At 42.1% G+C, this 114,164-nt stretch overlaps 2 long non-coding RNA genes across 2 annotated transcripts; both read left to right on the forward strand.

The window, feature by feature from the left end:
• Nucleotides 1-14,918: 14,918 nt before the first annotated feature.
• Nucleotides 14,919-29,054, forward strand: LOC137636540 (uncharacterized). Its single transcript, XR_011043145.1, has 3 exons — nucleotides 14,919-15,168; nucleotides 17,621-17,770; nucleotides 28,384-29,054. It is a non-coding gene; the product is annotated as an uncharacterized lncRNA (long non-coding RNA).
• A 14,013-nt stretch (nucleotides 29,055-43,067) lies between these two features.
• Nucleotides 43,068-98,358, forward strand: LOC137636539 (uncharacterized). The gene is made up of 5 exons (XR_011043144.1): nucleotides 43,068-43,283; nucleotides 60,219-60,324; nucleotides 64,786-64,891; nucleotides 86,611-86,961; nucleotides 97,091-98,358. It is a non-coding gene; the product is annotated as an uncharacterized lncRNA (long non-coding RNA).
• Nucleotides 98,359-114,164: the final 15,806 nt, after the last annotated feature.

The raw sequence follows: 114,164 nt of genomic DNA on the forward strand, positions 1-114,164 counted from the left end.
AGTTTGTATCTATAAGACGAACACAGGTTCATGTCAGCTACCATAGCATCTAAGGTATATCAGCCCAGCTGTATACCGCAACAGACAAGTTTGTATCTGTATCGAAACAAGATAAGCATGGCTAGAAAAGTTTTTTTACGTTTGTTCCTAAGTTACTACCTTTGTTTAATGTAATTATGCAGAATAGTAAGGAATAAAATTAATGCTCACACATAACTTTATTATTGTATGTTTAGGGCGAAATAAGACGCACAAAACAATTAGACATTTATTGTCAAACAATAAATAAAAATTCAGCCTACATTTCACAATAATATAAAAATGCAAGTGAATAGAATTTACAAACATAGAACATACAGAATAAATCAGAAATACTTGTTTTATCTGAAAACAAAATTTTATGCCACTCAATTGAAAATTTAATAATTTTCTAATGTCTTTCTGAGAAGTCTGTCTATTTACACTTGTGTAAAAAACACACAGCACTAGTGTTAAGTCTATGTTTCTAAACCTTTATACACTGGAACAGTCCATAATGTCACCTTGATGACATTTCACTTGCCATGTTGCACTATAATGTGCCAACATGTACACCCTATAGAATTATAGTCTCAAATAATTCACTGTTCCTCACAGCACTAAGCGACAGGTTTTGGTACACTACCTGCCGCCATCACGAATCGCTTTAATTCTTGCACTTGCTTCGCGTAGTGCTTGAAAAACACTGGATGACTTCCATCCAGTAAACGAGTGAAGGCTCTCGAAATCCATGAGCTGGAAAAAGTTTAACGATGAAGCAATTTTCCTCGGATCATGACCTGCGGGTGTACTGTCAGGATCCGCTCTGCGAATGAAGTAGGTGATCTTCGCCCTTAGTTGTTTCAGGGATAAGTTTGAGCTCGATGTTTCTCCTTTAAAGAGCTGTCCTCCCCTAAAGTCTGAAGTTCTACGAAGATAGACCTTTAGACACTCCACTGGACACAGCGAGACATCTTCCTACAGAGGGCAGATTCTCCAAGGACCCCACCTCTTGGTGGGTAGCTAGTTCTTGGTGAGAAACGTTGGGTCGGGAAAGAGATTCAACTCTCCCATTTCAACAAACTGGATATGGCCCTCTTCCCGAGGAAGGGCCACTATCTCACTAACCCTAGCCCCTGAGGCTAGAGCAAACAATAATATAACTTTTTGAGTCAATCTTTCAGAGAGCAATTATCGTTGTTCAATGTTGAAGCAAAATGTAGTACCTTATCCAAAGACCATGAAATGGGCTTTGGAGGTGCTGCAGGCCTAAGCCTAGCACAGGCCTTAGGGATTTTGTTAAATATTTCATTAGAAAAGTCTACTTGGAAAGCATAAAGCAAGGGTCTAGTCAAGGCAGATTTACACGTAGTTATTGTGGTGGCTGCTAAACCTTGTTCATGAAGGTGACTAAAGAAAGATAAGCAGAAATCTGTCGAGATTTCCTTCGGATTTCTTGCCTTGACAAAGGCCACCCACTTCTTCCAAGACGACTCATATTGCCTTCTGGTAGATTTAGACTTATATTCCTTTAAGAAGTCTATACTCTCTTTCGAGATCCCAAACCTTTTCCTTACTGCTAGGGAGAGAAAATCATGAGATGAAGGTCTTGGGTTCTCTGTAATGAAGCAAAGACAGTTAACTAATGTACTTGTTGAGATAGAACTGGGTCCGGCAGGGGAATCAGCCTCGGCTGTAATTCCAATATTAGAGGGAACCAGTTGCTCCGGGGCCACTTGGGAGCCACTAGGGCTGCTGCTCTTTGAAAAGATCTCAGCTTGTTGAGGACCTTCATCAGCAGGTTGGATGGAGGGAACAGATAAATCCTGGTCTAACTGTTCCAGTCGAGGGACATGGCGTCCACTGCTTCCGCTAGAGGGTCCTCGTATGGGGCCACGTATTGAGGAAGTTTCTTGTTGTCGCTCGTCGTGAAGAGGTCGATCTGCAGTTCCGGGACTTGATGTAAGATGAAGGAGAATGATGTGTCCAGGGACCATTCTGACTCTATCAGAGTTAGCTTGGATATAGCGTCTGCCGTCACATTGCGGAACCCTTGAAGGTGAACTGCTGATAAGTGCCATCTCTACTTTTCCACTAAGCAGAAGATGGCCAACATTACGTGGTTGAGTTGAGGGGATCTCGAGCCTTGACGATTCAGGCATCTCATTACCACCTCGCTGTCCAGAATCAGTCTTATGTGGACCGAAGGGCGAGGGGATAATTTCTTCAGTGTGAGGATTGATTGATTGATTGAAAGTTTTCTGGTATCCTGACATCTAAGGTCATTGACGCTGATAGCATTTATTATATATGAAAAATAAAAGAGAATTCAATTAAAACCATAAAAGTTAAGTAGTCATTACAGTAGTTAAATAGTTTTCAGAAGACCTGCTTCTGAAATAAATCTAAAAATTCCACTCGCATAGTATGACACATCATGTACAAGAATCTTGGCAAGGGTGAACCTGCCATCCTCACCTTGAGCCTCAAACAGATATCTATTTCTTAAGTTAGTAAAATTAGGGCCTTCGGTCAACAAATGCCTCACTGTTGAAGGTACTAAAAAGTCCTCACAATACGGTTGGTGTTGGCCCTTCAGCAGAAACTCGTGTGTCAACCGTGTGTGACCAATACGGAGACGACAAAGAGTCGTCTCCCATTTTCGGGGTATCATGTTATACCTCCAAGGTGATATGATATTTGTTACTTCCCTCATTTTATTGCCATCTTGACTATCCCAGTTGCTGTTGCCATTTATTACAAAGCAATTTCTTGATGTTAGGTAGGAAATCATTACAGGGAATGGGATACCTCCTTGGTAGCAACTCAGATGCCGCATTCTTTGCCAGTAAATCTGCCTTCTCATTCCCAGACACACCTACATGTGCTGGAACAAAACAAAATCGAACTGTTATACCTCTCCGTCCAATAATAAAAAGCCATTCTAAAATCTTTAAAATTAGAGGGTTACTAGAATTAAAAACTTCTAAAGCTTGAAGAACACTCCTTGCATCAATAAAAATTGTAAAATTACCCTCCTTTTCCAAAGATATTTTCTCAATAGCGGTTAGTATGCCATACAATTCGGCAGTAAATATGGAAGCTGTTAGAGGAAGTGCACCTCTACAATTAAAATCATTACTATGTACTCCAAATCCAACGCCAGCATCAGATTTGGAGCCATCAGTATATATAAAATTCGATCCCCTATGTTCTTCAACATGTTCCATAAAAAGAGACCTGGATTCTAAGTCAGTCGTATTCTTCCTAACTCCAATAAAGTATTTACAAAAAGATATGTCAGGTAATTTCCATGGAGGCATTGATGATACCTTGAATGGAAGCACCTTAATTCTAATTATATCCAGATTATTTAATAATTGTTTCACCCGAAACCCAAAAGGTTGAGATTTTGGGTGCAACTCAAAGTAGGTTGAGTGCTTTACAAGGTTTGCAGTCTGAAAGGCTGAAGAATTAGGGAGTCTTTGCAATCTAAACCAATACCGAATGATAGAGGACATTCGGTAAAGGTCTAGAGGCAACTCCCCAGCATCCACAAGGAGACTTGTGATAGGTGAGGTTCTAAAGGCTCCTGTGGACAATCTTATACTAGCATGATGTATAGAATCTAATATTTTTAACCGGCTTGGGGTGGCTGAGGAGTATATTTCGCATCCATAACTAATTTTGAAAAAAATCAAGGCCTTGTATAATTTTAAAATTGTATTGCAGTCTGCCCCCCATGATGTATGGGACAATACTTTTAAAAGATTCATAGCTTCAAGACATTTAGCTTTTAATGCTTTTAAGTGAGAAACCCATGTAAGCCTACAGTCAAATATCAACCCTAAAAATTTGCACATGGGATCCGTTGACCTTTGATATATATATCCAGGTCTGGATGTACTCCCCGGATACGACAGAAATGGACAATTTTAGTTTTACTTGTCGAGAACTTAAATCCATTCATATCGGCCCAATGGATAATTTTATCAATAGAGAGTTGTATTTTTCTCTCAACCATTGCCATTCTAGTCCCAGCAAATGATATGGAGAGATCATCCACAAATAATGTTGCGAGAACATCCCGGGAAATGACTGAGGATATCCCATTAATTGCTAGTGCAAAAAAGGTTACACTCAGCACACTCCCCTGAGGAACCCCTTCTTTCTGGCATTTACTCTGTGATAGAGCTTCCCCAACTCTCACTTGGAAAACTCTATGTGAAAGAAATGACTGAATGAATAGTGGTAGCTCTCTTCTTAATCCTAACTCATGGATTCTTCTAAGTATACCGTATCTCTATGTGGTATCATATGCCTTTTCAAGATCAAAAAAAGACTGTCACATGGTGCTGTTTGGAAGCAAACGCTTCACAAATGGAGGACTCAAGTCGTATCAGCACATCAGTTGTTGAGTGCATTTTTCTGAATCCACATTAAATGGGTGATAAAATACCCTTCTTTTCAAGGTACCACGCCAGTCTTGCATTGACCATCTTCCCCATAATTTTACATAAACAAGATGTCAATGCAATAGGTCGATAGCTTGCTGCTAAAAACTTCTCCTGACTGGGTTTAAAAAGGCTAAAATAATGGCTAGTTCCCAAACACTTGGATAACTATGATTATGCCATATTCTATTAATAATGCTTAAAATAAACAACTTTTTATTAAAATGTACATGTTTAATCATTGCATATGGAATTCCATTGGGTCCAGGGGCTATATCATACAAGTGGAAAGTGTCGAATCATATTCTCTTTCAGTGAAAGGAGAATTATATGACTCTTCCCTTCCTGTTGCAAAATTTAAGATATTCTTTTCTTCAATGCTCCTGTACTGGTGACCAGGAGCTGCTACACTCTTGCACGATACATTTGAAAAATAGTCAGGCGGGGCATTGCTAATTTCAATTCCTTCAGTCACATACTGACTATTCACTTTCAACACTGGTGGTGGGTTTGGGGTGAATTTGCCTGCAATCCTTTTTACTTTCCTCCATACAGAAGATGGTGGTGTTCTACTATTAATGGAGGAAACAAAAGCCACCCAAGATTGGCCTCTAGCTTCTTTCATGGCACGGCGGAACTGTGCTCTACACGTTTTGTGCGTCATCAAATTTTCATCCGTATGGCATCTACGCAATCTAGTCAGAGATTTTCTGGTGGCTCTGTGCAAGGCTGTTAATTCAGAAGACCACCACGGGACTGTTCGTCTTTTGAATAGTCCTTGGGTTTTGGGAATCGAATCGATTCCTGCTGTATGGAGAGTTCCATTCAGTAGGTCTATGGCATCATCAATACTTTCCAACTGTTCTGCACTCCCTTCGATTTCACTTGGCGCACAAAATTTAACCCAGTCTGCCTTGTCAAGATTCCATCGTGGCGATCTTTGTAAAGGCGGACCCTTGTTGGTGTTTATAATGATTGGTGCATGATCACTAGTATGCCAATCATCTAATGTCCTCCAATCAAAATCAAGAAGGCAGTTAGAGCTTGCGATTGAAAGGTCAGTGCATGACAAGGTACCTGTCTGAACATGGAAGTGTGTGGGCTCTCCTGTATTAAGGAGTCCCACATCCTCATTCTCCACAATTGATGAGATAATATTACCCTTTGTGTTTGCCAAAATATCACCCCATAAAGGATGTCTACCATTCATATCCCAGTAAGAGAAATGGTTGAGGGAGTTGTTGAATGACCTCTGCCAAATCATCATATAAAATATTATCATTTGGAGTTAAGTAGAGAGAGCATATTGTATATTTTCTTCCTATATCAATTTGTACAATCACTGCCTGCAGGGTTGTACATATAGACATAGGTATTTGGGGAACATATCAACGAATGTACATGAGACTTCCGCCATGGCTCCCTGCTTGATGATTATATGGTGTTCTATAGCTAACATACTCTCGAGGACTAGGAATGTTAGCATCAAGCATACTTTCCTGTAGACATAGAATTATGGGGGAATGTTCATGAATTAGGAGCTTAAGTTCTTCAAATTTCGCCCTTAAACCCTGACTGTTCCATTGCAAAATTGAGGAGAAAACTATGGATTATTTCTGGAAGAAATCTTGGATGAGGTCTTCCCATTAGCAGTTTTTAATCTAACATTATTACCTGTAGGTTTCTTCAGAGATGGTCTTGTTATGTTGGGTTTTACGTTGGTGTTTTTCTTTGTATCCTTTTGATCTATTTGTTGAGGGGGATGGTGGACCTCAACTTGAATTTCTGATTTATTTAAATTGTCTTCTGGTTGATCGGCAACATCAACAGACAAAACATCATATTTATTTGATGTCATAAGTCTAATATTTTCTATGGAAGGGGGTAGGAGAGATGGAGGTCTCTCTCTTTTACAATTAATAGGTTGTGAGTTACCAGGTTTTTGTACCTTCCCCACAACAGGTACACCGGATAACTTGGTGTCAGGTGGAACCTCCATTAAATCAGGCAAGGATATGGCCTGGGAGAGGTTATTACTATCCATTGTAATGGGGGACAAAGGTTTGATAGTGGTGGGCAATGTCTTTTTGTTGATACTCAATGATAAATCTTTAGAGGATGTTCTTGTCTTATGCAGCACTTTATCAATAGATGGTGAATTCCTTTTTCGAGAACTACCTACAGTAGTAGGTGGGTAAGATGATTCCCGAGGAACTTTTTCTCCTGTTTTTAATGTCTTTGCATAAGTATTAGATTTATTTAATAATCTCTTGGCATGGCCCACGCTTACATGTTCTATAATTGATTTATTGAGGGCAGCCTCTTCTAACTTTTAAAACTGGCAGCTCCTATCATTAGATTTATGATTAGAGTTGCAGTTTAAGCACCTTGCCTCAAGTGTACATTCCCCATGGTAAATATTGGAGCAAGTATTACAAATTTTTCATTATTGCAAACTTTGGAAGGATGTCCAAATTTAAAGCAATTATAACATTGCAGTGGCTTCTGCTTAAGAGGTTGAACTCTAATCCTTCCATTTTCTATGTCTATGTGGAAAGGTACATCAGCATCCTGGAAAGTAAGAACAATCATTGATGTTCCAGGTACTTTATGTACTTTTCACACTGATAGTGGACACATAACCAATATCCCCTCTTCGGTAAATTCATATAGATCCCTATTGAAAACCACTCCCCTTCCATAGCTAAAGTTTAGATGGGGTTTGATGTCCAATTTTATATCATCTACTGTCTTCAAATTGGACAGTATAACAGACTGTGTGTATGACTTGGCCTTTATCAAGTAACTTTTCTTCCCGAATTGAGATATATCTCCAGGTGCGATTGTACCTACTTTCCTCTGAAGAAATTTGCAGATCTTGAAATAATTTTCCGTACCTCCTATAGATTGAGCAAGAAGCCACATTGGTGGTTTTGGCTTTCTTTGGGATGGCATATCTGCCTCTATATCTTTATCCACCCAGTCTGCTGGTCTGTAGACATCCAGATCTTGAGGTGCCCCATCACACAGAGCACCCTTAACACTCATATTACCTACTTTAATATCAACAATGTTACGGCTTGAATTAAATGCTTCCTCATGACAATTAAATGATAACCAAGATTCCCAATTATCATCTTGAAGTTTCATTCTAATTTCTTTTATTAATCCGTAACACTCAAATATTTTATGTAGCACATCATAATTAGCTTTTAATGGGATTTGAGTAACGTGCAGGACATTCAGTTTTCCTGTGTTGCCCAAATTACCCTTTTTCCGAATGTTTAAAGAATAGTCCTTTTTAGTTCCTATGTCGTCAATGGAGTTTTCTTTAATTGAATTGCCAGAGGTCGTCAACAGTGCTGGGGCGAGTCAGCATATCTAGGGGAGATGGGGTCGTTGTCACAAGAATCCATTAGAATAAAGAAAAGAGAAGAGTGATATTTTGAATAGTTTGATTTACTTGCTTGAGAACATTAAGGCATCACTTGTTGGGAAGGAAATTTGCACTCTCCACTACCGGCACAGTGAGAGTATAGGCTACTTCCTAGATGGTCCACTCCATACCCTACCCGAAGGATAGCATCAAAACAGATATAGAGGCACAGGTGTAATCTGAACCCGCCTGTTAGGACGGAGACCAAGAAACTATGGAATCATCCTCCCCATATCTGTAATGACGGGCTTCCGGCCAGAAGCCGAGAGTCCTACCCCAAGCATTGGATTCCCCTGGATTCCGAAGACCCAACATTTGAGAATAGTTCCGCCAAAAAGGTCCAAACCATCTTCGGGATGGCTGAGATCATCCAATACTCTCACATATAGCTTTGAGCACAAACACCTCCCAACTGTGACACCTTTCCCATTCATCAAAGCAGGCAGCAATACCGGATGTAGAAACATCCGCCCAAGTGGCAATAACAGGTGTAGAAACATCCATGCCATAAAGAAAAAATAATAATAATAATTATACATATATATGTAAATATATACATATACATATGGGAAATTTTACTCATAGGGTTGGGACAGCAACATGAAGGAAAGTTTATAATATTAGGAGAAGGTTGAAGCAATATAAAGAGGAAGAAAAAGATAAGAAAGAGAGAAATTTAGATTCGAACTGGTGGAGCAATTTCCCCAAGTTCGAGGGCCCTCTTGCCCGTCACCAAGTTTCAGCACGGGAATAGAATGTCATGCTGAGGCTCAATGACTTCATCAAGGCATTCTCTTATTAAGAGGGTCAGTGTGAGGAAGACTCCCATGGCCTCAAAAATGTTGATATGGAAGGTCTTGAATAGAGGACCAAGTTCCTTGAACTTTCCGTTGATGAGAGTGACCTCCCCATCCTTCCAATGATGCGTCCGTGTGGATGATGACTGAGGGTGAAGGCAGTTGCAGAGGCGTTGACCTCTTCAAGTTCTTGGCCTCCGACCATGGCTTGAGAAGTGATCATAGTCGGATCGGTATTGGTCTTCTTAGATCTCTTCGAGCGTTTGATGCGTATCTTCTCCAGACTCCTGATGCATCTTTTAGCTGTGCTCTTAGCACTGGGTCTGTCACTGATGCAAACTGAAGGGAGCCCAGCACTCTCTCCTGTTGGCATCTTGAAATCCTGTTGGATTTTAGAAGTCTTTAGACAGATCCTGCTATCTCTCTCTTCTTCTTTAATGGAATGGAGAGGCGATGTGACTGTAAGTTCCAATGTATGCTTAGCCATTGAAACTTCCGAGCTGGAGACAGTCGAGACTTTCTGGTGTTGATCTTGAATCCTAGATGTTCCAGGAACTGGATCACTTTCTTGGATGCTTGCATGCATTTCGTCTCGGATGATGCCCACACCAGCCAATTGTCCAGGTAGGATATCACCTGGACACCTTGTAGGCATAGTTGTTGAATGACTGCTTCTGCAAGCTTCGTGAAGATCCTTGGGGCTATGTTTAGTCTGAAGGGCATGGCTCTGAAAGCGTACTTTCTTTTTTGTAGCCTGAATCCTAGGCAGGCAGTTAATTCTAATAGCCAGGCCTTCTCCATCACGAGGCTCAATACTACGCAGTACTCTAGAAGTTTTATTCCAGCTGTTACCAAGTTGTGGAATGATCTTCCTAATCGGGTGGTTGAATCAGTAGAACTTCAAAAGTTCAAAGTTGGAGCAAATGCTTTTTTGTTGACCAGGCGGACATGAGTCTTTTATAGTTTATTTATGACATATTTGTTTTTGATGTTGTTAATAGTTTATATATGACATGTCTGTTTTGACATTGTTACTGTTTTTAGAATGATTTATTGTTACTTTGTTCTCTTCATTTATTTATTTCCTTATTTCCTTTCCTCACTGGGCTATTTTTCCCTGTTGGAGCCCCTGGGCTTATAGCATCTTGCTTTTCCAACTAGGGTTGTAGCTTGGATAGTAGTAATAATAATAATAATAATAGGAGGAGAGTTGGTGATTGATCGGAATGTGCCAATAAGCATCTGCCATGTCTATGGAGACTGTGTATGCCCTCTTGGGTAGCAGGGCCCTTATGTGTTGAAGGGTCAGCATCTTGAACTTGTTGTTTTCTCTAAACTTGTTGAGTGGCGACAAATCCAGAATGACTCTGAGTTTGTTTGAGTCCTTCTTGGGAACGCAAAACAGCCTTCCATGGAATTTGATGGACCTTGCCCTCCTTATCACCCATTTGCTCAAGAGTTCTCGGGTGCATTCTTCTAGAAGGGGGTTGGAGTGTTGGAAGAATTGAGGAAATGATGGTGGAGCTGTCTTCCAGCTCCAACCTAGTCCATTCTTGATTAGGCTGTGGGCCCAGGGATCGAAGGTCCAATGATCCCAGAATAGTCGGAGTCTTCCTCCTACTAGAAGCATCTCATTGCTTCTAGTTTCCGGAGGGACGTCTAGAGGAACCTCTATTTGACCCCCTACCTTTAGAGCGAAAGGTAGTGGTCTGCCTCTCATAGGCGGGAGTGAAAGCTGGTGACTGAGTCACCACCTGCTTGGGTACCATCTGGTAGGTGGGTTGGGGCTGTGCCACCATCTGGGGCACCGCAGTCATGGGAAGTAGTTGTTGTTGTTGTTGTCTAGCAGGGCGAGAGGGCACTTGGCCTCTTTGTCTTCCGTTTCGGTTGGGGACCCTCATCCGGGGAAGACTTCCTTTTAGCCGACATGCTCCACTTCTGGAGAAGATTCCTGTTCTCCGTGGCGGCTTTGTCGACTATTTCTTTGATCACTTCATTCGGGAAGAGGTCTTTCCCCCAGATATTGGAAGATATCAACTTCCTGGGTTCGTGTCTGACCGCAGCCAAGGCAAACACAAACTCCCTGCAAGCCCTTCTAGCCCTAACAAAGCTATATAAAAGTCCTTAATTAGGGTTGCCAAGTGTGTTTTGGCTATGACCATGAACATATCTGGGGATTTATGTTCACTGGTCATTGCCTCCAGGGTCACCTGGAGGGACAGAGAGGCAGGAAGCCTTTCCTTTGTGTCCTTCTCCCTACACAGGAGAAATTCAGACAACTTGAGGAGGTTTTTGCTAAACTGACATCCAGCGATATCGGCCTCCAACTTCCCAACTGAGAAGGTAAGCTGAATATCCTTCCAGTCTTTGTCATCTGTTGGCAGGGCTAGGGAAAGAGACCTACACTCCTCCAGTGTAGGGCAAGTTTTCCCAACTTCCACTGCCTTGAACCCTTTTTCCGCAAAGGGGAAGGCCATTGTCGCTGAAGCAAGAAAGGAAGGGTGTTTCTTACTCAGGGCTGGCACCTTAGAGTTGGTGAAGCCCCTGTCCTTCAGACTGCTGGCTAGCAAAGCTTGAGTCTTTGTATGGTCAAGCACCGTGACCCCCTTGGGCTCTGTCTCCTCCTTGGATACAGGTTTTGTCCTTAGACGAACAAAGCAGTCAGGATAGGACTCAAAGCTGGGCCAGAACTCAATGTCCTCAATAAGGACAGCTCCCAGCTTTTTTGAGATGAAGATCTTGCCGTTTGTGATTGGCATGTACTTGGCATGCCTCCATGGATTTACCTCGGAGCACGAGGGAAGATCCTTAACATTATGTCTCCTATGAGACCCACGGACTGCTGCAAGCTGGTGAATCTCCTTCCTTAGCGCAGCTTCCCTTTCTTCACTCTTCTTCTGAAAGGTCTCCATCATGGCCATGATGGCAGACAGGGTCTTATCCGACTTATCAGGTGGAGGAGCGGTGGACATAAAGGGCACTGGTTCTAGGGCAGGAACCGACGAAACAGACACTGTTTCGCCTTCATCCTCTTCCGTCTCAGGAGCCAACATTGACTCCTCTTCTTGACCTTCAGCCAGAAGGTCCTTTTCGGTGTCCTCTGACACCTCTGACATCCTCTCGTCATCTAGATGGATGTCCTTCATCGCATCCCAGACATCCATGTCCACGGAGATCTGGACTTAAGGGATCTCAGGGTGAGGCTGTGGAATGACAGCATCCGCAGATGCTTTGGGGAATAGATAGGCCCTCATACGCTCATTGGGGAGGTAAGGCCCTGTGGCATTTTTCTGGAAGCCACAAACCCATCTGCGCAGCTTATTCTGAGCTGTATCCCTTGACTCCGTAGTCTTGGGGTCTTCAAAAGCCTCGTTAACCAAGTCTTTGCACACTGTACATACCTGGGGGTCCCAATGTTTGAGAGGTCCCTTGGTGATGGAACAGAGGGAGTGCGTTCTACACTCCAGGTGGCCGCAGAAGTCCCTGCTACGCACGTTGCAGAAGATGCTGCGACACTTCACATGGTCCTCTTGTAAAGAGAGGAAAATAAAATGAGTATAAAGTAGTTCATCTCACTAGATAAACTAATAAATATTATTAATAATATTTTCCATTTTATTTTATTGCATATAGCTTAGGATAGATAAGCTAGAAATGAATTAGGAAAGACACATACGTGTGTTTCCTGCCCAGCCAATTGCTTTGACCTCCCTCAATATTAACCCTAGGGTTATCCTCCTCAGGAGGCCCGGTGGAAGAGTCTAGCCTATGAGGATAGAAGAGTGTAACTAACACTAACTTCCAAAAGGATTAATAATGAGGGTCATTATTAACTGATCATCTATCAGTATATAGAAAGGGAATTCCTTTCCCTATCTTATAAGGTCTCAACAATAGACTGCACCTGGACACACAGAGTATGTTGGAAAATTTAACTAGTATACTTTTATACCATAGTTTTCTGTCTGCAGTATGCTCTATACTGCAGATGTACTGGCTACTGTATATACATATACTGTAGTTGCCGCCAGCATGTTGCTGGCAAGGCTAGTACCTAAGGCACAGTTACACTGACACAATATTGACTAGAATAGTGGCTGGCGGCCCACCGGATTGCCTGCGGCTTACCGAACGCCAGCGGGTCACCGGCTGTTGGCACACTATCCCAGACAACATTCTATGTAACAGGGTAGTGGCCAGTAGACAGAACTCAGCCGGCTCTTGCCGGCTAAGTCAGTTGTGTCAATGAATCATTGGCTGTAGCCAGCATCTTGCCGGCTAGGGTAGTGGCCGGCAGCCAGCAGCCACCAGTTAGGTTAGTACCTGGCGGCACTAGCCAAGAGAGAGAGAGAAAGCAAGGAGTGAAGGGTGATGTAAGAGCACTGTCTCACTTCATTCCTTTGGAATGAGGGTTCTAATGGAAGGGGAGAATATAAGATAATCAAGCTTCCATCCATCCACCTCCGTTGCCGGTCCCTGCCAGTCATAGGATGTGAATGGCAGCCTAAGGGAGGACTGAAGAACACTCCAAAGTAAATGGATCTTCTGCCGGCAACTGGTCCTGCCGACACTGCTATCCCGGAGCTCTGTGTACGATTGGGAAGCTGAATGACTAGGCCATACAAGCAGAAGCCCAAGCCAGCCTTACAACCTGCCGGCAAGCGGCGAGATTGCTGGACGAAGGCCAAAGGGATGCCAAGCCATCACTAAAGGACAGAGGGGGGAGGGAAAAGGGTCCTGTATAAGGTGTGAGAGGAGCCGGCTGTATGCCGGTCCTACCACACCTTGAGGAAGCTCTGTTTCAGTATCGGCGCCATCCTAGGCGGACGGAGAATTTATTCCCCAGCCTAGGGTCAGCCAATACCATAAGGGGGCTGGCAATCATCTAGCCGCCATCCTTAATCATAGAGAAACAGAGTTCCAGTGCTGGTGCCATCCTAGGCAGCAGAATAATCTCTATTCTTCAGCCTAGGGTCTGCAAGCACAGGACTAGTCGACTAAACCACAGGGAGAAGGGGGAATCACATGACCCCTTCAAGTGCAGTCTAGGGAGGCTAAGCCTCCTATGCCAACAACCAAAACCCGACAGGGGAATGTATTCACCTTGTCGACCAGCTGCCGGCACACGACATATACTCTGAGGTTCTGACCTAAACCCAAAGCTTACCATCTGTAGCTAGGTGAAGGGGCAGAAAAAACACTAGCCTAGTCTTGCCTGAATGACAACTCGAGGCAAGACCAACTAGGATTGTAGCCTTAGGCTACACTCAGAGGGAAGGAGGGATTACCCTATACATGAGGGTAACCGGGGAGATTGTATGAAAGTATACTAAAGCCCCTAGGCTACTAGCCTAGTGACAGTGAGATCGACTACCTAACTCATCAAAGCTCTCTCGTATACTATCTTGGAAGAGGAAAATTTACATGCAATCAATATATCTTACATGTATAAATTGCCTAATATCTTCATTTAATGTTATTAGCACCAGGAACACTTATTATATCAGGCAAGAAAGTAAACTAGAACGCCTAAGCTAGGAAGCCTAGCGTAAACAAGATCGGCGAAACTAATGTGAATACTATCGGTATAATATAATTAATTCCTAGCAATGAAGACTAAATAGCTAATTATTTTATTTAAGCTATTATACCGGGAAAGTCGTTCTGGCTAACTAAATAACTCTTGCGTTATGAACAACAGCGCCGAAGACGCCTCCAGTCCAGGCAATAGCTCTGCCAAAAATTTAGTTTAATTCGATTAAATTTTTTTACTTTATGGCCAGAGCTAAATTTATACAACATAAGAATCAAATACTTTCTAGAGGCAGAAGAGGCTGGAGATTGCATAATAAATCCAAATTACGAGAGAGCACTGGGAAAACCACCGAGCGAGATCGCTACAGAAAAAGGAATAAAGATGGCGGCGATTATGGTGCCATCTGAGTACTCAAACAGTAACGGAGGAAGGGAACCTTATAACGGCTCCTCGTTTATTTTGCCACTTTTCCCCCTCGAAGCGTAAACACTATGCGGGGTGCAGATTGCAATGTGGCGTGTCAAGAATATGTCCCCTGGTATTATGTGATATCCTAAAAGGAAACTTTAAGGTTATTCGTGCCAGGAATTTGAATTTTGGAGACCTTAAGTTAAATTCTCTGGGAATATCACTGTAGTCAAATATACCCTAGGAAGCTACTTAAAGGAACCTTCCATCAGGATGACATGGCCTGAGCCCAAAAAATTTTAATTTTATTTTAGATGGCACTCCTTGTGGTCCTGGATCAGTTTACTGCAGTGATCCATTTTTAAATCCACCTTGCATTGAAGCTGCAGATGTATGTAATGGGAATGCAAGTTGTAACTTATATGAAGCAGATGAATCTGTGTGTGGTTACTGCCCACAAAACTTCTGTCTCAACAAAGGAAAATGTGTTGTTGAAGAAAATCAAGCACCTTCATGTCAGTGAGTAATATCTTTTCTGTTTTTGCTGAATTTTTATGAAAGAAAATCACTATATAAAGCAGAAAGTTTGAAAATAAAAAGTCTGGAATTAACAGATAAATGAATCCTAACACCTGGAAGTATTTTTCAAAGATTAAAGTTTGGGAAGCTTTGGGAATTAAAAGGCAGTTAACACCCATGAAATATGATATAGTCATTGGAGCCTGAAGAGATCACATGCACATCTGCTAACCAACTTGCAGCACCCAACTTTTATCTTCTATTACAGGAAATTGGTGTCTGGGATTAATCTTGACACAAAAAATAAGTTAAGAGTTATGGGTCTGCTTTAAACAGACAGCTAATGAGGTATCAAGGGTGAAAAAAGATTGCAAGTATCTTAGAAGAGGTAGGAGATGTGTGAATCAGATTTTTACAGTTAGGCAGATATGCGAGAAATATTTAGCAAAAGGTAAGGAGGTGTATGTTGCGTTTATGGATCTGGAGAAAGCGTATGATATAGTTGATAGGAAGCTATGTGGAATGTAATGAGGTTATATGGAATTGGTGGAAGGTTGTTACAGGCAGTGAAAAGTTTACAAAGGTAGTAAAGCATGTGTTAGGATAGGAAATGAAGTGAGCGATTGGTTTCCGGTGAGAGTGGGGCTGAGACAGGGATGTGTGATGTCGCCATGGTTGTTCAACTTGTATGTTGGAGTGGGGAGAGAGGTGAATGCTCGATTGCTTGGACGAGGATTGAAACTGGTAGACGAGAATGATCATGTATGGGAGGTAAATCAGTTGTTGTTTGCAGATGATACTGTACTGGTTGTAGAATCGGAAGAGAAGCTTGGCCGATTAGTGACAGAATTTGGAAGGGTATGTGAGAGAAGGAAGCTGTGAGTTAATGTGGGTAATAGTAAGGTTATGAGATGTACGAGAAGGGAAGGTGGCGCAAGGTTGAATGTCATGTTAAATGGAGAGTTACTTGAGGAGGTGGATCAGTTTAAATACTTGGGGTCTATTGTTGCAGCAAATGGTGGAGTGGAAGCAGATGTACGACAGAGAGTGAATGAAGGATGCAAGATGTTGGGGGCAGTTAAGGGAGTAGTAAAAAATAGAGGGTTGGGCATGAATGTAAAAAGAGTTCTATATGAGAAAGTGATTGTACCAACTGTGATGTATGGATCGGAGTTGTGGGGAATGAAAGTGACGGAGAGACAGAAATTGAATGTGTTTGAGATGAAGTGTCTGAGAAGTTTGGCTGGTGTATCTCGAGTAGATAGGGTTAGGAACGAAGTAGTGACTGTGAGAATGGGTGTAAGAAATGAGTTAGCAGCTAGAGTGGATATGAATGTGTTGAGGTGGTTTGGCCATGTTGAGAGAATGGAAAATGGCTGTCTGCTAAAGAAGGTGATGAATGCAAGAGTTGATGGGAGAAGTACGAGAGGAAGGCCAAGCTTTGGGTGGATGGATGGAGTGAAGAAAGCTCTGGGTGATAGGAAGATAGATGTGAGAGAGGTAAGAGAGCGTGCTAGAAATAGGAATGAATGGCGAGCAATTGGGACGCAGTTCCGGTAGGCCCTGCTGCTTCCTCCGGTTGCCTTGGATGACCACAGAGGTAGCAGCAGTAGGGGATTCAGCATTATGAAGCTTCATCTGTAGTGGATAACGGGGGAGGGTGGGCTGTGGCACCTTAGCAGTACCAGCTGAACTCGGTTAAGTCCCTTGTCAGGCTGGGAGGAACATAGAAGAAAAGGTTCCCTTTTTTTCATTTGTTTGATGTCAGCTACCCCCAAAATTGGGGGAAGTGCCTTGGTACAGTATATGTATGTATTAAAAGCCAATCAATAATTTTTTATAAATAGGGTATTTATTCATGTAACTGTGGTTTTGTCACAGTGGTCTGGTTTTACTTTTAATAAAATAACGTTCATGGCACACCTCAATATGAGGAAGTGCCCCCTCTCACACTCCTACTGTGCGGAAATTTCTTGTATTTAATCGCAACCACCTCTGCAATTTTCCCCTGCACTATCAGTTTGGGAATTCATTGTTCAGTAAGGGTGTGACTGGGTGCATTTCCTCAGAGGTAGGTGTATCAGGAATACCCGTGTCCGACTGTACATAATTGCATCACAAAATCTCTATTTTTATCATTTTGACTGTCTTATTGTTATAGCAATAAGAAAATAATCATTAAGCAGAGTGATTATGTTTCATCCAAAAATATGTCTGGTAATGATCACTACTGTATCATAATGAACTAGACATTTATCACTTCCAATAGCAAAAAATGCAGTTGTTATGGTTTACTCATTTACTTCTTTTATATAGTACAGTATATAGACATCTGATCAATGCATGTACCAGAATTGGACAGATTTTTATTCAGGTACAAATAATACCCTAGAAAAACTAGGGTTCATCTATTGCAAACTCAATTTAATAACTTTTTAACATTTCCAACCAGATGTGTAGACGACTATTCAGGAAACCGTTGCGAGATACAGCCGCCTGATGGTGGTCTGAATGCTAGTGAAATTACTGGGATTGTTGTTGGATGTCTTGCTTTTGTCATCCTTGTGGCTGTGATAAGTTATTACATAGTACAGAAAAAGAGGTGAGCATTTTACCGGTTGTTTTTTAATTTTATGAATTGAAAGTTGGGGCCTCAATTATTATCTGTATTTGCATTTTGCATTTGTAATTTTTATTTGATCAGATGCACAAGTGGGATCCTTATCTAAACATGCTCATTTATTTCCAGCTCAATAACAATTTGACGAGTTCATTTGTTGTAGGCTTTAAGATATTTTAATAATCAGTCTTTTGTGAAAATTAACTTATAGCTGTGATTAATTTTTAGGGAAATTTAATTTTTTAAGTTAATTGATAGCTCAGGTATAAAATATACCTAGCTAATGGTTGAATGCATACATTTAATTAGAACCATGGTATTCCTCTCAAATCAACAATAATTTTATTCAGGTTGCAAATTGTGTGCCCAACTGTTGACAGACTACTGAAAGTGAGGCAACAACTGATGAGATAATCAGGTGCGATTGTTAGTTGCACTAGTTTTGTGTTCAAAGATAAAATTAATCTAAAAGGTTATGAGGCAAGCATTCTAAATTACTGTACTGGCTTTTATGTTAGGAATGTGTGAAAGTTTGAAGGCACCTCTTAGGTTTATTTTGAAAGTTGTATAAATTGGTCATTCAGTTTCCACTTGGAAATTATTTGGATCTAGAAGAAATCTCTACAAAAATAATAATACCCTAGATTCAAAGCGATGACAATAAACCTTCGTGTTTCTCGGAGGTAACTTGACATAATTTGGAAATATCATTTAACCAACACTGCAGATGATAATGCCTAATAACAAGCATGTACTGCTTGATGCATTCTTTGTCTCCCATCTTGAGAGCTTACCCTGCAGCTAACCAAAATATTCATTATTGTTATATAATTTCTTAGTAATATTTTATATAAGTTTTCTCATTATGGAAATATCTTCGGGCCTGATACATTGGAATAACTATATTTGTAAGAGGTTTAATTTTTATGATCTTTGTCTGCATTAACTAACTCTGCATTAAGATCCCTCAAAAGCCTTTCTGCACTGGGAGATAAGCACCAGTTGGCTGTATGCACATTATCCGTGAGGTGGGTTTTTTTTTTTTTTTTTTTTCCTCTCTCCTCCTTACTAACTATCTCCTTGGGAGGCTGGTATACCACCTGCCTCATGATCCAATGTATGTGCTGCAATGCCAGTGTCCTGTCTGTGTGGTAAGGGTTAAGCAGAGTCTACTGTTGAACCAGCACCTTATAATTACCAACTTAGAGCATTTTCCCTCCAGACAGTGTAACAAATAAGCTAACTGCAGTCAAGTCTCATGGACCAATGCTATTACTGTAGCCTAGTGGTTATGTCCTGACTCTCAATCTGTGAGCTGGTAGTTCAAAGCCTGCTTGCATCCTGAAAACATCTACCTTTTGAGGTAGATGTATGGGGGACCCTATAGGGCTACCTAGTGAGTTATCAGACCCATTGTCTAGTCCTAGATTGGGTGAAGAGGACTTGTGCACTCGTATGTACTGTATACAGGGGGTCCTTGACTAACGACGTTGATCCATTCTTAAGACGCTGTGTAACCCGAATTTCAGTGTAAGTCGGAACATCATAAATAAATTTCTCTATATGTACTATACTGTACTGTAAAGTATTGTACTATAATAAAATGTAACGAATGACATAAAAAAAGTATTAGAAAAAGAGAAAACAATTCCTTACCTCATGAATTGAAAGTAAATATTAATTAAAAAAAAAGATCAATTCCTTACCTTATTCCTATGGTTGGCTTGCACACTGGAAGGAATGTTGCAAGGGACGGAGAGAGGCTTATTGTGGAGAAGAAGTTGCAGAAGAAGTTGCAGAAGATGCTGAGAAACTGAGGAAGGTGAGACAAGATTCTCTGGAAGTGAGACAGAAGATGCTGGAGAAGCTGGGGCAGGTGAGTCTGGAGGTGAGTCAGAACCTACAGAAGGTGGTGGAGAAGCTGGAGTAGTAGAGGCAATAAAGGGAGCTGAAGTAGACAATAGAAGCTCTTTAGCAATAGAGGCAGCTGAGGTAGAGGGTAGAGGCTCTGTGGCTGGCAAATCTGGAGTAGTAGAGGCAGCTGATGTACAGGGTGCAAGTCTCCCTACTTTCTTAAAATACTGCTCCAGGTTAGACTGGACAGACAGGATCCTCTTCTCATCCAAGATCTCCTTGTACCACTGCAGTAAATCCATGATGCCTCTGGAAACCCTATGGATCCTGTTAGGATCCTGAGCCTCAAAAGTTGCTAATGCTTGCTGTATCTCAGCAAAACCTTTTGACAAGCCCTGCCTTGATCTGCTTCTCTAGTTGTATCAAGTCCCCAGCAGATAATTCCTCTCCATGAGATTCCAGCAGTTCTGTAACATCATCAACCTTCATATCCAGATCGATTACCTTACTCAGGACAACAATGTTCTTAATAACATGGTCAACTGTGTCCTCAAACCCCTGGAAATCATTCACAAATTGAGGACATAGTTTCCTCCAAACACCATTCATGTATATAATCTTCACCTCCTCCCAGGAATCAGCAATGTTCTTCACAGCATTAAGGATGTTGTAGGACTTCCAAAAGTCCTTCGGAGTCAAGTCGTCCTTTGTTTCAGTTGCCTGTAATGCCATAGCAATTGTCCTTCGGAGGTAGTAGGCCTTGAACGAAGCAATCACTCCTTGGTCCATAGGCTGTACAAGGGCCATGGTATTATGTGGAAGGTAAACCACCTTGACATTAGGGTGAAAGTCTTCAAGCTGGGCAGTGTCCAGGGGCACTGTCCAGCACTAGCAATACCTTAAAGGGGATACCCTTTTTGGTGCAATACTGCTCCACACTAGGCACAAAATGGTTGATAAACCAGTTCTCAAACACAGCAAGTGTCACCCATGCCTTCTTATTTGCCTTCCAAATGACTAGGAGTTGACTCTTCCAAATGTCCTTGAGTGCCCTTGGATTTTCAGCCTGATACACCAGCAATGGCTTCAGTTTGAAGTTGCCAGCAGCATTTCCCTCAAGAAGTAAAATTAGCCTCTCCTTGCTGGCTTTATGACCGGGTGCTGACTTCTCCTCCTTTGCGATGTATGTGCGGTTAGGCATACACTTCCAAAATAAACCTGTCTCATCCACGTTGAACACTTGATAAGCAGTATAACCCCCCTCCCTAATTATCTCAGCCAACGCTTTAGGAAATTCACTTGCTGCTTTCTCATCCCCACTAGCAGCTTCACCTGCAGCACTTTAAGGTTACGGTAATTGGCCCGAGCCTTAAATCGCATATACCAACCCCTACTAGCCGAAAACTCTTCACTTTCACTTTCTTCCCCCCCCTTTCTTTTTTCAACGCTTCAAACAATATTTTCGCTTTCTCCTGAATTACCACAAAGCTCACCGGAATACGCCGTTCATTTTGATCTTCCAACCAAAGCACCAATAATCTTTCGATTTCAATAATTAAACCACTATGCTGCTTGGTTATCATTGTTGCTTTCATAGCAACAGATCCTTTCACATGTTCAATGATGCCCTCTTTAACCTTAAGAATGGTAGCCACGGTCGAACGACTAAGGCCAAGCGACCGGCCAATGTTCGTTGGCGTTTCACTGTTTTTAGATCGCTTAATAATGTCTAATTTCACTTCCATGGTGATGGCATTTCTTTTCTTTGATGCAATACCATCAGAAGAATTTGCCTTACGCTTTGGAGCCATAACCAAGGGCAAAAAGTAAAAAAAAAAGAATAAATACGTGAAAGAGAATTGGCGTACACAACCAAAATGGCGTATCACTGAAACTGAGTGACGCGACTGACACAGTCTTCCTCGCCCACAGCCAAACGAAGCGTATTCATCCGCTGCCCACTAGAAACTAGTTAGCAATTGTTTACGTCGTTTACGATGCTAACAACGTAAAACAGAACGACGCTTAATATCATTTTTTATATTTTTATGGGGTGCGTTCGTAACCTCGAAACAGCATAAGTCGAGACCGTCATAACCCGAGGACTCCCTGTACTGTATATGGTTGGTCCTCTGGCCATTGTGTGTCTAGTGTAATGGCTTGTCCCTTTTCATTCTTACTTATTAGCAACCTTTGAAACCTTCAAAGATCTAGTCATTAAATGAGTGGTGAAAATTGGAATTAGTTGAGGTTAGATAGTAAGGAGGAATAGACCAAGAATTAATGAAAACTAAGCAGCAGAATGTAGCCTTGGACTGAAGTGACACCTCATAAACCTTGGTGCCATCTGAATCCATGCACATTTTTGGCAGACCTTTAGCAGGCTATAGAGCATTTCATAAGGGATGCTGGACTGATCTTTGTAGAAAGGCAAGTCGTCCATAATACCAGTGCATAGGCTATTTAAAAGTACTGTATATTGGATTGCATAAGGTACAAGATTAAAGCTCTTCCATCTTAAAAAAAAACTAGCAAACTAAGTCCTGGAAATAATAAGGTGATTATCTTGCATGAACAGATATTCAAGTAGGCTGCATAAGTTTACAAAAGTATTAGGATTTTTGGTGAAAAGTCCATATTTTCTTTGGCAAGAACTTGATAGCTCACTTTATGTACAAGTTTACCTAATAAAGTGGTTTTGACTAAAGATAAACCTATTTTTGGGGAGGTGCTGTGTAGTCTCCAAGGACTTTTCTGTAAAAGACTGAAACAAGGGGGAATGCATAGACATCTAGATTGTCCCATGGATTTTGAAAAGCATCCTGGAAGGCCATCTGTGGGTCTGGTACTGGTAAACAGTACAACCAGAAGCTTCCAGATGAGAGATGTTGCAGATAGGCCTAGTATCGGCGAACCCCACAAGTCAGGACTTTGTTGGCTATCCTGGGATACACTTGGAACCAACTATCTGAGTCTTCTTGCTCAGAATGTCTGCCAGAATGAACCGGGGCCGACAAGGAGGTAGAGTTCTCTTCCGTCCATCGCAGAATTTTCATGTCTAGATAGCAAAAATGCTGTAAAAAAGTACCTCCTTGTTTGTTTAAATATGCCACTACCGTCATGTTGTTGCTCATCAACATTACAGAGTGACCTGAAAGGAGCTGTTGGAAGTGCTGAAGGGCTGCTCTGGTTTCCAGGATGTTTATGTGGCACTGCCAATTGGAATCGTACTACAGCCAGGAGGCCACGTGATGCAACATGCATCTGTGAAGAGCATCAAATCTAGGTGACGAGAGAGATCTACCCCTTTTAGAAGGTTGGTATCTAGAACCCACCTACTCAAGTCTCTCTTGGTCCAGCCCTACCGGAGCCAGAAGGTTCGGAGGGTTCCTGTGCTGAGACTACAGTATAAGGTCTTCAGCTCCCACTGGAGAGATTGGATGCTTAGGCAGCCAATGGAAACCAGAAATTAAAGAAAAGTTAGGCACCCTTATAGGCATTGCTACAGGTGAGCTTGTAGCGAGCCTTGCTAGAGGAAGGGACAAGCCTTATCCTTGAATCTCTTGATTCTGCTTTAGGACAGAAACACTTTTCCTATTTGGGTATTTATCTGCATTCCCAGATGTACAAAGTTTTGAGATGGGTGGAGAGAGGACTTCTAAAAAAATTCACACCTACCCCAGGTCTAGGCAAAATGCGAGTGTGTGTCTTGATGTGGGAGAAGGGTCTCCACTGAGTCTGCCAGAATTAACCATGGCATTGGCATGGGCTCAGGTTGAGAGTAGATTGAACACCCTTGAGAACACTTGAGTGTCTGTAGATAGACTTTAGTAAAGCATCTCAAACTGGTATATCTTTCTGTGCAGAACAAATCTTAGATACTTCCTTGGATTGGGATCTCAAAGTGTCTCTTTTAGATCTAATGTGGTCACGAAGTCTCCGGTGTTGCTAACAGCCTGTCTGTTTCTGCAGTCTCCATTTTGAACGGAGTCTAAAGAACTAACTCTTTCAAGATCGCGAAGTCTATGACTGGAGAAGCCTGGGGATGATTCTTAGCTGATCCCTTCCTGAAGGAATATGACATAACTCATTCAAGATAAAGAAGTCTCTGACTGGAGAAGACTTGGGATGATCCGTAGCTGATCCCTTCTTGAAGGAATATGTCATCACTGGAGGATGTGTTTTATAGGAACTTGACCATCCATGGATCGGCTTCGTGGATCTCCCATCTCTGCCAACTGTGTCTCAGGCATGATTCCACCTGTGCCAGTGGTAGGGTAGGAGGAATAACTCCCTAGCAGGAACAACCATGTTTTCCAGCCTTACCTTCTCTTCCCCGAGCCCCCTAACCATGAAAGGGCTGCTTGGGATTCAAAGACTTCCTGGCATTGGACTGCCTAGAAGCCTCGTTCTTCTTCTTGTGAGCCTGTCTACACACAGGAGATGAATTTTCGGTGCAGGAGATGGAGAGGGGCGAGATTTTACAGTCCTATGGAGAAGGGAGTTTTGACTCTCCTTCCTTCATCGCTCTGCAACTGCGTCAATGTCTTCCGTGTTGAATGAGGTAGGACCCGCCACTAACGATTAACGAAGACAAGAGAGCTAATCTCTTTGGCAGCTGTCTCTGGAATCTCAAAATGAGTGAGTCATGCCTTTTCAATATCCAGTTAGCCCACTCGTTGGCCGTGTTATGTGCTAGGAACTTGACAAGTCTAGCCCGGGGAAGGAAGATGAATGTTCATAAACGCTTTCCGTTCACTTGGGCCCGGCAAATCCTCATTGTCGGTCAGATAGCCAACAGAACCAGACCAGTAGTCTATCCAAGAAAAGGCTTGCAAAGATGCCTTAACAATCTTTTCCATGGTTGCGGTGTCTGCAGCTGTGAAAGTCACCTGTTGTGCCGCCAGCTTGTTGGCCATCATGCCCTTGTGCCATGGCTGACACTGCTGGATCTTATGGCAAGGGCCAGGGTTTGTCATAGAGGATATTGTAGTTCTTCCTCTGCCTAACAGAAGGTGGAGGAAGTAAACGAGATAAGATACTTGCCCTTAGAGAGTCCTTCTTCCCTGATATCTGGAAGATGACCCTCCTAATGGACCTGACATTATCTTAGACCAGGGCAGCTCTAGCCTGGTCTTTCCAGGTTGTGAAGCATAGTAGAAAAAAATGCAAGATCGTGTCTCTTCCCTCTGGAAGGGAGTACGTTTGGGGCCCCTGCCCCCGAGTACATTAATCTTCCTTGTGAAAGCCAAGGCTAGCATAAAGGAATAGAGTAGTCTGACTCTCCTTGCTTGGTGGCAGGATCTTTAGGGCTAGTTGGTGGAGACAACACACCATCTGAATTCAGAGTTTCCTCCAACCCCAGGCTCACACCCATAGAAGCCTGGGTTGGGTCAGGGTCGTCAACATGTACCCCACCATTGGATTGAGACCTAGGAGGAGCTTCTTTAGTCACCGACAGCGACAGAGCCGACACTGCATCCTGAATTCTCTTCTGAAGCGCTGGATCACACAATCTTCAATGCCTAGTTCTAAAGAAGAAATTCCGAATCGTTCAACTCGAGAGTTCGAGGAGCAGGAGGAGGCTAGAATACTAAGAGCCTCCTCCTGTGGAGCAGCTTCCAGCTGGGAAGGCTCAACGAGCTCCTTGGGCAACAGTGGGTGCAGAATGGACTATCTCAACTTGATAGCCAATAATCATCCATTAACAGAACCCAACCCCTGCTAGGCCTCGGGTGAAAGATATCTCCCGTAGGAGGCATAACCTGTCTGTTTCCCCCTCATTCCAGTCACCTTAATTGGAATAAGACCCAACTTTTCCCATAAGGAATCAGCCTTGGATATCGCTGATAACCTGACAAGTGACCAGGCGGCAAAGGATTAGCAGGGACTGGAGGACGAGGGGAAGCATGAATGATGGTTGTCATGCTCCTACACCTTGGAGCCAATGAGGGACTAGAACTTCCAAGAAATCCTGACACCGTAAGGATAGCTATGCTTTCCAAAGATTTCTCAGGTGATTGGGTCATTACAACCTCAACAAGTTCTATGAACAGCTGACCTTGCATGCCAAAGGAAAAGAGAACAGACCAGAGTCAGTGGATAAAACAATAGGCAATGTTTGGCATATGCATCTGCCATTAGGCCAAAGTGTTTTCGCTCGCAAGCCGGAGCTTCACAAGCTGGCTTGCAAACACTCGCAAGAGCACTTGCAAATAGTTAGTGAGTCACCTATACCTTGCGTATGCCCAGAAAAAGAAGTACGCTCGGATGGTGATGAGTAAAGCAAGGATGGTTTGGCTGAGAGTTTACTGCAACTGCCAATGTTCGTCAGACCAAACTGGTGCTCTTTCCGAAGAAGCAGATGTCCAAGGCAAAATCCTTGCAGAGACGCATTGTGCCCAGGGGGGTATTGTGGAAAATGCCTTTGACTCACAGGAATTGTCTGCCACAATCACCAGATTGCTCTGAAGAGATAGTGTGGGTGGCAAAGAATCATGCACCCACTTACGAGGCATTTGAGGGCAAAACCACTGAAGGGGCTCTTGAACTGGCAAGAGCATCGTCCATCCTTATATAGTTGAGGCTTATGCAGAACCTCAGACTAAGGTAACTTGGTGTGCTCACACCCAGGAGGTGTTGAGCACGCAAAGCAGGAATTTTTAAGATAACCGGCCAGCATTACCTCAGGTGGGCGAAGCATTACGGAGGAAGAATCGGCCAGGGGCACGAGACCGACTGGAAGAGACTCCCCTCCAGTGGCTCAATTGGGATGGTCAAGACCAACCCCTGCGAAGGCAGCTGAGCATTCCTGCTAGGTTGCAAGTTTCAATACCTCCAACAGCCATTCCTTTGTTGGAGAACCTGAAAGCGCCTCAAAGGAAGGCCACAATTGACACCTTGTCAAGAAAGGTAGACTCCCCAAGTGTGGAAGGTACCGCTCTTTTGCTAGGGCAGCAGGGTCTTCTAGGCCCGAAGATTGTCCGAGGGTCAAACACTTGTTACTCTTATCCAATCAGCCTCCGAAGGAAGGTGAGCTGGAAGAGGAAGGTGGGAGGTGAGGGGACGAGGTGCAGGAGAGAGTAGGGACTTCTTTAACCTCAAGGATGAACTCGAAGCCAAAGATTCCTGTTAGACTTCTTTCTCTGTCTACTGTACCACTTGCACTGGGAGGATGAGCACTCCCCTACAAAGCTCAGTGAAGAAGCCTCCGTGCAGGAGTATTGGCTGCAGAAAGTGCAAAATCGGTGAGGATTCATCTCCATCCCCGACATGAATATAACAGAAGAGCGACCGTATATTACAGGAAAACTTTGAATGTTTGCAGTCCTTAATTACCAAGCACTCCTGAAATTTTTTTTTTAAAGTTTGACAGCCAATTGAAAAGGAATGAATAGAGAGACGATAGGTCTGCACTTGACCATAGCCAAAACAAAGGCTGGGAAAGCTCATTGGGTGAGTGTGTAAGAGGGGAGGTTGGTCTGCCCCCTGCTACCCTCACTAACTAGCAGAGGGTTGTTGACACTTTGCATTAAAGTTTTTATTGCTAAATCCAGCTTGCACTGAAACATATTCATAGTAAAGAACGAAGGTTTGTATTGTGTTTGAATAAATCACTTTTTTATGGGTGAAAAATTTGTGGGAAGCATAAAATGCAAGGTTGCAAGTTACAAATGTATGCTGTATACGTTATTACCACTGCATAATTTTTTACGTTATTAACCTTAGGCATAAAATTTACTATTTTTTTCTTAATAGTTGAGATGCTTTACTAGTGACACCATCTTGCGTCGTTTAGGGTTAGCAGGATTATTTACAGCCGCTTTGTCAATATTTAGTCTTGATTTCATTCGTAATATAACATTTACAATTGTGAAATAGAAATATTTTAAAAATATTTATTGATACTTCCAAGGAAAGGAGTCTTACCTATCCACAAAGGACTTTAGTAGTACAATATTAAGGTTTTAGGATTGGCTAAGGCAATCACCTTCCCCTACCTGTCAGGTACGCAGTTACTCCTTCAACAAATTCCAGGGCATAACTAGGATAATGCTCTTTTTCCCTAACTACAAAGTAGTTGAAACCCATGACTTACAAAACCAATATGTAGGAAAAGGTAAAAGCATATTTAATACTGTACAATCTTCAGTTGTATTCAAATAGGAGGTAAAGAGAAAATTGGATAAGGCTAACTATTGAAAAACAAAAAGGCCTAGGCTTCTAACCCCTTACTCTAACCACCAAGTAGATAGTCAGCCCTTCTACGAATTAAAGAGTAAGGAAATGGGGCCATAACTAGGTCGTTTTTTTTTTCTTTATCTATACGGTAGTTGAACTAATGGCTTAAAAAGTCAATAGTAGGAAAAGAATACATATCCCATGCAAGGTTCAGGTAGGCCTATAGGTTCCCCAAATTCTTGGCTCGCACTACAAGAAACTATCGAGTTCTACCGGGACTCAATCTCCTATTAAGCAAAAAGCAAGTTTCATAAAAATAAAAAATGCCAATTCTCAAGGCATTCGGGTAATATGCATAGATATCTACATCTCCAGGTAGTCTTGATGGAAGTTTGCCCTCCATTGAATGTAAAGCTGTTAACTATTATGATGAAAGTAATGGTTTGTTTTTAGGAAAAATTGTTCTAAAAATTTTACATGATTGACATCTCTAGAAATTAGACTGGAAATTTAAATAATGAGGGGAGTTTCTCAAATAATAACTTACTTTCACTTTACAGGGTATCGGATTCACCTGGATATATCCTAAGTCAACTAAAGTAGGTGTCTCCACAAAAATAAACTATATATTACATTAGTATCTTTATGACAAAACTATATTTCAGTGCTAAAACTTCTTATCATTGTATTTTAAGATAAGATTTCAAAATTTTATAATCATTAATGTAAAATATTTAAGTTAAGATTTTATGCCGCTACACTCTTGAATGTACAGAAGGGAGCTGAGTATTCATTTATTAAGTCGATTCTTAATATTCGCAGTAATTGTGTTCTAAATATATTAACGTACTGTAGTTCAAATTCTGTGCACATCAAGTTGAATGATTTTCTTCTGGCAGAATCTCTAATAAATGCTTTAAGTGTATTCTATATCATATAAATGTATTATGCCTCTAATATACTGTATAGTACAGTTTAGCATGGGAATGTTTAAAGATTATATTTAATACATAATTTTGAAATATAAAAAACAGAATTCTCATAATAGGTTACAGTCTGCTGCCATGTGATCTTCCTTAAAGTGTTTTCACTATTAAAGTATTTGTTACATTATGCTACTATATACTGTATATCATTGTGAATAGACAACATATCTTCATACTAAAATGTCACCTAATAATAAAATCTTAATATTAAATTGGTTCTGTTCCCCTGATTATTATAGCAGAGAGCTTTTAAAGCAATAATACTGTAAATTATTTCATCAAAAAAGGGGTTTTGATGAAGGAAAATTATATTATTATTATAGAATAAATTTTTTAACATACTTACCCGCTTGCTTTCTTCTGACCGGCAGAAAATTCAAAACTCGCGGCAATCGCGTAGATATGCCAGGTATACACTAGCGCCACCACGGAGCTAGGTCGAACTATCCCTCCTAGTATCAAATTTTCCATGCCCATAGGTCTCTAGAGGGGAGGAAGGGGGGGGGGTGATTTTAAGTTATATAACCAGTGGGTAAGTATGTTCAAAAAAGGGATTTTGACGAAGGAAAAATCTATTTCTGGACGAGAGACCCGTGTCGCCCAGTGAAATGCTCCTTAAGCACCATTTCTAAGGTATATAACTGCTATATATTACCAGAGAAAAAATTGCATGGGAATGCCAGGTTGAACCCAGCTCGCTCACCTGTTTAAGGTGTCGATATAATACTGGGGTGCGATAAATCACAACCAGAGGCCTCGCACCAATTAGATGTCTACTGTCAAAATCCCCGAACAGCGAAGTGCCGTTCAACCTCGTATTACTACTAGCCACCCGACGCCAGTGACATCACTCCTTATAGCACCCCAGAATGAGGCCCAATTAGGGACTGACGGGCGGGTTCACTGGGCGACACGGGTCTCTCGCCCAGAAATAGATTTTTCCTTCATCAAAATCCCTTTTCTGGGCTCCGACCCATGTCGCCCAGTGAAATCGTACCAGAGAATGGGGACCCAATAAGGCTAACTACCTGAAGGGAATAACACAAAATTAATATAACTGATGAATTTTAATATAAAAAAAGAGGGATATGGAAACCCGTAAAATAGATCAACACGTAAATGACAGAGACAATTAGACATGATACATAATCAAAATTAAACCCGAAGGGAAAGTCAACAGGTATGAATAATGTTAATACAGCTTGGTAAGCAAAATGCAGTAAAGCATACAATCATAGATATAAATAATTAACATAACAAAGGAACATCAGCTCGGGGATTCCAGAAACAAGTGAGATCAAAATAATTTGTGAAATCGATCAATTGAATAATAAATAATACATCATGGTAAATAAAACAGGTAGGAACAACAGGTAAACCAGGCAGGAGGGAAAGAGGACAGAGCAAGACGTTGTGATTAGGACTCAGTACCCTCGGGAGGAACTACATTCCCCGCAGCTATTGTGGCAAATCTAAGAGCTTCTAAAGGTTTTAAGTAGTGGCGTTTGAAAACTTTAGGGGACTTCCAACCCGTATATTTTGAGAGATCATCAAATTTCATATGGTGGAAAAAATTAATTGAGGTAGCCACAGCTCGAATATCATGGACATGTGGGAATGATTCAGGATTAGCTTGTTTAATAAAATAAAGAATTTGTTGCCTGATTCCCTTAAGGGTAATAGTTCCTCCGTGCTTTCTAATAAATAATGGCCCTGTGGTTGTAGTGGAAGTTCTACTTAAGTAGGATTTCAGGGTGGTAACTGGGCACAGGGATGGATCCCTAGGAAGTGGAACAATCTTCCAGGGGGACCACCTGTTCTGGGGATCCTCATTTTTAGCCAGGAACACTTCGTTAGGGGAGAGAAGGACCTCACCGGAAGAGAGAAACTCTATATGACCTGGGTTTCTAGACAAAGCTGACAATTCCGAGATTCTGGAGCCAGAGGCGAGGCTCAAAAGGAAAAGTGACTTTCTTAATAATGCCATATAGTTACAGGATTAATTTGGAGTGTCAGAGGCCAGCTTAAGAACATCGTTTAAAAACCAGGAAACTGCGCTAGGGCGAGTGGAAGGTTTTAGCCTGGCACAAGCTCTCGGAATGGATGAGAAATATGAATCCGTTAAATCAATGCCAAAACCAATATGGATGATATTTTTCAAGGCTGACTTAATTGTAGTAATGGTACTGGCTGCCAGGCCTGATTCGAAGAGAGTCCGGAAGAATGTCACAGTTAGGTTCATTGTCATTTTTTCAACTTGGGAATCTTTCAAGAACTTAGCTAATTTCTTGACAGCTGAGTCATATTGTCGGAGAGTAGATTCCCTTTTGTCAGATTTCACGAAAATAGTATTCGAAGGATCGATGTTCGCACCTCGTTGGGCTGCGAACTTCATGAAGTCCATAAAGTTAGGGCATTCAGAATCCTTGAGGAAGCGAACACATTGCGAGTTTGCACTGTCTGTGTGAGCACCGGATTGGGAATCCGCCGGGGGCTGAGACCTAGCTCTAGCAACAAGGGGAACCAATTGCTCTTGGGCCAGTTGGGGGCTACGAAAGCCACTCGACCTTTGAAGGATCTGAGTTTGTGCAGAACTTTCAGCAGGAGATTCACTGGAAGAAACAGATAAATCGTCTTCCAGGTATTCCAATCTAGGATCATAGAGTCCGTGGCATAAGCCTGAGGGTCCAGGTTGGGGGCTACGTAACAATCCAGTTTGCGATTGGATTCCGTCGCAAACAGATCCACCTGGAGACCCGGGACTTGAGATAGTATCCACTAGAAAGATCGATTGTCCAGTGACCATTCCGACTCTAGCCGATTGTCCAGTGACCATTCCGACTCTAGCGGAGTCGTCCGGGAAAGGGCTGATCTGGAGCCTCCTCTGTTGAGGCAGTGAACTATGACTGCACTGTCGAGAACCAGTCTGATATGGAGATTCCTGGCTGGATTGAGACGTTTTAAAGTGAGGAAGACTGCCATGGCCTCGAGGACGTTGATGGGCATGTGTCGGAAGACTGATGACCATAACCCTTGGACTTTCTTGTGTTCGGAGTAACCTCCCCACCCTGTTAAGGAGGCGTCTGTGTGAACGACGAGTCCCGGGACCGGATGTTGTAAGGGAACCGACTTGGAGAGATTCTTGACCTTCGTCCAAGGCTGTAGACTTTTCTTCAGGAGTGGGGGAAGGCGGGCACGTTTGTCGCGGCGTTTTGCGTTTGCTCTGGATCTCCACACTCGGTTTATGTCCTTGAGTTTGGACCGTAGGACGATGTCTGTCACGGAGGCGAACTGCAAGGAACCTAGGATCCTCTCTTGGTTCCTTCTGGAGGTCAACTTCTCCCTGAGAAATTGCCTCGTCTTTCTCGCAATCTCCTTCCTTTTGGAGTTGGGGAGGCACAGCGTATGGGAGTATAGGTCCCATTGTAGACCCAGCCATTGAAACTTGGTCTCCGGGACCAGGCGGGATTTTCCGAAGTTGACTTAGAATCCCAGTTGTCGAAGGAAGGTGAGGACTTTGTTCGTTGCTACGCGGCAATTCTGGGCATTGTCTGACCAGATTAGCCAATCGTCTAGATAGGCCACTACCTGTATCCCCTGAGTGCGAAGCTCTTGAATGACTGTCTCTGCTAGTTTGGTGAAGATTCTGGGTGCCACGTTGAGCCCGAACGGCATCAATTTGAATGCGTAGGCTTGTTTGCCTAGCTTGAAGCCTAGAAAAGGACGAAAATGCCTTGCTATTGGAACGTGATGGTAGGCATCGGTAAGATCGATGGAGGTGGTGACGGCCCCACGGGGAAGTAAGGTCCGCACCTGCGAGACGGTAAGCATACGGAATTTGTCGCAACGAATGAAGGAATTTAAACGAGACAGGTCCAGGATTACCCTTCGTTTGTCGGAGCCTTTCTTTGGCACGCTGAACAAGCGTCCTTGAAATCTTAAGCGACGTATGCTTTGGATCGTATTCTTTTGTAGCAGATCTGTCGTGAAGGAACATAGTTCTTCTGTTGGCAATTGGTAAAAGCTGTTCGGTGGAGGAGGTCCCTGTATCCAGCTCCACCCTAGGCCTTTGGAGATAATGCTGGAAGCCCAACCGCTGAACTTCTAACAGTCTCGAAAAAGGTACAGTCTCCCTCCTACCTGCGTTGTCTCATTGGGTGGAGGATGATTTGCCTCCTCTGCTTCCACGGGAAGACTTGCCCTGGTGGTAACCCCTTCCGCTACCTCAGGCACGAAAGGCACCCCTGGCACCTCTGTGACGCTGGTAGCCACGGAAGGAGGTCTGAGCCTCATAAATGGGGTTAAAGGCGGGGGAGAAGGAAGTCGAGGTGATTTGAGACTGAGGGACCAGGACGTATTGCTCTTGCTGCTGGCCCTCTGATGTAGAAGGCTGGGGGCCTTGGGGATCCGGTTGAACTGAGACCGGTTGAACCCTGAATTGGGAAGAGAGGAAAGGCCTCAATCTCTTCCTACCTCGGATTGGGGTATCAGTAGGCTCATATCTCCTCTTTGGGACGAGGCCCCATCTAACTTTGAGGCTTTGGTTGGCCCTAGCTGCCTCGCTAAGGACTGAGTTAACCAATTCTTCCGGGAAAAGATCCGGGCCCCAGACCGGAGCTTTGATGAGCTTATTAGGCTCGTGCCTAATGGTGGCTTCAGAGAGGACGTGTCGTCGACAACGGGTCCTGGCGCTTTTGAAAATCATAGGCGTCAGCATGAAGTTTTGCAGTAACGACTTAGTGAGGGCCTTAAGGAGGTCCTCCTCGTTGTAAGTGGCAACGGCCAATTCGGAAAGGGTGACCGAATTGAGAGATCTGCCGAATCTGCACCTAGAATCATATTCTAATTTAAGAAGAGATTCTGGGAGTTTGGGAAGCCGTTCGCTGAACTGCGTCGAGGCACAGTCCGGGCTCAACTTACCTACTGAAAAGGTAGCTGGGGCATTCCGCCAACATTCACTGTCCCCCGGAAAGAGGAGGGAGGTTAAGTCGGTCTCCCTGAGTTGTGGTAAAGGTTTCTCATCATTGATAGCCTGGAAGACCGACTCCAGAATCTTGGTCGCACATGGTGTAGGGGTTTGGTCGTCGGCCACAAACATAGTGTACGAACTTTTGTGGGCCGTAAGCATGGTGTTCAAACATTGCCACTCATGGAACAGGCGAACCAAGCCAGACTGTGCCTGTTCCTTAGGAAAAATGACAGTTTCCTTTGGAACCTTATCTAAACGGATCAGAGCTTCTTCTGTGAGGCAAGCGTAGCCGGGGAAGGGGAATTCAAGACACGGCGGGTAGAATTCGTAGTCCGTAAGAGGCCGTGTACCGAAACCCTCGATTGACAGCATACCCTCCGAAAAGGGGGCATGCAATGCTAACCCCCAAGGGTTATTCTTATCGAAAGGAGGAAGCTTGGAGGCGTCGGGAATGGGGTACTGCTGTTGTGGAGGTGGTAGCCCCGAACTCATGAGGTCTTAGACTAGGCTCTCCACAGAAGCTATCCTCTCATGTGATTGCTTCGTATGAGACGATAGCATCGACTCAAAACGAGCAAACAGTTTGTCAGAAAATTCTTCCATGTTAAATGATCCCGCCTGGGGGGGAACAGGTGCCGGAACAGAAACTACTTCTTGAGAGGTTGAGGGCACAGCAATTGGGTCTTGAGAGACTCTGGTGGAGGAGGATTTAGCCTCCGAGGCTTGGGAAGATTTGTGAGTTTTATATAAAGGCTTGTGAGGAGCCTTCACTTTGGGGGGAACAGGTCGGGAGCTGAGATCAGTCCCGGTTGCCTCAGGAAAACCGCGAAAAGAAGATTGGTCGGAAGTAGAAGAGAAAGCCGGGCTAGGGAGAGGAATCCCAGCCCAGGAACCACCTGACTCACCTACGTCCCTACCTGCGTCGGGATCATCCAGAGCCATGGGTTCCACATCAAGGTCGAGGGTAGCAACGTCCTCAGTTAGGGTGGCGCCCGCCCTTGGTCCGGGGCCAGAAGAAAAGATGCAATGCTCTCGATGATCGGGTCCGCGAGCGCTTTGGGGACCGCAGCTGATGTTTTAGCATTGGGGTAGAGAAGGAAACACCATTCCTCAGAGAGGATATACGGCTGTCTGGCCTTCACGTTTCGGGCGAACCCGCCAATCCATATCTTGAGGGTAGCTCGGGCTGTTTCCATTTCAAGCTGGGTGCTCTGAAAGAGAACAGACTATTAGTGAGTGATAAAAGTGCCAAAGAAAAAACTAAGAAGCCCAAGGACTTCGTAGGCACATATAAGGCATGCAGGAAGTCCAGAGGACTGTGGCCTTAAAGTAATAAAACAATAAAAGAGGACATTAAAATGTAACTCCCCACAATTCTGTAATAAAGTAACTGCACTCACCGATTCAGATGTTAGAGTGGAAGCCAATTTGTAGCAGACAGGACAGTGTCCGGATGCCAAACAGCTAGGTCATCCACTTGAAGAGAGCAGTGAGTGTGCGAACGACACACATTATGGCCGCAGGGTTGGTGGAGAACAGCGGCACATGCCGTCATCGCACAGCGGACAGTCTGTAAGATAAAAGATACATGAGTATCTTAAAGGAAAGCAATTAGGGGCCGGAGGTCCCAGTGTTTAAATATTTTAAAAGTTACTATCATGGTGATAAAGTTGAATATATATAGCTATAGTTATCCTGAATGGAAGCAAATGAAGGGCACGGGGCCCAAATGCTGTAACTCTATATATATGTATATCCAACCCATGATAAAACTATTCATATAAATGCCTAAACATATGAATGAAGGCAAATAGGGGACCCCTGGGGGTCCAGGGGGTTATAAGTCATATATCAAATAAATGATAAAAATTATTCATATGTAAATGCCTTAATAATTGAATAAAGGCAAATTAGGGGACCCCCCAGGGGACCCCAGTGTTTAAAAAATCAAATAACAGCTTTACTTGATTGTAAAATTATTAAATTAAATTAAATTAATAAATTAAATTAAGTCAGACCGTAGTCGTGATCATATCATGGAAGGAAAGGTCGAAAACTAGGATCATATATAATAGATAAACGTGACTAAAATATAAAGGGAATCCAAGTAATAATGAATAACGTTGGCTCCGGGGCTCAACTAAAAAACTCGACCGAATGGTAATGAATAAAAGCTACTCCCGGGGATCCCGTAATAGAAGTCTTTAAACATATATATATATATATATATATATATATATATATATATATATATATATATATATATATATATATATATATATACTGTATTTTGATATAATATCCGTCTTACTAAAAGTTTACCCATTACATTCGAATCCTTTCTATGATTTTCAAATTCCCCATCGACAATAGATGATTATACCAAACATTGTTAGCATTTCTTCACATTTTCATCCATTAATATTGAATAACTTTCAGAATTATTTTGGCTGGTCAGAATTTTCAGTAGGCCTGCAAAACAGATAATTCTGCATAATTTGAGTCCATTTTCATTTCAACCTCATAACTTTCTTTGTGTTGTTTCCTTCCCTCCCTTCATTTTAGCCGATTTTAAAATTAGTTTTTCTTTTATTTCTTTGAGAGAGAGAGAGAGAGAGAGAGAGAGAGAGAGAGAGAGAGAGAGAGAGAGAGAGAGAGAGAGAGAGAGAGAGAGAGAGAGAGATTATATTATTCAATAAATTTATTACGCCCGAGACATCAAATAAAGTTACAATTTAGCAGTTACATACAGTACATAAATCAACAGAAAAAAATTACAGCATTGAATCATCAGTATAACAGTTACAATATATATATATATATATATATATATATATATATATATATATATATATATATATATATATATATATATATATATATAAGAAAAGGTGGGAGGGGACCCAAATGGAAGAGGACTGGAGGGCCTATAAGGAAGCAAATAAATTAGCAAAGAAAATTGTAGCAATTGCTAAGGATAGAGCATATGATCAGCTTTACAAAGAGCTAGATACCAAGGAAGGGCAAGGAAAGATCTTTAAACTAGCACACATGATAAATAAGAATACCAAGGATATAACACACACAAGACAGATTAAGGATAAGGATGGAAATATACTGAGAAATGAGAGAGACATAATAAAGAGATGGGAAGAATATTTTGAGGCCTTACTGAATGAAGAAAATGAAAGATTTCTAAGAGGAGACGGACACACAAATTGTGGACCAGTCACAGTAATAACAAAAGCTGAGGTTAGAGGGGCACTGGGAAAGATGAAAAATGGTAAAGCTGTGGGACCAGATGGCATACCTGCAGAAGCCTGGAAGGCTCTTGATGAGGAAGGAATTGACATATTGTGGCAGTTAATGAAAAAGATTATGGAAAGTGAGACAATACCCGAAAAATGGAGGGAAAGTATATTAATCCCAATATTCAAAGAGAAAGGGGACATACAGTGTTGTGAAAATTATCGAGGAATAAAACTCATGTCACATACACTGAAGGTATTTGAAAGAATTATGGATGAAAGATTACGGCAGCAAGTTTCCATCGGTAGACAGCAACTAGGATTCATGAAGGGGCTTAGTACTGTGGATGGTATTTTCGCTTTGAGACAAATTATGGAAAAGTACAGAGAGAAGCAAAAGGTCTTGCATATGGCCTTTATAGACCTAGAGAAGGCATATGACAGAGTACCACGACAGGAAATATGGAGATGTCTCAGGGAGAGAGGAGTGATGGAGAAGTATGTCAGAATGATCAGGGAGATGTATAGAAATGTGAAGACCAGCGTCAGATCTACAGTTGGAAGAACAGAAAATTTCCAAGTTGGAGTCGGGCTACATCAGGGATCTGCTCTAAGCCCACTCCTGTTTAACATCGTCTTGGATGTGTTAACAGAGGATGTCAGAGAGGAGCCACCATGGTGTCTGCTCTATGCAGATGATATAGTCTTGGTAGCCGAGAACAGGGAAGAACTGGAGGGGAAACTAGAAAGATGGAGATATGCCTTGGAGAGTAGAGGTTTAAGAATAAGCAGGAAGAAGACAGAGTATATGACAACCGAGATGGACGGCGACCAGCAAACAACAATCAAATTAGGCGGAGGAAACATCAAAAGGGTTCATAAATTCAAGTACCTTGGTTCAGTGATCGACAGTGGGGGAAACATGGAAGAGGAAATTAACAACCGGATTCAGTGTGGTTGGAACAACTGGAGGAGGGTGTCTGGTATCATATGTGATAGGAAAGTCCCTATAAGATTGAAGGGCAGAGTGCACAAGGCAGTGATCAGACCAGCAATGACATATGGATTGGAAGCAGCACCCCTAAAGAAAACAGAGGGTAGAAAGTTGAACGTAACCGAGATGAGGATGCTTAGGTGGATGAGTGGAGTAACCAAAAAGGACAGGGTTAGAAATGAACATATTAGGGGTACAGTAAAAGTCACTGAGGCATCAAAGAAAGTGCAAGAGGCAAGGTTAAGATGGTATGGCCACTTGATGAGAAGAGAAGGGCAACACATGGCAAGAGAAGTGATGGACGTGGAGGTGGATGGAACACGAAGGAGAGGAAGACCTAAGACCAGGTGGAGAGATTGCATTAGAGATGATATGAGGGAGAAGGGAGTATGGGAGGAAATGACACAGGACAGAGGGAGATGGAAGAGACTCATTAGAAACGGCGACCCCGAATAGGGATAAAGCTGGGAAGAAGAAGAAGAAGATATATATATATATATATATATATATATATATATATATATATATATATATATATATATATATATATAGAGAGAGAGAGAGAGAGAGAGAGAGAGAGAGAGAGAGAGAGAGAGAGAGAGAGAGAGAGAGAGAGAGAGAGAGAGAGAGAGAGTTACAAGGGGTTTGGCTGTCTGTGCCAAAGACTATATATATATATATATATATATATATATATATATATATATATATATATATATATATATATATATATACTGCATATATAAGATTAATTTCATCAAACATGAAGGAAGGAAATAGTTGCTGACTGGCTACCAAAAATTCTTCTCAAAATGCAAAGAAGTAAACTTTTCCCCGATGATATAAAAGTAAAAGAAACGAATTTATAGGAGACTCTTGGAAAAAATGCTGTAAATTTAATTTTGATTTTAGAAAGGGAAACCAACGCCTACCATTTCATCCACCTATAAAACTTAATTAGAAATTCCTATGGTTTGTGGGTCCTTCTGTGACGTCATCATGCCACCCATGATACGTGACAAACCACCAATCCAAAAAGAAATAAAAATATCAAACGTTTAATCTAAGAATATAAAGTATAGAGGACGAATTAAGTGTTTTCACAAAGTCCCAGTGATAGATTTAATTTAAATACGTCTTTAAATCGTAATATCAGCGTATCAGAGAGTCAGTTTATGTTTTTTTTTTCTTTTTAAATACATTACAACGTATTTTGTTCGTAGTTTAGGGTATTTGTTTCGTCTATAGTGGGTGAGTCCATTGATGGTTTAGGTGAAAATTAATGTCAGCGTTCCTCCTAGTAATAGATTTAATTTAAATGTCTTTTAATCGTAATATCATCGGACAAATTAGTTAGTTTATATGTGTATTTTAATATATTACAACGTATTTTGTTCGTAGTTTAGGGTATTCGTTTCGTTCATAGTGGGCGAGTCCATTGATAGTGTAGGGGAAAATTGAAGTCAGCGTTCCTCTGGGTAAGTCCATTATTGGTTTAGGGTAAAATTAAAGTCTATATGATTTTAAAAGTCTTTACTTTAATTCTATCTGTTATAATACATCAATATCGTAAAATAATAAATCAAATACAAAATGAATACAAGTAAGGAAATTTACATAGAAGGATATCTCACGAAAAAAATTACAAAAATCACGGGTATGAAAGACCCTTCTTCCCCTTCAGTTTAAAAGTGCATTTGCCTAAAAATGATTCTCTTGTTTGCCGACAGATAGTGCTGGGAACTCGTGTATAGATGAATTAATCGTGATTTTTTTTTTTAAGTAATACCAAAAAATGAATTACGTGATCACTTCCTTATGAATATATTTGTTGATGATATATTATTTACAAGAAAAATATCATGTATAATCTGAATAGCCAAATACTTATCAAATCATAATTTCTGTACATTGCATTTCAAGTTTTTATGTGGCGAAGTCAAAGGAATATCTCTCGGGAGTTTTGTGATCAAACGCATAGAATTTTGAACGAAAATTTAAGGGAAACATCTGATTTAAATGCTGCGTTTCTTTGTAATTCGATTTTCTCATTTTATTTAGTTTTTTAAACAGACCACTGGAGTGTACCTTATAGATAAATGTTCAAGGTGGTTGATTTAGGAACCTTAGAATTGATATGATAACATAGATGCAATAGGAGATTCTCAATCAATTATCTATTCCTTGATTCAGATAGAGGCCGGTGGGGCTGGCTACCTTATGTCCGTATGTTGATCAATTACTTACTGATCTATTTCAAGAAAGTAATGTTACTACTCACGGTTGTAGTAGTTGATTGGTTACGTCACTGCCTTTATATCTGCCGGACTGGGGTTCGAGTCCCACTCCAACTCGATACTTTCATGTAATGGCAGCAACCTCTCCATCCTTGTGAGCTAAGCGTAGGGTAGTTTGGGGAAGCCTATAGATGACTTAAAACCATTATTTTATTCAAATGTGTTAGGAATTCCTCTCTCTCTCTCTCTCTCTCTCTCTCTCTCTCTCTCTCTCTCTCTCTCTCTCTCTCTCTCTCTCTCTCTCTCTCTCTCGACCTGTTAAACTATATATATATATATATATATATATATATATATATATATATATATATATATATATATATATATAGAGAGAGAGAGAGAGAGAGAGAGAGAGAGAGAGAGAGAGAGAGAGAGAGAGAGAGAGAGAGAGAGAGAGAGAGAGAGATATGAGTGTTTAAGAATTGCTGATAGAGACATCAGACAGCGCTGGTTGAAGGAAGTGATTTAGAGGAAAAGTGATGGACTAATATTAGGCCTAAGTATGTTGAAACACCATCATCATCCTCATCGTCGTCATCATCATCATCTCCAACGCCTATTGACGCCAAGGCCCATAGCGCTAAGGGCCTTGGTTAGATTTCGCCAGTCGTCTCTATCTTGAGCTTTTAATTCAATACTTCCCCATTCATCATCTCCTACTTCGTGCTTTATAGTCCTCAGCCTTGTAGGCCTGGGTCTTCCAACTCTTTTAGTGCCTTGTGGAACCCAGCTGAACGTTTGGTGAATTAATCTCTCTTTGGGAGTGCGAAGAGTGTGCCCAAACCATATCCATCTACCCCTCATTATGATCTCATCCACACATGGCACACGAGTAATCTCTCTTACAGTTTCATTTCTAATCCTCTCCTGCCATTTAACTCCCAATATTCTTCTGATGGCTTTGTTCTCAAATATAAATCTATTGGAGATTGTTTCATTGTCATATCATAACTTATGTCTGTACAGTAACACCGATCTCACAAAACTGACGAATAGTCTGATTTTTATATGAAATTTCAGGCGATTTGATTTCCAAATTTTACTCAGCCTAGCCATTGTCTGATTTTTCAATCTTGCACTAAACTCTAATTCTAAAGACCCTGTATTAAAGATCGTAGTTCCTAAATGCTTACAGTAAATGATTCTACCACATTAATCCTTTTTCCTTCCAATGATATTTAATCTTCCATTACAAACTCCGTTCTCATTATCTCTCTCTTTCTTCTACTTAGCTTGAGCCCAAACTCATGTGATATTTTCTGCATTCTTGTAAGCAACCATTGCAAAACCTGTGCTGTTCTGCTAATAAGGACAGTGCCATCAGCTTACCTTAGGTCTGCTAATTTTCTATCACCAATCCTGTCCAATCCTTCACCATCCCCGACTTATATATATATATATATATATATATATATATATATATATATATATATATATATATATATATATATATATATATATATATATATATATATATATATATATATATATATATATATATATATATATATATATATTATTATTATTATTACTGTCCAAGCTACAACCCTAGATGGAAAAGCAAAGTGCTATAAGCCCAGGGGCTCCAACAGGGAAAAATAGCCCAGTGAGGAAAGGAAATAAGGAAATAAATAAATGAAGAGAATAAATTAACAATAAATCATTCTAAAAAAAGTAACAACGTCAATACAGATGTGTCATATATAAACTATTAACAACGTCAAAAACAAATATGTCATATATAAACTATAAAAAGACTCATGTTCACCTGGTCAAGAAAAGATTGGAAACATTGATTCATAAATGCAATATATATATATATATATATATATATATATATATATATATATATATATATATATATATATATATATATATATATATGTGTGTGTGTGTGTGTGTGTGTGTGTGTGTGTGTGTGTGTGTGTGTGTGTTTGTGTGTGTTTGTATGTAAATATATATACACATATTTACACAAGTGTAAAATATGTTATTGTTGTAAGAGTTCATGTGTAAAATCTAGAATTTCTTCTTCATTCCAGGTATAAAAAAAATCACGCAAAATGAAATTGAATATCTATCTCTAAAAGTAAACAGGTTTTTATTTCACTTCATTGGTTTCTGTATGTGGATCAAGTAAATAATGCAATGCCACTCTGAAACTTTAGGTTTCATCATCATATTGTACGGAAAAGATTTGCGGATAAATGTGGAACATTGAAAAAGTTTTGTGGATATTTTGTGGATAAAATGGCACCTCGTAAATTGTTCAATCTTTAATTCTTTCCACTTATCATGTTTTAGGCTTATTCCCATTCGAAACAGTTTATTCTCTTCCAAAATAAAGTTGCAATGGTTTTCAAACCAATTTGAATACATTTTTTTGTCTACAGTTGATCTGTTGGTAATTTAGCTCCATGTAACTACAGATATCCACTTATTGGATTCAATAAGCTTTTTTCGTCTTATCAATTGTCCCCTTTTAGTTTATTTATTTCTATATTTTCTTTTTTCACTGGGCTGTTTTTCCCTGATGGAGGCATTGGGCCCATAGCATTCTGCTTCTCTAACTAGCGTTGTAGTTTAGCTAATAATAACAATAATAATAATAATAATAATAATAATAATAATAATAATAATAATAATAATAATAATAATAATAATAATAATAATAATAATAATAATAATTAGGATTGCTAGATTACTAGAGGCGCCGTTGCAAAGACCAAAAGCACGAAGTACTACTGAAGTAAAGGTAAACATGTGTCATTTGTGCGTTTTAAATCTGCGTAAAGTCTGAATCTTCCAAATAATGCGTATTATAAACATTATACTGACTTTCAAAAGTTTACATACGTAGATTATATTGGAAAGAATTTTCCTCTGGGGATAAACCAGGCTTAAACTGACAGAACTGCACTGAAGGTCAAAACTGTATTGAACTTTCATACCCTTAGCTACTGCAGGTGGGTTTCTTGTGAGCTATATGTTAAACTGCATAACCGGCATGTTAGTCTATACAGGTTAAAAATTATGAGATTAGCATAGATATATAGGTCATACGGTAATGCAAATGTGTCTCAATTATTGGTAGCCTACCAGGTAAGGCAGACTTAGAATGCATGAGATAGGCTAGATTGTGCCGTAACAGATTTACTCATAAGTAAGTTCACCGTGGTAATTTTGTATTGTATTACAGGGGAAAGTTTTTATATTCTTATATGCCATTTTACTGTAATTGATTGTTAATTTCAAAGAAGGTTATTAAGATGTTATGTAATTCAAAGGATTTGGATAGTTTGTATGTTTTCCTGTAGCAAATAACGTGATTTAACTGGTTTTTACCTTCATTTCAACCGCAAACCGATAGAACAACCAATTCGACAAGCTTCAAGTAGCCAAACTGGTTGTTGTTGCGGTTGAAATGGAGGTTAAAACCGGTTAAATCACGTTATTTTCTAGAGGAAAACATATTTTCCGTTAAAATGTTTAAATATAATGGCTCTTGTTCGCTCGCCAGAAAACAAAAACATCAAGCTCGTATGTACTGGCAAGCGGTAATGTTGAGCTGCGCACGCTAACATTAGCAACGCTAAATATAATGGTTCTTGTTCCGCCACTGGCTCGCTTAGCTCGCTTGAAAATAAAACATCAAGTTCGTATGTACTGGCAAGCGTTAATGTTGAGCTGCGCAAGCTAACATTAGCAACGCTAAATATAATGGTTCTTGTTCTGCCACTGGCTCGCTTAGCTCGCATGAAAATAAAACATCGAGCTTGTATGTACTGGCAAGCGGTAATGTTGAGCTGCGCATGCTAAAAAATTAATAAAACTAAGACATTAAAATTAAAGAAATTAACGGCCTACTGCTATGATCGGGACGACGAAGCTTGTGGGTCACCGGGGTGTTGTGACAGTTACGTCTTAACTTCTGTGTATCCACATCGCCGTTTCTTTTTTGTCTTAGCTATCTTAGTTTCGATATTGTAGTAACGGGCGTGAATATCTTTCCTGTATGATAGACACGAACAGCACCTGGGACACTGTAAACGTTTCTATAACTTCCATCGTAAAATGCGCAAAAAGACCTCACTTGAACTAACAAAGACCTGACTTGGACAAAGTTTCCCACGCAAAAGGGTCTGTTAGAAGGTGTATGGATAGACCACTTGAAGAGGTAAGGGAAGGGGGTTGGGAAATATTAACCCCCCTGTGCAAACTTTCCATACGTAAGGGTTCGTGATTGGTTAACGGAAAAACAACGAAGTCTAGAGAGTAAACATGAATGAACTAGAATGGGAAACTTTTCCAGAGCAAAGTATTTATGTGAAATTTTGGCATGTGAAGGTAATAACAAAATCTATACAGTAAAAGTAATATAGCAAGATAAAATGGAGTGTATGATAAATAATATTGGATGGGAATATAAAATGAGGGGATTTTATAAGATATTGGATAATAAAACGTGTAATTCTTGGGTCAAACATAATATGTATATGTGGATATTACATAAAAGGAATGGTATAGTTGTACTGGATCAAGTAGAATACTTGAATGTGGCGGGTAAAAAGACATAGGGGAAAATGGGGAGGAGTTATAAGAGAAGGAGTAATCCTATTGGTGGAGGCGGAGTTTATGCGCAGGTGGGAGGAGTTTATGGGTAGAAGGTCGAAAACTGCTATGTACAAACAAACGAGACCAACTACAACTGACCCGTAGAATGTCAACAAATAAATGAAAAATATACAGTTAGTGTAGGATATGGATAATTAGCGTATTTTTTCATCGGTTTATTATACATCCAAGAAGGTAATATAAAGAGAAGAAAAGGCTTGTTTTTAAACATCTGACTTAGCCAGTGGATATATATATATAGCTTAAGTCCCTGACGTCACGGCAGAAATTCAAAATTCGCGGAAATTGCAGATTGGGTAGCTAGGTGTACTACTAGCGCCACCACTCGCCTGGTAACTGTAACCATTCCATGAATCCTCAGATCTTCCCTGCCGCCATTGCTGCCAACATCATTGGGAATATTTGCTCATTGTAACCTGGATTTTTGCTGTGTCTTTGGTGATGTACAGAGTTTGGTTATTGGCTTTCGCTTGATTAGATTTTGCTTACAGATTCTCTTGAACCTTTTTTGATTTGGGTTAACTTTGACCTTTGCTTGTTTTTTATCTCTCTTAATTTTTCCAAAATGGCTGACCCTTCCCCAGTTTATAGAAAGTGTATGAAAGGCTGTAAAACCCGCCTTCCTAAAGTCTTTATCGATCCCCACTCCATTTGTACTAAATGTAGAGGTAAAGTTTGTCAATTAATGGATCAATGTGATGAATGCCTTTTATTGTCTGAGAGTGAGTGGCTGGATTTCGACTGCTACTCTTGTAAGTTAGAGAGAGATAGAGTTTGACGTAGTTCTTCTCGATCTAGAGAATTATCCTCTTCCCATGTCACTGAACCTATTCCTTCCCCTGTAGTGGTAGTTCATGATCCCCCTTCTGTTACCACTGAGCCTACACTTAAGGACATGATGATCGCGATTCAAGCCCTTGGTGTTAGGGTTGAGTCGCTTACTACAGACAAGAATCAACTTATGTCTGAGGTTAATCAACTTAAAAGTGCCAGTATTAGTGCTAAAAGTGAGGTTAATGTGTTCAGTGCTGTGGAGGATGAGACTGCTCCAACCTGTCGTTCACCCAGCCTTAGACCTCTTTCAAGCTCCCCGACCCATAGGAGAAGGACTGTCGATCGGCGAAAGGGAACGAGAGGCATAGCTGCTCGAGCAGGAGTCCCCTCAAGCGTTCCTGATGATGTTTCACAGGACGTTTGCCCTCACCATGGGAAAGGTGAGGTTGAGTTTACCTCATCGTCGGATGATGCAGTAGTCAGCAAGCAGTTGAATCGTGACTGGCGTCAAGTTTCTAGACCTCTCAAGAGGAAAATGGTTGCAGTGGATCAGCGTCGCGTTTTATTGCCTCAAGCGCCTGGCGGTAGTCATTGGGACAGTCCAGAGCCTTTTCCTTCATCTGAAGAAAGATCTCCTGCCAAATGTCCTGTTAGAACGTCTAGCTCTGTTAAGCGTCCAGCCCAGCATGTTGCTGAACAAGTTCCGGAATCTGTTATTCCGTCTGTTCATGCTCCGCCGCTACCGTCTGACTGGGTGGCGTCTTCTGGGCGATCGTCGCGTGACACGAGCGATGAAGAAGGCGATTTTGTTGCTGACGCTCCCGCTCCAACTTTACTGCAAGTTGATCCTAAGTTGTCGTTGTTACAGGACATGCAGCTTAAGCTCTCTTCGTTTATGCAGTCGTTTCACTCTACTGATAAAGGAGTAACTCAACAATTTCCCGAACGTCAGGAAGCTTCGCAGCTTGGACGTCGTAACTCCGATAAGCTTAACCGCAAACGTCAAGCTTCCAGGCATGAAGCTGAGCTTCTAGCGAACGTAAAAGCGTGTGAAGGCGTTCGCCATGCAGTTAAAAGTGACGCCGAACGTCAAGTTAAGCGTGACGCTAAACGTCAAGTTAAACGTGACGTTGAGCGCCAATCACGTGACGCCTCACGTCAAGTTAGACGTGACGTCGAATGTCAAGTTGATCATGACGGCAAGCGTCAAGTTGATGCCGAATGTCAGGCTGTCAAACATGACGCCAAGCGTCAAGGTCGCGCAGTTAAAAGTCAGGCCCACAAAGACATCGCTACTTCGGTTGGACTCTTGTCTGAGGAAGAGGTTGATGAACACCTTTCCTTGACTGGCTTTTTGGACAGCATTCTTTGGATCTTAGGAAAATCATGAAGGTGTTTACGGAAGTTTTTCCTAATCATTTCGTTCCTGTTGCTCCACGCTCCCTCCCTTCAGAGTTTACCATGGGGTCGGCAGCTCAGGTGCCTATTTATACCAAGATAGTTTTTTCAAGATCTTCGAAAAGAGCCTTAAGACTGTTGGGAGAATGGCTGCAGTCCAAGAAAGATCTTGGCAAGTCTGCTTTCTCTTTCCCTCTTGCTAGACTAGCTTCCAAGTCAAGCGTGTGGTATGAGACAGAAGTTCTCGGCTTGGGAGTTCCTGCCTCTGCCCAGGGCGACTTCTCAAGCCTTGTAGACTCTTCTCGTCGGTTGGCCATGCGACGGACTTAAGTTTTACTGGACAACTTCTGAACTTGACCATCTTCTCAAAGGAATCTTCAGAGCCTTCGAGGTTTTCAGCTTCCTCGATTAGACTCTGGGAGCCTTGGGGAAGAAAGTTGCGACTTTTAAGAATTCTGACATGGACAGTATTATTCAGATAATGTCTTGTATGGACAAAGCTGTTAGAGATGGCTCTAATGAATTAGCAGCTCTTTATACGGCTGGAGTGCTTAAGAAAAGAGCACAGATGTGTTCTTTCCTTTCCTTGGGTGTCACCGCTTGTCAGAAGTCTGAACTGCTGTTTGCGCCTCTGTCTCCATCTCTGTTTCCGCAGGAACTTGTGAAAGAGGTTGCTTCTTCTTTAACTCGGAAGGCTACCCATGATTTGGTTGGCAAGACAGCACGGAAAGTTCTTCCGACTTCTTTTACTAGCCATAAACCTAAAGTAGAAACACCTTTGCCTCATTTTGCACAGCCCTTTCGAGGTAGACCCGTCAGTAGAGGTTACCCAAGATCCAACGGAAGAAGAGGATGAAAAGGAGCTAAAAGGAGGGGATCTAGAGCTGGGCGAAGCAGAGTCTGACTGCTTTCGCCTTCAGACAGCAGTAGGGGCCAGACTGAAGAACTTCTGGCAGGCCTGGGAGAGAAGGTGAGCAGACCCTTGGTCCGTTCTTTTGCTGAAGGAGGGTTACAAGATCCCTTTTATAAAGAAACCCCCTCTTGTTCAAGATCCGATAGATCTCTCTGCCAGATACCAAGAGGACTCAAAGAGGCAGGCATTGCTGCTACAAGTATCCGTCTTGTTGCAGAAAGGGGCAGTAGAGAGGGTACAGGACTTACAGTCACCAGGATTTTACAACCGCCTATTCCTGGTCCCCAAAAAACTCAGGGTGATGGAGACCAGTCCTGGATGTAAGTGCCCTCAACGCTTTCATTCAGAAAGCAAAGTTTTCGATGGAGACTTCGAAAACTGTGCTAGCAGCAGTAAGAAAGGGTGACTGGATGGTCTCGTTGGACCTCCAGGACGCCTATTTTCATATCCCCATACATGCGAGTTTCAAACGTTACCTGAGGTTCGTTTACGGGAAGGAAGTCTTCCAGTTTCGAGCCCTGTATTTCGGCCTCAGCACCGCTCCTTTCATTTTCACGAAGCTGATGCTAAATGTGGCGAGCTTCCTGCATTCAACAGGTATCAGAGCCTCCCTGTACTTGGACGACTAGTTACTCAGAGCGTCTTCCTTCAACCGCTGTCTGGAGGATCTACGAATGACACTGAGGTTGTCAAGGAAACTGGGTCTTCTTGTCAACATAGAGAGGTCCCAACTGATTCCATCCCAGAAGATTCTTTATTTAGGGATGGAGATTCACAGTCTAGCTTTCGGGCTTTTCCATCTCCTACAAGGATAGAACAAGTCCTCCTAAAGCTTCGTCTCTTCCTAGAGAAAAGAAAATTTTCGGTAAGACAGTGGATGAATCTGCTGGGAACACTCTCCTCACTGGAGCAGTTTGTCTCCCTAGGAAGACTAAATCTCCGCCCTCTTCAGTTTCACCTCAATTACCATTGGGACAAGAAGGGTTTAGAGACGGAAAGTATTCCACTTCCAGAGTCTGTAAAAAGTTGCCTCCATTGGTGAAACGACCCAATCAAACTTCAGGAGGGTCTCTCACTGGAGCAAAGGAGCCCAGACCTTGTGTTGTGTTCCGACGCCTCGGACTTGGGGTGGGGAGCAACACTGGCCAAGCTGGAGAGCTCGGGTCTGTGGACGAAAGATCAAGAGAGCCTCCACATCAACCAGAAGGAGCTGTTAGCAGTCCTGTTGGCCCTTCAAGGTTTCGAAAGTTCGGTTCTAAATTAGGTGGTGCAGGTAAATGGCGACAATACCACAGCTTTGGCATACATATCCAAGCAGGGTGGAACACACTTGAAGTCCCTTTACGAGACTGCAAGGGAGCTTCTAGTTTGGGCAAAGAAAAGAAATGTAACCTTACTCACACGGTTCATCCAAGGAGAGAAGAACGTGATGGCAGACAGCCTCAGCAGGAGAAACCAAGTTATTCTCATGGACTGGACTCTGCATCAGGATGTTTGCAAGAAACTATGGTGGATTTGGGGTCGTCCGTCCATAGACCTTTTTGCAAACTCCAAAACAAAGAGGCTAGAGACCTACTGCTCCCCAGTGCCAGATCTAGAAGCAGTCCACATCGACGCTTCCCTGCTGGACTGGTCTCACCTGGACGTATACACGTTCCCTCCATTCAAAGTCCTGTACAAAGTATTACAAAAGTTTGCCTCTCACGAGGGAACCAGATTGACTCTAGTAGCTCCCCTCTGGCCCTCGAGAGAATGGTTCACCGAGGTACTTTAATGGATGGTGGACATACCAAGAAGTCTGCCAACACGAGTAGATCTACTCAGACAACCGCACTTGGAAAGGTTCCATCAAAACCTACCAGCTCTACGTCTAACTGCCTTCATGCTATCGAAAAACTCGCAAGAGCTAGAGGCTTTTCGAAGGAGGCAGCTAAGGCTATCGCTAGAGCAAGGAGGACTTCTACTATCAAGGTCTACCAGTCCAAATGGGAGGTTTTTCGAGATTGGTGCAGAACTAACTCAGTATCCTCTTTCACTACCTCTCTGACCCAAATTGCTGACTTCTTGTTAGACCTTAGGAGAAAACGCAAGTTTTATTCCTCTGCTATTAAAGGATACAGGAGCATGCTAGCGACCGTCTTCAGGCACAGGAACTTGGACCTCTCTAGAAACAGACCTTCGAGACCTTCTCAAATCCTTTGAGACTTCTAAAGAGCGTCAACTTGAATCACCAGCCTGGAATCTGGATGTTGTCCTGAAGTTTCTCATGAGTGACAGGTTTGAGCCGTACATGCAACGAATGTTTGAAGCTGAAAAAATAAATGCATGTAACTACACTTGTTATGGATATAAAATAATATGGGCTACCATACCTGTGATAGGCCATCTTTCTATTTACATATAGATACACATAAATATGACCTTCCTGTGGCATGCATGGATTTGGGATATGAGCTGTCATATATACTAATCTATGTATGTACATTGTGATGCGTGCTTATATTTACTGCCAGACCTGCGTAAAATTACTCATTGGGAGAACTGTAAAATGTGCCCCTGATTAGCCTATCCAAATGTGTGACTCTCATCTGGTTGCTATGTAGCCTGCAATATACATATAACATAATGCCCCCTCTGGGCTCATAATAATGATGCACCTTCTTATGCTATTACTTACAAATAGATCATGGTAATGGTCCTAAGATCATTGTAGTATAACAGTTCCGGTAGTTGTGGCTTCCCTCATGAATCTGTTTATTTCCCTGTTTACCTTTTGCACCCCTAGGTAGCGCGCATGCTGCTTGCCTGCCAGATTTGACCTGTCATAACTCATTATTCCACAACTTCTAAGGAGATGATATCATTGAAGAAGCCAGGAAAAGAGATTGACAAAGGGCTCGCAGAAGACTCCGACTGCTTACACATGAGAGGGATTGTACGGTACCAAAAACCAAACCAGACTGGGAAAGTATCTCGGCACACGATACAGGATTTTACGCCCTTGCTTTACCAGTGCTGGGTCTCCTTTCGGACTGAGCGTGCACACTGTAGGCAGAGATGGAGGGATCAGTCTTTCTACCCCTCTTTATCTGTGACAACTGATCTCTCTTTCCTTGTGCAAGAGAGAGAAAGAAGTGGTGGGATCATCATCTCCAACGCCTATTGATGCAAAGGGCCTCGGTTAGATTTCGCCAGTGGTCTTTATCTTGAGCTTTTAATTCAGTACTTCTCCATTTATCATCTTCTACTAAGCACTTTATAGTCCTCAGCCATGTAGGCAGGACCATAAGCCTTTACTTGCGTACCGGGACACCTTATCAGTTTGGATTACTTCTTGATACCAAGAAGTAATCCAAACTGATAAGGTGTCATGGTGAGCAAGTCAGGGGCTTGCGGTTCTGCTATTAATGCTTGGTCTTGTACTAGCCTGAACATCCTTGCACTGTTTATCAGGATGAGGGAACTGCACTTCTAGACATTTTCCTGGACACTTGAGGAACACTGCTGTCTCACTCCCTAAAGAAACTTCAGTTTTGAAGGGCAGGAAGATGACTTGTAGTAAGGTTTCATTGCTTCTGTTTGATAGAGGATTCTAGGTGAGAGGAACCAACGATCATTCTCGTTGGTCATACTTTCTCTTATGTAATCACTTTCAGGAATACCATCCTTTGTCTCCTTGCAGGTCCGGGAAACAGTTTCCATCCATCCACACTACCAGGAACACAAGCATGGGTCTCCTTGTGGCTCATGGGGCCTTGGAAGATGTTCCCATGTGTACACTCGATCAGGAACTATGAGTTGCATCCTCGCTCGTAAGAGTGGCGATACTTTACTTTTCTTGAGTACAAGGGGTCCGAACTAGATGTTGAATCAGTTTTACGCTTGATTAAATGACAAAATTTTCTCTCGTGTGGTCATGTTCAGGAATACGATCATTGGTTGGGATCGGTCTCCTATTGATTCTAAGATCAGGGGAAATGTTCCCACATACTTGCATGATAAGGAACATGATCACAAATCAGCTGTTCTTTCTCCTCATCCATGCACGATTGGGAACATGAACACATGACGTCCACTTACTGCTCTTAGCACTCGTACAATCCTCAAAATGTTCCATTGCATATTCATAATTGCGGATACGGTTCATCATCACCTGGTGACTGATTTCTCGCAACCCGCCTGCACGCTGCCCGATATTGATCTCACTAGTACTATGCTCCTCTAGTTTTGAAGGGCATGAGTGACTGAAAAGGGATGTTTAATGCTTCTTAAGGACATTTTTCACCTATTCAGCTGTCAGATTTCTTTTTTTCCTCCCATTCTGCCTGAATCTTCCCAGCAAGGTTAACTTTCGCCATTCAAAATAAGTTTCTCAGTATTGGTCCTTGCACATTCTAATCTTTCACCTGTCCCTTTGCTAATATGAATAATTCTTCTTTTCCTCTGCTGTGCTGAAGGCTTTCCTGTACATGTTGATTCAACACTATGTCCTTCTTCCTATATGTTCCTGCCCAGATGCCTTTTATTGGCAACTTTCAGCAAACTTTTGATGGCATGACTTCATATTGCTATTCAGGCATATATTTTTCTGTCTGAAAACAATAAAATCTTCTTTTTGTTGAAACCTGAAATTAGAGAGACAAAAGTTAAGTCTGCTGCAGCTCCAGAAGTAATTTCCCTGTTGAGCCAGAACTCATGATTGAAACAAACTTGGCTGCTTACTGACAATTCCCTTAGAGTTTAGTCAGTTGAATTTGTAGGCCATGTAATGAAGAGCATTGCTCCTTCCTTCATCATTATTATCGAGAAATAGGAAGCTGCTTTCCCGGAGGAATCATCAGTTTTTATCCTTTGGCTGGTTCTTCCCGAATCGGTCAAATGATTGTGAGCCTGACATTTCAGTTTTCTCCCTTGGCTGGGATGCAAAGCTTGTCTCCATAAGCCAGTTTAAGGTGAGTAGGAGGGAATAAGAGGACTGTCCTTTCCCATAGAGAGCTGTCTGGTCTCCTTTGTTAGGAGGGAGTAACAGAAGTCACTCGCTGAGTGATTCCTTCGTATTTAATCAGGCAGAACGTGAGCCTGGTGTGACAGCTACCGCTGTGGCATTAGTTACAGGTACTGTACTCCAGCCAACAGTCACTATCACTATAGGCCAGTAAAAGGTCTGTCTGCCTCCTCTCCCATTGACGAGTCTCATAGGCCTTAACTCTTCCGGGTTATTGCCACTTCATGCCTTTGGGCACAAGGCTCTGAGCTTTGTGAGGCCAAGCTTTTTGGGACCTGTGCCTAACGAGGAAGAAACAGCTGGTCTTCAAGTCTAGCACAGCGTTTTTCGTTCCCTTCCGAGGGGATGACATTAGACTATTCACCAACGCCCTTTATGGGGGTATTATTATTATTATTAAATGCTAAGCTACAACCCTAGTTGGAAAAGCAGGATGCTATAAGCCCAGGGGCTCAAAACGGGAAATAGCTCAGTGAGGAAAGGAAACAAGGAAAAATAAAATATTTTAAGAATAGTAACAACATTAAGATAAATATTTCCTATATAAACAATAAAAACTTCAACAAAAGTACTAAGAAGAGAGGCGAGGGTTTTTGAGACCCTCAACTCGTGCAAAACTCTCGCCTCGCCTTAATACCCTTGGCAGGTTTGTAAGACCCTCGCCTTAGCACAAATGGCGGGTTTGTGAAACCCTTCTCGCTAGCGCTATACTGTAGTAGCATACGCTACTGGGTTTAATCGTAAAGGAGATTCAATGCTGGTGGTTTCTAATTCTCTTTCACTGATTCTCTTGGGCGCTTGCAGATCTTTGCGGATGCTCGCCAGTGTTTGCTAATATCAGATGGTGTTCACAAGCGCTTGTAAGCCTATATGAACCTGCCTAGTGTTTGTGTTCTTGGCATTCTGAGATGACAAACCCCTCGTGCAAAACTTTGCTTCTCATCCCTGAGAAGTTTTGCACAACTACAGGCGTTCGTTAAAACTCTGTAAAAGGCTGAATTGAACTTCTGTGGTGCATGCACTCTTGCCATGGCAAAACCTCAGGATTATTGCTCCAAATACGGTTTACTACTGATGGCTTGAGTTAGCCGTATGCGTCAGTGTGCTCCTGGACACAACGAGTTCTCATTAGATGTCGAGTTTCGGGAAGTATGATCCTTCTGGTTTATTTTCTTGGGCTTTGTTGCCGTACAAAATAGAGAGGTCTTCGGAACACTAGTGCAACGAGCTTGTGATATACGGTATACCCTTATAAGGTTATTATTTCAAGCCTTGTTCCAAGGGGATAGGTATTAGCTTCTGCTTATGTTTACGAACGATAGCAAGCCCTGCCCACAAGGTTTTCAGCTTCTCAAGGTGGCCAGACGTAGGTTTCAACTTTTCATTACATTTACGAACGTTAGTAAGCCCTACTCATAACTCTGGCAGGCAAACCAACGGAGCTATGATTGCTACACTAGCTGTATGTTTTGTTTTCCTAGGTGCATGTGCTCACATCTTAAAAATACTAAAAATTCCCTGGGCAATAATGTTGCGATTCATCACTCATAATTATTCCTGCAAGCGGGCTCAGACTTGTCAAATGTTTACATGCAGGCAAAGAGGTTACACGTGGGGCTGCAGATGGACATGTGCATATGCGGGCAAGCAAATTTTTTGCCGACAAGTACTATAGACCATCTTACAATTAGAACTCGGTTCTAATAAATCATTAGTGTTAATGGCTATACTGTAAACCATACTGGAACCCAGCTTATGTACTGTATTACTTTTCTTCCTTCGCATAACCAGACATACTGAATATGCTGTCTCCCTTCATCCAGGTAGTTCCTTCCTAACTTTTATTGGAGGTCTTGGTTTCAAAAAATTCTGAAAGTTCACATAAGTAAATTTGTTTCCTGAAAGGGAACATTTGAAACTTATACCAGTTTTACCGATCAGGGATGAAGAAATACAAATGTTTTTGTCGATTTTTGGAAGGAGGAGGTCTCAGTTACAAACATTTATCAATGTTTTCCAACTGAGTTCCGGATACAATTCATAACTTGGGTTACGCCTGTATGATCGTCCGTATCCCTGGTCTGTGTTAAGTGTCCGTAGATGGACTTATACATGCATTACCTGTCCAACAAAAATTGAAGACATGTCTCAATCTTACCTTTCGGAAGTAGTTTTGTGCTATTGATTGTTACCGACCGGTCTCTTGCCTGAAAACGATCGCTAAGGAGATTCGCTGTACTGTAATAACATCTTCCTCAGGGAGTACTGTCTACCCTGGTTTACCGATTATAACATATTTATTCGGCCAACTCTCATTGGATTGGTGGCAGATGGAGCAAGATCCTCCTCCCTTCATAGCAGATGTGTGTAACTGGTTGCACGTCTTGACATCAACTTGAGATGTTACTTGCTACACAATCTCTAGACCCCTTGAGAGGAACCAAGGAGAATTGACTTTTCGCTTGAGGATCAAGGTCGCTTGTTCCACTCAATGGAACTTGCTAACCCTTAGGGGGGGGCAATAGGCACAATCCTTTGTTATGGTTTAACATCCTACTGGGTATTGGTTGACCAGGTAGTCCAGAACCCTTCCCAGTTTCCGATGATCGGGTTGGTGGGGGGGGGATTTTTTCTCACAGGTAAACTACAGGAACAACCTGTCCCCCGCAATCTTAATAGCCTTTTATGAAGGAATGCCTCCACCTGTAGGAGTGCATAATGCTACTCACCAGGCTGCTACGGGAGACAGGTCATACGAAAATACCCTGGTCTATCCTACTTGGGTGTGAACACAGACTCTAGTTTCTCAAGAAAATCCCGCAGTGATGCATATCCATTCACCGAGTAAGGTGGGCAGACGAGCTCGTCTACTTGACTAAGAGAGGCATCTCACTTCTGCTACACGTAGTGTTCTCTTTAGGGCGAGTCTTTCCATCAAGACCCTCACACACAAGAAGCAAGGTCCAGAATAAAGACAAGTTCTATGTCGTGATACCTGGGCGAGCTAAGAAAGGCACGTACGGTTAGATCTGTTGCCTTTGAGAACTGGGAAAGGTGCACAAATCAGTGCACAGTTCCAACTCTCACCTTGCAGTTGGGCGAACTGGAACGAACATGCTCTACCAGTTTTTGCCCCATGATCATGGACACACTCCTCGCAAGTGCACACAGATAACAATTACCTGTAAGAGCTGAGAAAGGCTCGCTTTTCCAGCCATCACCACGGAAGTACACACTCCCAGCAGGACAAATGAGAAGAGGTGTGCAAGCCAGGGCACCTTACCAGCCTTTGCCTTGCCAAAGCTCGCCCTTGCAAAGAGGAATGGCATGTAGCATCCCCTTCACAGACCAACCATCTTCAGACTGTTCCACCTTTGTTCGAGACCACACTAAGCAAGGTCTTTCTGTTAGGGGATCAAGTACTGGCGGAGCTTTCTCTCAAGAGGCAAATTGCTAGCACCAGTGGCAAAACGGCTGGGACATCTAACATCTCTCGAGAAGTTAGTTCCCCACGGCCGTCTCCACATACGGTCTCTATAGTGACAGCTGATAACCTTCTGGTCTTTGCACAGAGACCCACCGAGTACCCTAGTACCAGTGGGACCCAAGACAGAAGAGAGACCTGAGTTGGTGGATGTCAGACACCAAACTCCTTGGATGAGCAGATCCTCTCTCTCCTCCCCTAGATTTGTTGCTCTTCACAGACACATTAAAAGAAGGGGGGGACTCATCTGTTACACCAGACTTTGTCCAAATCCGAAAGGCGGTGTCACAAAACCTCCTGGAAATGAGGGCAGCCTACCTAAGCCTCAGGTACTTTCATCAGCTCCTTTCAGGGCATTATGTAGTGTTGATGAGTGTCAACAGTACAGTAGTGTCCCACTCAAACAAACAAGGAGAGACCTTTAAACAGTATCTATATCTGCTAGCTGTGAAAATCTTAAGGTGGATGGAAGAAAATTTGGTAGCCTTAACAGCCCACTTTATCCGGGGCAAGAAGAATGTGCTTGCGGACAATCTAAACAAGAGGACTCAGATAGTTGGCTCCGAATGGACAATCAAACTGTACGTGATGTCGGGAACTTCTGGTGTACCACTCACCAGTACCGGAACCATAAGCGTTCAAGCAGGATGCTTTTCAACACCCTTGGGACAGGATAGATGTCTATGCGTTCCCGTCCTTCTGCCTAGTAAGGTGGGTATTGAACAGGGTAAGGGCATCGCAAAATCTAGCAAAGACTGTGGGATCTGCTGTTACAACATAGAGAATGGTTTCCGGACCCTCTATATCTGCTCACAGAGGTACCAAGAGAGTTTCCTCTACTTTCCGAGCTACTCAGACTACCTCACATGGAGATTTTCCACCAAGCGATACTATCGCTAGGTCTTCACACCTGGAGGCGATCCAGCAACTACTCGCAAGAGGGCTTTTTGAAGCTGGTTGCTATGCGCATGGCAAGATACCTCCGGGAGTCGTCGTCTATGGTGTACAGTATCTGGCGAAGGGGTCCGTCTTTTGTGGTGGAGGTTATTGACGGGGTATCTCTCCACTCAGTGCCAGTATTCCAGCAGTAGCGGAGTTTTTACTGTTCCTCGGGGGAGGGGGGGGACTCACTCAGTGTTGTTGGTGAAAGGCTTTTGTTCAGCCTTGAACATTGTCTTCGAACTGAATCAAGTTAAAAATTTTTCCTCGACGGAATTGTCACTCCTCATACGGAACTTCGAGTGTTCTGGTCCTTAGTCGAAAGTTAGACCACCTCCTTGGAACATTGCCAGGGTCTTACGTTCACAGAAAGGAGTCCCTTATGAGCCTCCACGTCAAGCCTTGGATAAGGACGTGACCTCAAAGACGGTTTTCTTTTCGCCCTGACCTCTGCAGGTAGAGTCAGCGAGCTACATTGTCTTTCATACGTCATCATCCATTCGACGGGATGGGTGGCAAGTCACACTCGGTTTCGTCCCTGAGATTGTTGCCAAGACTAAAAATCCGTCTTTAGCGAATCCTAGATTTGGGCCCTTTCGGATTGGGAGTCACTAAACAGTAACAGATGATACTGATCAACTCTTACTATGCCCTTTAAAGAAGATGAGGTTATATCTCATAAGGATGAGAATAGCTCGACCCCAGATCAACCAGCTATTTGTCAGCACGAGGAAGACCAAGAGGAGAATCATGGAGAACTCAATCTCCTCTTGGATCAGGCGAGTAATAGGAAAGGGCAAGGGCCTCAGACACCTCGACGTCAAGTAGATGTCCCCATGCCCATGATGTCAGGGGAGTAGGTACTTCTCTGGCATTCCAAAATAATTTTTCTGTTCAGCAGGTACTTCAAGCAGGCAGGTGGAAACGTCAAACAACATTCACCTCCCGCTACCTGCAAGAAATAACTGACAGGAGCCTAGACACATTCTCAGTAGGTCCTGTGGTAGCTGCTCATAACATGATCTAAACACTTCAGCTCCCTTGCGGGACAAGGACCAGTGGTTCAAGGACAGAGGATTACCCGGGAAGTAAGTCTAGGATGAATGGTGCAGTGACTGGCCACTCCCCACTTCATCTTTCCCTCTCTCGGGGCGCAGCATTTGGGGAACTGCACAGCTGACCTCCTTCTTCTGTTGGTGAGTTTCACGCTCTTTGGACAATCATATATACATGTATATATGTGATATGCCTCCGTCCTTCTGTCAGGGGGAGGTGGAAAGAAATACTGTATATGTTAGTAGAGGGCACGGCTCGAATAGCTACAATGTATGTTCCAAGAGATCGATTCCTTATTCGCCAGCCATGATTGCCCAGGCCGTTTTCCTATGAGGATAACGTGGTGCAGGATCCCTCAACTATACAGAGGCCATCTCGGGACACTTGCCAGCCATTTGGTTTTGGACTTCCACCTAAAGGTGAGTCTCCAGAGTAAAGAGCAGAAGTTTTGTATTTTGCACAGGAACAAATGACAAATTTTGAAGTAATTTGTATTGCTTCCGAGCAATACAAACTTAGAGCTCTTTACACATACTGACACTCCAGCAACAACACCCTGAAAGCCCTGCTGCCATTACAAAAGTGACGGTTAGTCGCTAGTGCTGGTGTGAGCGGGAGGGTTAACCCACCCCGCTCCCGGTCCCCGCTAACTAGTGGTGGGTAGTTACACACCCCGACAAAAAGCTTTTCGGCTGGTTTCTTCTTCACCGAAATAATACTCCTTAGTAAAGAGCTCCAGGTTTTTTTTCATTGCTAGGAAAAATATAAATTACTTCCAAACTTGTCATATTTAGTTAAATGATTTTTATTATCATTATCATTATTATTATTACTTGCTAAGCTACAACCCTAGTTGGAAAAGCATGATGCTATAAGCCCAGGGGCTCCAACAGGGAAAATAGCTCAGTGAGGAAAGGGAACAAGGAAAAATAGAATATTTTAAGAAGAGCAACAATATTAGAATAAATATCTTTATAAACTATAAAAACTTAACAAAACAAGAGGAAGAGAAATAAGATATAAGATAGAAGAGTGTGCCCGAGTGTACCCTCAAGTAAGAGAACTCTAACCCATGACAGTGGAAGACCATGGTACAGAGGCTATGGCACTACCCAAAATTAGAGAACAATGGTTTGATTTTGGAGTGTCCTTCTCCTAGAAGAGCTGCTTACCATAGCTAAGGATTCTCTTCTACCCTTACAAAGAGGAAAGTGGCTACTGAACAATTACAGTGCAGTAGTTAACCCCTTGGGCGAAGAAGAATTGTTTGGTAATCTCAGTGTTGTCAGGTGTAAGAGGACAGAGGAGACTCTGTAAAGAATAGGCCAGACTATTTGGTGTAGGCAAGGGGAAAGAACCGTAACCAGAGAGAAAGATCCAATGTAATACTGTCTGGCCAGTCAAAGACCCCATAACTTTCTAGCGGTAGTATCTCAACGGACGGCTGGTGCCCTGGCCAACTAACTACCTTCTATTGAATTGACATTGGCCTGCAAATGTGTTAATCAGGCAATGATTGTATTCTGAAAGTAATAACTTGATGTATTTTGGAAAATTTTTCTTAAGGTCTTTTGACGCTTATTGAAAAGTAAAATTATTTTTTATTACCCTATTGAGAAGTATTATTCTGATACAGTATTCCGTTTTGAGAAGTCAAACAATTGAATTTTTCTCCTGATACTTTTGTTTCATTTCAGGCGGATCAACTTTGCACACAAATTGATGGAGATCGAGATGAAGCACATCTTGTCGTCCATTGGCAATGACTTAAGTTAGTTCGTCATGCACTTGGAGCATATAAAGGTAAGTCATTGGACTAACTAGAATTATTTTACTTTGATAAAAAGGTTTTAATCAATGATATATTGTACAGTGTGATGCCGTAAAACCTTTTTGTTCTGTAACTAAAATACAAACCACGCTATTTAATATGGGTAATTACTTTCGGCGTAGCGGAAATGACAAGCCATTAGAATTTTAACGAGGGTTTACTACCCCACCGCTAGTTAGCGGGGGGTTTAGGAAGGGGTAGTATTCTCCCCCCCCCTCACACACACACCTGTGCTGAGCTTCACTTTGCTATCGGCTCGGGTGCTATACAGACGTGTCTCCTATCACCCTCGCCTACACTGACAGCCATTAATCTTTGTTTGCTTTTTCTTTTTGACAGAGTGTTTGGAAGTTGGCCTCTGCGATGCGGAAGTGTCCCGGCTTACCTGACCGCCCTTGTGGGACTTTTATGTCGGCGGTCGAAACAGATCCACACACCTTATGTCCTTTTCGTAGTTGCCAACGGTGTGATAGAGATAAAGTATGTGGTGAGTGCAGGGAGTGGTCTACCTCCCAGTGGGAGAGGTTTTCCCAGCGCCGGAAGAAGAAGTCGAAACGGGATATTTCTCCTTCAAGGGCTTTCTTGAAGAGAGAAAACCCCAAGGACTCTTCTTCCGTAGCCTAAACCTCCTCCAAAGCTCCCATTCGATTGGCTTCTTCCGAGAGGCAGGCGAGTGGTAGCGTAGGCCGCATTTCTGTTAACCAACCTCGGGGTTTGGGAGAGGGAGTTGCCTCCCATAGCGAGGCAGCTCCTCCCCCTCCCCGGGGGAGGATTGAATTTCTAATGTTGCTAATGATGATTTGTTACAGCTTTGGGCTTCCTTGGGGCTTCAGGGCTCGCCCTCCAAGGAAGCCCTGTTTGACATAATCAGGTTAGGCGCAGCTGTCAAAACAGTCGCCAACGTTAGCAGAGGTTGATCCTCTGTCTATTGTCGACGTTATTGTGGCAGAGGCTTCTGATGAGTTATCTCAAACCTCTGCTCCTGTTGCTGATGTAGCTGAAGGCTTAGCTCCCCCCTCCGAACATCCTTCGAGGGAGGAACTAAGTCCAACGGTCTCTCCTGCAGGTGATTCTCTCCCTCGGGGGAGTTCACTGACCGAGACTCCTCTTCGGAGTACTGCCGACGGTCTACCTGCTGCCCCCAGAGGGCGTATAAGGCGTAAGGCCCGCCTTCCCCTCCGCGGTAGACGCCTTCCTTCACCTCACAAGGGTGTTAGGAGGCGCCTCTTTGGCTCATCTTCGCCGCAGTCCGCCGCAGAGGAACCTCGTCGCTGTTCACTTGCCCTTCCAGCTACATCTGTGGACCTGTCCGCTGATCGTTCGCGATCTCCTACTCCTGCCAGACCTGCTGACCTGCCGTCGCCCTTCCAAGCTGCCGACACGCTGTGGTCGCCCACGCATCCTGCGATCAAGCAGGCCACGGTCCCTTCGGGGCAAAAGGGACTTGCTCACATTGTAGCAAAGTCCCTTAAGCGCCAGGTATCACCTGTGCGCCAACGTTCTCCTGCACGCAAGCGCTCTACAGTTGCTGACCCAGAGACAACGAACCAGCGAGCTCCTCTTCCTGAGACTTCGCGCCGAGCTACTCAGACTACCTCACATGAAGATTTTTCACCAAGCGATACCATCGCTAGGTCTTCGCACCTGGAGGTGATCCAGCAACTACTACAAGAGAGGCTTTTTGAAGCTGGTTGCTATGTGCATGGCAAGATACTTCCGGGAGTCGTCATCTATGGCGTATCAGGCGAAGTGGTCTGTCTTTGGTGGTGGAGGTTATTGACGTGGTATCTCTCCACTCAGTGCCGGTATTCCAGCAGTAGTGGAGTTTTTACTGTTCCTTCGGGGGGAGGGTGGGGGACTCTCTCAGTGTCGGTGGTGAAAGGCTTTTGTTCAGCCTTGAACATTGTCTTCGAACTGAATCAAGTTAACATTTTTTCCTTGATGGAATTGTCACTCCTCATACGGAACTTCGAGCGTTCTGACCTTCAGTCAGAAGTTAGACCACCTCCTTGGAACATTGTCAGGGTCTTACATTCACAGAAAGGAGCCCCTTATGAGCCTCCACGTCAAGCATTGGATAAGGACGTGACCTCAAAGATGGTTTTCTTTTCGCCCTGACCTCTGCAGGTAGAGTCAGCGAGCTACATTGTCTTTCGTACGTCATCACCCATTCGAGGGGATGGGTGGCAGGTCACACTCGGTTTCGTCCCTGAGTTTGTTGCAAAGACTAAAAATCCGTTCTTAGAGAATCCTAGATTTGGGCCCTTTTGGATTGGAAGTCACTAAACAGTAACAGATGATACTGATCAACTCTTACTATGCCAATTAAAGAAGATGAGGTTATATCTCATAAGGATGAGAAGAGCTCGACCCCAGATCAATCAGCTGTTCGTCAGCACGAGGAAGACCAAGAGGAGAATCACGAAGAATTCAATCTCCTCTTGGATCAGGCGAGTAATAGAAAAGGACAAGGGCCTCAGACACCTGAACGTCAGGTAGAGGTCCACATGCCCATGATGTCAGGGGAGTAAGTACTTCTCTGGCATTCCAAAATAATTTTTCTGTTCAGCAGGTACTTCAAGCAGGCAGGTGGAAACGTCAAACAACATTCACCTCCTTCTACCTGCAAGAAATAACCGACAGGAGCCTAGACACATTCTCAATAGGTCCTGTGGTGGCTGCTCATAACGTGATCTAAACACTTCAGCTCCCTTGCGGGACAAGTACCAGTGGTTCGAGGGCAGAGGATTACCTGCGAAGTAAGTCTAGGATGAATGTGGCAGTGACTGGCCACTTCCTACTTCATCCTCCCCTCTCTTGGGGTGCAGTATTTGGGGAACTCTGCACAGCTGACCTCGTTCTTCTGTTGGTGAGTTTCATGCTCTTTGGACAATCGTATTCACATGTATATATGTGGTATGCCTACGTCCTTCTGTCAGGGCGAGGTGGAAAGAAATACTGTACATATTAGTAGAGGGCACAGCTCGAATAGCTACAATGTATGTTCCAAGAGATCGATTCCTTATTCGCCAGCCATGATTGCCCAGGCCGTTTTCCTATGAGGATAACGTGGTGCAGGATCCCTCAACTATACAGAGGCCATCTCGGGACACTTGCCAGCCATTTGGTTTTGGACTTCCACCTAAAGGTGAGTCTCCAGAGTAAAGAGCAGAAGTTTTGTATTTTGCACAGGAACAAATGACAAATTTTGAAGTAATTTGTATTGTTTCCGAGCAATACAAACTTAGAGCTCTTTACACATACTGACACTCCAGCAACAACACCCTGAAAGCCCTGCTGCCATTACAAAAGTGACGGTTAGTCGCTAGTGCTGGTGTGAGCGGGAGGGTTAACCCACCCCGCTCCCGGTTCCCGCTAACTAGTGGTGGGTAGTTACACACCCCGACAAAAAGCTTTTCGGCTGGTTTCTTCTTCACCGAAATAATACTCCTTAGTAAAGAGCTCCAGGTTTTTTTTCATTGCTAGGAAAAATATAAATTACTTCCAAACTTGTCATATTTAGTTAAATGATTTTTATTATCATTATCATTATTATTATTACTTGCTAAGCTACAACCCTAGTTGGAAAAGCATGATGCTATAAGCCCAGGGGCTCCAACAGGGAAAATAGCTCAGTGAGGAAAGGGAACAAGGAAAAATAAAATATTTTAAGAAGAGCAACAATATTAAAATAAATATCACTTTATGAACTATAAAAACTTTAACAAAACAAGAGGAAGAGAAATAAGATATAAGATAGAACAGTGTGCCCGAGTGTACCCTCAAGTAAGAGAACTCTAACCCAAGACAGTGGAAGACCATGGTACAGAGGCTATGGCACTACCCAAAATTAGAGAACAATGGTTTGATTTTGGAGTGTCTTTCTCCTAGAAGAGCTGCTTACCATAGCTAAAGAGTCTCTTCTACCCTTACAAAGAGGAAAGTGGCCATTGAACAATTACAGTGCAGTAGTTAACCCCCTGGGAGAAGAAGAATTGTTTGGTAATATCAGTGTTGTCAGGTGTAAGATGACAGAGAAGTCTGTAAAGAATAGGCCAGACTATTCGGTGTCTGTGTAGGCAAGGGGGAAGAACTGTAACCAGAGAGAAAGATCCAATGTAATACTGTCTGGCCAGTCAGAGGACCCCATAACTTTCTAGCGATAGTATCTCAACGGACGGCTGGTGCCCTGGCCAACCTACTACCTTCTATTGAATTGACATTGGCCTGCTAATGTGTTAATAAGGCAATGATTGTATTCTGAAAGTAATAACTTGATGTATTTTGGAAAATTTTGCTCAAGGTCTTTTGATGTTTATTGAAAAGTAAAAGGATTTTTACTACTCTAATGAGAAGTATTATTTTGAAACAGTATTCCGTTTTGAGAAGTCAAACAATCGAATTTTTCTCCTGATACTTTTGTTTCATTTCAGGTGGATCAACTTGGCACACAAATTGATCGAGATCGAGATGAAGCACATCATGTCGTCCATCGGCAATGACTTAAGTCAGTTCGTCATGCACTTGGAGCATGTAAAGGTAAGTTATTGGATTAACAAGAATTATTTTACTTTGATAAAAAGGTTTTAATCAATGATATATTGTACAGTGTGATACCGTAAAACCTTTGTTTTATTGTACACTGATTATGCATGGTAAGGTGTGTGATACCGTAGAGCGGTCTAGTGATCTTTGGAAGTGCGGTACGGAAGGTTCTCAGCTTGCAAACATTCGGAGATATTAACCCTTTTACCCCCAAAGGACGTACTGGTACGTTTCACAAAACTCATCCCTTTACCCCCATGGACGTAACGGTACGTCCTTGCAAAAAACTTTTTTTTACATCTTTTTGCATATTTTTGATAACTTTATGAGAAACTTCAGGCATTTTCCAAAATAATTAGACCAACCTGACCTCTCTATGGTGAAAATTAAGGTTGTTAGAGCAATTTTAAATATTTAACTTAGCCGGTGAATATATAATAGCTGCAACTCTGTTGCTCGACAGACGAAAAACAGTAAAAACTCGCCAGCGATCGCTATACAGGTTGCGGGTGTGCCCACCAGCGCCAACTGTCGGCCAGATACCACTCTCTCGATGTAAACAAAGACTCAATTTCTTCTCTGTCGACGTGTCGACAAGACGTACTTTACTCACTGTTGAACCTGGAGTTTTTTCACATCATTTTTGGTGAAGTACTTTAATTTGGTTTGAGCTTTCGCAGTACAGGTGTTTTTCTTCAAATAAATCCTTGAACTCTTTTTTGGATCGGATTAATTGTTGATGACTTAGATCGTTTTTTTGAATTTTCCCTTGACTAATTCAAAATGGCTGACCTTTCACAAGTTCCCAAGTTCAGAAAATGTAATGCTAGGGACTGTTATAGGCGTCTTCCAAAGGCTTCTCTCGACCCTCACACTGTTTGTTCCAATTGTCGGGGTAAAACCTGTCAATTGGAAGATCGGTGTGAGGAATGCGTGGGCCTTTCGGAATTCGATTTTATCGAATTTGAGAAATATACACGCAGACTAGAGAGAGATAGGGTAAGGAGAAGTTCTTCTAGGTCGGTAGATTTTTCCTCTCCACATGCCCCTGAACCTAATCCTTCCCCTGTAGTGGTTGTTCCTAACCCCCCTCCTAGCACTCAGGAACCGTCGATGCAAGACATGATGCGTGCTATCCATGCCTTGGGGGAGAGAGTTGAGGCCCTAGCAAGTGACCGGAATCAACTCATGGCGGACGTAAAAGAACTAAAGTGCCAAAGTGCCGCGGCGGAAAGTGTTAAAGTGCCTAGTGTTTCTCAAAGTGTTGTGAACAGTGTTGCGCTTGAGGGTTCGTCTGTTCGTGCCTGTCGTCCTCCTAGTCCGGGACCTCTTGCAAGCTCCCAAGCCCAGGGGAGAAGCAATGTCGTACGACTCATGGGTTCGAGAGGCCTTGATCAGCGAACAGACGTTCCCTCTATGGTATCAGGCGTATCTCCCCAAGATCGCCCCTACCAACGTAAGACGAGAGAGCCCATTTTTACCTCGTCGTACGAAGGTGTTTCTCGTAAGAAACCTTGGACCAAGGTCTCCAGACCTTTGAAACATAAGTCGGTCCCTTCAGGACAAGTCCAACGTCCCGGTTGTAGCCACTGGGACAGTTCGGACCCGTTGCCGTCATCGGATGACTGCTCGCCGCCTAAGAGAGGCAAAGTTGTGCCGCCTCAGTCGCTCACCCCGTCTGTTGCCGCACCTGCTTCCGTAGACCCTAAATGGGTGTTACTGCAGGACATGCAGTCCAAGCTTGCGTCCTTGATGGTGGACTTCAATGCGGAGAAGGTTGCCGCTGAACCTTCTGGCCAACAACCATCCAAGCGGTCTGTTGTGCGTCCTGTTGACGTTGAGGTAGTTTTCTCGCGTCAACCAGTTGGGGTAGTACCTCCACCGATGCGACCCAGTGTGGGTTTCCAGCCGCACGTTGACATTAGGCAACGCACAGAGGTGGTTGTTGACGTTCAGGACGTTCATCAACCATCAGAGGTGACTTGTTTTGACGCGGTGCGTCAACCTCCGCAACCCAGTATGGTGTTGACTGCACAACCCAGACGGTCTAAACAGTCTCGGGTGGACGCTGTGCGTCCTCGCGCACCTATGGTTGTTGACAGTTCCCAGACTGTTCAGCAGTTCCATGACGCTGCGTCCGGCTCCGTCACGCATGCACCAGTGCGACCGGACTCGGCGAGTCAAACGTTGCCCACTCCTTTGCCATTTTCTCATCAGTTATCGGATGAGGAACTGTCAGATGAGGACGTTGCTGAACCACAAGAGGATCAACCTTCAGAGCTTGATGAGCCTAAGGCAGCTCAACCATCCTTGGACTTTAGAAAAGTCATGGCTGTGTTTAAGGAGTTGTTCCCTGACCACTTTGTTTCTGTGGCTCCTCGTTCGCCGCCGTCAGAGTTTGTATTAGGCGTTCCTGCTACCGTGCCTGCCTTTACTAAACTCGTTCTCTCTCGCTCATCCAAGAGAGCTTTGCGGCTGTTGGGCGATTGGTTAGAGACCAAGAAGAGTTTAGGGAAGACAGCATTTGCCTTCCCCCATCTAAACTCTCGTCTAGATCGAGCGTCTGGTATGCCACGGGAGAAGTTCTCGGCTTGGGAGTTCCTGCCTCTGCCCTGGGCGACTTCTCAAGTCTTGTAGACTCTCCCCGCCGCCTTGCCATGAGACGCTCGAAGATTTGTTGGTCACCATCGGACCTGGACCACCTTCTTAAAGGTATATTTAGGGCTTTTTGAAGTCTTTAACTTCCTAGACTGGTGTTTAGGAGCCCTGAGTAGGAAAATCTCTTCTGCGGATAAGGATGTTTCCTTACTCATTATGTCCTGCATGGACAAGGCCGTCCGTGATGGGTCCAATGAACTTGCCACTTCATTCACGTCCGGAGTCCTGAAGAAACGAGAGTCTCTATGTTCTTTCCTGTCTGCTGGAGTGACGCCATGCCAAAGATCTGAGCTACTCTTTGCGCCCTTGTCCAAGTGCCTATTTCCTGAAGTCTTGGTTAAGGAAATTGCCTTGTCTTTAGTACAGAAGGACACCCACGATCTAGTTGCGTCCTCGGCTCGCAAAGCTCCCCCTTTGCCTACATTGTCTGCTAGACCGAGGATAGACACTCCAGCGTCTCGATTTATCCCGCCCTTTCGTGGCAGAGCCTCCAGCAGGGGAGGTGCTCGTGCCGAAGGGAAGCGAGGGAAGAGGAAAGGATCCAAGTCCTCTAAGGGCAGAGTCTGACTGCCCGCAACTTCAGACAGCAGTAGGAGCCAGACTCAAGAACTTCTGGCAAGCCTGGGAGAAGAGAGGCGCAGATCAACAATCTGTGAGGTTGCTCAGAGAGGGGTACAAAATCCCTTTTGTACGCAAACCCCCTCTAGCGACGTCCCCCATCGATCTCTCTCCCAGGTACAGAGAGGAAGAAAAGAGACAAGCCCTGAAACTGGAAGTGTCTCTTTTGCTAGAGAAGGGAGCTGTGGTCAAAGTCTCGGACCTTCAATCACCGGGGTTTTACAACCGTCTCTTCCTAGTATCAAAGAAGACAGGAGGTTGGAGACCGGTGCTAGACGTCAGTGCTCTGAATGTCTTTGTCACAAAGACGAAGTTTTCCATGGAGACCACAAAGTCAGTCTTAGCAGCAGTCAGAAAGGAAGACTGGATGGTCTCTCTAGACCTAAGGGACGCCTACTTCCACATCCCCATTCACTCAGACTCCCAACCCTTTCTGAGATTTGTCTTCGAAGATGTGGTTTACCAGTTTCGGGCCCTGTGCTTTGGCCTAAGCACAGCTCCTCTCGTGTTTACGAGGCAATGTGGCGAAATTCCTCCACTTATCAGACATCCGAGCCTCCCTTTATTTGGACGACTGGCTTCTCAGAGCCTCTTCCAGTCGTCGCTGTCTGAAGGATCTCAATTGTACTCTAGATCTGACCAAGGAATTGGGACTCTTAGTCAATTTGGAAAAGTCGCAGCTGGTCCCATCCCAAACTATTCTGTATTTAGGGATGGAGATTCACAGTCAAGCTTTTCGGGCTTTTCCGTCGGCCCCCAGAATAGATCAAGCCCTGCTCTCCATCCAGAAGATGCTGAAGAAAGAACGCTGCTCAGTCAGGCTGTGGATGGGTCTGGTAGGGACGCTGTCATCCCTGGAGCAATTTGTATCACTAGGAAGACTACACCTCCGTCCTCTTCAATTCCATCTGGCTTTTCACTGGAAAAAGGACAAGGCGCTAGAGGCGGTCTCGATCCCGATTTCCGAAAAGATAAAGTCTTGTCTGACTTGGTGGAAGGACAATATCAGCCTAAGAGAGGGTCATCCCATGGCTGTTCAGATACCCAACCACGTTCTCTTCTCGGACGCATCGGACTTGGGCTGGGGCGCGACGCTGGACGGTCGGGAATGCTCAGGTCTGTGGAACTCGAGTCAGAGGAGCATGCATTTCAACTGCAAGGAGCTTTTGGCGGTTCATCTGGCCTTGAGAAGCTTCGAGTATCTCCTTCGAGGCAAAGTGGTGGAAGTAAACTCGGACAACACCACGGCCTTGGCGTAGATCTCCAAACAGGGAGGTACCCACTCACTGACGTTGTACGAGATCGCAAGGGACCTGCTCATCTGGTCAAAAAATCGAGGCATCTCCCTAGTAACGAGGTTCATCCAGGGCGACTTGAACGTCCTAGCAGATTGTCTCAGTCGGAAAGGTCAGGTAATTCCAACCGAATGGACCCTCCACAAGGATGTGTGCAAGAGACTTTGGGCGACTTGGGGTCAACCCACCATAGATCTCTTTGCAACCTCGCTGACCAAGAGGCTTCCAATCTATTTGCTCTCCAGTCCCGGACCCAGCAGCAATACATATAGATGCCCTCCTCCTAGATTGGTCACATCGGGATCTTTACGCATTCCCACCATTCAAGATTGTCAACAAGGTACTGCAGAAGTTCGCCTCTCACGAAGGGACAAGGTTGACGTTAGTTGCTCCCCTCTGGCCCGCGAGAGAATGGTTCACCGAGGTACTTCGATGGTTAGTAGACGTTCTCAGAAGTCTTCCTCTAAGAGTAGACCTTCTACGTCAGCCACACGTAAAGAAGGTACACCAAAGCCTCCACGCTCTTCGTCTGACTGCCTTCAGACTATCGAAAGACTCTCGAGAGCTAGAGGCTTTTCGAAGGAGGCAGCCAGTGCGATTGCTAGAGCATGGAGAGCGTCTACCATTAGAGTCTACCAATCGAAGTGGGAAGTCTTCCGAGACTGGTGCAAGTCAGTTTCTGTATCCTCGACCAGTACCTCTGTAGCCCAAATAGCTGATTTTCTCTTATACCTGAGAAAAGGACGATCCCTTTCAGCTCCCACTATCAAGGGCTACAGAAGCATGTTGGCATCGGTCTTCCAGCATAGAGGCTTAGATCTTTCCAACAATAAAGATCTGCAAGACCTCCTTAAGTCTTTCGAGACCACTAAGGAGCGTCGTTTGGCTACTCCTGGGTGGAATTTAGACGTGGTCCTAAGATTCCTCATGTCAGACAGGTTTGAGCCTTTACAGTCAGCCTCCCTGAAAGATCTCACTCTTAAGACTCTTTTCCTGGTATGCTTAGCCTCGGCTAAAAGAGTCAGTGAAATTCATGCCTTCAGCAAGAACATCGGATTTTCGTCAGAAAAAGCTACTTGTTCTCTGCAACTTGGTTTTCTAGCCAAAAATGAGCTACCTTCTCGTCCTTGGCCTAAATCTTTCGATATTCCCAGCTTATCGGAGATCGTAGGCAATGAACTAGAAAGAGTCTTATGCCCTGTTAGAGCTCTTAAGTTCTACTTAGCTCGTACTAAACCTTTACGAGGCCAATCTGAAGCTTTATGGTGTTCGGTTAAGAAACCATCCTTGCCTATGTCAAAGAATGCTTTGTCATACTTTATCAGATTGTTAATACGAGAAGCTCATTCACACCTGAGTGAGGAAGACCGATCTTTGCTTAAGGTTAAGACGCACGAGGTTAGAGCTGTAGCAACTTCCGTGGCCTTTAAGCAAAATAGATCTCTGCAAAGTATAATGGACGCAACCTATTGGAGAAGCAAGTCAGTGTTCGCGTCATTTTACTTGAAAGATGTCCAGTCTCTTTACGAGAACTGCTACACACTGGGACCATTCGTAGCAGCGAGTGCAGTAGTGGGTGAGGGCTCAACCACTACAATTCCCTAATTCCATATCCTTTTAATCTGTCTCTTGAAATGTTTTAATGTTGTTTTTATGGGTTGTCCGGAAGGCTAAGAAGCCTTTCGCATCCTGGTTGATTTGGCGGGTGGTCAAAGTCATTTCTTGAGAGCGCCCAGATTAGGGGTTTGATGAGGTCCTGTTGTATGGGTTGCAGCCCTTGATACTTCAGCTCCTGGGGGTCTGTCAGCATCCTAAGAGGATCGCTGGGCTCCGTAAGGAAGACGTACTTACAAGGCAGAGTAATCGTCTAAGTCGACTTCCTTACCAGGTACCTATTTATTTTGGTTTTGTTATATTGATAACTGTCAAAATGAAATAAAAACTCTTAGCTTATACGATGTAAACATATTTAACTGGTCTCTACCCACCTCCTTGGGTGTGAATCAGCTATTATATATTCACCGGCTAAGTTAAATATTTAAAAAAGGGATTTTGACGAAGGAAAAATCTATTTCTGGGGAGAGACCTGTGGCGCCCGGTGAAAAGTCCTTCCTGTATATCTTTTCTGATAAAACCTTCCAATTATACCAGAGAAAGATAAAAGCATGGAATGCTGAGGTTACAACCCTCGCGCGAGCACCTTTTGGGTGTCGTGTATAAAGCAAAGGCGCGTGAAATCCACTATTCACAGGTTGTCTTCCATTTAGTTAATTCCTTCGTCAAAGGGATGGGCCGATACAGAGGCCCTAGACACACCCCCATCGCCGCACCACCCACGCCACGACGCGAGCGCCATCTGAACAACATCCTTCTGTATTGGCCATGATGGCTTGGAAAGGAAAGGGTGGGATCGTGTAAAATAAGGGGAAGGGTTTCACCGGGCGCCACAGGTCTCTCCCCAGAAATAGATTTTTCCTTCGTCAAAATCCCTTTTCTGGGTCGAACCTGTGGCGCCCGGTGAAAATGTAACAGAGAATGCCTTCCAAGCCCAACAATAACTACTAATTTAATAAGGGGAGAGAAACAACACCATGTAAAGAAAATCATATATAATTAAGGTAAGTAGGCATAAAATATAAACTAGCCACAGGGCATAGTGAGAGTAAGGATAAACAAACATGATAACAAGGAAACCTCTGAGTATCAGAGGAAAACATGCAACAAAACTGACATGGCTAAGAATATCCCAACCTTATAACAACGGAAAACAATAATAGTTACAATCATATTAACCTAATATGTAATACACTTAGGGCTAACGAACCACCAAGGAAGCGGCGTCGTGGTGCGAGTGGCGGGTAGGAGGGAGAAGAGAAGAGATGGATGAAAGGAAGAACAAAAGATCAATGGGGAGAGATAAGGCTCCCAGCTGCAACCGTTGGGTATTTAAGAGCCTGTAAGTTCTTTAGATAGTGGCGTTTGAAGACCATAGGAGATTTCCAACCCGTGTACTTCTTAAGGTTATCAAAGTCCATATTCTGGAAATAGTTGATGGAGGTAGCTATCGATCGGATATCATGAGCATGGGGAAATGATCCCGGATTGGCTTGTTTAATGAAGTATAGGATCTGTTGCCTAATGCCACGTATGGAAATGGTACCTCCTTGTTCTCTGATAAACAAGGGGCCAGACGATCGGGTAGCAGTCCTGGCTAAAAAGGCCCTGAGAGTGGTGACCGGACATAGAGAAGTATCTTGGAGAAGAGGAATAATCTTCCAAGGGGACCACCTATTTTGGGGGTCCTCGTTCTTAGCTAGGAACGCCCTGTCTGGTGAAAGAAGTACCTCACCTGAAGGGAGGAAATCCATGTTCTCTGAGTTTCGTGAGAGAGCTGCTAGTTCTGAGATTCTGGAACCCGAGGCCAAAGCTGTTAGAAATAAAGTCTTCCTAAGAAGAGTGATATAAGAGCAGGATTCGTTGTCCGTGTCGGAGGCCAGTTTGAGGACATCATTTAGAGACCAAGAGACCTTTTGAGGACGAACCGAAGGTCGAAGCCTAGCACATGCTTTTGGAATAGATGAGAAATAAGACTCCGCCAGGTTAATGTTAAACCCAACCAGGAAGACTTTCCTCAGAGCTGACTTAATGGTGGTTATAGTGCTAGCTGCTAGGCCTTTGTCAAAAATGGACCTAAAGAAGGAGATGGCTAAATTAGGAGTCATAACCGAATGGTCTGAAGTCCTTAAGAAATCCGCTAGTTTCTTAACCGCCGAATCATATTGGCGAATCGTTGAGTCCCTTTTGTCTGATTCTATAAAGAGGACATTATCTGGGTCGATGTTTGCGTCCCTACGTGCCGCAAACTTCATGAAATCCACAAAGTTAGGGTTTTGGCTATCCTTGAGGAATCTGACACAGTCCGAGTTTGGACCACCTGGGTCAGTTTGGGGAATGGGATCCGGAAGGGACGGAGTTTCAACTCGAGGAGGAGAGGAAACCAACTGCTCTTTGGCCAGTGAGGTGCCACTAAAGCTACTGCCCCGTTGAAGGAGCGGAGTTTGTGCAAGACTTTCAGTAGAAGATTCACTGGAGGGAATAAGAAGATCTTCTGCCAATGGTTCCAATCCAGGGTTAATGTGTCCATGGCATAAGCCTGAGGGTCCAGGTTCGGTGTCACATAACATGGGAGTTTGTGATTGAGTCGGGTCGCGAATAGATCTACCTGGAGACCTGGAACCAGCCTGAGTATCCACCGGAAGGAGTGCATGTCCAGGGACCACTCCGATTCCAGTGGACTCGTCCTGGATAATGCGTCTGCTATCACATTCTGGACTCCTGCTAGGTGAGTTGCTGACAGGAACCAGTCTTTGTCGGCTGCCAAGGTGAAGATAGTGACCAGGATCTGATTCAGGTTGGGTGATTTGGACCCCCCCCCCTGTTGAGGCAGTGGACTACGGCCGTGCTGTCTGAGACTACTCTGATGTGGGTTGACCTCGGAGGGGAGATTCTCTTCAGGGTCAAGAACACCGCCATGGCTTCGAGAACATTGATATGGAACTGTCTCATGGCGGGTGACCAAGAGCCCTGAAACATCTGATGTTGGGAGTAACCCCCCCAACCACTCAGAGACGCGTCGGTATGAATTGTCACTTGTGGAGAGGGGAACTGTAGAGGAACCGACTTGGAGAGGTTCCTCCGATCGGACCATGGTTGTAGTCTCATTTTCAAGACAGAGGGGATCTTCGAGGTCTGGTCTCTTAAAGGTATTGTCGCCCTCTTTCTCCAAACTCGATTGATGTCTTTGAGTTTGGCTTTTAATAGGAGATCGGTCAGTGAGGCAAACTGGAGTAGGCCGAGGACTCGTTCTAAAGCTCTTCTGGACACCTGTTTGTGTTTGAGAAAGTTCCTGACCTTGGAAGCTATCTCCCTCACCTTCTTGGGAGGAAGGGAGAGCTTGTGCTTTGAGAGGTCCCAACGGATGCCTAACCATTCGAAGAGGCTTGATGGTTGTAGGCGGGACTTCCGGAGGTTGACTTGGAAGCCCAGTATGGCGAGAAAATGGAGTACCTTCGACGTAGCTCTGTTGCATTCCTGGTGCGACTGGGCCCAAATGAGCCAATCGTCCAGATAGGCGACGATTTGTATCCCTTGGTGTCTGAGTTGCTCAAGCACCGTCTCCCCCAGTTTCGTGAATACCCTGGGGGCAATGCTGAGACCGAAGGGCATGACTTTGAATGCGAAGGCTCTCTTGCCGAGACGGAAGCCTAGGTAAGGAGAGAAGTTTCGAGCTACTGGGACATGATAATAGGCGTCGGTAAGATCGATAGAGGTGGTGACGGCCCCACGGGGAAGTAAGGTCCGTACCTGAGGGTTTGCCCTCCCAAATATACTGTGTATATCATATTCATGTCTATTAGTGTCTGCCAACGAGAAATAAGGAACAAAGGGAAAACCCACTTACATCATCATTCAGCAGAACTGACGACAACTCGTAACAGAACGAGCACAAATCCGGGAACCACACTGGGTATTGGGCCTGTCCCGGTTCCTGGATAAAGGGAATGGAGCAGTGAGCATGAGACCGGCAGAGGTCATGCCCAACGGGGTCGCTGAACGAGGCAGAGCATCCTTCAGCAGTACAACGGGCCTTCTGTAAAAGAAAGGAGACATGAGTCTGGTGTTGCTTGAAACTCTGATAAGGGATAAAAAACCTATTATTTTAGAGTTCCGGCACTCACTGAATTCCCTAAGCAGCCATATTGCATTGACCAAACAACTGAATATTAACTTTAAGTTGATACCGCCCCATACCATTGTTGGCACTTTAATATTCAATTGTCTGTATATTTGTAATGCACCCAATGTCTGTTAATGACATAAGGATAATTAGCTTAAAGCAATCCGCCGACCTCCAAGGGTCGGGGAAGCAGTGACATGCCCTTAAAATAAATATAAACACCAGCCTTAGCTAAAGGCAAGGCAAATATAAGTGTGAAGTGTATGGGCGACCTCCGGTGAAGCCGGAGCTCCGGTGAGGCCGGAGCGTAATGAAATGTCCTGAATAAAGGAGCCTTAGCTAATTAGCTAAGGCAACTATAAGTGTGAAGTGTTTGGGCGACCTCCGGTGACGCCGGAGGATAATGAGATGCCCTGAATAATTCAATTGTGGCTAATAATTCAATTGTGAAAGATAAAAAGCTAAGCCGCAGCTAAAGACTAAAGCTTAGATTATAGTAAAGCGTATTTACGATCTCCGGTGAGGCTGGAGGGAGAAGAAAGGTCCTGAATAATTATTGTGAATAACAAACACAGTTGTAATAACAAAGGCTATTGTGGATATGGCCGTGGCCTGAGACCGAAGTAAGGGCCCCTGGAGGGTCGTATCTAAACAATATGAAGCCCGTCCCATGTAGTAAACAATATAAATATAACAATAGAACGAAAGTTATTGAGAATTCCCTCATGGCGGAGTATAACTCAAGGCGGAGTGGAAAACGTTCATAACTACTCCCGAGCCGTAACGGGGAGAGGACGAAACACGGACCAAAATAACGCTAACAATTGAAAAGTCACGAAAAATAAATAACTCGTAAGTTATCATCCACCCGGAGGGGGAGAGGTGAGGGAGGGAGACTCCGCTGAACGCACAAAACGGAAAACGGGAAATCCGCTCCCCCACCGGAGCTAAGAAAGAAAACGAGAGAAAGGGGTAACTCGTGACTGCGAACAGAAAACGGGGATCCAAAGCTCTCGCTCTCTTAAACACAAAAACAGGACTAAAAAACACACAACACTATTATAAACGTATAAAATAAACCTGTACATCCATAAAACACTACGATCGAAGAATAGCAACTGTTAAAACTTAAAATAAATAGCACAGTCGAGTGACGAACGCCTCGGAGGGGCGGGTACTAAACAAATACAAAGCTAAATCGCTATCTCGTTCGTAGGCTGGACTTACTAGCAAAAAGTACCATGAGTATAAATACACAAAAAAAAAATAAAAATAAAAATAATAACGGCTCTAAAGGCATAAGGCCAGGGACTTAACCAAGAACCTAAGTGACAGAGTACTAAACGGGCAGACAAAGATGAATTCCCAAACAGTGAACAAACAATGGCCGCCATGAAAGGCCAGACGGGAATAATAAAACAGACTATACTGGATATAAAACAAAAGCCCGGTACAATAAAATACTGTCAAAACAAACTATGGTACTTAACATTGGAATGTGTGAAGATGAAGCTTCGGACATGACAAAATAAATCCACGATTGATAAAAAAGACCGAGAGCACAACAAAACAATTCAACACTTTGTATTCTAAAAAGAAGGATGATGTTCAGATGGCGCTCGTGTCGTGGCGTGGGTGGTGCGGCGATGGGGGTGTGTCTAGGGCCTCTGTATCGGCCCATCCCTTTGACGAAGGAATTAACTAAATGGAAGACAACCTGTGAATAGTGGATTTCACGCGCCTTTGCTTTATACACGACACCCAAAAGGTGCTCGCGCGAGGGTTGTAACCTCAGCATTCCATGCTTTTATCTTTCTCTGGTATAATTGGAAGGTTTTATCAGAAAAGATATACAAGAAGGACTTTTCACCGGGCGCCACAGGTTCGACCCAGAAATGATATTTTAATTATAAAATAAATTTTTGAATATACTTACCCGGTGAATATATAAATTAAACGACCCTCCCTTCCTCCCCAATAGAGACGCAGTGGGATGAGAAGAAATTGAGTCTTGGTTTACATCGAGAGAGTGGTATCTGGCCGACAGTTGGCGCTGGTGGGCACACCCGCAACCTGTATAGCGATTGCTGGCGAGTTTTTACTGTTTTTTGTCTGTCGAGCAACAGAGTTGCAGCTATTATATATTCACCGGGTAAGTATATTCAAAAATTTATTTTATAATTAAAATATCATTTTTTAAAAAATATATTGCAAAATGTGCTTAAAAAGAAAAAATGCCTGGGGGTTAAGGGTTGGAAAGTTCCAAATAGCGTTGGGGGTAAAAGGGTTAATACAGTAAGCAATCTGGCATTTTCAATATTAAACTTACCCGATAATCATGTAGCTGTCAACTCCGTTGCCCGACAGAATTCTATGGAGGGATACGCCAGCTATCACAATACTAGAAGGGGGTGTATTTACCAGCGCCACCTGTGGCCAGGTACTCAAGTACTTCTTGTTGACACCTCCTCAATTATTCCTCTGTCGTGCTTCCGGCAAGACGTTCTGGGATACGCTTATGTTCTTGGAGTATTTTCACGACTTTGGTGAAGTATTTCTCTTTGATTTCGGCTGTCGCTTTACTGGAAACTTCTATATTAGCTTAGTTAGCTTTTGGAATTAATTTGATTAATTATGGTGACGAGAGAGTATGAACTCTCGTTCACCTTTCAATGGCCGACCCTTCCCTTAGACGGAAGTGTTGGTGTCTAAGAGAGTATAGACTCTCTTTCTTAATTTTGCTTAACAAAAGTTATAGATTTATTTTATATCTCTCCGCCTCTTATAGGCCTCTTCGATTAACTTCCTTTTATTATAAACTCATTAAAATTAATTTTTATATTTGTTTATATTCGACCTTCCTAATAGTAGGCGGTCTTTTACCGAAGTTAATAAACTTTGAGCCCGTCATTTCGGTTTTACCTGTTAACATATTATGCTATTTCCGCCACAGAGTTTGAAAGATTTTCTTTGACAGTCTCGTACTGTTTTCAAAGTTGAACTAACGTTTTGTTTTGTCTCTGCATTTGTTGACGTTCAGAACGTTCAACTTGCACTCTATCGTTACGATAGAGAAAGAATGTTCACGGTTTCACGTTGCAGTAAGAGTAGCCGTGTCTAGCGTTTTGTTCATTCTTTCTTAACTTAATGGTTTTGATCCTAATAAAGGAACTTTTCAGTTTTTTCCTTTAACAATAATATGTTTTAACGATATATATGATTGGGCTCTTCTCTCAGGTTCTAAGTCAAGAGAGAGAGAGAGAGAGAGAGATAGAGACGGAGGGAGAAAGAGGATAAACGTTTCATTCAAGCCTGCCAGGCGTACGAGTAACGTCGTTATCGTTTTTGCTCTTCTCCCTAGTCTCTTTAGGGGAAGAAACTAAACGTTTCTAGAGTGATCTAGTGTTTAGTCTCTTTCCAACCACTGAATTATCTTTCATTAGATTTTTCTGTTACATTGTAATTCTGTTTTCGCAATTACTAACTTTGAGAAAGGATAGAATTGCGTATTTCAGGTACAAACCACTTAAAGTTTCGAGTTCAGTGAAATAAGTGCAAACAGAAATCAAAGTGATAAGTGATTAGTGCGTGAGGGTACTTTTGTGCGCGCCAGTCGTCCTCCCAGTCCGGGACCTCTTGCAAGCTCCCAAGCCCAGGGGAGAAGCAATGTCGAAGGGCATAAGGGTTCAGCAGGCCTTGATCGGCGCACAGAAGTATTCTCGGTGGTTGTGGGCGTGTCTTACCGAGACCGTCACTCCCACCCGCAGACGATTGAGCCCTTATTTTGCTCGTCTGCAGAAGAGATTAGGGGAGAAAATAAAGGCAGAGTAACGCTGGTCTCAGGTCTCAAGACCTCTTAAAACGTTAAGTCCAGACCTATGCCAGACGTACGAAGTTAAACACAACCCGTATGCAGTCATTGGGTTAGCTCTGACTCTCCTCAGTCATCAGTTGATTACACTCCGCCTAAGAGGAGTAAGGTTCTGCCACAACAGATCTCTGCTGTTAAGGCTTTACCTCAGCAGAACTTAGTGTCTGCCGACCCCAAGTTAACTCTACTGCAGTCCATACAGTCACAACTTTCGGTCTATCGCTCCGCCTGATCACAGTACCATCTGCCAGGCGTACGATGTTGTGGACTCTACTACAGTCCATGCAAGCACAGCTTTCGGACTTGATGCGTGAGTGTCGGGCTGAGAGTGTTGCTCCTCCGCCTCCGCCTACACTCCCTCCACCTACACTCGCTCCGCCTGATCACAGTACCATCTGCCAGGCGTACGATGTTGTGGACTCTACTACAGTCCATGCAAGCACAGCTTTCGGACTTGATGCGTGAGTGTCGGGCTGAGAGTGTTGCTCCTCCGCCTCCGCCTACACTCCCTCCACCTACACTCGCTCCGCCTGATCGCAGTACCACCTGCCAGCAGTTCCACCTGCCAGGCGTACGATGTTGAGCCACGTGCTGAGTTTGCTGTTCCCTGTGGTGTTCAGCCTCCGCCTTCCTTAAGGCAACCTTTACATTGGGATCAGGAGGATTATACCTCTCTTCCTCCGCCTCCCCTTGCTGCTCCACCAGTGATGCAACACTCGGTTGAGGTACAACAACCTCTCCCGTCCATGAGTCAGTCTCCTCAGCTCTTGCTGCAGCGAGCTCAACCCTCCACAAGGCAAGCACCACAACACCTTAGCCTTGCGCCTCAGGAGCCTCAGCTTGCGAGACATTTACCTTGTTCTGCGCAGCCTCTTCCTCATCGCGCTCCGCTCACACCACAGGAACTGGAACTTGCTACTCCGCTTCCGCCAACCGCTCAGCAAGCGCAACCCTTGGGTTCAACCACTCATGCTAGGAGTCAGCCTCCTCCACCCATGCGCCTTCCTTCTGCTTGTCTTTTATTCAGCCTTTGCAGACTGAGCCTCAGGTGTTCCCTCATTGGAGTCTTGAAGAGGAAACCACAACTATTGTTGTTCCAGCTCGTTCTGACTCTGCTGTTCAGCATACCTTACCTCCATTTTCATACCATGGTTTAAACCCCATGCAAGCATGCATAAAGCACTCTAGCACTGGTCATGGAATTTCTGAGAAATGTTAAACGCCATGCACACGCTCTGCTTTCCTTACAGCAGGCTCTGCTTACAGCAGGCTCTGCTTACTACATGCTCAGCATTCAGCATGCTCTGCATACAACATGCTCTGCATACAGCATGCTCTGCATTCAGCATGCTCTGCATACAACATGCTCTACATACAGCATGCTCTGCATACAGCATACTCTGCATACATCATGCTCTGCATACCTTACCGCATGCTTCTCAACATCTTGGGTTGTTGCCAACTCACTAGACTGTCAAGCAGTTTCATAACGTTGCCTTCTAGTCTGCTGCTTTTGCACCAGTGAACCCTCACTCAGAGAACTTAGCTTTTCTAGGATAAGGTCCCTGTAGATGAGAAAGTTCTTTTCTCCCTCCTTCTGATATTCCCTTGAGGACTCTGTCATTTGGAGGGAGCCTTTAGCTGCATAACCTCTTATGGACTTTTATTTAAGCATAACATGCTTACAGGGAAGGTAATGGTTCCACTTCAGCCGCTAATCCCGTCTGTTACCACACCTGCTCCCATAGACCTTGAGCTGTGTTGCATGACATGCAGTCCAAGCTTAGTCCTTGTTAGAGGATTTTTTGTTTACGGAGTCAATGTGTCACGGGGAAGACGTTCAACAACCAACAGAAGGGACTTGTTGTGACGCAGTGCGGCAACCTCAGCAACCCGTTAAGGAGTTGTCTGTACGACCCAGACAGTCTAGACAGATTCGGGTTGTCACTGTACTTCCTCGCTTGCCCATGATTGACAGTTTACAGACTGTGCAGCAGTATCATGATCTTGTGTCCGGCTCCGTCAGACGACTGGCTTTTAAGAGCTCCCACAAGTCGTCGCTGTCTGGAGATTTTCAAATGGACTATGGATCTGACCAAGGAACTGGGCCTCCTGGTCAATTTTGAGGAGTCTCAGCTCGTTCCATCCCAGACCATTGTCTCCTTGGGTATGGATCTTCAGAGTCGAGCTTTTCGGACTTGTCCGTCGGCCCCAAGGATCTTCCAAGCCCTAGAATGCATCCAGAGCATGCTGAGAAGGAACCGATGCTTAGTCAGGCAGTGGATGAGTCTAACAGGGACACTTTCATCGCTGGCCCTGTTCATCGAGTTAGGGAGACTCCACCTCCGCCTCCTTCAGTATCATCTAGCTGCTCACTGGATAAAGGACATGACGCTAGAGACGGGCTCAGTTCCTGTTTCCGAAGAGATGAGGTCTACTCTAACGTGGTGGAAGAACAGCATTCTTCTCAAGGAAGGTCTACCATTGGCTGTTCAGACCCCCGACCACCGTCTCTTCTCGGACGCATCGGACACGGGCTGGGGTGCGACACTGGACGGACAGGAATGCTCGGGAACATGGAATCAGGAGCAAAGGACACTTCACATCTATTGCAAGGAGTTGTTGGCAGTTCATCTGGCCTTGATAAACTTCAAGTCCCTCCAGCTTAACAAGGTGGTGGAGGTGAACTCCGACTACACCACAGCCTTGGCTTACATCTCCAAGCAGGGAGGGACTCATTCGAGGAAGTTGTTCGAGATCGCAAGGGACCTCCTCATTTGGTCAAAAGATCGAAAGCTCACGCTGGTAACGAGGCTCATTCAGGGCGATATGAATGTCATGGCAGATCGCCTCAGCCGGAAGGGTCAGGTCTTCCCCACAGAGTGGACCCTTCACAAGAATGTTTGCAGCAGACTTTGGGCCCTGTGGGGTCAGCCAACCATAGATCTATTCGCTACCTCGATGACCAAGAGGCTCCTCTTGTATTGTTCTCCGATTCCAGACCCAGCAGCAGTTCGCGTGGATGCCTTTCTGCTGGATTGGTCCCATCTCAACCTGTATGCATTCCCGCCGTTCAAGATTGTCAACAGGGTACTTCAGAAGTTCGCCTCTCACAAAGGGACACGGCTGACGTTGGTTGCTCCCCTCTGGCCCGCGAGAGAATGGTTCACCGAGGTACTGCAATGGCTGGTCGACGTTCCCAGGACTCTTCCTCCTAGAGTGGACCTTCTGCGTCAACCTCACGTAAAGAAGGTACACCCAAACCTCCACGCTCTTCGTCTGACTGCCTTCAGACTATCGAAAGACTCTCAAGAGCTAGAGGCTTTTCGAAGGAAGCAGCCAGAGCGATTGCCAGAGCAAGGACGACATCCACTCTCAGAGTCTATCAGTCTTAATGGGAAGTCTTCCGAAGCTGGTGCAAGGCCAATGCAGTTTCCTCAACCAGTACCACTGTAACCCAGATTGCTGACTTCCTGTTACATCTAAGGAACGTAAGATCCCTATCAGCTCCTACGATCAAGGGTTACAGAAGTATGTTGGCAGCGGTTTTCCGCCACAGAGGCTTGGATCTTTCCTCCAACAAAGATCTACAGGACCTCCTTAGGTCTTTTGAGACCTCAAAGGAACGTCGGTTGTCCACTCCAGGCTGGAATCTAGACGTGGTCCTAAGGTTCCTAATGTCATCAGGATTTGAACCGCTCCAATCAGCCTCTTTTAAGGACCTCACATTAAAAACTCTTTTCCTCGTGTGCTTAGCAACAGGTAAAAGAGTAAGTGAGATCCACGCCTTCAGCAGGAACATAGGTTTCACATCTGAAACGGCTACATGTTCCTTGCAGCTCGGTTTTTTGGCTAAAAACGAGCTTCCTTCCCGTCCTTGGCCTAAGTCGTTCGAGATCCCAAGCCTGTCCAACATGGTGGGGAACGAACTGGAGAGAGTACTTTGCCCAGTTAGAGCTCTTAAGTACTATCTAAGAAGGTCAAAACCATTACGAGGACAATCAGAAGCCTTATGGTGTGCTATCAAGAAGCCTTCTCTACCAATGTCTAAGAACTCAGTTTCTTACTACATCAGGCTTCTGATTAGAGAAGCAAATTCTCATCTGAAGGAAGAAGACCTTGCTTTGCTGAAGGTAAGGACACATGAAGTGAGAACTGTGGCTACTTCAGTGGCCTTCAAACAGAACCGTTCTCTGCAGAGTGTTATGGATGCAACCTATTGGAGAAGCAAGTCAGTGTTCGCATCATTCTATCTCAAAGATGTCCAGTCTCTTTACGAGTACTGCTACACCCTGGGTCCATTCGTAGCAACGAATGCAGTAGTAGGCGAGGGCTCAGCCACTACATTCCCATAATCCCATAACTTTTTAACCTTTCTCTTGAATACTTTTTATGGGTTGTACGGTCGGCCAAGAAGCCTTCCACATCCTTGTTGATTTGGCGGGTGGTCAATTCTTTCTTGAGAAGCGCCAAGGTTAAAGGTTGTGATGAGGTCCTTTAGTATGGGTTGCAGCCCTGTATACTTTAGCACCTTTGAGTTGATTCAGCCTCCCAAGAGGAACGCTGCGCTCAGTAAGGAAGACGATCTTATTAAAGGCAGAGTAACGGTTCAAGTCGACTTCCTTACCAGGTACTTATTATTTCATTGTTATTGTGGATAACTGATTATATGAAATACGGGATACTTAGCTATCCTTTAGTCTTGTACACTGGTTTTTCACCCACCCCCCTGGGTGTGAATCAGCTACATGATTATCGGGTAAGTTTAATATTGAAAAATGTTATTTTTATTAATAAAATAAATTTTTGAATATACTTACCCGATAATCATGATTTAATCGACCCTCCCTTCCTCCCCATAGAGAACCAGTGGACCGAGGAATAATTGAGGAGGTGTCAACAAGAAGTACTTGAGTACCTGGCCACAGGTGGCGCTGGTAAATACACCCCCTTCTAGTATTGTGATAGCTGGCGTATCCCTCCATAGAATTCTGTCGGGCAACGGAGTTGACAGCTACATGATTATCGGGTAAGTATATTCAAAAATTTATTTTATTAATAAAAATAACATTTTGTAATAACCTGATATCTATTTCATATAAAACTGGACTTTTTATTGACTTTTGTAGCTGGAAATTATAGGCATGGGAGTCAGGTTAGGCCTACCCTAGGCCAAAATGTAACAAAATTCGCCTTACAAACCGTTTCTTGGAACCTATTAAGTTTGTAAGTTGAGGATCTTCTATAAATTAAGCCTAATATTTTGTTCCCCATCTGGTTAGTCTTGTTAGGTGTAATGGTTAAACTTTGCTGTAAATATTTAGATGACAACATTCTAAATGCATTTGAAACAAGTAGAAAGAGCATTCAGACATTTCAGATCTCCGTCAATGAAGATTGTTAACGTTTGACTTGAGTCTACAGACTGAGCTTTCCCTTCTTCATATGTTGACCGTGAATGATTCTACTGTATATTAATAACAGTAATAACTAGAATTGCGATCTTCATCTGTATCACCTCCAAAATCTGATGGGGTCTTCCAGAGCAAAATACCTATCCGTTCCAGGACATGGAGCCTATCCGTTGTTAAAGTCACAATCTTGATCGGGATTACTTCCAAAATCAAATGGGCTCTTCCTATCCGTTGTTAAAATTGGGGATAATCCCGCAGGAGGTTTTGCCGTATTCCTGCTAACAGACAAACAAACAGATAGATAAATAGATAAATAAATGCAGGGAGAAGTTTGTACTTAAGGGCTGTTAAGTTTCATCTTTGGAGTCTGGAAATATTGAGAATATTTCTACTGTCTTTATCATGTTAATTAATTCGTCTTCAGAGGTTGTTTGAAATGTGATTATTATTGTTATTCTCATTAGTTAAGCTACAACCCTAGTTGGAAAAGCAGGATGCTATAAGCCCAAGGGCTCCTACAGAAATAAATAGCCAAATGAGGAAAGGAAACAAATTAACTACATGAGAAGTGATTAATAATCAATATAAAATAACTTCAAGGTCAGTATCAATGCTAAAATAGATCTGTCATACATAAACTATGAGGAGAGACATATAAATCTGTTCAACATAAAAACATTCGCTGCTAGTTAGAATTTCTGAAGCTCTTTTCCCGTAAAATTGTGTAATAGTTTTACTGTATAAGGTGAATGAGTAAAATATTTTCTCAAAAATCTTATTGTAGACTTTGATCAGTTTAGCTTGAACTTGATGACTCAATGTAATTAGGAAAGATTTATATTTTTTTTTTTGGAAAAGTTTGTTCAAGTGATTTCACCAATTCAAGATTGAGAAAATTCTGACAATGTTGAAAACGGTTTGGCGAGATATTACCGCCAGAGAGTTGTTGGGTCCTTACCTTGGATTATGTGTTGTATTTCCTTTGCCTACACATACACCAAATAGTCTGGCTTATTCTTTACAAATTTTCCTCTTTCCTCATACACCTTACAACACTGTGATAGCTGAAAAATTTATCACTCAAGGGGTTAACTTCTGCACTGTAGTTGTTCATTGGCTAATTTTCTCTTAGTAAGGGTAAAGACTCTTTAGCTATGGTAAGCACCTCTTCTAGGAGAAGGACACCCCAATATCAAAATGTTCCCTTCTCTTGGTTAGTGCCATAGCCTTTATACCATGGTGTTTACACTCAGGGACACTATTCTATTTGTGTCTTTGTTTCCTTTCTAGGCTATTTTCCCCATGGACCCCTTGGCCTTATAGTATCCTGAGTTTTCAACTAGTATTGTAGTTTAGCAAGTAATGATAATAACAATAATATTAGTCAATATTCAAGAACGTAATCAGGGCCATATTCGCAAAGTCAAACTTTTAATCGAAGGCTCTCACGCTTGTGTTAGATTATGATGGGTATGACAATCTCAGAATAATAGCAGTTACTTCTCTTCTCTTCTGCCTTCTCCTTTGATAAACCATTATAATTCTAATTTTGTTCTTAATAGGATTATAAAGGTAGCATTTTAGATTGAATCCACTGCTAGGGTTGCAGTAGCTTATGGGTAACTAACTATCTGTTGGACTGGGGTTCAAGACTCGCTCAAGCTTGATAGTTTCTTGTAGTGACTGCCACTTTACCATCCTTGTGAGCTAAGGATAGGGGATTTGGGGAGCATATAGGTCTACTTACTGAGTCATCAGGAACCATTGCCTGGCCCTAGTTGAGTCCAATTGTTGGGTTATAGTATTTTTATATAAAAAAAAAAGACCCACATGTTGAATTTAATCATATATTTAAGTGATTTAGATAATACAGATGTTCTAGTCTCAAGTAGAACTTATTGAGGGTTGTCATCATATAATTTGTTTCAATATAATTTTAATTTTAGAGAAAGATGACTTTACCTACATTTATTGTGAAGTGTAGCATAGCAGATATTTAGTAGACCATTAAAAAGAATAATTAATAGATTTTATAGATTTTGATTAATTAGTAAGACTATCGTATTAACCTTTGAGATAGCAAGAGATTGAAATGCCCCTAATCTGATATTTCATTCCAGGCTGACCAGCTGAAACCGAAAGTTGGAAGAATAGGATTCCTTCCGGCTCCAACTTGTGACCTGGAGTTTGGTCCTCAGAGACCTGGGCTTGGGCTACCCCTGAACCCCTCCCTTGCACGGTGTTCCATGAGAAAAATTGACAAGATGGAAATACTCTTCTAAGGCCAGAGATACTTTGCAACGGTGACCATTTTGGTCTCAATCGTGTAAGGGGCTATGACTTATAGTCTACGAGCCCCACCCAGAGACCAGCTCCGGGCAGTATGGAACGAACGAAATGAAGAATAAGGTGTAGGCGCACATCAGCGTGTACCCAAGTCTTTTCGCCATCTGGATTCTGAGCATGTGAAGGTAAGGCATTGATATAAATGGAATTATGATTTTGTTATCAATTTGTTCCTACACAAATACAAACCCTCGTCATTTGTATGAGTAAGCTCTTGACTCATTTATTACCTCCGCCAAGGATGTAATGAAATTGAGTCGATTTATTTATTTATCTATTTGTCTGTGATGTTGAGTCATTCTGAACCGACTGAGACCCCAGGCAGAAGAGATAATTGCCGAAGAGCAAGCTGGGTTTAGAAGAGGAAGGAGCACAACAGAACAGATTTTCAATCTTCGAGTTCTGTGTGAGAAGTACAGCCAACACCAGCAAGACATCTTCCACGTGTTCATTGACTACAAAAAGGCATTTGACCGCATATGGCATGATGCCCTCTGGGCCACAATGAACAGGTACAACATGGGACAAAAACTGATACAGACGATCCAACAGCTGTACAATAAAGCAACCAGCGCGGTCCTTGCCCAAGGCAAAATAGGGGAATGGTTCCACACTTCAGTAGGTGTCCGCCAAGGCTGCCTTCTGTCACCAACCCTGTTCAACATCTTCCTTAAACAAATTATGACAGATGCACTCGAAGATCATGTGAGCACAGTTAGCATCGGAGGACAAACAATCAGCATCCTTCGGTTTGCTGATGATATTGATGGCCTGGCAGGGAACGAAGATGAGCTGGTCAACCTCGTGAAACGTCTGGATGAAACATCAACCAGACACGGAATGGAAATCAGTGCTGAAAAAACAAAGCTAATGAGAAACAGCTCCAAACCAATCAAAGCAAAAATCGTGGTCGGTGGTCAACAACTTGAAATAGTCCAACAATTCAAGAAGGATCTAAACCAGAAGTCCATGCAAGAATCGCGCTAACAACAGCGGCGCTAACAAAACTGAATCAAATCTGGAAAGACAAAAACATCGCTGTCAAATCCAAATTGAGACTATTGCATGCCCTAGTCATTTCCATCCTTCTGTATGCTTGTGAATCCTGGACAATGACGGCAGAGCTACAGAGAAAGATCCAAGCTGTAGAAATGAGATGCCTCAGACGAGTGCTTGGCATCTCGTACATTGAGCATGTCACAAATGAAAAGTCAACAGAAGAGTGAGACAACACTTAGGACGCTATGAGGATCTGCTGTCCACAGTGAAGAGGAGAAAACCAAAATGTTATGGCCACATGACAAGATCAAGCGACCTGTCCAAGACAATTCTCCAGGGAACAGTTCAGGGGAAGAGGAGAAGAGGGCGGCAGAGAAAGAGGTGGACCGACAACATTGCTGAATGGACAGGAAAAACCTCCGCCCAGACCCAGGCACTCGCACACAACCGTGACAAGTGGAGGTTCTTATTGCGGTGTTCCACCATGCAGCGCCCCTACGATCCTGGTGAATTATAGGATCGGTAACGGTAACGGTAACTGTGGACAGGATTACGTCAAATCTACTTGATGAATTTTAACAAAATTTTCTCCCCAGATAGAACTTAGGCCATTGATAACTTCATTAACTATTGGAGATGATCCGGTACGGGATCCAGATTTTAGATCTGGATTTGCATTTTTCACAATTTTAAAGATTATGTGTAAAGAAATTGACACATTGGATTTTCACCAAATTCTGACAATGGACAGATTTTATGCATCGTACGAAACCATGAAAATTTGGAGGTGATCCGTTCCGTTGCTGGACGGAGGATTTGCCTTTTCTTCGGCACCTCCTTAATTGTCTTCTCTATTCTAATTCTTTTATTTTAAACATAAAACTTACCCGCTGGTTATATAAGAATGGCTAGCGTTCCCGACGCCTCGGCAGAACTATTTAAAAACTCGCGGCTAACGGAGGTATGTCAGGTGTACACTAGCACCCTGGTGGACTACAGGTAGAACTACTCCCACTTCCTCAGATTTTTCCTGCCGGTCGTACTGGTCAGAACGTTGAAAATTCACTCGCTGTTTACATTCAATTGGACGGTTTATTTGGTGATGTACTCTGTCTTTTTGTTTTTGTTGGCTTTCGCTTTAGTGTTTTCCTTTTCAAATATTCTTGAAATCTTATTATTGTGAGGTTATTTAGTTATTTTGACCTCTGCTGTTGTTTAATTTTCTCTTGTCACTTTTCAATATGGCCGACCCCTCCCCTTTATATAGGAAGTGTAGTAAAGGTTGTCAGACTCGACTTCTTAAAGGTTCTGTTGATCCGCACACAATTTGTGTTAAATGTAGAGGGAAATCGTGTGCTGATGGGGATCGGTGTGAAGAATGTCCTTCATTAATGGAAAGTCAGTGGGTAGCTTACGAGTGTTATACTCAGAAATTAGAGAAAGATAGAATTAGGAAAGAAAGGATTAGACGTAGGTCGTCCCGTTCTGTGGATTTATCTAGGTCTGATGTAATTAATCCTACGTCTTCCCCCGTAGTGGTAGATCAAGAGCCAAAAGAACCTATGATGAGGGATATGTTATCCGCAATTCAAGCTCTCGGTGTGAGGGTTGAATCTTTAGCAGCGGACAAAAAACAAATGATGTCAGAAATTAATGTACTTAAAAGGGGTCGGACTAGTGATCGATCTAGTGTTAAAAGTCCGACGAATGTGTTTAGTGTAGTGGAGGGCGCGCCTGCGCAATCGTGTCGTTCGCCTAGCCTAAGACCTCTGTCAAGCTCCCGGAAGGGGAGAAGTTATGTCGAAGGGCAAAAGGGAACGAGAGGCTTCATCAGTCGCGTAGACGTTCCCTCGAGTGATCCTGATGGCGTAGCTCAGGGCGCTCACCCTCACCATAGAAAAAGTGAGGTTAGTGCTTTGTCTCCCTCTTCAGATGAGGAGTCACGTGATGATAGGTGGCGTAAAGAATCTAGACCGATTGAGAGGAAAGTTCAGTCAGTGGAACAGCCGCACGTTTCCTCCCCGCAACAGTCGGGTTGTAGTCATTGGGAAACACCTGAACGTGTTCGGTCCCATGACGAGTGTTCTCCTGCGAAGCGCTCGAATGTGGGTTCCGATGGGGATAGAGTAATGGATTCGGATGCGGAGTTAATTTCTGGTTCTGGTGTGACTATCCATGCTCCACCTCTTCCTTCAGACTGGGATTCTTCTCCCAAAAGGGGTAAAAGATTGGAGAGCGATGAAGAGGACGAATTCGCTATAGAGAAGGCTGTACAATTATCTCCTCAAAACGATCCAAAGTGGAATATGTTGTTGAACATGAAACAACAGCTCTCGTCGATGATGCAGTCTTATCAATCGGTTGTTGGCAGTGAGGCTGGGCGTCGGTCTTCGGTGGTAGACCCGTTGTCACACAGGCGGCCTGTTGTCTCTGGGACTGACGTGATATCGCACAGGCGGTCTCCCAGTTTCACTGTTCAGCGGAAGGTTGGAGTAGATTTGTCTCAGCAGAGCTCTGTTTCACAACAAATATCAAAGGAGCATTCAGCCGATATTCAGTCCAAGCGGGATAATGTTCGCCAAATGGCGGAGCGAGCCGCGAAGCGGCAGGATAGAAGCAGGCACAGGGCGCAGGCGGAGCCTGATTGGCAACATGACGAGCCTCAGGAGTTAATTGTTGAAGGCGCTGAACGTCGCCAGCGGTGCCAGACAGGCGCTAAGCGCCAGCGTGACGACCTACACCAGTCGAGCCATGAATGGGTAGAGCGCCAGCGCATGAGCGCGACGCGCCAGGGCTCCTCGGAGCGGCAGCGCGAACATCGCGTGAATGCGGCGCGCCAGGAGGCAGCAGAGCGGCGCCAGCCGGACTCATCCCATTATAAAATCAATAGTGACAGTGAATGCAAGTCGAATGACTGTCAATTGGAAACGGATATGGAACAACGCAAGCGCGCCCATGTTGACTCTGTTGCACCTGCACAGGAGGTTCAACGTTTGGGTCAAAACGCAGCCCCAATCTCTGAATTAGAAGATCAGGATGAGGTTCTCTCTCATGAGGAACACGTGGAGGATATCTCGGAGGAAGAAGAGGAGAAACCACCTCAACATGCGGTGGATTTCAAAAAGTTAATGCTGGTCTTCTCGGAATTATTTCCAGACAATTTTGCACCAGTTACTTCGCGATCTCCCCCTTCTGAGTTTATCTTGGGCAAGACAGTGAAGACTTCTTTTAATACAAGAATGGTGCTTTTCCGCTTTTCTAAGAGAGCATTGAAATTAATGGGAGCATGGATGGATACAAGAAAAACTATGGGCAAGACTTGCTTCGCTTTTCCACCAGCTAAGTTAGCCTCTAAATCGAACGTTTGGTATGAGACGGGAGAGGTATTAGGTTTGGGAGCTCCGGCATCTTCCCGTCGCATGGCCATGAGAAAGACAAAAGTGTTGTGGTTAATGTCGGAGTTTGACCACCTCTTAAAAGGATTGTTTAGAGCATTTGAGGTATTTAATTTACTGGACTGGTCACTGGTAGCTTTGAGCAGAAAAGTGGCCGAGATGACGGACACGGACACAAGTAGTCTTATCCAACTTATGTCTTGTATGGACAGAGCAGTCAGGGATGGTTCTAATGAGCTGGCCACTTTGTTTACTGCAGGAGTTACAAAGAAAAGAGCTACTTTATGTTCTGTCCTCTCTGCAGGTGTCACTCCATGTCAGAGATCTGAGTTGCTTTTTGCGCCCATGTCTTCGGCTCTATTTCCGCAGGATTTAGTTAAGGAAGTGGCTGCAAATCTGACTCAGAAGGCTACTCAGGATTTGGTTACTAAAACAGCCAGTAAGGTTTTACCTACGTCCTTCTCTTCTTGTAGAACTAAGGAAGGGGCATCATATTCTCATTCTGCTCAGCCCTTTCGGGGTAAATCTACAGGGAGAAGTACTTTCAAGCCAGAGGCAAGGAAGCAAAGGAAAAGAGTAGCCAAGCCAAGTCGGGGCAGGGTCTGACGGCTCTCCCCTTCAAGCAGTGGGAGCCAGGCTGAACAACTACTGGCAGGCCTGGGAGAAGAAGGGAGCGGATCCTTGGTCGGTACGTCTTTTAAAGGAAGGATACAAAATTCCATTTGTATTAAAGCCTCCTTTAGTCGCAGATCCGGTGGATCTTTCACCCAAGTACAAGAGAGGACCGAAGAGGCAGGCCAAGCACTTGCAAGTGTCACTTCTACTAAAAAAGAGAGCAGTAGAAAGGGTACAGGATTTGGAGTCTCCAGGGTTTTACAACCGCTTGTTCCTAGTTCTCAAGAGTTCAGGGGAATGGAGACCGGTTCTGGATGTGAGCACCCTCAACCGCTACGTCCAGAACTCGAAATTCACTATGGAGACTCAGAAGACTGTGCTGGCAGCAGTGAGGAAAGGCGACTGGATGGTATCATTGGACCTCCAGGACGCTTATTTTCATGTTCCGATACATCCAAGCTGCAAACGTTATCTGAGGTTCGTATACAAGGAAAAGGTCTTCCAGTTTCGAGCTTCATGTTTTGGCCTCTGCACAGCTCCTCTGATTTTTACAAAATTAATGATGAATGCACTCGAGGGGCATCAGAGCCTCCCTGTACTTGGACGATTGGTTGATAAGAGCTCCCTCGGTCGAGCGCTGTTTGAAGGACCTTCAGTTGACCATGGATTTGAGAAAAGAATTGGGACTTCTAGTGAGTTCAAAGAAGTCACAGTTGTCTCCATCCCAGAAGATCCTTTATTTGGGGATGGAGATTCGGATTCAGGATTTTCGGGCTTTTCCGTCGCCTGCAAGAGTTCAGTCAGCCCTTCTAAGGCTGGGAGCCTTTATGGAGAAAAAAGTCTTCTGGGAACCCTCTCGTCTCTAGAGAAGTTTGTATCTCTGGTAAGGTTGCACCTGCGCCCCCTTCAATTTTACCTCAATGCTCATTGGAAAAGGGGGGACTGTCTCGACAAGGAGAGTATTCCCGTTACGAATACGTTCAAATCACATCTTCAATGGTGGAGCAATGCTCACAAACTCAACAAGGGTCTATCGTTGGAGCAGAGGAACCCAGACCTCATGTTGTTCTCAGACGCCTCAAATTCGGAATGGGGAGCAACATTGGGAAGAAGAGAGATCTCAGGATGTTGGACAAAAGAACAGAAGGCTCTTCATATCAATCAGAAGGAGCTCTTAGCGGTGCACTTAGCCCTCAAAGGATTCGAGGGCCTGGTCCTGGACAAGGTGGTACAGGTCAATTCGGACAATACCACGACCCTAGCGTACATAGCGAAGCAGGGAGGGACCCACTCGGAGTCTCTGTACGAATTTGCGAAATCTCTACTCCTCTGGGCAAAAGAAAGGAGGATTCTTTTATTGACTCGATTCATTCAAGGAGCCAAGAATGTGAGTGTGGACAGGCTCAGCAGGAGGGACCAAGTTCTGTCCACGGAATGGATGCTGCAATTGGAGGTTCGCAAGAAGTTGTGGTGATTATGGGGTCACCCTCTCATAGATCTCTTTGCAACCTCCAAAACAAAGAGACTGGGAACGTATTGCTCTCCAGTACCGGATCCCGAGGCAGCTCACATAGACGCGTTCCTGCTGGATTGGGCGCACATGAATGTTTACGCGTTCCCACCCTTCAAGATCCTATACAAAGTAGTGCAAAAGTTCGTATCTCACAAGGAGACCAGAATGACTCTAATTGCTCCTTTTTGGCCGTCGAGAGTCTGGTTTCTGGAGATACTGGAGTGGGTAGTGGACGTGCCGAGAAGCCTCCGGTTAAGAGCAGATCTTTTCAGACAACCCCATTTGGCAAGAAATCACCAAAACCTCCGAGCTCTACGTCTGACTGCCTTCAGACTATCGAAAGACTCGCAAGATCTAGAGGCTTTTCGAAGGAGGCAGCCAAGGCTATTGCAAGAGCAAGGAGGACCTCTACCATTAGAGTATATCAATCCAAATGGGAGGTATTCAGAGAATGGTGTAGAGCTAACTCAGTTTCTTCGTCCAATACCTCTATAGCACAGGTTGCCGACTTCCTTTTAGATCTGAGGAATAAGCATAACTTCTCGGTCCCGACGATTAAAGGATACAGAAGTATGCTGGCAACTGTTTTCAGACATAGAAATCTGGATCTCTCCAACAATAAAGATTTACAAGACCTACTTAGGTCTTTCGAACCGTCTAAGAGATGTCATCAGGTATCACCAGCTTGGAACTTGGATGTGGTACTTAGATTCCTTATGAGTGGCAGGTTCGAGCCTCTGCACTCGGCTACTTTTAAAGATATGACTTTGAAGACCCTTTTCTTGGTGAGCTTGGCAACAGCCAAAAGAGTCAGTGAGCTCCATGCTTTCAGCAAGAAGATTGGATTCAGAAATGGAAAAGCAATATGTTCTTTGCAGCAGGGTTTTCTGGCCAAGAATGAACTTCCTTCTCGGCCGTGGCCAAAATCTTTTGAAATTACTAATCTTTATGACTTAGTGGGCAATGAGTTAGAGAAAGTGCTATGTCCCGTTAGAGCTTTAAGGATATATCTAGAAAGAACAAGGAGCTTGAGAGGCAATTCGGAGGCGCTCTCAGCCTATGTCAAAAAATGCTCTTTCCTTTTTTATAAGGCTTTTAATTAGAGAAGCTCATTCACAGTGTAATGAGGCAGATCTTAGGCTGCTCAAGGTGAAGGCTCACGAAGTAAGAGCAGTGGCTACTTCGGTGGCTTTTAAACAGAATCGTTCTCTGCAAAGCATAATGGATGCGACTTTTTGGAGAAGTAAGTCTGTATTTGCATCCCATTACTTAAAACATGTTCAGACTCTTTACGAGGACTGCTACACTTTAGGTCCATTCGTGGCTGCGAATGCGGTAGTAGGTGAAGGATCTACCACAACGTTCCCTTAATCCCTAATACTCTTCGTTCTCTTGGAACTTTGTTGTTTTTAAGGTTGTATGTGTAGACTGGTCAACAGTCTTCCGCAATCTAATGATTTGGTCAGGTGGTCATGTTATTCCTTGAGAGCGCCCGGAACAAGGGTATTAGTTGAGGTCCTGTCATGTTATAGGTTATGGCACTGTTTGACAGCTCCTAGAGATCTTCAGCCCCCTGGGTGGACCGCTGGATCTTTTAAGGATAACAGACAGAATGAGACAGAGAACCATTGCAGTCTGTTGCCTTATCAGGTATGAACCACTTATATTAGTTATGTGTAACTATTAAGTGAATTTTCAATCAAGTTGCTGTCTCGGACCCGCCACCAAGGATGTCAATCAGCCATTCTTATATAACCAGCGGGTAAGTTTTATGTTTAAGTAAAAATGATATTTTCATAATAAAATAAGTTTTTGAACATACTTACCCGCTGGTTATATAAGTTATAATCCCACCCTCCTCCCCTCTAGAGACCAAGGGGCAAGAAAAATCTGAGGAAGTGGGAGTAGTTCTACCTGTAGTCCACCAGGGTGCTAGTGTACACCTGACATACCTGCGTTAGCCGCGAGTTTTTAAATAGTTCTGCCGAGGCGATGGGAACGCTAGCCATTCTTATATAACCAGCGGGTAAGTATGTTCAAAAATTTATTTTATTATGAAAATATCATTTTTCATCTCTCTTTTTTTCCACATCTGATATGTATATTCTTTTCTTTTCCCTATTCCTTCTTCCTTAAACAGAATGTTTCATAATACCTTCTTTTCCTCTTCGTATGGCTGCTGTAGTTCTATTATTTTTCTTCTCTTGTCGCTGAGCTCAGGACAGCTAAGAATGAAATGGGTAGGGTCTTCAGTCTCTGCCCCTCACAGTTTACATTCTACCCTTCCTTCTACTTCATGCCTTTTCCTATCATTTAATCTTAGACAGTTGACCCTAGCTCTATACATAATAACAGAATCAGGTTTATATGGATCAAGGTCACGAGCTGCTGTAGCTCGTGGCATTGCATCAGCTCAGTGCCGTTTGTGCAGCCTGGCTTTAGTAGCATACTGCTTTACAGTACAATCTGCTCCATTTGCAGACTTGAGTTCTCTTCCATATTGGCATTCAAGAAACTTGAGAAGCTCAAAGGGACTTGAAGGTATCAGAGAAACAGTGGATCAAGCCTGGGGACATTTGTTGTAACTAACTGTGTCCGACAAAGTTCTGCTACAAAATTATTATCATTACTAGTTAAGCTACAACCCTAGATGGAAAAGCAGGATGCTATAAGGCCAAGGTCTCCAAAAAGGAAACTAACCCTTGAGGAAAAGAAATAGATAGAACAGTGTACCTGAGTGTTCCTTAAGCAATAGAACTCTAACCCAAAACAGTGGAAGACCATGGTACAGAGGGTAGAGAAAAATGGTTTGATTTTGGAGTGCTCTCTTAATAGAGCAGCTTGCCATAGCTAAAGAGTCTCTTCTATGCTTACCGAGTGGAAAGTAGACACTGAACAATTACATTGTAGTAGTTAACCCTTTGAGTGAAGAAGAATTTTTCAGTTATGCCTCACGTCAGGCATAAGAGGAAAGAGGAGAATGTGTAAAGAATATGCCAAACTATTCAGTGTATATATATAGGCAAAGGAAAACTGAGCTGTAACCAGAGAGGGATCCAATGTCGTACCATCTGGTCAGTCAAAGGACCCAATAACTTTAGCTTTATTATCTCAATGGGTGGCTAGTGCCTTGGCCAACCTGTTAAAGGTTTGTAAAGGGTGTTGATGAATGACAGAAACAAGAGAGAGTGACAATGCCCTAGAAATTGACCATATATACATCTGATCAGCACCCAAGCCCCTGCTTCACCCAAGCTGGGACTTATTAGAAAAGTATTTATGAGGCAAATAATGTTAAAAATGGGTGAATTTATTTATTAGAAGAAGAATGTTGAAGGAAAATTTGTAGATAATATTAGGGAAATGAGATTACTGTATAGGCATTTGTGAGACAACAAGTCAACTCTGCAGAGTGATTGGAGGTTTTTGCTTCCTCAAAATAGGCTAACCGGAAGCAATTTGTTTGTGATGAAACAACTTACAGTATTATAGAATTATAAATTTATATATTTAACCTATAAGTGCATAATAATGCAAGCCCCAAGTAACAGTTAAACGGGTTTTATGAAACATTTTAATTAGTCAGGGTTTTCAGTTGTTTTTTCTTTTTTTCAAATCATTATATTTTATTTTATTAAACTATAGTTTTTATTATGATGTGTGTTGTTGTTGACTGTACTGAACTTATTAACAGCTTATAACATTTCTAAAGAACCTTATTTTCCTTTACAGGAGTCCTTCGTTCAGGATGTCTGAGTCCCATTTACGGACTGTCTCTCTCTTGTGACTGAAGACTTCGACGAACTTTCTCTTTCAAGACAATGCTCCAAAGATGCAATGAAGTTAGATGTACTCGGTCAATACATCCAAGTTGGAATGATTTGAGATAATTTTCACAATTCAAGATTGATATACCGTACAGTATTTACCAATCGTATACAGTATATTGATCTTAAGAAAACTAAAAAAGTTTGGTATAGTTTAAAAACTATTAGGTGTTTATTTAACAAAGAGCATCTAAAATTCTATGTGAATTACCTTACTTTTTGCTCTCCGTATTAGAAAATGATTGGCATCACGTTCCTCATATTATACTATATTTTAAGGTTAATACAGAAAGTCCTCAACTTGTAAACTTAATAGTTAATAGGTTTCAAGAAGCTGTTTGTAAGTTTTGTTAAATTTTGGTCTGGGGTAGGCATCACCTAACTCGCGGGCCTTTGATTTTCAGCTGCAAAAGTCAACAAATAGTCACGTTTCATGTTGCAAATGTCGTTTTGCTTACTGCATCAAATGATATAATATTGTTCATTTTACAGTATCTCATTATGAATATTTGATACAATATCAGATTTGATTTCACTTGGATTTGTGTTCGTATTTCCAAAAGTTTGCAAGCTGAGGACCTTCTGTGTTTTGATGATGTTAATAGGCAGGACACGTTTACAATTTTGTGGAATTTATTGTTTAAAAACAAATTTAAATTGATATATTGTAGAAAGTTTCTGTTTTCATTATTGCATTTTAGTCATGGCAAAAGATTTTTAACTGAGAAACAATAATTTGATAAAGTCGGAGAAATTTTATCTCATGATAAATTTAATCAAAAGACAAATGATCTGGTTTGTATTTCGCTTAAGAATAATTGTAGGTGTACAGGTCACCATTTTTGATTTATGATAATTCTCTAATTATTTTGTGTGTTGCTTATTTTATCTTTCATACGTGATAGGAAAAGGACTTTTGTTACTATGCTAAGGTCCCGTAAATGTGTTCTGCCCGTTAATAATTACTGTTGGGTTTGATATTGTATTGCTGCAGCAGTGGCCAAGATCTCATTCATTCATGAGAGTCCCATTGTAGGTTTTAGTTGTGGATAGGGTCTCCTCTGAGGAGTACAGTATATTCATGTTCATAGGAAAAACAAATCTTTATCTGTGGGTTGTTATGATTATTTCTGGGCTCAACCTGTGTCGCTCTGTGAAATGCTCCTTATAGCACCATTTCTAAGGTGTAAATACTGCTAAATATACCAGAGAAAAAAAGGATGCATGGAATGCCAGGAATATACCCAGCTAGCTCACCCTTAGGAGAGCTGCTTACCATAGCTAAAGAGTCTCTTCTACCCTTACCAAGAGGAATGTAGCCACTGAACAATTACAGTGCTGCAGTTAACCCTTTGAGTGAGAAGAATTTTTTGGTAATCTCAGTGTTGCTAGGACAGAGGAGAATGTGTATAGAATAGGCCAGACTATTCATTGTGTGTGTAGGCAAAGAAAAAATTAGCCGTAAACAGAGAGAGGGATCCAATGTAGTACTGTACCATTTGGTCAGTCAATGGACCCAATAACTCTAGCGGTAGTGTCTCTACAGGTGGATGGTGGTCCTGGCCAAACTACTTGCTATAAAATCAAAAGGAGTTTTTCCTTTACTTAATCTATTGTACTTTAGCCGTTGTATATCACTTAGTTTTTAGTTAAGTGTTGTGTTCTCAGTTGGAATTTTGTTTACGAATGTTGGTAAGTAGAGGATCTGGACCTGTTTCAGCACAGGTGGTGTTAGAGTAGTGCCATAGCCTCTGTACCATGGCCTTTCACTGTCTTGGGTTAGAGTTCTCTTGCTTGAGGGTACACTCGAGCACACTCTTCTATCTTATTTCTCTTCCTCTTGTTTTGTTAAAGTTTTTATAGTTTATATAGGAGATATTTATTGTTGTTACTCTTCTTAGAATATTTTATTTTCCTTTTTTCCTTTCCGCACTGAGCTATTTTCCCTGTTGGAGCCCCTGGGCTTATAGCATACTGCTTTTCCAACTAGGGTTGTAGCTTAGTAAGTAATAATAATAATAATAATAACCCTTTGCCACTTGGAATTTTAAGTTTTGTGTTCTGTTCACATTTGAACTAACTACAGTAAGCAGAAGGATAGTAAGAATAATCGGTTCTCAGGCACCAGACTTTCTTCAAGTTTGGACCTTGTCAAGGAATTTTATATATATTTGATTATACATAACAGAGATTTTATTCGGTAATAACTTTAAAATCATTTTAAGAATTGTATATTGCAATTAATGACTACAGTTTTCCCCATGTCTTTATCATTGTTTTGGCAGTGGTTTTTGGTTTTTTTCTAAGGTGGCTTTGTAAATCATTAATAATAGAATAATTCAGAGTCTAGTTTTCCAGTGCTGTTCTTAAATGTGATCCCAACTGGTACAGAAAAGGCTCACTTTTCTCTTGATTAAGGGCTGCATCAATGGATGGTTGTAGGACTCGGTTATAGAACTTTGATGGGAGGAGCTATTACAGATCACCAACGAAGGGGCTAAGCGCACCGTTTTCTGTACTGTGCATATGTGTACACGTACAGTACAGTGCGTACATACCTTTTACAGCTTGCATTAGCTTGTAGTCAAGATTTCTTTGAAGATCTTCCAAAATTAGTTCTTTGGGAAAAAGTTAACAATGTGCCATTATTGGACAGTCTAATGATGATGAAAAAAATGAAATCCTCCACAGTTCTTAAGGTTTTTTCAGTTCCATATGTCATCTTGGAATGAAATACCGTACTTTGGGATATTCTGGCATCGTAAAAAATTCCCCCTTTCTGTCCAAATATCTAGCATTGTAATTTGGCTTGTTAATATTTTGCCAATTTCAGCTTCAGTGGCAAAAATATAACCAACTTATCGCAGAATTAGGTTTGCGTAGTGTGTATTGGTGTGTATCTAATTCACATAAATTGCTATTATCGAAATATTACGTACTGTGGAATAAAATACTGTGAAACAGAATACCAGGTATCGTCGTCGGCGCCCGCTCTTGTCTGAGTATTGGGTTCTGTCGTTAGCCATCAGCCTCCTATCTTTGGGGTGGGAGGTTATGTCTGATGTGGCTGTTAAGTCCTAGTCTGTGGTGGAAGAGTCGCGGACAGTGTTCACATGGGAGGGTAGGTGGTGGGCGGGGCTGTTCTAATCGCTCTCTCCTTCTTCTCCTCCTAGCCTCCTCATTTTGTCTCCTCTTCTCCTCGAAGTCCACAGTGCCATGGTGTACTGTACTCCTCCAGGTTTTCCAGTCCCTGGCTGTTTCTTCCCATGAGGAAGGATTGATGTCAGTTAGAGCCAGGTATAAATCACATGAAAAATAAACATGAAAAACTTCTAAAAATAACAAATAACTAATTACAGTTTCACTTCAATGAAAACTTATCTACAGTGGATTAAATACAGTTTTTTTTTTTTAAACTCTGAGTACCTTAGCTGTTCCAGCTGTCTTGAATCCATTAGAAATTATGTCTGGATTTGATTCCAAATTCTCTATAGATGCAACAAAACATTCTGCACTCAACAGTTTGAGTGTAGCTGGTGACAAATCTATATTGACTGGCTACAAGTTATGCAATATATGTTTTATACTGGTTTCTCATGTTTAAAGGGTATAAAGGCCACTCATGAATTGAAGAGGCAAGGGACAGAAACATTGCCCTGGTTAGCAAGACTCTGCCCTAGAGTCTGACTATTTATACATATGATCTGTGCCCTAGATCCCTCTCCATCCAAGTTAGGACCAGGCAATGACTGCCGATGACTCAACAGGTAGGCCTATAGAGTCCTCAAACCTCCCATCCTTAGCTTACAAGGAGGGTGAGGTTGCAGACACCACTAGAAACCATCGTGCTTAAGAGGGGCTTGAACCTCAGTCTCATAAATGGACTGCTTCAAACAGTAGGAGTGTTTTGAGTTATTAACAAACCACAAAATGTTGTTCAATTTTTTGTGTTTGATTTTCACATTTTCAAAGGGAAAACAAAATAGATAGATTATAAATAAAGGCCAAAATATCCCAAAGTACGGTACAGTACATTCTTACTGACTTCTGTTGGTATGAAGAAGTGGCTTCTTCCTTAAGAACTGGTTCCTATATCTGTATAAATGCAGGGGCATATAGAATTTAAGACCTTCAGCATCAGATTTTTAACTCAAAATATAATGCTTCCTACATTGGAGGTAGTAGATTGAACAACCTACATCTTTGTGGCCTATAAAGTATTCTTGTACCTTGGTATAGAATTTATATCATCATTTCAGCCTTCAAAAGTCCTTTGTTGGATTTAGGCCTTCCCCAGGTTCCTCTACAGACTTCTATCCCAAGCTATTCTGTGCCACTGTTGCTTATGTTGGTCTAAGTCATCTCGCCAGCGGGTTTTTTTGTCTTCCTCGGTTTCTTGTGTATCCCCGGGGTGTCCAGAAGGTTGTTCATGATGTCCATCTGTTGTCTGTCATCCTGGCAATGTGCCCCGCCCAGTTCTATTTGAGCTTGCTAATGGTTTCAAGGATATCCATTACTTTATTTTTTTGACATATCCATCTAGCTGTTTTCCTATCCTTCCATGTTAGATTTAGCATAATTCTTTCGTGCCGTCTGCATTGTTGGTAATTTAAGGGAAAGCTTTTTTGTTAGATTCCAAGTTTCGGCCTTGTAGGTGACAGTGGGGGTGCCGAAACTTGGAATCTAACAGAAAAGCTTTTATATACTGTATCTTAAAACCATAGAGTGCTCCCCTAGCATGTAATGTTTGACTTTTATGAGACGCTATTCTTATTTTCAGAAGTTTGTTTAGAGCTGCTACTAAACTTTTGAAAAATACATAATTGAACATGGGCTCCAACAGGGAAAATAGTCCAGTGAGGAAAGGAAATAAGAAATCAGATAGAATAGTGTGCCTTAGTGTACCCTCAAGCAAAAGAACTCTAACCCATGACATTGGAAGACCATGGTACAAAGACTAAGGCATTACCCAAGACTAGAGAACAAGGGGTTAATTTTGGAGTGTCCTCCTTCTAGAAGAGCCTCTTACCATAGCTGTTCTACCCTTTTCAAGAGGAAAGTAGCCACTGAATAATTACAGTGCAGTATGTAATCCATTGAGTGAAGAATGTTTTGGTTATCTTAGTGTTGGCAGGCATATGAGGAAAGGAAAATGTGTAAAGAATAGGCTAGACTATTCGGTGTACATGTAGGCAAAGGAAAAATGAGGTGTAACCAGAGAATAAGTTATCTTCAAAGAAGACAAATTCTATAGAATTTTGAATAGATTACTATAGCATTTATATATGTTACCCATAAAGGTATATACAATCTGTACCTTTAAATGCATCTTAGAAATTGTGTGACATTGGCAATTTGTGAGTACAGTTTTCCAGAGTTTTTTTTTCACATTGATGTTACAATGTTTTTTTCTCTGGTTTTTAATCTGACCTCACAAATTGCCAATGTCATACAAGTTCAGGATATGGTCAGATAAGGAATGTCTTTCACATAAACTATCTGGACCTGTTAGCAGTATTCAAGGAAGTTTTGGGCTAGGAGTCACTGGTAAAGGGGAAGTGCAGAAAACCCTGCCGCAGTCTCCTACATTCAGCGCTAAGTCCCTTTCTGGAGGCGACAAGATCCTCACTGTTGTATAGACTTTGACACTTTTTACTTTTTACAGTTGATATTATTATGATTATTATTGCTAACTAAGCTACAAACGTAGTTGGAAAAGCAGGATGCAGTAAGCCCAAGGGTTCTATCAGGGACAAATAGCCCAGTAAGGAAAGGAAATAATCTACAAGTGAAGTAATGAACAATTAAGATAACATATTTTAACACAGTAACAGCATTAAAATAGATCCTTCTTAAATAAACTATAAAAAGAGACATGTCAGCCTGTTTAGCATAAAAACATTGGCTACAAGTTCTACCGATTCAAATACCCAGTTAGGAAGATCATTCCGCAACTTGGTCACTGCTGGAATAAAACTTCTAGAATACTGTGAAGTATTGAGCCTCGTGAGAGAAGGGCTGACTTTTAGAATTAGCTGCATACCTAGTGTTATGAGCCGGATGGTACTGTCCGGGAAGATCTGAATGCAAAGGATATTCAGAATTCGGTGGTCTCTTTCGGTCTTTGACAATTAGTTCATAGTGGAAAGGCTGCAATAATGTTAGCTAGATCATGAACAGTGGCTCAATGGAAACATGGATGGAGAGGTTATGTAGGACAGTATCAAAATCCTTTAAAATTCAAAAGAGATTTGTGTAGGGGGTTCCGAGTGTCTTCCCAGAATGACCATGTATCATTGCTTACTGCCCTAAGTAGGATATAAAGGGTTATCTAAGGGAAGATATTTCTATATCTGTAGGTGCTTTACAAAATTCTTCATTATTGGATTTGTAATTTCAAAATATGATGATCCCCTTATATGCAGTGGTGTGTTGAACAATGGGATTGTTTCTGTAGTGCTGTTTTAAACAAAGTTCTTAAATACTCTAATCAGTTTGCCAGTTGGCCTGATAAAGTATTTTGATTTGTTTTCAACGTAAGAGTGCTCCCTTTAAGATTCAACTTTGAAAGTTGGACATTGTTTCCTTTGGATAATTTGCCTAGAAGGGCTACTTAACTTTTAAAAATGTCATCACTGAAAGGACTTGTGCTTAAAAAGGCCATTCTTTTTAATGTTTTACTCCTAAAAATTAATTATCTTCGAAAGTACACCTTCCTTTCTGCAGAGAGAAATGGTGTCGGCTAATTGCTGTACCACACAATAGCAACTTAGTTTCTGTCTAACCCAGTGATAAAGTATCAATTTAAAGTTGGTTTGTAGTTATGAAACTCTAGATGTTTTATGAAATAGATCACTTTTGTTTTTTCAATCTTGATTATATATAGTAATTCACTTTTGTATTATCTTTGGACAGAAAGGAGTTTAATCTCTTATTTTATTTGATAGATTTGTATCGTAAAAGATTAAGGAAATTTTTCAGTCTTGTTCCAAATGTTAAGTTTAGATTTTAATGACCTTAACATTCTTTTGCATATACATTAGATTAAATATTGAAGATGTTCTTATAATAATCTTAGGACTTCACAAGAATGCTTAATAGATAACACTTACTTTGTAAAGCGTGAATATATTTTCTGTATAATTGTAATTCATATTTTTTAATTAGATAGCCTTGGCCACTACTGCAGTATGATACAACTTAGTTCTTGTTAGAGGTTAAATCGTATACTAACTGTGATTTTAAGAACTGTTAAAGAGAACTTCTATGTTTTTGAAAAGTTTTGTAAAACTTCTTTTGACATAAGTCTGGATATGATATTCCAGCTTTTAAGGACGCCTTCTGAATACAGTCGAGGAAGTACCATTGCTGTGTTAGTTGAGATCAAGGGCAGGGTTGAGTTGTTAGTTCTTGCAGAATAAGTATTTTTATTCTTATTTTTAAAAGTTTAATTGCATTTGTGATGCATTAGGTTAATAATTTTGGGATTTATTCAGGAAGCTTGGTTGCATGTAAGTTTGAAATTCCCTAGCAAATATTTACAGCCATTGATATTATGGTGGTTAGAAATAAATAAAATAATTTGTAAGTTAGAAGTGGTTATAGGTAAATCTATTTTTGAGAGTTTATAAGGGATGTTTAAGCCCATTTCTTTTAGCGAGATGCAGGTAATGAGATCAAAAGAAATCGAACTTTGTTTTCTAAGTAGATACTGTATTGTGAGTCAAACCTTAGATAGATTGACAGTATCTAGTTGAGGAGATAATAAAGCAGCTTATGTAATTAAGAAGGCATTAAAGAGTAACAATATTTAATAGTTTTAAAATGTTTTTAACTTGATAACTGTCCTGAAATTTAGGCAAGGGAACAATGTATTAATAGTTAAATTATTGTATTTTTTCCTTATTTTTGTGCTGAGTTAATTATCATAAGTAGGATTCCTCATATATCCAGACCTATGTCAAAATGAAGTCCATCTTGTAACGTTGAAACATTTAAGTATATTCTGTAACCTTGTGACAATACTGTATTCTTTAATCTCTTCCAGGTGTACTGTAGATTGTATAATATTCCGAAAGATTCTGTAATAAAGGCCTTTAGGCCCATCAACAGGGGCTGAGCTCATAGAAGAGAGCTGGCCCTGCTTCCTTGCCACCAGAAGCCGTATATAGAAGCTACAACAGTCCCTGTCTCCTGTGATGAGTTTGGTGACGTATTCTCATTGGTGAGGCTTGAAATTGTATGACAACTTCTTGTTTACTGGAAGCAGTGTGTCACTGGGTTATTGTCTTCCAGGTGGTTAATGTTTACTAAATAGGTATCTTGAACATTTGATATTTTAGTTTAGGAATAGGAAACTGCTGTCATAATTTTTTCATCTTATTGAGGGAGTTACTGTATGCCACAGAACCAAAAATAGCCTGTCACTAGAGTTCTTAAAGAAAAATCCTGATTCTTTGTAGCTTAATGAATAAGCCGATTTTTAAAGTTCCAATCAGTTTTCGTTTAGAATCATGACTAAAGAACAAATGAATTTAAAGTTTTTGAGTTCTTAAAGTGATCTAAGATGACTTTGGACACTACAGTTTGATGTTCCAATTGAACATAGATTTGCCATTCAAAATGATTCCTAATTCCATTATAGCTGATGGAAAAGATTACCGTACTTGTTGTATTGTTCCAAACATGAGTGCAGTGGTTAGGTGATTTTACCCTGGGTGTGAAAAGTTTTGTCTTCATCAGATATTTTTTGCAGGCCATTCAGTTTTGTGTAACGTAATTCTTATAGTAACTGTATTACTTGATAAGTCAATTTTATAAAAATAGAATCCTCAGAAAGCTTAAGAAAGTCGTAGATCTTCCACAGGCTTTGAAAGTTCAAAATTTGTTAAACTGAATACTTTCTGCTGTGTTGGATGCATAATTTGCCAAAATTTCATTAATTTTAAATATGATATTTTCTGGTAATTGTCTGCCCCTGTATTTATGATTACATCTTAGATTATATGGGAATATATCTCTATATCTTATATATCAATTAATTTGATTTGAAGAAGAACAATATAGCGTAAACTTAATTAGGCTTTAGAAGCTGGGAGTGTTAGATTTTCTTTTGTGTGAGGTTAGTGGTAAAGTAAATTGTAATTAAATCTTTTAATCTTAATACTCATTAAATGTCACAGAATGTGAATGCAGTCATTCATTGTTGGGCTTTTTTAGTTTATATTTGTAACTTGTCCCATGATGGACTTGGAAGAGTTTCAGTATTCTTCTTTATATTTGCGATGCCAATAGCTTTTTAAAAAGGGGACCGGCATCACCCTTTACATGTCCCAAGATTAGATGCGTGTTATGTTTCTCAAATGCTTCATTAAGTGAGGAGAAGTGCAACATGCACATTGCTGCGTCATTTTTGGCCCAAATTTGGTGCGGTAACCAATCATTATTTAAATAATGTTTACATATTTTGTTATTTCCTGTACCAAAGGGTAGAGCTAATGGCCTTGTCAGATTCTTGTGCCAAAGTGATGGTATTGAGTAGAACAAGTTTAGAGAGTTGAACATTGCCCTAATATATTGCCAACTATGTCATGCATACTTAATATGGTGTGGTCATTTATACATACTGTATTGGGTTATTTTGTTAACAGGAGTTGATTTGGATGTGTCTCTCGTTCATAATTTTAGGCTTGAATCACACGCAGAAGGCATAGCTTCTTTTTTATTTTGGTCTTCAATATTCTTTGGCTTTAGGTGGTCTTGTCTGGCTCTACTTCAGTATTGGTCGAAGCACATGCTTATGTTTGAAGCTTAGATCTGTAAAGCTATCATTTTATGTAGATTTTGTTACACCCAATCTATTAAGATTGACAATTGCTTTTCTTGATTAAGCACTGATGTTTTTGGAGAATCTACTGTTCCTTTGTTGTGCTACCTTGGGTCCTCTTGGTGACTACTGAGGTAGTGGCAGTAGGTGAGTCAGCAAATGAAGCTTCATTTGTGGTTGAAAACAGGAGAGGGTGGGCTGTGGCACCCTAGCAGTACCAACCAAACTCGGCTGAGTGCCTCGTCGGGCAAAGAGGAATGATGAGAAAAAAATCCTCTTTTGTTTCTATTTTGTGTCGGCTTCCTTCTAAAGTTGATTGAAGTGACATGGTAGATAGTTAGACTTTGGAGTCCTGAAAGGTCAAGAGTTTAGAATGAAAACTGTTCTCAAACTTTTATCATGAAACATGTTAGATAATCTCATTGTTTCTTACACTATTTTAGTATAAATCTTTGTAATCATTTTACACATTTCAGCTGGTTTCTAAGCTTAGAAAGTTGATGGTTAACAGACTTTCATGATTGCTAAATGTGTCAAACAAAGATTAGTTTCATACTCTTACTTTCTCATATTTCATATTGAAAGTTATGTACATAAAAATCATAAAAACTTATTGTTTTATGAAAAAAAAAATGTACTGTACAGAGTTTGTCAAAACTGAAAGCTTGATGCTGAAAGTTTTTATTTAGGAATATTGCATGAAACTTGATGATGGATATTCATTACTTTCTTGTTATCCTGGGATGCACACTTACAGTAATAGTTTTACCTGGATTTTCATGTTTGAAAACTATTGCATTTTAAAATGAAATCCAATTTTAATGAACATATTATTGCAAAAAAAGTCATTAGAATATTTCTATGAAATAGCAATACTGTATCAATATTCAGGAATCGTAAATGTTCGGACTAAGGTTTGAGACCCGCTGAAGCTTGGGGGGAGCCTATAGGTCTACCTACTGAGTCATCAGCAGCAATTAGGTAGCCCTCACTGGTCCTAGCTTGTGTGGAGAGGGGCCTTAGCTGATGACCATATGTATACGTTGTCAGTCTCAAGGTCATTGTTACTGTCCCTTGCCTCTGCCATTTATGAGCAATCTTTAAACTTGCAGAAGTTATCTGTCAACTTTGTTACAAAAACTACAGTAATATCTTGTTTTGACTACAGATTCCATCTCCATCATAAGCTCTTCAAAAGTCTTTCATTGAGAAATTTAAGATTTCTACTTTATTTGAGAGATTTTAAATGTTATATAGTACTTCAACTAATGTACAGTACATATCAGGAGATAGTTTGCAGTAGGGAAGAGTACTGAATAAATTGGCTGTTCCTTTTAGAAATGATCAGATCTTGAGACAGTTTTCTTTTTGAAATGTAAGGAATTTTGTTGAGTTTTGTTTTTATTCTACAAGACTTTTCCAGATGAAGCTTTTTCATATTGACTATAGCTTAATGGTAAAGGATGTCAGTACATCTAAGGTTTCAGTTAAGCTGAGACAAATTGAAAGCTCAGTACTGAATGACATTGGAGAAGTTACTGTACACATTTTAGAGTTATATTATTGGCTGAAAGTCTGTAGTTGTAGACTGCTAAGTTTATTTCTCCTTTGAGATCTTTTAGATAACTGCTTTGGGAAATACTGTATAGTTTAGATTTTCACATTGAATTTGAGTTCTGCCATGGAACTTTTTATTAATCAATTTAACTGTTCAGAAACTCATTTGAAGCCATATTGTCTTTGGTGATCCAGAAATATTCTGTATTTTTCTTTTTGGATGAAAGATATAAAAATTACTTGTCATTGTCAATCCTTTTCCAATGTTATACTCAAGCAATTGAATTCATTCTAGATTTTTTTCCCAGTCTGAGGATGTTTCGAGAGTACTTTCTCCCTGGCTTGAAGGATTTAATTAGTGCTTGTCCAAAATCTATTCCACTCAGGTCTTGTGTGATATGTTGGTTTTTTCTGATGGATTTAAATACGGCCAAAATTTAGCTTCATTTGCACAAAAAACTTGTAGATTAACTTTTCCCTGTTCCAAAGGTTGGTTTGACGCTTGCTTTTGATAAATCCATTATAGATTTCATTCTATCTTCCCAAAGGAATATGTATGCTCGTTGCAATTTTAAGTCTGATTCAAGTATCTTCTCCTGAGGATCTAAAAGATTCAGTTTCCCCAAGAACAACATACATCTACATGGAAGAAGCTAAATGCATCCTGTTTGCTCTCTAATAAAAACAGCTTCTGTGAGTATGGTGCTTGGTCTAGGTATCATGGTATTTGGAAGCTCTTCTTTAATTGTTCATTTCAAATGCTTTGATAGATTCGATAGCTGATTTTGATTTATATTTTTCTTTATACGTTTCTCTTTCTGTCGGTATTTGTTTCGAATACTACTCTCTCTAGATGCATGTCTAAATATTTGGCCACTTTTGTTATAGTGAGGATATTCTCCTGAGACCTTACAGTTTTTCCCAGGATCTTACTGTTTTAGAGACTTGGTGAAAAATGTTCTTTATTATTGCTCTTTTTGTAATTATTTTCATATTTCCTCGGGAGGAAGTTTCTCCATCTAAGAAAGGAAAGAAATTATCTGTTCTGTTTTGTTCAGTATCTTGATGAAAAGAATATTGCTTTCAGTGCAACTCAGGATGCAACATAGCACAAAGGCAATTGATTACTGTACTTTCAGCATTTTATTTTATTAGCTTGTCTTGAGATATGTGAACTTTATTCTTCAGCTATCAGTAAGAGGCGGTAGTCATTTTCATCGTCTGGTTTGCAACATTTTCTTTGTGCAATCATTTTAAGGAATGAATTCAGGTCCATTGTGCTTGTATAGAATTATTATACCTGTATCAATGCTTTTATGAACAGCTATTGATACAGTGAGTGTTGATCCATATTTCTCTTTTGAGTTCCGTAGCTCTGGTTGTAGCTGACTTATGTGCACAAGGAGGCTGTTAATTATTTGTTTGGTTCATTGTCTTGTATCCTCTGTACTTCATATTGCTGTCTATGGATATCATTAGATCTGCCCATTTGTTGATCTGAATTAGAGTAGCACTGTCCACTTCTTTGATTGTTGGTGCCACTAGTTATTTTCAGATCCTGGTCATTCTTATTTTTACTAATACACTATTTGTTCAAGGAATTTACATTAGCATTTCTGCCGTACTTAGTGTACAACTGTCATTTGCTATTTTGAAATCTTTTATTGCTTTGGGGAAATAAAGGCAGTTTTGCTAGTAATTGAGATGGACTTTGATGTCTTTTGACAGCTGGCATATTGTGAAGTTTAGGAAATTTCTCCTCAAACAGTTAGTACTTTTATACTTCTGTTAATTTAGTGGGAAATACATTGAAATCACCTGCTTCATTGTACATACCAATGCTCAGTGGTGGAGAATTTACAACGGCATGTTTCAGATCATGTTTCGTATTCTAGAAAGAACAAACAAAAATTATATTTGTCACTAAACACCAAAGGCATATAATAAAAATTTCTCTCTCAATCCTTGTTAGAAGTGTAAGATGGTGTAGAATATTGTCCTTGTCACTGTGCGCTTTGTTTCGGATCACAGCTGTGATACGGTGGAACTTTGAGGTCTGGAGGAAGTAGTGTTCTGCACTCTATGACATACTTATTGTTTCCAAGTTCAACAAGCTTTTTTCAAGAAAGCTATTTATTGCTAACTCACTTGAAATGTCCCTTCTAATGGGATGTAGTCTAAGGATTTACCCTTCTCTAAATGATCGCAATTTTGCTTTTCTATTATTACAAGTCTTAGATTTGAATTTGGATTTGTAATACCTAATTAAGGTTGACTATGATGTTAGTCCCTGCTCAGTTGAGATCAGGATTTCTTAAGTGTTGGAATCCCATTGTGCTTTCATTTTCTTGGTGTTGATTGTCTAAATCCAAAGTACAAGTCATTTTATGTTGTGTTTAGTTGGGTTTTGGAGACATCGTGATTAGCTTTATTTGCCTCGTGTGGGTTGTTTAATCATTGTCATTGTAGGAAAATGATTAACAATGATCCAAGCAATTGCTTTTGGCTCAGCTCCCATTCAAGAAGTTGTTGGACTGTTGCCTCTAAGGAAGAAGGAAAAACAAACAGCAGGAAAGAGGGTAGTGCTGGAAACTTTAGCAGAAGTTGATCCCTAATATATTGATGATGCCCTCTGTTCTCTTTATTTCTTTGAGGAAGAAACTTATTGTTTCCTTAGAGTAAAGTACTATAGGCTAGTCCAGTTGTATGTGGAGCTGATCTAGTGGTCATAGAAATTTCCATAGTTCATGAGTTTCCAGTTGAGTAGCTAGTGCATTTCAGTGCAATGTTTCTTAGATAGAAAATTGCCTGGATGAGTTTCATAAACTTCTCAGTCTTCCAGTTGAATATCCCGGGTCTCACGCTTATTAACAAGTGATAAACTTGCTTCGTCCTCTCGTGATTCTCCGACGTTCTCCTCTTAGCTTTGCTCTTTATTTTGCTTCTAAGAAAGCTCCTTTATGGGTACTCAAGTATTGTGTTTCTCACAGAGCAGTGAAATGCATTTGATATCTATTTTTGCTCTGACAGTAATTCCAAAGTACTAAATGTTCTGTGAGGTATCACATCAGTATGATACCGTTTCAGAATTTCAGTTTGAGTACCCTTTCTTAGGTTTTGTTGACACAGAATGAGCTCAGGTTAGCCTAGTACATTTAACCTCAATTTAAGAAAGATATTTGTATTATAACCTAAGCATCTTTGTCATCTGCTTTGTATGAATGACATGGCCTCCAATGGGGAAATGAGAGTAGCTATATTTTCCCTTTAGTTTGCTTGAGAGGAAATTGCTGAGGATGTCTCTTTTTGTTGCACAGCTTAGAAAGAAATCTGTTCTTGATTATTCTGGCAATATTTTTTCACATCAATGTCTTGGTTTTTTCTTTTGGTTGTTGGGATTTTATCCATAAGTTTTATCTAATTGTGACAAGTCTAGAAAAAAATTGGTCTCATTTCCATGAGTTTACTCAATTCATAAAGATTCTTGTTTGTTGGAGCAACTTAAATCTGCTTTTCAAAATTGATGGTGCATCAGGGTTTGCTTTCAACAGAGTCTAGGTTATTGAAATCCCTCGAGATGAAGATAGCAATCATGTTATAAGACAAATTAAGGCCAAACATTTATTAGAGACAGCCATTTGCTCAAGAGACCACAATTTAGAAGGGCACATTTCAACCTTATTTTTATCTTTTGGTTTACAGAATATGCAGGAAATAACTTGAATATGTAAAAACATTTAGATTTAATGTAAAGGTCAGGCAGTCACCCTCCAAGGAAAGTACTGACAGATGCATTTTGGTATTTAGGGTTTACCTTAGTACCAATGCCATGTCTTTCAGTGCCCCCTCGAAGGGTGCGCTGCCTGTGCTAACTCGTCGGTGTAGGGGAATGCGACGTCAGTCCGATCTGGCACATAGCCGGCTGGGGTGAAGCCGGGGTGTCGGGGTAGTACCCTGCATTTGATGTCATCCCCTTTTCCGGAGTCTTTTTTTGCATTTGAGAAACATCGCACGAATTTTAACCTTGGTTGTGTATTTGGTCTTGCTGCTTTCTATAAAGCTTTTTCATCCAGGTATATTGGACTGTACTTGAAATGAGGACTCCTGTCCTCAGTGGTGACTTGAGACACTAAACTGAACTATAAATGTCTGAACTTTAATGATAATTCGTTCATGTTCAAGGGTTTAAATTGGGATATTTTAGTCTTTTGTTTCTTTGCATTTAATGAATGATGGCATTGATAAGTTCATACTTTAATGTCAGTTGTAACGTCAGATACAAGTTTAAATATTAAAGTTTCTTTTGGGGTTTTAAATGTTACATTACCAACAACTTAAGTTTAATTGAGATAACACCTGAAATTGTTCTTATTCGGACCAAATTAAAGATATATATCCACTTGAAAAGTAGTAGAGAAACACTTTGATATAATCCAGATAATCTTAAATCCAGAGAGACATTTGCCAGACATTAAATGTTGTGTTTAAAGATTAATTTGTACTTTGACAAATGTTGCTTTTATGCAGTTTAACATATTTTGGTTATTAAAATATTGTTGCTCTCAAAGATGTGTGGAAGAGTTACGGCTACTATTTCTGCTTTCTGAAGGTTCTAGTTTTGTAAACTGGACTTAGATTCTAGGCTATGCAGTATATTATACAGTTAGGATATGTTAACAAAACTGAATTGCCTTGAAGTGTCTTATAAGGAGTTAACTCTTAAGTCCATGGTAACATTATCTAAGTACTGTACTGATTTTTAGAACATCAGTCTCCAGGTATAGTTAAGCAGGATTCCCTTTGATTGGCAAAGTTATTCAAATGGTATATGAAACTGTAATGTCAAAGATGTTCTTAGATCACTGCAAGGAATTAAAAACCTTACTTCTATTTGTTGCTTCAGATAAGTGATGATTTTGAAAAGCAAGACTAAATGGAACTTTAAAAACTGATAATTGAGTTACAAAATTCAGAATTTTCCTTAAGATTCTGTGTTCAGAGATATTTTTGGTACTGTGGTATACTGAAACACTTAGAATTCCTTCTAAGTATTCTCTCAACAAGATAAAAAATTGTCCGCAGCAGCAGTTTCTAGTTATGATATTCCTGAACTTTAATTATCATTTGTTACAAATGATACCCATTTCCTTAAATTTTAACCAACTGGGAGATGTCCCAGTGATAGTCTGCTTCCAGTAAACAAGGAGTTGTCATACAATTTCAACTTCTCCATTCGGAGGAATGAGAATGTCACCGTACTCGTCACAGGAGACGTTACGGGACTGGTTGGCTTCTATATAAGGTTCTCTGGTATGCTGGGAAGCAGCTAGAGCCAGCAAATGCAACTTCTATGAGGTCAGCCCCTTATTTGGGGGGGACACTAATATGTCCGGAAAAAAAAAATAAATAAAAAAAAATTTATTTTTTTATTTTGTTATAATTTACCTTTGTATTTTTATGGGAAATAAAAGTTTCTTTTTCTAAATTTTTCCTTTATTGTCTTCCTTAATTTTTTTATACATAGAAATAGGAGATTTTTTAAAGTTCATTTTCACAATATAAGCATAAGGTTTTTTAACATAGTACAATTTTACAT

This window comes from Palaemon carinicauda, unplaced genomic scaffold (genome assembly GCF_036898095.1).
Source record: "Palaemon carinicauda isolate YSFRI2023 unplaced genomic scaffold, ASM3689809v2 scaffold321, whole genome shotgun sequence".
NCBI lineage: Eukaryota > Metazoa > Arthropoda > Malacostraca > Decapoda > Palaemonidae > Palaemon > Palaemon carinicauda.